Source organism: Engraulis encrasicolus, unplaced genomic scaffold (assembly GCF_034702125.1).
Source record: "Engraulis encrasicolus isolate BLACKSEA-1 unplaced genomic scaffold, IST_EnEncr_1.0 scaffold_136_np1212, whole genome shotgun sequence".
In the NCBI taxonomy this organism is placed as follows: Eukaryota; Metazoa; Chordata; class Actinopteri; order Clupeiformes; family Engraulidae; genus Engraulis; species Engraulis encrasicolus.
In genome coordinates, this window is record NW_026944867.1 from 1,488 (window position 1) to 123,873 (window position 122,386).

At 41.5% G+C, this 122,386-nt stretch overlaps 1 protein-coding gene and 1 long non-coding RNA gene across 2 annotated transcripts; both read right to left on the minus strand.

Moving 5' to 3' along the window:
- Positions 1-64,110: 64,110 nt before the first annotated feature.
- Positions 64,111-65,776, minus strand: LOC134442273 (uncharacterized). Its single transcript, XR_010033356.1, has 3 exons — positions 65,689-65,776; positions 65,143-65,190; positions 64,111-64,148 (listed from the first exon to the last, which is right to left on the minus strand). It is a non-coding gene; the product is annotated as an uncharacterized LOC134442273 (long non-coding RNA).
- Positions 65,777-66,234: 458 nt separating this feature from the next.
- On the minus strand, positions 66,235-120,267 carry LOC134442274 (cell surface A33 antigen-like). Its single transcript, XM_063192513.1, has 6 exons — positions 120,156-120,267; positions 119,197-119,258; positions 117,633-117,986; positions 67,049-67,402; positions 66,501-66,650; positions 66,235-66,260 (listed from the first exon to the last, which is right to left on the minus strand). Exons 1-6 carry the CDS (start codon positions 120,167-120,169, stop codon positions 66,235-66,237), a joined length of 960 nt encoding a protein of 319 aa, XP_063048583.1. The 5' UTR covers positions 120,170-120,267.
- Between the last annotated feature and the right edge of the window lie 2,119 nt (positions 120,268-122,386).

Consider the following 122,386-nt stretch of genomic DNA (forward strand, 5'->3'; position numbering starts at 1 on the left):
GGTCTTTCTTGGACCAGCTCTGTGGGCCAGAGTTTGGCCACCTATGGTGAAAAGTATTACTAAGTTCTAACCCACCACCACCGTAGTTTCCCAACAGTATGATACATATAATGTAATGTAATTTACATTGAATGATTCCTATTATTTTGAAGATGATCATAGATTTAAAAAGGCCTTGTATTCAGACAGAGAAGGTAATAGCAAACGGGAGATAAGCGGGATAACGGCCTTCGAGGTGACCTGTTTAATGTTTGGTGGATGAAGTTAATGTCTTGGCGGAGGCAACTCTGTCTCTGTGCTGCGCACATTGCCAGAGTTCTGGAACCTCCTCGTCTCCATTAATTTCACTAAACTGCTGGTCACCTCGTCGGCTGTTATCCCTTAAAGGGGGATGCCACTATTTTGGGACGTAATACACTTAAAATCGTTGGCTGGAGTTTAAATGGTGGTAAAATGTCTTATTTTTTAATGTTAAGCATCGTCTTCCTTTATGTCGCTAAGCTAGTGAAAGTCAATGGATCCGTGTAGCATGCTACAATGCTACACAGATCCATTGACTTTCACTAGCTTAGCGACATATTCCCTCTTTTAACTTGTCTTAAAGCAAGACAACGCTTAACATGAAAAATAAGACACTTTACCACCTTTATAAACCCCAGCCAACGATTTTAACTGTATTAAGCCCCAAAATAGTGGCATACCCCTTTAATCACACGAAGAAGGGTGTGACTATTCATCATTAAAATTTGACATCAATGATCATCTCAGAGTTTTCAGCCCATCTGTACTCGTGCTTGAGATTAAGGTCATTGTGTTTCCAGTACACCTCTCCCTCATTTTTCCCTGCATAATCTACATAGCAGTACAGCTCAGAGTAGGCATTCGAATCATCTATTTTGGATTTGACAAATGCTACACACTCTCTCACCTCAGCCCATGACATACCATACTCAGAAACAAGTTTAGCCTCTGCCTCCTTCTTCTCTGCAGCCTTCACTGTTATATCATAACCAATCTGAAAATGAGCAGAGTTCTCCTTTGTGATCCTGTATGTCCATTGGCTTTCCAAGACGTTCTTCTTGAACGTAACACGGCCACCACAACCCACCGCAGTGCTATTTCTCTTCTCCAGCAGGAGCATACTGGTTGTTTGGCCACTAGTTTTCCTGACTCCAGGTAAGGAATTCCGTGGTCCAGACTGGTGGGGTGATGAATGGTGATTGCAGCGTTGCCCATCCTACAAGAGGGAAGGATCACATCTACAGTTAAAGCTCATTGTCACGGGGGCGCGCGGTGGTGCAGCGTGCTAAGTCCTCCACATATGGGGAATATCAAAAAAGGTTATTGTCATAATGTTATCACTTTATAATGTTCCCACAAACTACCACATGAGGGCAAATCACTTCAAACATGTATTGGGCAGATGTGGTCGCTGCCCGGCGGGCCTATTCACTATCAGCTGAAAATACTCAACTACGTCATAACAACATTGCAGTACTGAGAGCAGTTAAGACACAGCCATTACAATTTTTGGTGACAGTAAGGTTGTAACATAGACTCTGTGCTAAAGGGTTGAGTCAAATTTTGAATCAAACCCAAGACAAATTGCTATTTTTTTCAAAAGCTGATCTTTTATGATTTGCAGAACATGTTCAGAATACCTAACATAGTAAAAGTCCTCAGAAATTATCCTGGTGTTCCCTGAGAGATTCAAAATGGTGTTCAAAATTGATATCTGCTAATAACTCCTGAGCAGTTGTAATGCTCACACTACCCTGGACTTGTCAGTGCCTGAGTTTTTTTTTTTCTTCTTCTTCAGCCGTTTCCGAGATCCTGGTCATTGTAATGGGGGCAGCTCTTTGTTTACATTTCAAAAAAACATTTTTATTTATTCCCAAAAACATCCAAAAGGTTATAAAACATCAGCAGACAACTAGCAAACAGCAGTACCTTTTGGGAAAATATTTGGAGTTGGCCTATGTTTCATTTTTTTAAAATGTAAACAAACGCTGCCCCATTAGAATTGCTCATATCTCGGAAAGGGCTGAGCCGAAAAATGTGGCATCACCAGGTACTGACAAGTCAGGGGTAGCGTGAGCAATACAACTGCATGTTGAAATTGACCAAACTGTCCCTTTAACACTCTATAATAGGTGCATGAACTGATTTCTCTTATGAAGCAGACACTTCCAAGAATGCTGCCATTTTGTGTGCAATACCTTTTACACATCCTGTGTGCTAATAATTGAGTATCAGCAAATTAAAAAAAAAAATGATGAAACATTTATGAAACAATTAAATGAAATCTTAGCAAGCTTATTTTTCTAGTGCCAAGTAAACAAATCACAGAATAACTAGTACTTTTGAACAAGAACGTAGAACTTAAACTATTAACACATTTGTCTGTAACTCAAACAGATGTGACATCTACTGATAGCTTTTTTTATTGACCAATATATCATACACGTAGGCCTAAATAATATACATGTATTTAGCGGCTATATGCATGTATATTTAGGCCTATATGATATATTTATTTTAAAAATATATATCACAATAGCTTAAACTGTATATCAAATTGACTTTTTTTCAAGAAAAAAAACTTTGAAGACAAAACCACAAACTCACTTGATCTCAGGTCTTCTCAGAATGTAAAGGCAGGTATGGCCACCTGTGTAATCTTGTCAAGAAAACAACACTTTTGTATTCAATTACCAATAAACAGACACCGACACTTAGGCCAAGGGGGGAAAAAGCAGAGTTCTTTTCAGAGTACAAGCGCTGTCTCCTGGCAAACCGATCTTAACTCTCTCTTAGTCCAGAAAAAAAAGAGTTTTTATTCCATGCTGACCGTTGCAAAACAAAACACTTCCTATTTTCCTCAAAGCATTTTCAGCATTGTTCAGTTCAGTCAGCATTCTTAAAGGTCTTCCTCCGAACTACTGCATTTTCTTCTGAAGTCATGAATTTCACAGAACTGCACAACAGACTTGTTTTTACTGATAATAACAATACATTATCTAACAAGAATATTGTTTCGCTTATTTTGTGTATCTTATTCAATTTGATTATTTACTTTGTTTTTGCTATACTTTACCTGCCAACCTGTTGTGGCCCTCGAGCATTCCCCTGGCCCCACTGTGAGCCTATCTAGCCCTAGCCTAGAAATCTAGATGCCCCTAGCGACCGCAAATTGAATTTGCTCCCGGGGGCAGTCTAGCGGACCCCGGTCGTTTTGCAAGGCTGAAAGTTATCCGATGACAGGGCCAATCAAATCGCGAGGGGGGCCGGGCTACCTAGTAAACAGGAAACTTTCAAAGAAGAAACATGGTGGTCGTCCGTGCTACGTACAGCACGAAAGTGTTTACCTAATTTAAAAAGCCTGGATGATAATAGAGTAGAGTAGTGTAATAAGGCCAAAAACCCAACGACGGAAATTCAAGGCCCTGGGACCGCTTCCGCTCTGGACTGTAGAAAAGATTTCATTTACCTATTATCCAATACCGCAATTATTAGAGTCCCAGCCGTAGGATCTCTCTAGTTCCTATGTAATTATGTATTTGTACTTAATTACTATAATACTGTTGAAATTGATTAGTCTACCAATCTCTGTTATGTCTGGGTTCAGCTAGTTAAGCAATTTATTACATCGGTACCTCCCAGCGCGCGACTATTGTTTATTTGGGGGTCCTAACTGCATGTAAGTCGTTAAGAGATGAGGCAGGGGTTTATGATGCCGAGAAGGTACCGTATCTGCCGAGAGAGGTGTCTCCACATCCCGCACCCGATCGACTGCCTCAGGTTAACAGGTTATGGGTACACGGCAAACGGAAGATAAAGTCACCCCGCACTTGTCTCGGTTCTCATAACATATCTCAACCTAGGTAAACACCATTGACGTCGGATCTTAGTCCAAAGTATGTGTGCCTCGCTCCATCCACAGCGAATAAACCTTACTGCCTACTTAACCAGATCAATAAACATATGAATAGACCAAACGGAATTCTTCCCCAGATTTGTATGAAAGTTTTATTATAAGACAAGATCTACTTTGTCAGCAATACGACTACGACAGAATACAATGTTGAAAGAAATCAATGCATACCTGAACAAGGAAGAATGGGCTACACAGACGAGATATCTGAGGAGGTCCTGAATACAGTTACCTCTCGTAATATGTTACTTCCATCTTAAATGCATATTTGTCACGTGGGACACCTTGGTCAGGTAACCAATGAGCTACGAATATTTCGTTGGGCAGGGTTATTGTAATTTCGAGGGGTCGGCCTTTGCCCGACTCCCCATTGAACCCCTATGATTCTAAATCTTTAATAATTTGCCTAAAGACCGTTTCAAAACCAAGACCTTGCCACCACTCGCATCACGACCATCAGATTGATACCAAACACATAATGGAATTCTCAATACATCATATTACGCGTTTAAACCACACATATTAATACATCTGGTCCGCGTCTCTCCTGGGCACGTGGTATTCCTGTGCACGCGCAACAACTGGATACCTGTCCTCCCCGGAGGGTCGAGTTTCTCATCCCGGAGGGGGCAAATTTGAACAGCTGCGCGTCTCCGAACAGAGGGCATTGCTGCTACGTCCTTGTGATTCAAACGCCAGATAGGCAAAGTTTGTCTTTGTAATTTAAAGATAGCAAAAACAGTAAATAAACACATGAATGGTAGAAAAGCAACGAAATGTGAGATTCCTCAGGAACCCGTAGGTAATGATTATGAGGATGAAGATGAGGATGACGATGATGTCAGTGGTCAGAGAACGGTCAAGACAGTGGGGGGGATTACAGTAGAGTAGAGTAGAGTAGAGTATCGTTTATTGATCCCAGGGGGAAATTAAGGTGTCAAGTAGCATACACACATAAATAAAGACATTGCCCACAAGACATAACACACATATTTACACATAAAATAATCATATATATATTGCTCACTGTTGCATACATTTGCCATTTGCCAAGGCATAGCCTAGAAATCTACATTTCTAATACATTTCGTGGCTGACATGGATTGATGTAAAAATACACCATGAACTTATCGGACACAAATAGATCACTACACATTACCCATTTGATCATTCAATGTTTTAAGCTAGCTCGGTATGCTAATTTGAGCATTTTACAGAACCAGATAGTCACACGCTATTATCAGACCACTGTAGGTGTAGAATGAAATTGCTGCCCCAATTTCTAATATGACACATGCCATTAAAAACGAGACATTTGGGAGCTTTGAAAGTCTTTGAGTAGCTTACTAAATCTACTTACGGATCCGGAAAAGGCAGGATAATAGGGTTTTTCACAGGATCCGGATCCGGCAGGATCTTAAACAGCGAATCCGGTATCCGGCAGTTACAGTACATGAAAATCAGGATCTGGTGCATCTCTGGTTTTTACGTAGCCTAGGCTTTTCAGTCAGTCTTTCACAACCCCAATCACTGCATGGAGTAACAGCCCTTTGGAAGCGGCCGTTGCAGGCAGTTTGTTAGTAAGTCAATGAGTCTAAAAAATTGTTTGAGCCAACGTAATAAAAAGTGCCCACGTGTGCGAGTAGGCTATGTGTTTAAACCCTTTCGTAGGATCCGGTATCCGGTTCCAGATCCGGCAGGATCTTAAGCAGTGGATCCGTTATCCGGCAGGATCCTAAAAATCAGGATCCGGTGCATCTCTACTAAATAGATGGGAATGACACCTAGTCTACCAAGCTAGTGGCTAGCTAATCTGTCGTCAATAACACAGAGCTAGGTATCCAACCTTGTATTATATGCCTGCCCCAAATTCTAATAAGATCCATGTCATTAAAAACGAGACATTTGGGAGCTTTGAAAGTCTTTAAGTCGCTTATTAAATAGATGGGAATGACACCTAGTCTACCGAGCTAGCGACTAGCCAACCTGTCGTCAATTACACAGAGCTAGGTATCCAGCCGTGTATTAGTTATGGGTATACAGCTAGCTAGCTAACACCGAACATGCCATGTTGACAACAATCATAAATATAACCATTTAACAAGCCCCAAATTGCTCAACATTTCGCTGGTTGATCAAGGAGGGCCATGTGGTTGAAAACGAGGCATTTTTGAACTGTGTAAGTGAAAACACGATTTATTAGGAAACTTGTTTGTGGCTGTGGTGATCACACGCATTCACTGCTACGACGGCTCGAAGTTGCCGCTTCACCTACAAAGGGGCGTGTCGCGTGTACGTTCTGAAAGACAGCTGTGACGTTACACAGAAGTGTGTGGGGATTGGTTGTTCCACCATCCTGTTGCGTGGCGTTGAGTGCCAAGGCATTTTGATAGACAACCGTTTATCCCGCCCACACTCTCTCCGAGCTCACCTAGACCCTTGTACAGCTTTTTGCTGTACGGGTCTGGCTCGCTAGGCTATCTTGCCCTGTATATGGCCCAAACCGCTGTTCAAGATGAGTTTTTTTTTTTTTTTTTTTACAAATGTATTTCTCCTTTACGTCACCAGGGAAGTAGCCTGATTATCATCAACTTTCAAATCTCTTTGAGACTGAGTCTGACCAAGAGCATAAAATTAAGGTTTCCCAAACGGCATGGTTAACCTGCCTCCCTGGGTTTGCTACTTGTTGACTGGTGTCCGACAAAATGGGTGGAGTTCCTGATTTTTCAGGAGATCAGAAACAATATTTGCATTACTCTTGGCCTGACTAGAGGCAACACAGAAGGTGTTGTGTCACTACGAGGGTGTGGCCAGGGAAGTAACATTGAGGCTGCTGCCCCTTTTCCAAGTGACTTGTTGCTGAGCTCAGTGGTTTCCAGAGTGGGGGCCAGGGAACCCTGGGGGCCCTCGAGGATGTGCTAGGGGGGCTGCGGCAGGTTGGCAGGAAGATATTTAGGAAGATATTTCAAATGTTACCTACTATCAATTAGACAAGGATTTTCGTTATCAATACTGATGCTTATTTCACTCTTAATAGGGCATAATATGAGCTTCGTTGAGGAGTTTTACGGGCGAGTCTCAGATGACGGAAGTAACGTCGGTGGAGCTTTGGCAGCAGAAAAGCTATTCGGCTTGTGTTGATAATAATAAACTCCTGGACTATTTACAAACTTCCAAATGCTTCGTTTTGTGAGTACAGACCATATTTGTACTACTGTAGAAGTTTGGTGTCATGACATGTGATTTTTGTGGGGTTTGCCCGGGATCCATGCGGTTGTGTCAAGCTATCCAGAATAAACATTGAATAACTCGGTAACTCTGCTGATGTAAGCCAAGGTAGAAAACACTTCGGGTGGACTGCTGGATGGATGTCACAGTTCAAATGGCATTAGGGTGAATCTACTCCGAACCATTGCTTTAAGATACTGCATTTCACTTTTAAGAGCTTGGTGATCTTAGGTCACTCAGATCCCCATCAACATCCAAATGACTCAAATGGTTGGCATTGTTTGTGCATCGTTGTGCAGGCAAAATTGACGTTTGTGCACAAAAGGCTTTTATATTTTTTATCTTAAATTTTTTTGGTAGTAGGTCACACAGCACCCAGTCAACATCCATATATTTTCAAGATATGGAGTGCCAACTTCACACAGACACCCATCTCTTAGTTACAGCATTTTTGTTGCTTACACAACTGCCTTCCAGTAGGCCTACATTCACACCAAGATATGCGCGTTCACTTAACGTCTCCAGGAGCATCTCGAGTCCGAAAGGTTCGTGGGCTGCCTTTCACACTGCACAGTCAACGTCCACGTTCTAGGCGCGGGCAGCAGCCATTAATTTTTGAATGGAGCCCGCACATTTAAGGCGGATGTCCGCGGAGGGAAAAAAAACTTGAGTTCTATTTTCAAGGAGCAACGCGCTTACACCACGCTGTGTGCTTGTGTGCAAGGCATGATCTGTTTACATGTATTCTAACCATTTCGGACTGATACCGGACACGTTCAGTGGTTGGTAAGTGGACGTCCGTGCTGTCGGTGTGTATGCACCGTTTCACAGTTACACAATTAGATTCTCACTCAGCAGTCTTAAGTTATCCACCTGTTCACAGGAAAAATATATATATTTTTTGATGGGTGTTGTTTTGTTATGGGACTAATACATTAGGCCTAGTGAGTATTGTCAGAACTGTGACGCTAGTTTTGCTCAACAGCGTCTTCTCATGGTCAGGTAGTGCCAAAGCCTGTGAGGAATTCAGCTACAGTGGTTTACTGAGAGTTTGGTAGCGATTTGTTGATGTTTTTTGTTGATGGGGTGCTGAGTGACCCACTTCCAAAAAAGTTAAAGTTAAATGTAAAAAAAAATGAAATGGAAAAAAAAAAGATTTGTGCACCAATGTTTATTTTGCCTGCACAAACGTAGCTACACAAGTGAAGCACAAATGATTCCAACCATTTTCAAGTCGGATGGTGAGGGGGTGCTGCGTGACTTAAAAAGTGTTTTGTTTTTATGTCGGAGCAACTCCACCTCTCCACCTCTCATCTCTCTCCCACTGGCTGAAGCAGCTGAAGGGAGCAGCCAATGGCTTTGGCTGAAACGGCAGGACACCTGCTGGGCATCAAATGGCAGCCAGGGATGACACAGAGGGGGGTACCCCAGGGACGCCTGGGGTTACCGTCGAGCCTACCGGAGGGGTCGTGGGCTTAAATCGACGAAACTCCGGTGAAGGAGGTGCCCACTTGATAACCCCTCTGTGTCATTCCTGATGGCATTCTTAGTACACGCTGGCACATAAAGGATAATTACAACTCGTCCTGTGTTTCTGCAAACTGAATATCTGGAAAACCAGTGACCGCTGAGAAAGATCAGCTGACAACAGAGGAAAGCCTTTGTGACAGCCTGGAGAGACAGCTGACAGGAGGGAACAGACCCCAAAGGGACAGTATTGGGCTAGCACCCCATGTCTGTAGCCTTCGCATGTTACCATGTCGAGGGCACCCGCCATTGCTACGTCAAGACAAATAGAGACAATACCCTCAGAGTCTGCGAGAGTGAGGGCGCAAGAAGACTCATCGGACGGAACTATGGTATCAGACCCTGGACCGGAAACGGCTATGAGACACAGCGCAGTACAAGAGAATATCATGCCACCCAAGACAGCTACGGCAGCAGCAACAGGTCACAAACTACAGAGATGCGTCTGTGGGTGGAGCAAAGTAACATCATACTTGGGATTGAGGATACACCAAGGAAAGAAAGGGTGTGCGAGAGAGGAACCACAGAGGCCCCGCATTGACTACTTTCTAAGAAATTGGTCAAGTCAGTCGGATGAAGCACAGCAACGGGACGCCAACCACAGTGTGCAGTGCATCAATACCTCTACGGCACAGAACGTTATGTCAAACACAGAGATTGCAGTGGTGAGTCCCATCCCATCCACTCAACCAGCTAGACCTCCAGTAGAGAGCAAAATGGCTGGGCGCAAACCTCAGGTGAAATGGCCTGGTGCGGCAGAAAGGAAGCTGTGGGAGGCTGTCAACACTGACCTGGCAAAGTCCCTTGAGCAGCTAAAAGGCACAGCTGAAAAGAAGCTGGAGAGTATGGGAAATCTGAATTACCAGTATGGAGTCGAACGGTTCCGGATTAAAGAACACAAGAGCAGAGACCAAGTCCCAGTGGTGGTTACATCGAGGAGACAGCAGGAGATAAAACGTCTGGTCCAGGAAAGGAGACAGCTCAAGAAGGTAAGGAGAAAGTCCACAGACGTAGAAAAGGAAGGCATCAACGCACTCCAAATGGACATCAAAATCCGACTAACATCTCTACGCAAAGCGAAGACCTTGAGGAAGCGCAGAAGGAAGAAAGAACGCACTAGAACAAGGTTCTACAAAGATCCTTATGCATTCCTGAAAGGCCTTTTCTCAAGTGAGAAAAGCGGATCCCTAAAAACAACTAAAAGAGACGTGGAGGACCACTTCAGGAGCATACACTCTGATCCAAAACGGCATGAACATCTCGCAATTCCTGCAGATATCCCACCAATCGCACCCCCAGAACATCAGTGCGACGTTGGCCCCCCGACTTGGAAAGAGGTGGAAAGGGTGGTCCACCGAGCAAGGACGGCGTCAGCCCCAGGACCAAATGGGATACCGTACAAGCTGTACAAAAACACACCTGATGTCCTAAGGTTTCTTTGGAAGTTGATGAGGACGATATGGCAGAAGAAGACCATTCCCAAAGTGTGGCGGAGGGCAGGAGGTGTCCTAATCCCGAAAGAGAAAGAGGCAGAAACCATCAGCCAGTTTCGACCAATCTCCCTACTTAACGTAGAAGGCAAGATGTTCTTTTCGGTGATGGCCCAGAGAATCTCTGCATACCTGCTTAACAACCAGTACATAGATACATCTGTACAGAAAGCAGGCATATCAGGCTTCCCTGGATGCTTGGAACACTCCATCATGATCTGGCACCAGATTCAGGCAGCAAAGGCAAGGAAAGATGATCTACACGTCGTCTTTCTTGACCTGGCCAACGCGTTTGGATCAGTACCACATGAGCTCCTTTGGACTGTCTTTGAATTCTTCAGCATCCCTGGACATATTACAGCCTTGGTGAAGTCCAATTTTCAAGACCTGCAGTTTTGTTTCACAACCACAGAGTTTACCACCACTTGGCAATGCCTGGAGGTTGGCATAATGGCAGGCTGCACAGTCTCTCCCTTGGCCTTCACGATGGCAATGGAGGTAATCATCCGAGCCTCCAAATGGGTTGACGGTGGACAAAGGCTCAACCCCTGTGCCCGGCTCCCTCCACTCAGGGCATACATGGACGACATCACAACGCTAACAACCACAGTACCATGTACCAGACGTCTGCTCAGGAAGCTACAGGAGAACATCAGTTGGGCCTGTATGAGGGTAAAACCATCAAAGTCTCGCAGCATTTCAATTGTCAAGGGAGTGCTGTCAGACCAGAAGTTCTTCATCGGGGAGGAACCAATTCCTACGGTTTCTGAGCAGCCAGTCAAGAGCCTTGGGAGGTGGTTTGATGTGAGCCTGAGGAATAAGGAGCAGGTAGCACAACTGCAGAGGGACATAAGCAATGGAGTACAAGCCATTGAGAACACAGAGCTTCCTGGGAAGCTGAAGATCTGGTGCCTACAGTTTGGCCTCCTGCCCCGGGTGCTGTGGCCTCTCACACTGTATGAGGTGCCTATCTCAACAGTTGAAAGGATGGAGAAGGGAATCTCCAACTACATAAAGAAGTGGTTGGGAGTCCCACGCTGCTTGACGTCCACCGCCCTCTATGGAGACTGCCTCCTCAGACTGCCACTCACCAGTCTCGTGGAGGAATTCAAGTGCACCAAGACAAGACTACAGGTAATGCTGACTGAGTCCAAAGACTTGATGGTGAGCAAGAACGCCCCAGTCATCACAGCAGGCCGCAAATGGAGACCAGCACGAGCGGTGGAGGAGGCTGTGTCAGCTCTCAAGCATGCAGACATCGTGGGACATGTCCAGCATGGAAGAGGAGGGCTGGGACTAACTGCTCATCGGCCAGCTTGGAGCAAAGCCTCAGCTTCTGAAAGGAGGAGGATGATCGTGGATGAGGTCAAAAACCAGGAGGAAGGCGTCAGGAGGGCCAAGATGGTGGCACTTGGTAAGCAGGGGAAGTGGACCAAGTGGGACAATGTGGAGGGAAGGAAAATGAACTGGAAAGATCTGTGGAGTATGGAGGCAAAGCGACTCAGCTTCATCATAAGAGCAACATATGATGTCCTCCCCACACCCATGAACCTCCAGCAGTGGAGAGGAGAAGATCCAGGCTGCACACTCTGCTCCAAGCCGGCATCCCTTAGGCATATTCTCACAGGGTGTAATGTGAGTCTTGCCCAGGGGCGCTATACCTGGCGTCACAACCAGGTTTTGAAAGAACTTGCTGCCACTTTGGAGAACAGGCGAACAACTGTCAATTCAGCAACACCTGCAAGGCTAAACATCCTGCCAGCAGTCACATTCGTGCGCGAGGGGGGGGGCAAAGACAAATCGCAGTGCACTGACATCAACAGAACATTGCTGGCTACACTCAGCCTCGGACTGGAAAATGCTGGCAGATATTGGTCAACGCCTTGTCTTTCCTCCTGAAATTGCTGGCACCACACTTAGACCCGATTTGGTACTTTGGTCACCATCTGCGAAGAGGGTCTTTATTATTGAGCTGACTGTGCCTTGGGAGGAGTCTGTAGAAGAGGCATATGAACGAAAACACCTACGGTATGCTGACCTTGCTGCAGAGGCACAGCAGCGTGGCTGGAGGACTGAAGTACGTCCTGTAGAAGTGGGATGCAGAGGCTTCCTGGCGTCATCTACCACCAGACTGCTCAAGGATGTGGGAGTAAGAGGCCAGAGCCTGCGCCATGCCATCAAGGCACTGGCTGAAGCAGCTGAAGGGAGCAGCCAATGGCTTTGGCTGAAACGGCAGGACACCTGCTGGGCATCAAATGGCAGCCAGGGATGACACAGAGGGGGGTACCCCAGGGACGCCTGGGGTTACCGTCGAGCCTACCGGAGGGGTCGTGGGCTTAAATCGACGAAACTCCGGTGAAGGAGGTGCCCACTTGATAACCCCTCTGTGTCATTCCTGATGGCATTCTTAGTACACGCTGGCACATAAAGGATAATTCCAACTCGTCCTGTGTTTCTTCAATCTCTCTCCTCTCATCTCTCTCCTCTCATCTCTCTCCTCTCATCTCTCCCTCTCATCTCCCTCTCTCCTCTCATCTCTCTCCTCATCTCCCTCCCTCCTCTCATCTCTCTCCCTCCTCCTCTCATCTCTCCTCTCCCCCTCCTCTCATCTCTTTCCCTCATCTCTCCTCTCTCTCTCCATCATCCTCTCATCTCTCTCCCTCCTCCTCTCATCTCTCTCTCATCCTCTCATCTCTCTCTCTCTGAACATTCCCTCCCCCTCTCAGAACTCCTCTATTCCATTTCACTAGTGGTCTACCATCCCTCTACACACAGAGGGGAATGATGGAGTGATCATCACTTCTCCTCCATTTCACTAGTGGTCTACCATCCCTCTACCCCTCCTCCCCTACTCCCTCCTCCACTCTACCATCCCTCTTTTCAGGTGGCACAGGAAGAGCACTGCCAGAGCTCTGCAAAAATATCTTTGAAGGCCACTGATGTGCATGTTCCTGCTCAAATGGTCAGATACAGACTTCATGAGGAGGGTATGAGGGCTTGGTGTCCACAAATTGGGCCTATATAGCCAGGCCGTGCAGTCCTAGTGACACAACAGCTTCAGCGTTGCTACCAGTCAGGTCAAGAGTCAAAGCAAGTACTTTCTGAGGTCCCGCAAATACAGGAACTCCTCCCACTTTGATGGGAAGCAAACAATCATTGGCAAACCAAGGGAGGCCATTTGGGAAATGTCGTTTGGGAAATGTTAATTGTTATGCTCTTGGTCAGACCAAGTCTCGAAGAGATTCGAAAGTCGATGATAATCAGGCTAGGGCCTATACTACTGTAGGGAGTGATTTGTGTTGTATACTAGAGAACATCAAGACAGGCACAGTCACCATTGGTGCACCGTGCTCGGGCACTCAACGCGCTTTACAGTGCATGTGTCACACACTGGTGCCAGATAGGCTACAGCCAAAATGTTGCATTGAGACTGTTATCTGGGGTCTGTTAACTACTACCATGTAATGCTAATTGAGAGGAAGTTTACGGATGACTAAGGCCAGGCTTTGGTATCTGCAGTCCACTATCACTACAGGTCTTCAACTCACAACATCACAACCTTCACCATGGGATGCAGGAACAAGTGCAGGGTTGCCAGATGTGACTGATTTCCAGCCCAAAGAAAATGCTGAAAAACCTCCTGAAGGCACTATTGTACATCACACACTATCTAAACTAAACTCTATTGATTTCTATGGCCATAAATAAACAGGAAAACCCAACCAATACCATTTGTTTACCTGCGGAGAGTCATCCAAAAACAGCCCTGGCAACACTGAACAAGTGTGCTAAAGGCTTACTTCAGGCAGGGCTGGCTGGACCAAAAAAAATCAAACCGGACATTTTTAGCCAAGACCAGTCCGCCAGGCATTGAGAGAGACAATAAAGCCCGTCACAGCACTTTTAGTTATCTAATATGAGTTACTTTAACCACAACAGCCTAAATTAATGTTTAAATCTGACTCGTCAGCAGCAGCGGCATGAGGTCAGCTGTAGCGGCATGAGGACTGATGGCATTACACAAAGGGGATGTCCAAACCAAAACCTCCCACAGTCCACCGGGCAGATGCCCTGTGTGCCCTGTGGCCAGTCTAGCCCAGACTTCAGGGTATCTGTATCAGGCTTCAGGAGGGAGGTTTTACTGACGAACAGCCAAACTCTGCTGGTTGGCATCTGTTACACTTAGATAAACACATTTAGCTTTAGATGGCGTCAAGCATGTGTGGTGGTAAACAAGTGAGTTTTACACAAAAAGTGCATCATCTGGCTAGTCAAGCATGGTTGTGGGACTGACATGGTTTGGCGATGTATGGATGCCGTCAACATTGGAAATCTGAATTACACCTAAAGAAGCATGCATGTCATTATGCACTGTGACTACAGAAGCAGATCATGATACTCTCCATAAGATTTCATTCAAAACTCACACCCATCTATTTTAGTCAGGTGCAGACTCAAAATGTACAATTTCAATGTACTGAAAGGTTGAAACACACACCGATGACCTCCCTTTTAATCCCTTTTCATTTCGAAATGAAAAAATGAATGTAGTTGCTGCCAAAGGTGGTTCTACAATGTATTAAGCAAAGGCTGTGAAGACTTTTGTAAAAAATTATTTATTTGTTTTTTATTTTTATACATTTTCAAAACTGTAAAGACAACTTGTTTTTCACATGGTCATAATGGAATAATTTGTGTAGGATTTTGACAACAGAGATTAATTTGTAACATTTGGAATAAGGCTGTAAGATAATAAAATGTGAAAAAAGTGAAGCGCTGTGAATACTTTCCGAATTGACTGTATAATCGTTTTCTGCCTACTGTCCCCACAGAGACACAGTTATAGCCATATTACACCCAGATCCCGGATAGGGCCTTCAAATGTACTTTTAGATGTTACATCTTTTTAATCTACTTGCTAAATTGAATCAGATATTAATAGGCATGTGCTTAGCCCACCATATTCAGCTTTTGCAGTTCTTCTATTCTGGCACATACAGTATTTAGTAAATCAAACGAAAGGCAGCATTATATGAATACATACACAAACAGTGCACATTTATTTGAAATATAATAACCATCCATTACAAAGTACAGTGTCTCACATTCACAGTCTGACACTTAGTCAGGGTTCACAACAGTTGATTGAAACAATTAGACCAGTTTATGTTTGAAGAACAAAAATTTGAACTGTGCAGTAATTAAAATTTACTCTTATCTTCTCCTTGGGTTTGTAAAAAAAGTCTAAACTATGAAAAACAAATACTTTCTTGACAAAGGGAAGGGAATGAGATGTAGTGACCGTCAAAAGGGTTGTGAGTGAACTCTTCACATGCAGAACTCAAAGAAATCTGGCTCTTCAATGTAGTGTTCAACTAAGCCTGGCTCTTCAATGTAGTGTCAATGTAGTGTTCAAATAAGCCTGGCTCTTCAATGTAGTGTTCAACTAAGCCTGGCTCTTCAATGTTCTCTGAAAAATTACCGAACCTTGCGGGGACCCGTGCTGAAAGTTATGGGGAGTAATTAACAAAATATACAGTATGTCTACAGTAAATGTAACGTATATGCCTCAGTCTATTTTCTTACAAAAATATCACGCTTTCAGTTTTACTCTCTTTTTGTACATATGCATGGGTCAGAATTTGCGTGGAGCTGTGCATATTATACTGCCAAGTCCACTTTAAATAAATACCAAAGCTTCCGGAGAACTTGACGTGCACACTCTTTTGTACGTACAGACCAGTTATAAATCCAGCCTCAGGAGAAAGGATTCCAATTCTCTAGCCAGTTCTGGAGTGAGAGGAAACCTGATTTTTCCCACTTCTGTGTTGGACAGTGTGTGTGAATCAGCTCTTTACTGACTGATGAGCAGACCATGGGTATCTGGATCCTCTGGACTCAAATGGCAACTCACACATGAAGGTCATTGGGACGGCTGTGAACTATGCAGTTGCTCCTGCAGGGGTAGAGGGTGCATCATCACTATATAAAGTATGGTGTGAAGTTCAGGGCTGGACTGGCCATCTGGCGTACGGGGCAAATCCCGGTGGGCCCTCGCCAGAAATAATAATAATAAAATATATATTTTCTTTTTTTTGTCTGCGACGGTAAAAAAAAGACACATCGGAGGCCATTGGATGCTTCTCTTGATGCACATTGTGCTAGTCCAATGAAATGCTTTGGTTCTCGAAGGCCCGCCCCTCCCTTCAGACCCTCTTTTGATAAAACTCATCTTCACCTCAAATGTAGTTGACTGGCTATGCTGTTAAAACTAGACGACAGAGAGGACGCAAAATGGAGAAAGAAAAGAGTGGCTATGACAAGCGCAAGAAAAAGAGAAAGCAGAAACTTAGAGGAAGCAACAAAATGTGCTAAAATCACTGACTTATTTAAAACTAACAGCATAGCCTAAGCTCGCGCTCATGTTTCGGCCCGGAGATGGGGAACCACTGCCAGACAGCTCGATCTCAGGTTGGGACAGACAGTGGGGCTGTGGCCGCGAGTGCACAGGTGCAGAATGAAGAGGAGGTGTAGGAGATGGTTCGAGCAGGGGAAGAAAAGAGGAGGAGGAGACGGTATATAAGACGTGACCCAGGGAGAAATTGAGGTTAGCTTTCACCCCCAACACACCCGATAGGCTAGCAGCCAATGCATAGCCAAATTACCCCATTACGTTTCCTATTGTCTGAGACCAAGTTGTCATCCTGACTTTATCAAATCAGTCACAAACATGTACCCATTTTGATACATTTCCATGCACTTCTCTTGTAATGTTGCGCCAGAACTCTTTCATTTGTCTTGAGCTGTTGTCGTGATGATGTGCTGTTTAAGTTGTGCTAGTGCCTTGTCCTCTCCAGAACTGCGAGTAGCTTACCAGCTGGCTACCAGATTATTAGGTAGCTACTTCGGCGTTTCCCCCATTTATTGCCTGACACTCCCTCCCCACTCGCTCAAATCAGTCAGAAATATGTACCCATTTGGTTTGTTTTCATAAACTTTTCTTGTATTGTTGCGCCAACATATAAGCTTGCATTTCTCTTGACGTGTCAACTGTCACAAGGACAAGTGCTGTCTTGTAATTCCGTGTTACGGCATCCCCCTTTCCCTTCCGTCTATCCAAATATTTCATGTTGTATTTTTTCACTCTACTGCTTGTGCAACAATGATGTTTTTTTTTAACGAAATTAGTTTTTGTAATATTTTGCTTCTGCAATGGCATGCCACGTCATTAATAAGACATCTGAATGAATAGTTGCGTCTTTACATGGTAGTCAGATGGATAAGTAAGACGCCGCCGCATGCTACTGTTTGGGAATCGCTGGCTACACAGCCGCTCACTTTATTACATTTATTGCTGTGAAACATGGTAGTGTGACTTTGTTTTGGCAATGTGTATGTTTGAAGCCTAAGCAATACGAAGTGGTCACTTGGTTTTGCTGTGGTGAAAAAATGGCAAGTGTCCGAAAACAATACCCCACTCTACTGTCAGTATAATGACAATCCTAGGTTCTCTCTTTTCTCAGTTTAGGCATATGCCTAGACTAGACAAAACAGTTTGGAAAGGGGGGCATGTTAACATGCCAATTAGCAAGCTGGCTTTTACTGACTGTATCTGTGGACTGGAGCAGTTTGGTGTGTGTGTGTGTGTGTGTGTGTGTGTGTGTGTGTGTGTGTGTGTGTGTGTGTGTGTGTGTGTGTGTGTGTGTGTGTGTGTGTGTGTGTGTGTGTGTGTGTGTGTGTGTGTGTGTGTGTGTGTGTGTGTATGTGTGTGTGTGTAAAATGGTATGAATACTTTTTTTGCTTTGAGAATTTGAGATTCACTGGCCAGGGCTTTTATTCAAGAGTAAAGTTAATTGTGCTCTTCTCTCTATCTCCTATCCCCAAACATACTCGGAACTTTAGAAGTAGGATGAAGGGAACATAAGGGGTTAACAGCAGCTTTTTCCAGTGGGCAAGAATAGGCTATCTTCTGTGTAACAATGACATGAACACTCTATCTATCTATCTATCTATCTATCTATCTATCTATCTATCTATCTATCTATCTATCTATCTATCTATCTATAAAATAATAATAATAATAATATAAAATATATATATATATATATATATATATATATATATATATATATTTTAATTATTATTATTATTTTTTTTATAGATAGATATATATATAAATATATATATATATATATATATATATATATATATATATATATATATATATATAAACACCGATGGGCCCTCAGGTGTCAAAAAGTGCCCGGGCCCTTTTCAGATCCCAGTCCAGCCCTGGTGAAGTTTGATGACTGGGTTTAGAAATAAATTAAAAGAAAATTATGATAAAATTAAAAATTATACTGTACAGTGCTTTTTCAGACACTCACAGACACACGATGACACAAAGCATAGCAGGAGATTAAGTTCACAAATCCCAGATATGTACTGTATAGCATTTCAGGATTTCGGGCCAGTCAGTGTACAATTTCAGTGAACAGTAAAAGTACATGCTGCAAATATTGCTACATAAATGGAAAATTGTATTTGTCCTCTTTTGTCTTGTCTTCACTTCTATTCAGCGTTAACACCATTACAGTATAGGGTCATTCCACGCCAAATCAACAGGACCCCGCGCACTTAGGTCTCAAGAAATTCTGAAAATATTACTGAGTGTACCCATGGTACTTTATTCTAATGTAAGATGTATACTCTCCATGTTACATCCAATTTCACTGGGGGAGGGGGGTGCCCATTTTGTTCACACTTCCGAAGGCCTAAACAGAGCACAGTCAAAAACACCAGTACAATTTGTATCATCTTTGAGGGAATGCTATGACAATGCAGGATCATCCAGACCAAAACTGACAGTTTTGCAACAAACTATTCCTATCTGTGTACCAGCATGCAAAATGTGAGCATCCTTCATGGCTTAGTTCTTGAACCATGGGTTTGTGAACTTTGACAAAAAAAGAACAAAATGGGCACCCCCCTCCCCCAGTAAAATTGGCTGTAACACGGAGAGTATACATCTTACATTCAAATAAATATAGTGTTTCTCTTAAGTACCATGGGTGCACTTAGTAATATTTTCAGAATTTTTTGAGACCTAAGTGCGCAGGCTCCTGTTGATTTGACGTGGAATGACCCTGTATTGGGCCAATCCTAACTGTTTTGAGGGATGTTGCACCTTTCAAAACTGTGGTAAAATATGAACTCAAGCAACTTATATGTTTTCAGCATATACATAGTAACTTTACCTTCATTGTCGTGGCTTCTTCAATGAAAGTCTCCAGGATGTCCTCTAGATCTGTTAAAGTGAGAAAAGTTGTTAAGGGCTTAAGTCACAACTCAGGGAAGAGCTGCTTCTTGTCAGAGAGAAGTGTTTAAATTTCTTTAAACTCCTCCACACATGACCTGGAGTCCACACTCCTTATTCAGGAACCATCTCATGAGGGTTTGTATAGGCTCCCCCTTTCAGATTTCACCATAGCATGATCTTAAGTCATGGATGATGTTACTATATTACAAAGCTGTAGTGGCAACCGTAGGTGTAATGCCCACTCTGGACTGTGTGGTGCGAGGGCGTTTACAGGCCTCTGATATATTACCCCATGTCACAGTGTCGGAGACATGAGACTCAATCAGTCATACAGGTTTACTCTTCATATTTGGGCACTAGATTCCGTTGCATGTACCTTTGCATCAAGACTCAATTGATAGACATTGACTGGTATATAGAAAGATGTGCCAAGATAGAGATACAGTATAGGTAGGTAGGTAGATAGGTAGCAGGCTTGTATGAAATTCCGAATGGAAAGAATTTCAATTCAAAGTAATGCCATAATACAAACACTAGGTGGTGCCATTACCTTGAATTTCTTTGAATTTAATCTACAACACCCATTGAAAGTATATACAACACCACCACCTAGTGTTCGTATTATGGCATTACTTTGAATTGACATTCTTCCCATTCGGAATTTCGTACAAGCCTGGTATGTAGGTAAGATTTATTTATAGAGCGCATCTCACACACAATGTGCTTCATACACAATATATACAGTATATGATATATGAAAGAATAAAACAATGTAACAACCTACATAAAACAACAGAGCAAATAAAACATACCACAATTTATTCTGTGAAGATTGAAACGAGTTTGCAATATCTTTTTTAAACCGTTACTGAAAATTAGCAGTTTATATAGGCCTACTATAAAAAAAATATATTTCCCTTTTCGATGATCATCAAGTTTCAGCAGTAAAACCTTTCCAAAGGTGCTACCTACAAATAATGATTATCATTCATGTTATTAAGAAAGTAATATTTATGCCTGTATATTTATGCTGTTATTTTCAGTGAATTAACATAGAAATATCAATTTACACGACTTTACCTTCTTTCATGATCTTGCTTTGTTCAGTAGCAATCTGGTCCCACAGTTCTCTTAGTTCACCTACAGGGATACATTTACAGTTGCTTTATTCACAGGGTGTCAGTACTGATTGTTATCTACCCAAGTCATCTTAACACATTGAATACCAGCTGTTTCAGCATTTAAGAAGGGACCAGTTGGTATATTGATATGAAATTGGTACAGGCATCTAGCTCCGTTTTTATGTTGTCCTTGGTTTATCCTGAGACACCTCCTCTGTCCTACTAATCCATGACAACTTAGTTATTTAGCTACCTGGTTATTGAATACCAGCTGTTTCAGCGTTTAAACGGGGACCAGTTGGTATATTGATATGAAATTGGTACAGGCATCTAGCTCTGTTTTTTTGTTGTCCTTGGTTTATCCTGAGACACCTCCTCTGTCCTACTAATCCATGACAACTTAATTCCTTTAGCTACCTAGTTTATAGAATATTCTCAGGAGTTCAACAATTCAATGGTGTCTAACTTTGCATGGTATTACCTTGAGGTAGAAACCCTGAAACATTAGTGTGTCACCATGTAAAGTAACATGGCTGCAAACTACAAACCTGTTGGCTAAGTATGCAGGAGATACATTGCCCCAATACTCTTCTCCAACTATATTGGCAAAAGCCTTTACTTTTACTCTTACACATCGCAAATGAGTAGTTTACATGTATCTTGTTCTTTAAATGTATCCTTTTATTAATGTAGAGAAAAACGTTACCCATTTTATCAGTCATCAGGCAAAGTCTTTTATCATCCAGTGCAATCCAAATTGCTGTTAATTAAATCGAAGGCAAAGGCACACAGTTAGGGGCCGTCTATCTTGCAGAAAAGAAAAACACACAGAAGAGTTCATTGCCTTTTTAACATCAAAAGCTTTCTGCCACTTGTGTAAAGCTATCAGCAGTATGTCATTGTTTTAAAACAGAACCATGCAACCATCTTAACACTTCAGCTGATGCTTAATAGGTAGGACAGGAAATCACATTCTCAAAATCTGTCTACAAAAATCTCAAACACTGCAAGATTACATTACAAACTGTGAGCATTTCAACGACTGTGGATTTTCATTGAGACACTATGGGGTGCTACTGCATATCCGTCTAAAAAATTGAACAAGAAACATTCAAAGGTTGCCTGATTAAGGCCAACTTCCAAAGCTCTGCAAGATTAGTGCTGTTTCACTAGGATGGGCGGGACCAGGCAAGTTCAAAGGTGCTTGGTACTCTTTTGAAATTGGTGATGGCAGACTTAATTAGCAAGTTATGTATTAAATTATTTGGTTGGAAAATTTAGATATTGTCTATTCCATATTATCATGTTAGTTCAAAGAGAGATTAAAAAGAATGAGAAATACATGTAGCGTGAACCCATATACAGTGGTGCTCATATGTTTACATATATAGTAGAAAATCCGGTGTGTGCAAAAGTGCAACCAGAATTCATACTTGGATCAAACGTGGGTCAAACTCTGACAATTATAGACAAAGGCTGCAAGACTAAAAATGTAAAGTAGTTCAAGATTAAACAAACTACTGTCCTCAAAACTATTACAGATTCTTTTTGAAAATGGAAATCCAGCCGCTGCTTTAAATAAAAGAATATTCCACACTTGGAGTAATAAAGCACATCAGAAATCCCCCTCGTAGTCATGTTCACGTCTTGTAAGTTGTGTAGTGGAAAGTGCGCACATCCAGCAGAAAAGCATCAGCAGGTGCCAAATCTAAAAGCTGTCACATGTAGGAGCGGGAAAGGATCTGCACACTGCTTGCAAAAGACTTAATTTATTTGGAGCATCGTTTCAATCATAGATCATAGATGCCTGAAGATCGAAACGTTGCTCCAAATAAATCAAGTCTTTTGCAAGCAATGTGCAGATCCTTTACCGCTCCTACATATCTTGTAAATTGTCACATAATGGCTGTGATATCTCTTCTTAACATACATTTATATTTTTTACTTACCGGCCAGTCTGTCTACATCTTTGTCTTTGTTTTGTTCAGCCTTCAATTGTAGATCTGTCGGAACAAAAACACTATTGTTGAGGCTGTACAAACAACATCTTTTAAACTCAATTGTTTTAGCGTCAAGCTCTTATCATCATGATGTTGGTCAATAAGGAAAATATTTAGTGAGTCAAGTTCCATGTTGTTCCACTGATAGTAGCAAACTGACAAGGGCCTGAGGCACCAAGGTAGTCCCATATAATGATGCTCCCACCACCATAGTTAATAGTGGAGAAGCGGTTTTGGTGCAGGTGTAGTTCTCCAATTTTCCTCTGTAGCGAAGGGGAGTAGAGTTGCTCAGCTGGGACTCAAACCCAGACCTTCTGGAGCAGTAAACGGGCTCTGACCGCTACACCAAAGAGCCAGGCTTGTTGCCATGACAGTCAGAACACACCCACAACCCCAGTGATGGTCACTCCATCACATAATCCAAACATGATATTGTTGGTTACCGTAAAGAATTCAACTTTGGTTTCACCTTTGGTCTACAGAGTATTTAGCAGCAATTCTGTGAAGCATGATGTTAGGAAGTTAGGTAGGGTCAGTGAGGACATAGACCAGCACAGTCCACTTTCATGTTCACAACACAAGGGGGAGACACTTAACCTCTAAGTCTAACCTATAAAAGGTTAGAGTTCATGGGGTCACAGCCAGGTGAGCGTTCCTGCTGGCAAGAAGCCTGGCTTTAGGCCGGCTCGCCAGGACGCCTACCAGATACATCAGACTAAGTATTGGGCATTGGATAAACTATACGGACCTTTGTTTGAGAGTTTGAGATATAATTCCTTGAAGAGAAGTTGGATTCGCGTGCTGAAGGAACAGTGGAGCCACTTGCTGGGGAATTTGTGACCAGTTCGACGGTGTGCTAAGGAGGTGGCTCGCACAGCTTGAGAACTACTTGGAACCTTTGGATTTTTTCACACTTTTGAGTGTGGTGGCAGGAGCAGCATTATTTGCAGCTACCTTGTGGCCTCAGGCCTTGTCGGTTTGCTATTATCAGTGGAACAAGGAACTCAGAAGTTTATTGAGATATTTTACAGAAACAAGGCCGACAGGCGGACAAAAGATGTGTCCCTCTATGCCAGTTCCAACCTTTTTTTCCCTCCAAAACGCCCCGCTGGCCTCCTCCTAACCTGTCAACGGCCATCCCCCACCCCCCCTCTGAGGATGTGCTTTTTGTTTATTGGTCATAGCCTATTGCCCATAGAAAGAAGATAATGTGGCAGGCAGCGGAATGACGAGACAAGGCTTTATATTTTGCAGTTAAGGCTATAATAAGGCCATCATGCTTGGATTTGGAAAAGAAGCATCTACTTTCAAATTTCACATAGATAATTCAAATTTCACATAGAAGTGGCTACATTAGGCCTACAAATTACCAGATATTAGTACTAGGTTATTTATCAACCTTTAGTAGGCTATCACGCCATTTCAGCATCATGTGCATGTGGGAAAGAAACTAAACATCGCCAAATAGCCTAATAAATAAATAAAACCGTTTGGGTGAATCATGTGCTTATGGGTTCACCCTTTGGATGAATTGTGCGCTTAATTTTCAATGCCAGCTTTTCACCGTCAAGGCACAAAGCAGTGAGCTTCAGTGGCAGAGTTTACCAAATTCACACGACTGCAAACCAATTACGAAGCAAAAGACGCGTTCTGTCCCGTGCTCTCTCTGAGCGCAAGGGAAAGCACCTGTGGGGTCCACGCGCCCGCCAGCAGAAAACGAATCTCCCTTGCAATATGTCCGAGAACATCAGTAACACAGCGTAGGCTATGTGAAATGCAAATGGCCCATCTGTCAACTTGTAGTTCGAGAACACTGACTACTCACTGAAACGTTGTGGCAGAATGTTTGCAAACTCACGTTTAGAGGAAGAGCTGTAGCGCTTCTGGTCGCCTGTCAACTTATTACGGTTCCATGTCGTGGAGCGTTATGCAATGCAAACGCCCCTCTATCCGAGCACAAACATCTGTGTGAAATACTGCCTGCCGACTTCTAAATCGTTCATTTCCATTCTGATGAACCAAAATGGCTGCACAACGCGACACTATCAGCCGAAGTGTAGGCCTATCACAAGACCGTGAACATTAAGTGACAGTCACAGTGGTGTTGGTGTGCTGTGGAGAAGGAACGAAGTTGCCTACCACTGTCCAAACGCAAAACAATGCCGAAAATTGAATGCCCCCCTCAGTTGTCTCACAATGCAATCAGCTTAGCCTTGCCGGTTTGGTTACATTTGATATATGTTTTGCCACGCATTCGCTCCAGGCCAAAATACCTCTCTGCCTCCGCCTTGTGGACACAGGAAGGAACAATTGAAGGAATGCGTTTCAGACAGCGTTTCAGACAAGGAATGCGTTTCAGACGGACGGACGGACGGACAGACCCTCTTATAGAGATGCTGGGACGCATCTAAAAACGTGAGGAAGTCTGTCACACAGTTGAAGCACACAAGAGTATGGGTCCTGAAATGTGACAACAACCCATACTTTAGAAACAAATCGACTTTGGAATGGCTTCATAAAAATGAAATACAAATTCTGGTATAGCCCAGTCAAAGCCCTGACAAAAACAATTGAGATGACATGGCATGAACTCAAGAAAGCTATTCACTCCAGACATCCCAGAAACCTTGCTGAAGTGGGGCAGTTTTGAAAAAAAAGAGGGAGACAAGATGCATCCAGATTGTTTCGTTAATCTGATCTGCAACTACAGGAAATGTCTGGTAAAGGTTTGCGACTAACTGAGGGTTAAAACCTATTGAATGCAAGGGTGTACTTACTTATGCCTTGCTGTCCTGTGAATGTTTACATCTTATGGCGAATAAAAATATGATGACTTGTAAATGTTTGGGTGGAATTAGTTAAAACATACTCTTATTCTTATTCCTTCTTGTGATTTTCGGGAAGATCAGACCATGTTTTATGACCAATTTTGACAGAAATGTAAGAAATTTCAAAGGGGTGTACAAGTTTTTTCCTATGACTGTATATATCCTCTTTATATGCAGATTTATCAACATTTTTTAAAACAGATTTACCTTTGTCAGTTATTGTTTTTTCCAGTTCCGCATGCCGTCCTGTCAATAAGATTAAGGGCAAAGACAAAACACAGTAAGTTGCATTCACTTGGAAGACATTTGGATGTGCACTGCATACTATGTGAGTGTCTAAATCACTTATTAAGATCTGAGTGCCTCTGGAATTATCATTTGCTATTCCCAGTTTCACACTGAGAGCATTCACAAAGTTACTGCTGGAAGACACTTTATGTACAATATCCTTCATGCTTAGCTATTGTATTCAATACAATTCAATACTATTGATAAGGTGTCTTATTTCTTAGACAGAAGGAAGGCTTGGTTGTTGCTTGTAGCTCACATTACCTGTTGCATCCTTAAGCTGGTATTCCAGATGCCTCAGTTTATCCTCCAAGGCTGTGAAGTAGAATGAATGGTTAAGATCAAATGTACATCAAACCTGAAACCAGCAGCACATGAAGACTATTGCTACAGGCCCAACAGGCCCTTCTTATGTAGAGTATGTGTGTGCATGTTGTATGCTATGTCAGCACTGTCCCTGTACTATTTATTCCATGTTGCATGTGTCGTGTCTGTAGCTCTCTAAATGGCAAAACCAGTTTACATACGGGTACCGATAAAGCAAACTGAACTGAATAGTTTTGAACTTTAGATTCTGAAATAAGTATGTATGCATAGTGCTATGCATAGTAATGTTCCACTGCCACATGTTTACGTCTCCTGAATGCAGATTTGTGAAAAACAGGATCATGACATGATTACAGGTTCTGAACGTAGAAATCAGGTTGTAATGCCATGGGGTTACATAATGGGGTTGCCATGTGGAAACATTGGTGACACTTAACTTGACGCTGGCATCATACGCACAACATAACGTGTCATAATATTGTCACAACAGTGTCATGACACAGTCATGAGTGAGTCATAAACATGTCCATGTCATAAATGTTTTATGGTCATGAAAAGCTGCCATGGTTATCGTTGTCATTACCATAACTGAATGTCACTTATTGGATAGAGTCATAACATATGTTTATTACAAGTCCATGACTGCGTTACGACGACACTGTTATGACACTGTCATGTTATACCTATAACGCCACACAGTAAAAAATATTCCCGTGATGTCACAGTAAACTACTGTGAAATGAATGCAATTAGTAGCCAGTAATTCCCTGTGGCCATCCTCACAGTTTACTGTGATCTTCTCACAGTAGTTTACTGTGGCCACACCACAGTAAGTTACTGTCACCCTACCCACACTACCATGATCCCGCCCCTCCATTCATCACCACAAAAGAGGTAGCTACCATGTTATTGTGGCACCTCCCATTCCCCACCATGACTGAGACAACTGTGGCATGGAACCAGTCCATCACACTGTTCTCTTGTATTGATAGACAAAAACTATCCATACTAATCAACTATCCATACTATCCAACATTCAAACTATCCATAACCACAGAGAATTTAAGTTCCTGCAGTATGTGCAATACTATTACCACTTAATAATTGCTATCTCATGGATGAGAGTACATTAACCAGTGTGCATAGAATACTCTAGTTGAGCATAATTAGACAATCCTGAAATTTCTTAATCAAGTAAGCAACACACCAAAAAGGGTACCTGCTACCACAATACTCACTACCAACTAAATAGCAAGCCAGCCAACAAACCAGTCCACCAGCCAACCAAAAGAGTCAGTTGTCAGCTAGCCAGCCAAAGAGCCGGCTAACCAACTAACACTCAGTTAGTCAGCCAACAAACAAGTCAGTTGTATGGCTAGCCAGCTAACAAACCAGCCATACAGTCAACCAAAAGAGTCAGTTAGCCAGCCAACCAGCTGGCCAACAAACAGTCAGTTGGTCGGTCAGTTAGCTCACTAACCAACAAGCCGGACAGAGAGCCAGCGAACCAGTCATTTAGGCAAGCAACTCAAGCATTGTGACAGTCTGAGTTTATATAGAGGTGAAAGTTAACCATGTGACCAGAGTAATCAGGCATGTGGCAGCTGCAGGATGTAATTCAATGAACTTGTAACAGTCATAATACTCAAGTGAGGGCAGGTACTAATTGACAGATTGATTGGGCACTACCATTGTTCCTGGTTGATGGTAGGCAATGTCAATCATGTCAAGCATTTGACTTTCAATTGTGCAATGGCACTTCACAAGATAGCCTATTTTTTTTTTACTAGGTGGCAATATTCTGATTTAAAATTGGATGCTGGAGTTTTGGCGTGCACATCCAAGACAAAGGCATTAGCAGGTGCCAACTTAAAAAAGTGTTTGTGTAGCACATTGGTTGCAACTTCATTTATTGGAAGCAGAACCAGCAACATTTCCAATCATAGACCTTCTTCTAATTAGGCCTGACAATAAGTAATTACACTCCATCATGGCCAGGAGCAACCTAAAGTGACATACAGATATGCAACATTGGTTACTGTCCCTAGGGTAATGCCGGGTTAGGAGGGATTAGATCCTGCAACTCTCTGATCTGAAGTCCACCTCCCTAACCATTAGGCCAAGGCAGCCACATAATGTACCCAATCATACACGAAGAAAACACCTGTTATAACCGCACAGTAGTTAACTGTGATATGACGAAAAGTCTCTCTGGATTTCACAGTAACAAATTATGGCAGAATGTCACAGTATGTTACTGTGAAATGAATGCAATTAGTAGCCAGTAACTCCCTGTGAGTTCACAGTAAGATATTGTTACACACTTGAAGTGGGCGAAAGTTCAATGGGAAGGCATGTCAGTTGGGTTGAAGGCTGACGCCTTTACAGTAGTTAACTGTGATATGACGAATTCACAGTATGTTACTGTGAAATGAATGCAATTAGTAGCCAGTAACTCCCTGTGAGTTCACAGTAAGATATTGTTACACACTTGAAGTGGGCGAAAGTTCAATGGGAAGGCATGTCAGTTGGGTTGAGGGCTGACGCCTTTACTCAAAGTGATATACAAATATACTATATATACTATACTATATAATAATGGTTTGCGTCCCTAGGGCAATGTAGGGTTTGGAGGGATTTGAACCTGCAACCCTCTGAACTTAAGTCCACCTCCCTAACCATTAGGCCAAGGCTGCCACATAGCACAACCTGGGCCTTCAGACAGTTCATCGACATTTAGTCATCAACTTCTTGTTTGCTACATGTCTTCCCATGCTTGGTCATCTTTTTTCTCACTTCCTCATGTCAATATGTGCAACCTGAGGGGGAGGGGCTTAGGACATACGTGCTTCAGATCGTGTCCCATCATGCAATGCACTTATGGAGAGCCATTTATCTAGAAGGAATATATTAAGTGTGCTTCAAAATATTACTCCTTGTTATATTCTGTGTTTATTGTAGGGGTTGTACTATTTAAAGTGGTACACAAGAAAAATGACCATATTCCCACCGTCATGAAGATGGTCATGTATATCTCCCAATATATATAAGCTCATTCTTCTATTACTTGACAGAGAGTGGGGATCTAGTAGTGAACTGATGATGGGTGTAGACATGTATACTACAAGACATTAAGAATGAAATAATTTGCTGAAAATGTCAATGAAAGTGAAAGCCCATTGGGAAACTCCAACTCCCATTGTCATTGTGACACAGCACTCCACAGCACACTGCACACAACAAAATTGCATTTATGCCTCACCCATGCAAGGGGGCAGCCCTCAGTGGCGCCCCATGGGGAGCAGTGCGGTGGGACGGTACCATGCTCAGGGTACCATGCTCAGGGTACCTCAGTCATGGAGGAGGATGGGGGAGAGCACTGGTTGATTACTCCCCCCACCAACCTGGCGGGTCGGGAGTCGAACCGGCAACCTCTGGGATGCAAGTCTGACGCCCTAACCGCTCACCCATGACTGCACATGAAAGGTGTGATTGTAATGAAGAGCCCAACCTGTCTTTGACTGAAGTTGTGCCCCAATGCACTAATAATTTAATAGATGCTCCGCCCACACAGTAGTTTACTGTGATGTTTCCTAGTTTATCACTTTGTCATGCTGGTTATCCTTGAAGAGCACAGTAAAATACTGTGATGTGCAAGTTAGGTGAGAAATGGCAAGTGATACAATGATTTCAGACTAATTTGCTGTGTGCCGTGTGACCATCACAGTAGCATAGTGTACCAGAACATCAGAGTAATTAACTGTGAGATTTCACAGTAAATTACTCTGAAATCCTTGTAAATTTTTACTGTGCAGCGTCAATTAAAGTGTTACCAAAACATTTTATGTGGACAACCTACATTTACAGTATTTTGTCTGCTTAACCATATGTACTCATGCTTATTAGAAATAATGGGTATATATTCAGAATAAATGGTTCCCTATACAGTAAAAGACCTGCAGTGGAAGGATTTGGAAAGACAATGAAACAAGAAGGAACCATTGGGCTCCTGTCCTGTCTCACCTGCGTTATGACACTATCATGACACTGTCATGTCATACCTATGACGCCAGTGTCAAGTAAAGTGTTACCGAAACTTCTTATGTGGACAACCTACATTCTATTTAACTTTGAAATGTTTACAAAATATAATGGTAATGTATTCAGAATAAACAGTAACCTTTACAGTACTAGATCTAAAGTACAAGAAGAAAATGAAACAAGAAGGAACAATTGGGCTGCTGTCTAAAAGCATAAAATACTGCTGTTTGTCCTACTTGTTTTTTCTTTCTTCTCCTTGTCCAGTTCCTGCTGCAAATCTGTCGATTTCAATTAAGAACAGCAATCAGAAACACATCAGACATTTAAATTTATTTTCAGTGAATGTGTATCAATGCATCATCTGTAAAAGGATGTCATGACACATCAAGCTGCTTTCAGGGGTACCAGACGGCTGATTTTATTTCCCAGACTGTTACCCCAAAAACGATGCTGGCCTATCCATCTGCTGCTCATTTCTCATTACACATTACACACTGTATGTGGTCTGGTACTCTGAGGAGAGGCTGCACAGGTTTCCAGCCAACAAAACCATTCAGTGAGTGGGGGGAAGGGGTTAACAATGACACAAAACATATGGGCCGGATACATGGGTAAAATCAAATCCAAATGTTCGATATATTCAAACAGAGTTCACTCCTCCTTCAAATTGTCTATAGATCTAAATCTTCACCCATCTGTTTGAACACTTGAATGGAAAATTACCTTTTCTGTCTTTTCGCAGTCTTGAACTGGTATCCTTTTCAACTTGCAGTTCTGTGGGGAAGAAGAAAATAAATGATTAGTGCTGCACAAATCCAATAGAACTCAGCATGATATGTCTTACTAGCAACACATGTAGTTGTAACAGCTATTCACAATGGAAAATTACCGGCTTTCTCCTTTGCAAGTGTGGCTTCACTTGTCTTGTCTGAAAGGCTTTTCTGTAGTCCTACAAACATCAGTCACACAGTGAACACAATACAATTGTGGTAAGCCAAGTCTCTCTAGTGGAATAAAAATATGGTAATGACTGGGATGTGTTTTGCCTGTTTTAGCCACATTATAAAGAATCAGTCACATACAAACATTAACACTGAAATGAGTTGACCTTGTTTGAGCTGTTGAACTACTAGTGTGTCTTGTGACTTACCTGCCACCTGGCTCTCCAGTGCTGCCAATGCAAAACCATTAATTAAAGCCTCGTCAGTACACACAAGGGAAGTATCAGAAGGAAAAGAATCTAGTCAAATTTCTTCCATACTTTTTCAACGTCAACAACGTTTTCAACGTCAGCAACAGATAACCCGGTCCAAACATGAGAGTAGGACTGAAGATGACTGTTTAATTGACAGATCACTGAATCTCTATAATAAATGGTTATTGTGTGAGGAAAGTTATAACCTCTTTGATAAACTGTGCATACTTATTACAGAGGAGGTTTACCTGTATTCTTTTGTTGCAGTGTTTGTATCTCACGTGCCTTACTATCCACATCCTCCTGCAGGGCTGGAAAATACAATAACAATGAATTAGTAATTCAGAATTACACATTAACACTTTACATGATAGTATACACATGATATTCTCATATGTCAAGGAATTACTGAGTAGGTTTACCTTGTTTGTCTTTTTGCAGTGTTTGTATCTCATGTGCCTTGCTGGAAAATACAATACCAATGAATTACATAATATGATAATGGCACATTACATGATACATATGAGATTCTATAATGATGAGGAATTGATTAAGCTTTTTATCACATGCAGAGAGAAGCTGTTTGAACTTCCAACCAGTTGTTCATAAGTTCACAAATGTTTTTAACTACAATGTTTGTGATTGTTGAGAATGTCTTCATGCCTAAAATGACACTGTGCAGGTTCAGGATGCAGGGAGGATCAACAACTACATACAGTAGTGTGTCTACTTTGGGGCATACATACGCCAGCAGGAAAAGAATGAGAATATGTGTATCCAAGTCTGTCCATGTTATCTACATGCAACCCAGGTCACCATGCACGGTGCAGACACTGGCTGGATCCCACAACCTCACAGTAACTAACTACGGTATGGTCTCAATTTTCACAGCTATGCAGACGATACCCAAATATACATCAGCATTAAGTCCTCTGTCCCACTCCCACCTTCACCACTCATCAACTGCCTGCGCAACGTTAAAACCTGGATGGCTGCAAACCTACTCAAAGTCAATAACGACAAAACAGAGATCATCGCAGTGTACCCCCCATCTCGGGCCAAGGAGGTTGCTGATCTGTCCCTGGATGTGGATGGCTATACCATCAGGCCATCCTCAGAGGTGCGAAACCTAGGTGTCGTCCTTGACCCTTCCCTCTCATTCCAGTCTCACATCAAAAACATCACCAAATCTGCCTTTTTCCATCTCAAGAACATCTCCAGACTCCGGCCCTCACTCTCCGACTCTGTGACCGAAACACTTATCCATGCTTTCATTACTTCCCGCCTGGACTACTGCAATGGGGTACTGTATGGCCTACCCAAGAAAGCCTTGGAACAACTACACGCACTGGTCTCCAAACAACGGCCCGGGCAGCAAACTTTTGGCTCGCCATGAGGTCCTTTAACCCTTGTGTTGTGTTCATAAGCTGCATACACCTGTGGTGTTCGGGTCATTTTTGACCCGTGATAACAAAACTCAGCTATAAAATACCTAAAAACACTAGTTATCATCAAATATTGTTTTTCATCTCATGGCTAACTTGGTATGTATTCATATCCATGGAAATATTACTTGATGTATTCATCTTCTTGACTTTAAAGATCTTTTATCTTACATTATGCAAATCGTTTTTGATGACCAAAACTATCAAAATCTGCATAAATTCACTATTAATACCTCCCAAATTGATACAATTAGTGATTATGTTGTCCATGTATTACAGCTGATATGAGAGTACAACAACCCCCAAATTTATTTTATTAGTTTTTCTCTAATATTAAAAAATATCATCAAGAGTGGCATTTGTGGTTTTCGGGTCCAAACCAACCCAAAGAGATTTATAGCAGGATAAAGACCAAATGTCAACTAAATTAGTTTTTCAGTGCATAAAATTAATGTTTAAATATGTCGACTTGGTGTTTTTCAATATTTATATGATTTTAGTGTGGTAAATATACAAAATAACAATTCTGTCACAGTCACAGCTATTCCGCCAATCTAATGCAAAGGTATTGGAAATGAACACCTTAATGAACATGAAAAAAGTCACACTATTCATCTGAATCCCCTATGCCATGAACATGGACCATTATGTCATTGCCACATCAACTTTATGGAAAGTATAAGACCAGTTCTACAGGTTTGGGTGCCATTATGAATTTTTGATACGTTTTTTGGAAAAAATGATGTGCAAAAATGTATTTTGCAAACAAATGTGCAAAAAATCTCATTATATAATGCAGAAATGGATTCCCTGACTATGAAAACATATGAGTAGACACCAGAAATACATCTGTACTCCTTTCACAACAGGAGATATGACATATTGTAGTGTATGGGACTGTCCGGCGGCCATATTGGATTTGTAATATCAAAAAGCTGGCTAATACGATTCTCCTCCCCTGCACTATTTTTGTGTATTTGTGATATCACCCTCTTTGCATTTTAGCTTGCTTACTGTAGTAGCCTATTCTAAATTTGGAGGATACTTTTCCCCCGTTTGGTAGGGGCGCGTTATGCGAGATCAGTTGAGCAGAGAATGCATGATACATCGGGAATGCGTTGGAGGAAAACTAATATGATTTTCGAAAACGACCGCAATAAAGGAATATATAGACGAGCATTCCTGGAAACTAACTATTTCATCTGCCTGGGTGCCACCTGTGGCATGGGCTTGCGTCTTTTCTGTTCAGGCAGAGGTGAGATGCAGCGCACGAGTTCAATGAGATTTAATCGTTATGGAAATGACTTTTGTTCCTCGACCGAATTGGGATTTTAGCGCACATATTGACCTATGTTTGTTTTAGGTCTTGTCATGTAGCCTAAATCTCCCTCTCTCTCCCTCCCTCCGTGGCTGAAGTGGCTTTGCTGGAGAGCACGTTCAGCAGTTGAACGTGCTCTCTCGCTCTCTCTCTCGTTAACTTGTCCACAGTTGGTCTTTATTCCTTCCAGGCACTATATTGCAACTGCTAATACTAATATTTTAATATTTCAACAGTGTTTCTATTATTTATTTTTATTTTTTATTATTTAAAAAAAATATATATTTTTTATTATCATTATTAATTATTTTTTTATTTTATTTTTTTTTGGGGGGGGGGGGGGTCTGGCCCGCGGCCTCGCTTGCTCTACATTATTTGGCCCTTGGGAAAAGTTAATTGGAGACCACTGGACTACAGTATGTTCAAAATTCAGCAGCCAGAATTATATCTCGCACGAAGCGGTGGCAACACATCACTCCCACACTCAGACAGCTTCACTGGCTCCCAGTGAAGTCCCGCATTCAGTACAAAATTCTCCTGTTGACATACAAATCACTTCACTCTCTTGCTCCTCAGTACCTCTCTGAACTCCTCCAACCCCACTCCCAGTCCAGGGGCCTCATTTATCAAGCGTTCTTAGGCACAGATCTGTGCGTAAAGCGTGCGTGCGATCATTCCTGAGCAAAGTGTGGGATTTATGAACATGCACTTGAACGTAGAAATGTGCCTAAATCTACGCACACCTCAGACCATGCGTGCGAGTGGAAGAAACACGAAATTGCAAATAATATTGACCGTGCAAGCTACAGTTTGCTTTGAATGACAATGTAGTATGACAGTGTGCTATTTTACAGTGTTTTCGTTCATGTGTCTCCTTCTTTTACTTATTTTGAAACACGGTCCTCCTCCTGTCGAGAGCACCTCCACTTCTGCCACAGAAATGGTTCTATCTCCGCACTTCCCGCCAGCGCTTCGACTGGCGCGTGTGTTCATGTGTGTCCGAACAGGGTGGCGCCTTCGAATTAACATGGCATTTGAATATATTTTAATACCATATATGGTTACTTGGAGGCGTTTTGGGATGCTAATTACCCCGAATGCGCGCGTGCACAGTGATTTGCAAGGTGTGGGATTTATCATGCAGAGGTGTGCGTAGGAGCAGCCAATGAGCGTTTGATAAATCCCGATTTTTCTATACTTGCGAACATTCTAAATTTCACTCCTATGACACAATTTAGAAGACATTCTACAAACTGATGATAAATGAGGCCCCTGGTCTCTGCGGTCTTCTGAAAAGGACAATCTCATCATCCCCCCGAGCCAGACTCCGTACTGTTGGTGACAGAGCTTTTTGTGTTGCTGCCCCCACGCTCTGGAACAGTCTACCTCCCAACATACGCCAGGCCCCCACACTGGCTACGTTCAAGAAGCACCTGAAATCACATCTATTCACAGAGGCATATGGACTTTAACTTCACTGGTCCTCCCCTGCCCCCCAAATGTAAAGCGACCTTGGGTTCCTTGAAAGGCGCTATATAAAACCAAGTTATTATTATTATTATTATTATTATTATTATTACGGTGTGGAAGGAAGGTAAACGACCAACTGAATGAAACTCTGCGCTGTTTGTCAATAGCTTGTTTTAGTTAAATAGGGCTTTTTTTTTAGCTTTTTTGGCAGTGTCCAGTCTCCACCTGATGCACACAAACACTGCTGCTGCATATTTATAATAGACGGTCACAGCAACCTGCTTCATAATTTACACGTCTCAATGCTTCATCTGTCTTGTCTTTAAGTTGTGTGTCCAGATATAACTAAATGTACTCTAACAAGGCAGACAGGCGGACAACAGATGCGTCCCTCTATGCCAGTTCCAACTATGCCATTTTTTCCCCAAACGCCCTCCTGGCCTCCTCCTAACCTGTCAATGCCCCCCTGAGGATGTACTTTTTGTTTATTGGTCGTATTGCCCATGGAAACTCCAAATAATATGGCAGGCAGCAAAATGGCGAGACAAGGCTTTATTTTTTGCAGTTTAGGCTATAATAAGCCTATCATGCTTGGATTTGGAAAAGATTTCAAATTTCACATAGATCAAGTAGGCTACATTACAAATTACCAGACATTTATCAGTGTCACGCCATTTCAGCATCATGTGCATGTGGAAAGAATCTAAACAGACAAATAATAAATACATAACAGTTTGGGTGAATCATGTGCTTATGGGTTCACCCTTTAGGTAAATTATGCGCTTATTTTTCAATACCAGCTTCACCGTCAAGGCACAAAGCAGTGAGCTTCGGTGCCAGAGTTTACCAAATTCACACAACTGCAAAGCAATTACGAATCAAAAGACGCGTTCTCTCCCTTGCTCTCTCTGAGCACAACGGAAGGCACCTGTGGGGTAGGCCTACAAGCCTGCCAGCAGAAAACGAATGAACCTCCCTTGCAATATGTCCGATAACATCAGTAGCCTAACACACCGTATGTAAAATGGCCCAGCTGTCTGCTTATAGTTAGAGCACCATGTTTCAGTACGCAGCGCACACCGACTACTCACTAAAACGTAGTGGCAGAATGTTTGCAAACTCGCTGCTAATATTAAAAGGGAGGCTCGTACACAGGAAAGCAGAGGAAAATGTGAATGTTATGAAAGGAAAAAACAGGTCCACGTTTAGACGAAGAGCTGCGCTGCGGGTTGAGCTGTCAACTAATTGCAGTTTCATGTCATGGAGCGTTATGCAATGCAAGCGCACCTCTATCCGAGCACAAAGGAAAATGTGAATGTTATGAAAGGGAAAAAAGCTAACCAAATGTTTCAGGTGCACGTTTAGAGGAAGAGCTGTATGCGCTGCGGGTCGCCTGTCAACTATTTACGGTTCCTTGTCGTGGAGCGTTATGCAATGCAAACGCCCCTCTATCCGAGCACAAACATCTGTGTCAAAAACTGCCTGCCGACTTCTAATCCTTCATTTCCGCGAGTTTCTGACGAACCAAAATAAAATTGTCTCCCACTGTCCAAATGCAAAACAATGCCGAAAATTGAATGCCCCCCTCAGTTGTCTTGCAATGCAATCAGCCGGTTTGGTAACATATCATATACGTTTTTGGCTTGCACACATTCGCTCCGGTTCAAAATACCAACTCTGCCGCCTTGTGGACACAGGAAGGAACAATTGAAAGAATGCGTTTCGGACGGACGGACGGACGGACAGGCAGACAGACAGACCAACCTTCTTATAGAGATACTGGGACGCATCTAAAAACATGACTTGACAACAAAACTCGAGTCATGATACAGTAAACACAATGAAAGCAACTGTGGAGCACCATGTCTGGTGGCTCTGCAAGCAGCTGCTGTTACCAGCTTTCTCCTTTACAAGTTTTGTGACTTCCTCTGTTTTTTGTTGAAGTATTGTCTCCAGACCTACCACCATGAACACATTAACACAAGTCACAATGCAGTAAACACAATTCAATTCAATTTTCTCTGCATATTAGAATATACTGTATCTACAAATACAATTTTAGTGCATATAAACTTAAGTCATCAGGGAACACAATGACAACGCAAACTGACTGCAAACGCCCTGGTCTCTAACTGATTCACAGAAAGACAACATAGTTGCAGTTACCTGTATTCTGTGTAGCAAGTGCTGCTGCTTCACTTGTCTTGTCTGCAAGATTTTTCTTTAGTTCTATCAACAAGAACACATTAACATCAATCAATGTTTTTATCTACTTCCTTCTGGCAGAAGATTCAGAGTGCTTTTACAAAAATTAATTCATCCCCATAGCTACTACACACTCAGAACACTCATTCCTCAAAGAACTCGAACAAATAGCACACACAAATAGCACACACACACACAGACACACACACACACACACACACACACACACACACACACACACACACACACACACACACACACACACACACACACACACACACACACACACACACACACACACACACGCCTTCAGCGAAAGACAATTTTCTAATATGGAAACATATCAGACAATAAAGCTTTTTGAATCTTTGAATCATTTATATCTCACTTTTGTCTCACAGGCACTCTGCTGCAACATATTCACAATGGATGTTCCCAGCTACCAGCTTCATCTTTTGCATCTTAAAGCCTTGATGCCAGTAGACTATTACCGCAACTGTTACAAATGATGATTACGTCAGCAGTGCCAGTTATCATATACAGGTGAGTAATGATGAGGTCACCTTCATTGGCTTTTTTAAGTCTTGTCACTTCATCTGTAGCTTTGGTCAGCTTTCTCTTCAGTTCTGCCAACATAGACACATAAGAACAATGGTCATTACTAAGCCCATAGTTAATCTTAGTTTCAGTGTCCCTAAGGTGTTACTCCAGATCTACCAACATAAAAAAATAAGTAAAGAAATAAAAAATAAAGTAATAATAATAATAATAATAATAAAGAAGTGAGGAGAAACAAACACAATTACTGTTAATAATCAAGATTAGTAACAATGACAGAATTTCATTAGCAGGCAGGCAACAATGGTGAGCTTTGCCAGTTTACATAAACCTGTAACAACATGATCTCCTTTTTAATTAATAAGTTGTTTGTGTTGTTCAAGTGCTTTTTTACTATGCACCTTACCTTCCACCTTGGTCTCCAGTGCTGTGTTTAGGTGGCATCAGTTACCACTTACTGAGATTTAATTAATTTCCTTTTTCAACAGGCTGAGCATGAGGCTGAGGAGGAGAAGCCAGCAAGCACTAACTCCACTAACCACTAACTCACAACAGACTGAAATAATGAATTATTATTACTAATACCACTTAAACTTCTACATAAACTCCATTGTCCAGTGCCTTGTCCCTAAGGAGTTCTCCAGGTCTACCGCAATACAGCTGTGAGCACAATGGAAGTGAGTGTATGCAGTTATAAACACCACTCACCATCTATCCGTTTTTCTGCTGCTTGCTGCGCCTTTTGTCTAAGTTGAGGTCCCAGACCTACCAACATTGACACATAAACAGTCATAATGCAGGAAATACAGAAGTACTACACCATGATCACCAGTGTTGTAGGTCAAATAGTGGTCATCAAAATAGCTAACAAAAAGTTACAATTAGCTGCATGAATATCTGTCATCATGGATATGAACACTTAATCAAAGATGAAATGCACTTGATTATTTCAGCAATGCCAATTATCAGACACATATGAGTAATGATGAGGGCACCTTTATTGGCTTCTTGAAGTCTTTTATCCTCATCTTCTGTAGCTTTGGTCAGCTTTGTGTTCAGATCTGCCAACATGAACACATAAGAATAAGGGTCACCACAGATTGTATAAGTCCAGATACGCCACTTGTTGGTTTCACGGTGTATTTCCAGTTTCCGAAATGAGGCAGGTTTAGAGCTCTAGTTGCAGTTCCACCCTTATCCACGTAGCAGCCCGGAGACCGGAATGGAGCCCTATGAAGCAAAACCCCTCATTGTGCCTTTATCTCAATATATGTTTTCTCTTGTAATTCGAATGTTACTTTCGAAAGAGTATATATAGAAAATACCCACGGCTCAGTTACGCATATGCTTAAAAAGTGATTTCAAGTGTCTATGACGTCACATCCTTAGCAAAATGCTAGCGAGTAGTGAGCAACAAAAAATCCACCTGTAAAAATTCAAATGGACATATGTGCTTTTTTATTTAACTTTTGATGTAAAACCCTTATTGAAGTCTCCAGAATGAGATTCAAATCTGAACCCTGTTGAAGAGACATGGGTGAAAATTAAGATTCTTAGCATCTAGCTCCATTGGGTCCCATTCATTCTGGTCTCTGCTGCGCGCCTGGTGGAGAACTCATTGGAACTTCAACCAAAAAGCCGGTACAATGGGGCTTAAAGGGCCGTACACACACGTCGCTGCTAGTTACTCGCTCAGCGAATGAACTCAATAGAATGTCAATGTGTTCCAGCGAGACTAGCAGGCGAGTAGGTGAGTACTGTACAAGCGATGCGATGTGGGCGGATCCCGAGTTGAAAATATTTTATCTTCGAGCGAGGCGAGTAACCAATTGGAAGGCAGAGTTCGGTACTTCTCGCCTGTTCATTGGCAGTTAAAGCCGTGGGAACTTTCAGCGAACGTTCCATGAAAGAGAAGCGAGTAAGCGAGAAGCTAGTAAATAGCAGCGATGTGTGTGTACGACCCTTAATAGCAAGTGGCAAGGCTGTTCTATAAGGGCTGTGGGGTAACTACCGAGCTCATAGTTAATCCGCCTTCAGAGTGAAACAGCTGATATTAAATCTTAATTTTCCAAAGTGCTTGCTGCATGACTACTTGCAATGAGCTGCATGACTGTTCGTCACCACAGTTATGAACACTAAAGATGAAATGCACTTTGCTTTGAAATTAAATACCATTGGTTATTTCAGCAATGCCAGTTAAAGGTGAGTAATGATGAGGGCACCTTTATTGGCTTCTCCAAGTCTCTCCACTTCATCTCTAGCTGTGGTCAGCTTGCTGTTCAATTCTGCCAACATAAACACATAACAAGGGTCACTACTAAACCCATAGCTAACCATGGCTTCAAAGGGTTAATTACCTGATGTTCAATCTGTATTTACCACAATGTCATCTCCATACTCCATTTGAATCCTACCATGTGACCACACATTCTATGCGTTTACATGAGACACTTAAGTCCGATTTAACTCACTTTAAATCTGATTAAAACTTAATTCCGCTCTAAAAATATCATGTAAACACTTACCGAACAGGATTTAAGTTTATTCAGATTTAAGGTCGATTAAAGTGGGTGGTTTATTCCTCTTTTAAATCCGATTAAACACGTTCCTCTGTCACGTAACCTTTTATTCAGAATTACAATAAGTCCGGTCATTCCACACATGCTCGTTGGCCACACGATGGCGCCAAGAGCCCGTGCTCTTTGCTAGTGAGAAAAAAAATGGCGGCACTTCCTGTTGATTTTCACATGAAAGTTTTGCTTAATTTAAAGTCCCTAAGCGACTATAAATGTTGTGGCTTCCATATATTGATGTAAAAGTGCCCCACGAAGTAATGAAGCACAACAAAGTTACTCCACATCACCCTTTGACCACTCGTTTTTCTAAGCTAGGTGGGTAAGCTAAAGAACCAGGCCATAGGGGATGTCCCTAGCTTTCAGTGTCCTACTGAAGGCATTCATTTTCGGGCAGAAGGTTAGCACCTGTCCTGGTAGTCATGAAGGGTTAGCGACCACACCCCCATGCCTTATTTGGCTCGCTCAGCACGTGCGTCCTCAGTCCAATCGCAATGCTTTCTGTTGCCCAGATGCTTAATCAGATTTAAGTCAAAGTGCCATGTATACACATCGCAAAATAGCTCTTAATCCGATCTACTTAAATCCGATCTATTAAATCTGATTCCAAAACATTATGAAAACGTAGCGATTGGCTACGTGTACATGATGTTTTTAGGTCCGATTTAATAAATGCGATTTAAATAGATCGGATTAAGAGTTATTTTGTGATGTGTATACATGGCACTTTCACTTAAATGCGATTAAACGTCTGGGGAAAATAAAGCATTGCGATTGGACTGAGGACGCACGTGCTGAGCGAGCCAAATAAGGCACGGGGGCGTGGTTCAATGCCACCGAGATGCAGGTCATCTTCCCCACGAAAATGGTTGCCTCAGGCGGACTGAAATCACAACATTTCCCCCTTTCTCCCTGGATCATTTACAATGCTACATTAGCTACCCTGTTAGCATAGAAAAACGAGTGGTCAAATGGTAATGTGGAGTAACTTTGTTGTGCTTCATTACTTCGTGGGGCACTTTAACATCAATATATGGAAGCCACAACATTTATAGTCGCTTAGGGACTTTAAATTAAGCAAAACTTTCATGTGAAAATCAACAGGAAGTGCCGCCATGTTTTTCTCACTGGCAAAGAGCACAGTCTCTTGGCGCCATCATGTGGTCAACGAGCATGCGTGGAACGACTGGATTTATTGTAATTCTGAATAAAAGGTTACATGACAGAGGAACGTGTTTAATCGGATTTAAAAGAGGAATAAACCACCCACTTTAATCGGACTTAAGTTTAAATCGGAATAAACTTAAATCCTGTTCGGTAAGTGTTTACATGATATTTTTAGAATGGAATTAAGTTTTAATCAGATTTAAAGTGAGTTAAATCGGACTTAAGTGTCTCATGTAAACGCATAGATTATTCACAGTATCTCTCGTAGTTTTGATGAGCCTGTTCCACAGTGATCAACGTTGCTTTTTAATTACCCTAAATAAGGTTTGGTGACTGCAAATACGGAAAGCCAAGAATTCTATAAACTTGAGTCATGATACAATAAACACAATGAAAGCCACTTTATCATTTATCATTGCTTTATCATTACCTCCACCAAGGACGCTATGTTTCTTTACTTATGTTATCGTAATGCTTAATGCATCTGTCTTATCTGTAAGTTGTTTCCAAAACCAAAACGTGACATACCCAAATGAACATTGACTCTAATTTAAACATACAGTAGCTCATAATGCCGTTTAGACTATGAAAGTAACTGTGGATTACCACTTCTAGTGGCTCTGCAAACAGCCTCAACTTAATTCACAAGAAAACTGCAGAAGCATGTTTACAATGGGTGGCCACACTTACCCGTTTTCTCCTCCTCTGCTTCCTGTGTCTTGTTCTGCAGTTGGCTCTCCAGATCTACCAACATGAAAACAAGATTCTATGCAGGGCTTGTACCATTATAATTTCCTATATCATAAATGTCTTCTGTGTCTCAACACATACACCCGACCAACAAACATCCTGGCTCACAAGAAGACTACAGCACTACCACACTTACCCGTCTTCTCCTTTACATGTCTTGCTGCCTCCTGTGTCTTCTTCTGCAGTTCTGTCTCCAGATCTACCAACATGAACAGAAACGCAATAGTCTCTGCATGTCTTCAACCATTACACTTTCCTATACCATAAATGTCTTCTATGTCTCAGTAGATACACCCGTCAGTGATGCGCAGGCTGACCCGAAATTAGCGGGCGCTTGCAGTTAACCGCGGTCGACCGCAGGCCCGTGTTATGAAATATTAATTTTAATGAAATTCGGGTCGGATGCAGTCGGTCAGGACTTTTGAAAGGATGTCGAATTTTACAGTAGGCTGTAGCCAATAGGCTATAGTTTACTTTAGCAGACAGAGACATTTTTTGCGAAATAGATTAAAGTTTATTTGGCTGAATAACTACGATGGTGCCAATGAGGCGAATCCTCTGCGCGCAACTGGTGCAGGTGCAGCAGGTGCAACCATTGATTGCATTTTGAAGAACACAGAGGGTGCTCTCTAAACACTGCAATGATGGATATAGCCTATACATATTTAATACAATTGTAATGGTTTCGCACTCCTGTGTTGCTTACAGAGTTTGTTTTCATTCCCTGTGTCCTACCACGGCTACGAGGCAATCCATGTGACGACTGGCTCCGTCTGCTCCCCAACTCAGAGCCATACAGAGGGGAGAGTTACGCGATTGGAGGACCAGGAATTAAATGGCAGCTCCGCCTTTCAGCGAGATAAGGTTGTTCCTAAAGCGGCTGTCTTTCCATAGACTCAACATAGAACCACCACATTAACAGCCAAAAATAAGGAATAACGAACTATACTGCGGGGTAATCACCACAAATATATAAACCACCAACTGTCTCGGTGGTGATAATCACAACAGTTTTACCATCTGTGATGTTTATCTGAAGTTATTACTACGAACAGCAAGTCTTGTCATATTCCCTGCATTGCATTGCATTGCATTTGCTGTGTGCTACGCCCACTACTAGGAACTAACATTCGCAACGCTGAGCAGTACTGAGAAGCTAAAACAGCTAATTTTGCTAATGAGGAAGTCGGCCTTAGCACACAGCGGAGATTGCCCGACTCTCCCCTCTGTATGGCTCTGCCTAACTCTACAGACTAATTTCCTCCAGAGCTAGGGATTCGTGCGGCTATGCCTACATTGTCGAAATATAATAGGCTAATAGCCTATACAATGTCCAAATGAGCCTATTCCCTTTGAATGCAGTGCTCATTTGAGTAATTTAGCCTACAGTGGAAGAACAATGCCCTCGCCACTTAGGCCTAAAATAAATAAATAGACTAATAAATAGCCTAAATAATAAAATAGCATTGTATGAAGATCAAACTTGGTAGTCTGGGTAACAGACAAACATATTAGGCTACGATCGAAGTGTTCATATTATAAAAGAATAATTTGTGAGAAAATCAACTCAACATAGGCTACTTTTTGTTGGACAGGGCATGTCGCGTTATAGCATCGTGAGTGCAACTGTTAATCAGTTGAGAAGGGCTCTGCAGCCTACGTGATCATGTATGGATCCTCACATTGCAGTCATCTAAGATTACGAGAGGTCACGCTTTGTGTGGGCTAAATGATAATTTGCGTTAAGGGCAGATTATAGTTCAGCAACGGCGCCTGTTGGTTACGGTCGCTAACCACTGTTGATGTTATAGATCTGCGCACGAGGTCTCATGTCGTTAGCCACATTTGGCTACATAGCTACAAGGCTACAGTACAGTAGTCAGACTGCAGGCATAGTGCCGTGAGTGCTAAACTGATGTATTGTTTGTTTGCTACGCACTAATTCAGTCATTGTAGTTTCATTTATTTACACACACTAGAAAGAAAGCGTTCGTATTCCACAGAATATTGACAGTTTGGCTCTCGTAATCTACCGGAGAGCTGTGCCGCCACGAGAACAAGGAAGTAGCGAGACGACCAATCACAGCGCCTTTTCTCTGCGACCTTCGCAACCGTCTGTCGCGTAGTCAGGATTTTTTTGAGGCGCGCGACGACGGTTGCAGAGCCTCTGCGCGGGGGGCGTGATCGCGCACAGACGGTTGCACAGGCTCTGCAACCGTCAGCGCCAATAAGTATAAATTGGCCTTTAGAGAGACAAGCGTTGCCTATAGTGGCAACAGCAGCGCAGGTTGCGTTTGTGGTTTGTGTGACGCGATGATCTTTCCCAAACTGCCAAATTAACCGCTTGGCAGTTTGGTGAAGGAGGGGGTGGCCTTGGCACCCTCCCTGTCCCTCAACTTCGGGATAGGAAAAAGCGAAACCAATTTCAGTTCAGGGAAAGGACAGAGCAGAGGAGTAGCCTACCAAACCAAACGAAGATAAAGTGTTGTAGGCTACATTGCCACAATGGGTGTTTTCATAGCCTACCTGGTCCCTATCAACCATTTAAGCGAACTTAGACCTGCAGCTCAGCATTTTCTGTGATGTGAAGTGTACCCCTCAGAAGTGAACCGTGCTGAGACGTGATTGTGCGTTGCCAATGATGCTAGGGTGTTCGTAAGACGCACGGCTACTATTTTCAAAGGCGGGTCGGGAAATGGACCGGGTCAATATTTTTTCATAAATATTTCTTGCGGACAGGGCAAGCGGTCGGACTAGGAAAAAAAGCGGTTGGGTGTATCTTGTTTTTTCGTCGGCCCGCGCATCACTGACACCCGTCACACATCAGTGTTAACAGTGTTAACATGAGCGATTAATCTTAAATAAATTATTTGCCCTTGTTTGTGCTGTTGAAGTGATTGTATACTGGGTCATGTGTCTTACCTTTCACCTGGCTCTCCAGTGCTGCCAAAACAAACAAAAATAACATGATTGTCAAGAAATTCTCTGCATTCATAAATGTATTATTGAAAATATAAAATGTGATAAAAATGTAACGTAGTTAGGACATTGCTTTTTGTGTTTCTAGTTAGACTCTGTTTGGTTAATCCCTGTGTGAACTCTTTCTATGTGTGAGCTCTGACATCTATGTTGTCACTTGCTGTGAGTTCTGTTATCTGTGTTGTCACAGATAAGTTACTACCTGGCTTGTATGTTTATTTTTCATTAGCTGAACTATGTCCTTGTTTGGTTAAACTAACAATTCTGTTAGTGATTACTTGTTAGCTGACAATAAAGGCAGGGCCAAAACCGTTAGCGGGCTGTGGGATTGTCTCAGTGCTTTAAGATCTATGCGCTGGGCAAGACCTCCATTCTGCTGCAGTTTTTAAATGCTATCTCTGTCTCGTGTGGGTTTTCTTTCAGGTCAATTTGATAAGGTGATACAGTGAATTTATTCACATGTTTTGGTCCTTCGATAGCCGAACTTCAAAAATTGTCCTCCCTGATATATGAAGACGTAACGACGCACTGGACTCCAAGTTTTCACCCGGGACCCTGAAATAGGTGACTTTGCCTCACTACGCCTTCATATTCAGCGACGACTGACTGAGTAAAAGAACCAACTGGGACCCACGGGATAGAGGTAGTATGGATTTGGATTTTTTTATTTCTAAATTTTTGCCAGGATAGCTCGTTCCTGGGGTGACAGGTCATTGTTGATGCTGAAGAGTGTGCGCACCACGTGAGAGCCGTGGATCTTGGATGTTTGAGCTCTGATCTTTCCCCCAGGACCGGGGCTGGACGGCAATCCGCAGACGTGCGTGAGTGGTTTAGAACCACTGAAGTCCTAGCTAGAGGCATGAGATAAGACCTGGTTAGGCATCGAGACCTACAGTGCCTTCAAAAAGTCTACTCACCCCTCCTTAAATGTCAGGTTTTTGTGATGTAAAAAAAAATGACAGAAAGACAAATAAATTCACAGCTTTTCCACCTTCAATCTAAACTATTAACCTGTACAATGCAATTGAGAAACAACCATAAAGCTTCAATTAACATGGTTGCATAAATATACACACCCTTAAATTAATACTTAGTTGCAGCACCTTTGGCTTGTCTGGGCCATTCCAAAACCTCAATATTATTCTGGTGAAGCCATTCTTTTGTAGATTAAGGCGTGTGCTTAGAGAAATTGTCGTTTTGAAAGATTAGTTCCTCTGCATATTCACCTTTCTACCAGGGGGGCCGAAGATTTTGTGCCACTACCACGGCCCCTGTGGAAATGTTCATAATTCCCTCCTCCCTGATGAAGGCCCCAGTTACAGCTAAAGAAAAACAGCACAAAAGAACAATGCTGCCACCACCATACTTTACGTTAGGTATGGTGTTATTGCGGTGATGTTTTGTGCCAAAAAGACCTTTTGGAATTATGTCCAAAATGTTCAACCTCGGTTTCATCTGACCATAACACATCTTTCCGCATGCATTTGGGAGATTACAAAAGTATTTGTTTTGCAAAATTTACCTCACCAAGATTGAACTTTTTGGTCATAATTCAAAAGGGTATGTTTGGCGCAAAACATCACAGCAATAACACCACCTAACATGAAGTATGGTGGTGGCAGCATTGTTCTTTTGTGCTATTTTTCTTCAGCTGTAACTGGGGCCCTCATTAGGGAGGAGGGAATTATGAACATTTCCACAGGGGCCGTGGTGGTGGCGGCACAGAACCTCCGGCCCCCTGCTAGAAAGGTGAAGATGCAGAGGAACTAATCTTTCAGAACAACAATTTCTACAAGCACACACCTAAGTCTACAAAAGCATGGCTTCACTAGAATAAGATTGAGGTTTTGGAATAGTCCAGAGAAGCCCAAAGGTGCTGCAACTAAGTATTAATTTAAGGGTGTGTATATTTATGCAACCATGTTAATTGAAGTTTTTTATTTTCTATTGTTTCCCTTTAAAGCTTTATGCTTGTTTCTCAATTGCATTGTACAGGTTAATAGTTTAGATTGAAGGTGGAAAAAGCTGTGAATTTATTTGTCTTTCTGTCATTTTTTACATCACAAAAACCTGACATTTGAGGAGGGGTGTGTAGACTTTTTGAAGGCACTGTAGGCTTGAAGCTGTGAGTCCTGGACTATAGGCAGTAATAGAAGTCCTGGTCAGGCAAGCATACCGGTATATAGAGTTTAGAACTCCGGGCATTTTTCGATGTAGCATTGTAAATGGCCTGTATTTGGTACTTGGGTTTGGAACCTGGGTAGCCTGTCTGTGGTACTTGGGTTTGGAACCTGGGTAGCCTGTCTGTATTCTGTCCTTGTTTTGTTGCAAGACAATGGGTTCTCATCATACGTAAGGTTTAATTTATTGCATATCAGAGGATGAGCAGTACTTCCCCGCAGTTGGCTGTTAGCTAAATGTGTAATGTAATAGTTGGATACTGAACAAATTCTGTTTATGGCAATTTTAGACTTCTGCAATTTGGCTTTATATTTTCTAAATTTTGTCATAACTGAGACGGAGGATGCTTCCCCGAAATGCAGGGCTATTTTACTTCTCAGTGTTTAATTTAGAACTGCAGGTCGTACAGTAATAGTTGGACATCTTTCTGTTTTGTTTTGTCAAAATTGATGAAAGTTTTTTCCTACTTTCCAATCTGTTAAAGCTGTATGCTCACAGATTGGAGAGGGGGGGAATGGTTGGTCAGTAACTTTCAATAGAAGATGACCATGAAAAAGAAACAGTAATAAATAATAAATGATAATAATAATGATAATAATAATAATAATAATAATAGTAACATGAAAAATGAATTAGGAAAAAAAATATATATGACAAACCCAGCATGTGGGATTTTAGGGCCTAAAAGACTAGTCAAGGCCAGACAAGTTGAAATAGGCCTCGGACCAATCAGATCAGTCCGTATAGAGTCAAAGACTCACTGTCGTGGTTGGGACTATTTATTCTGACCAGGAAGTCCATCTTATTTCTGAGTGAATGTGTGTAAATGGGAAACCAACTCTTCTTAAGAGCTTAATTTACCTTAACTCACAACACTATAGTCTTTGCAAGTGGCAAAGTTATTTTTTTGTTTTGTTTTTCTCTTGGCTCTGAATTATTTTAGCCACTTGTGTTGCCTAAATCTGTGACACATGGTGACACTTGAACCTTGGCAAGACGCTGAGGAACTTTTTTTTTTGATAGGCTATTTTGTTTTGTGTCTCCACCACGTTAGTTATATCTCTTGAAGCAAGCTCATTTAGTATCATGAGTAACACAAATCCTGAGCCTGATAATGGTGGAGATATTGAATTTATGGAAAAAAGGCATTCTGGCTCCTCAGCTTATGTGAGGCGATGGAATGTAAAATATGGTTTTGATGGAAGCCTTACAATTGACAATTGTGAGGCCTTATTAGAAATTGTGCTTCTTCACCACAAAGGAAAAATGAATGAGTATGAAGAAGAAGCCAGAGTGTGTAAATTATGGCTTGCTGAAGCGAAAGTTAGGAATATGCAAATTAAGCAAAAGCAAGCTGACAAAGTACATGACAATGAGGCTGTTGCGTATGTGTACAATAACCATGGGGTGACTGTCACAAGGTGTGGGGAAGGAGGTCAATATCAGGACCCTCCATCTCCACTCACACCACCCTGTACTCTGGTTGATCCCCCTACTCTCCCTGATGCTCCTGCCGTAGCGCGAGTTGAACGGCAGCCTGTCCCATTTAGTCTCTACTCACAAAATGTGTTAAAGGGGGTGATAACCCTCGAGGTCAATTCGGCCACCCCTACGACGAGTAGAACAAATACTCGCTCCCAATTCTCAGTAGTGGACAATTATTCCCGGACTGCAGATCTAGACTTATTGGATGATTTTCGAGCACTCTCTTTCCCAAAGACTGAGAATCCAGTTCGTGGCGGCGGTGCACAGAGGAGGGGGAGGGGTAAAGGACGCTTAGGGTGTATGGGTGAGAGACGTAAATATAATTTGTGCTTTGCATGTGGCATGACAGGTCATTGGGCTCGACATTGTTCCCTAGATAAGAAGAACACGAGTGGGGATGACAAATATACCTAGAAGAACTGATTTGTCCAATATCTAGTGTGCACCCAACTTGCTCTTGATGGAGTAGAAGTAGCCATGGCAATAACAATATCAGTCGCAGGGATGCGTTATTTGCAAAATATCCCTTCTACTTCGTCAATGAGCAGTGAGTGTGACATAACGTAACACTTTTTGTGATTGATTGTCTACCTGTCTGTATGTCTGTGTTTGTCTCAATGGGCCCATGTTAATGTTTGAGTGCCGGCTGTGTGAATGCTGTGTGTGTGTGTGTCACTCCCCGGTTGTTTGAGTTTCTGTTTGTCTATGTGAGTGGTTTGCTTCACTAAGTGCACGAGAGAGAATGAGTGATTGTGCTGTCTAGTGAAGGATGGTCTGGTCCGTGTGGGTGTGATCTTCCAGAATGTCCAAGAGACATTTGACTTTCCTGAGTATAAACAGCAAAACATGGAATGTGTTTTTATTTACTGCAATGTTATTTTTTTTGGGGGGACCGTTTTTGTTTTGTCACATATGGTAGGCTGTGTCGACATGGAGGTTTGTTGTCTTGTTCTTTTCATTTTATTTTTACACATTTTGTTTCCACAATGTATTTGTTTTTGTTTGTGAAATTGCATTGTGAACCTGCATGCTCAGGCTTTATATAGCCAAGACCATTTGAGTAATTTGAGTAGTCTTTGCAACTTTCACATGTTTCATAAGCCCTAATGGATCTGTGTTTTGGAATGATTTCGTACTGGTTTTCAAAGTAGGCCTAAGCTTTTCTGAGGAATGGGTCGGTTTTCTTTCCCCTTTTCTTTTAATCCGTTCAGAGACATAGTGTTATGAATGTCCTGTTACCTGAATGGCACTACTGAACTTGTGATGCATTGTTCGCAACACTGTGTTATGTCATTGTCCTGCAGTACTGTGGTACTTAACTTTTCAATGACTATTACTGGATGTCGCTGGAGGTCCGGTGTGCATGAAGGCGCTTCCTCACACTGGGGTTGAGTACATCTGAGTAGCGACTGTGCTGTGAGTTGGGTTTACCTAACTGGACTCACTAGTCTGGTCATTAAAGCAGTTGGTTTGTTTTACTATCTCCCAACTGTGATTTATTTCTTTATTTTATTTGTCAGTTTTGTTTGTTTTTATTTTCTCCCCTCTGTCTGGATTTTATTTTGCTTTAAGTATGGTTTATGGTTGATTGGGTCAAAATGTACAAGTTGGGTGAGATTTAACCTTGCATTTTATATAAGCCTACTTGTTTCAAAATATTATGAGAAGCAGTTATGACTTAATTTTATTGCTTTCAAAAGTGGTTATGTGCCACAGTTTCATGTGAGGACTAATCTCATCCTATCTTATTTGTGACGATGTTGACAGCAAGGTGGTTTGTGTTGCCAGTTTTATGAATTGTGTGTAGTGTTTTGATGGCATGTGTTCCCATACTTTGTTTTCCTCTCCATATTTTAAGTGTGCTGTCCTTACTGACAGGAGTTGGGATAGGGCCCTACATCTACCATGACCTCATGAACGACGGACAGTGAGACCTGCATACCTTCTGTTTTGATGTGATTAGTGCAGGCCTAACTACTGTGACACCAACTATGTCTGTGAGTGTAGTAATTTTATACTGCATGCTTCTTGTTTTCTCTGTACCAATTCTGTCCATCTGTGCAAGGTGTATTTTCAAGGCTGCATTGGATAGTAAAGTTGTTAACAACTATGTGGTTAGCACCACATTTTCTCTGTCTGCTTTACCGCCTATTCAGTAATGGACTATATTTTAAATGTGTGCCACATTAGTCTGCTACTGACCGGAGTCGGTCTCATGCTATGCTTTTGGGATTACATCATTTTCTTTTTCATAATTTTGCTGTACTCTTGATAAATGTTGTTCCCCCGTAATAGTGTTGTCTATTTTATTTCAAGTATAGGTTATGAAACAATGATTGGGTTGTTTTGGGTTTTGTTTTGTCACCACTGGTGACATGGGTTTTATTTTACTACTCTCTACTCTGTTCCAGCTGCACACCTCTCCTTGCTACTGTCTGTGTGTGGATGAGTTTACTACTGAGAGTTTCTTTCTTTGAGGCAATTTGTTGACTGTGTCGTAATCTATGCCTTGGCCAATGTTTGATGAAGCCTGCCTTGGTATGCACCTCTGTGATGGAGGGTGCAGGGTGTTTGGAAGTGTTTAAGTTGACTCTTTTATTTTTATTTGGTTTTCTTTTTCAGTTTGATGTGGACTGTTGTTTTTGGGTTAACAATTAACCTCCTCATTTACTGTGCTCAAAGTCTGGTTTAGAATTACTTCAGTGTTATTGAGTCATGTGGTTGACACATGCCTTGAACAGGAGAGATATATTTCAGGATATTTACAGATGTTTTATGAATAGGGTCAGTTTGGGACATCACCTAAGATGTCTGATTTTATTTTTGAGTCACTGCTATTGATAGCTGTAATAATTCTCTTAACATTACTCAGTGGAGTCTTTTTAGCATCTGTAATAACACATGTTATAACCAGGGATGTGTGTGTGTCTCTCTCCCTCTCAGTAGCTAAAGAAGGAATTTTACGACCTGTCGTAAAAGGACACTGCATGCAGGGGTGCATGGTGACAGAGTGGGGCACCATGCAGACTGTGAGTAACGCTAAATTTGAGACTGTAGGAGTTTAAGGTAATGCTTTAGAGCAGTGATTCATTCTCATTCTCATTTTTAGTTTCATTTCATTTTGCATTCTTATTTTAGTTTGTTTATTCATTTTGGGGGTTTTGAGTTATTTAGCCCACAAAGGCAATTGGTTTATTTGATCACTTAGAACTGATGACATGAAGTTTGATACGCTTGCACGCAAGGATACTTAAGTCATAGTTAGATATAAACACTGAAGTTAGTTGACATGTAGTCATATCTGACATTGATGATCACATACAAGTACACTTTTTGGGATTTACTTTATTTTGGGGAACTTATTTTATTTTGGTTAATGTTAACTTTGGAGACTTGGAGTTTTAATACTGTAAGCGTGCGAAGCATTCGTGAGATTGCAGTAGGCACAAAGTACCTCTCAGATATGAGAAGTTGACCTGTTCCACAGAAAATAATTCTATTCTCTGTGGAAGGGGGGTAGAGTGTAGAGTTTTAATTATTTTAGGTCATGAACAAGTTCACTAGAATGCACCATACATGCATACAACATCATAAAGGATTAGGAGAAGTGTATACTGATTGTTGAAAGTGGTGAAATAATTTAGGTGTGTTCTAACATTTATTTGTAGTTACAGGTGGAAATTGAGGAGTGGTCGAAGAGGAGAAAAATCATCATGGAAGGTTGCCAGTGGATGATCTCTCTGCCTCTCTGGGAATCTCTCTCAAGGACTGAGTTGTCTCTCAAGTGAGGGAAAAGTTCAACATGGACAGTTGGACTGATGTCATCAAAAGGGTTGTCTCTGTTGAGATGATCTGTTGCTGTTTCCGGAGGATCAACAATGTCGTTTCGAAAGTTTTGTGGATTAATTAATGGACGGTGTTTCTTTCTGATTGAAAGTGGACTGAGTTGTTTCAAGTGACAAAGGGGCGTCAGGAGACGTTCCAGGAGTTTCGATGGACAGAGTTCAAGGAGCTGAGGTCAGTTGGACCTGATGGCAGGTGTGGGCACGAATGCCAGGACTGAATCCTGCCAGCTAGTGAAAGGCTGGAGGAGTGCAAAAGAGTCGCTGAGGGTTTGCCACAGTGCCATGCAGGCAAGGAGCTGATGCCAGCATCCACGGACTGGTGCCAAAGAAATGTACCAGAGATCGTCGAAAGATTGCTGAAAGACTGAGTTGAACGGTACTGGATTTGTAGGGGGTGTCTCGTGATACCTTCTCCTCAAGGGGCTCGGCCGAGTGTTTCCAAGGCTCGGACAGTCCTCATCTGGAGGGGTGCTATGGACACATGCAAAGACTGGATCTGACGGAGCAACGACAGCTGCCCATAAGGGTAGCAACAAGGACTGAGTTTCACTGGAGAGAGACACAGAGCGATGGGCAGGAGAGAGAGAGAGAGAGAGACTGGTCTGGCAACAACAACAACAACAAGACATTATGGACATTAGTTAGTGACCACTTCTGCAAGTAAGACAGGTTAGGGGTATACTGCACACCTAATTGTTTCACTGAGTTAATCTTTTCCATTATTTTATTGTTTCTGGATTTTAATTTGCTGATTATTTTATTATTTTCAGAAAGTGTCTGATTTCAGGTTTTGAAGTTTATTGCATACAGTTGCATTCCACATTTAGTGAGGTACATACTGATGCTGATTTTACAGGGGTAAATTCATTAAAGGCTGTCAGGCCACATACAAAAGTTTGAATAACATATTCACATAGGTTTGCAAACAGTGGGTGATTCATTAAAGGGGCCATTCATCATTTCTTTGGGGAAAAAGTTTGGGTAAACGAGAGTGTCAACTTTGAAGGAAGTTTCATATTTTATTGACTGACTGTTGTACATTTTAGTGCTCAATCTTTGCCACAACAAGGTTGGGGAGGTATTTGTGCTTTTGTCTGAATGAAAAAAAAAAAAAAAAACCTGCTGATTTTGAGAAAGTCGTTTCCTGGACAAGCATGGGTACAGCCTTGTTAAAGAATTGAGACAATTTGGAACTGTTTATAAATTCAAGCCTAACTAATATGGAGCAGACTAACGCACTGTAATGGTTTTAAATAGCTCTGACCTTAACATTTGAGTATTTTCATTCTACACACCATGTGTAAAAGCCACGGTGATTGTTAAGTGATAATGGTTATATTTTCAAGAGGAGGGAATATGTCAAGAAATTCTCTGCATTCATAAATGTATTATTGAAAATATAAAATGTGATAAAAATGTAACGTAGTTAGGACATTGCTTTTTGTGTTTCTAGTTAGACTCTGTTTGGTTAAACCCTGTGTGAACTCTTTCTATGTGTGAGCTCTGACATCTGTGTTGTCACTTGCTGTGAGTTCTGTTATCTGTGTTGTCACAGATAAGTTACTACCTGGCTTGTATGTTTATTTTTCATTAGCTGAACTATGTCCTTGTTTGGTTAAACTAACAATTCTGTTAGTGATTACTTGTTAGCTGACAATAAAGGCAGGGCCAAAACCGTTAGCGGGCTGTGGGATTGTCTCAGTGCTTTAAGATCTATGCGCTGGGCAAGACTTCCATTCTGCTGCAGTTTTTAAATGCTATCTCTGTCTCGTGTGGGTTTTCTTTCAGGTCAATTTGATAAGGTGATACAGTGAATTTATTCACAATGATACACCCGTCCAAACACCAGTGTTAACATTATAAACTTCATTATGAAGGAAATTGTTCTTAACGTTTCGGTGAGAATGGCAGTAAATATCAAATGAATATGAAGCCAAATGAAATGCAGTGTCCCTAAGGTGTTACTCGAGTACCAACATGAACAAATTAATTGGCACTTAATTAACTGATCTCTAGAATTAAATATCTATACAGCGGGGAGTAGTAACTATTACTTTATCAACTATTATATGCCATGATCAGTGCCACTGATCAGTGTATATACGCTCTTAAGGAGATGGTGGAGAGGTACCGATCACAGAATTCCTCCATTTTAATTTGTTTCATAGATGCGTCCAAGGCATTCGATAGAATTAATCATTTTAAATTGTTTCTAAAACTCAGACAGAGGGGTGTCCCCTGCACCATAATTAGGATTCTGTCATACTGGTATGCCAACCAGACCATGCAGGTCAAATGGGGTGAGGTGCTCTCTACACCATTTGGGGTGGGAAATGGGGTTCGGCAGGGTGGTTTACTCTCTCCCGCTCTCTTCAATATTTATATGAATGACCTGTCTGAGCAACTAAGGGCCTGTAGGACAGGATGCATCGTTGGGAATGCACTGCTAAACCATCTCATGTATGCTGATGATTTAGCCATCTTCTCTCCCAGCAGTACTGGTCTTCAAGAAATGCTACATGTATGTTCAAATTATGGTTTGACTTATGATGTTAAATACAACTGCAAGAAAAGTGTGGTGCTCTTATGTAAAAGCAAGGGGGACAAGGACCTCACTTTTCCTTCTTTTTATTTGGCGGGGCAGGTTTTACCTGTAAGTGACAAAACAAAATATTTGGGACATATAATTACTGACCAAATGAGTGATGACGATGACATCTACAGGCAGCGCCGCATGTTATATGCACAAGCTAACATGCTGGTAAGGAAGCTTCACTGGTGCACTGATAGTGTGAAAATTAGCCTGTTCAAGGCATACTGCACCCCTCTGTATACTGCCCCCTTGTGGACTAAGTATAAAAAGGGTAGCTTACAGAAACTCCAGGTTGCATATAATGATGGTCTGCGCATACTGCTTAAGAAGCCCAGGTGGAGCAGTGCTAGTGAATTGTTTTGTGGTCTAGGGGTCAACACATTTCATGCATTGTTGAGGAACTTGATGTATACATTTATTTGTAGACTGGATGGCTCATGTAATCAAATTATTATGCTGCTGTCAAATCCGGCGCTTAGTGCAGTGCGATACCAGTCATACATGTGGAAACACTGGTAAAAGTGTCTTTTATAAGTTTGTTTTGTATGTTTTTTTAATGTTCTGTATTGTGTTGTTTTTGTTGATAATGGACCTTGAGTCTGGAATAAAGCTGCTGCTGATGATGATGATGATGATGATGATATATACAGTGCCCTCCATAATTATTGGCACCCCTGGTTGAGATGTGTTTTTTAGCTTCCAATTATTTTATTTTTTTTCTAAATAATATGGGACCTTAATGGAAAAAAAGAGAAATATCCAACCTTCAATACAAGTGCATTTATTCAGTGGGGAAAAATCCCACATAAAGAAATAATTATTTGACATCAAATAATGTGTGTCACAATTATTAGCACCCCTGGTGTTAATATTTTGTACAACCCCCTTTTGCCAACAAAACAGCACCTAATCTTCTCCTATAATGTTTCACAAGATGGGAAAAGACAGAAAGAGGGATCTTCAGCCATTCCTCTTTGCAGAATCTCTCTAAATCATCCAGAGACCTGGGTCCTCTCCTCTGTACTCTCCTCTTCAGCTCACCCCACAGGTTCTCAATGGGGTTGAGGTCAGGGGACTGAGATGGCCATGGTAGGAGCTTGATTTTGTGTCTGGTGAACCATTTCTGTGTAGATTTGGCCATATGTTTAGGGTCATTGTCTTGCTGAAAGACCCAGTGACGACCCATCTTCAGCTTTCGGGCAGAGGGCAACAGATTTTGATTTAAAATGTCCTGGTATTTCAAAGCATTCATGATGCCATGCACCCTAACAAGGTTCCCAGGGCCTTTGGAAGCGAAACAGCCCTACAGCATCACTGACCCACCCCCATACTTCACAGTGGGTATGAGGTGCTTTTCAGCATGCGCATCTTTCGTGGCACGCCAGACCCACTTAGAGTGTTTGTTGCCAAAAAGCTCAATCTTGGTCTCATCTGACCAAAGCACACGGTCCCAGTTGAGGCCCCAATACCGCTTGGCGAACTCCAGACATTTGCGTTTATGATTGTGAGTGAGGAAAGGTTTTCTCCGTGCATGCCTTCCAAACAGCTTGTTGGTGTGTAGACAGCGCCTGATGGTTGATTTGGAGACTTTGTGACCCCAGGATGCTACCATTTGTTGTAATTCTGTAACAGTGAGCTTTGGAGATCTTTTGATTTCTCTTACCATCCTCCTCACTGTGCGTGGTGGCAAAAGAAACTTGGGTCCTCGTCTAGGCTTGTTTACCACTGTTCCAGTGTTTTGAACTTCTTAATTATTCATCTCACAGTGGATATGGGCAGCTGCAGTTGAGTGGCAATCTTCTTGTAGCCTCTGCCTGACCTGTGAAGGTCGACGCACATCTGCCTCACTTGTATGCTGTGTTCCTTTGTCTTTCCCATGTTTAAGAGTGGATAAGAGAAATGTCCTCGGTGTCACGTCATATTTATACCCCAGGGAAACAGGAAGTGATGAATTACTAATTAAATGTTCCTACATACTCTGGTAAACTTTGTAAACTACTGTAGAAATGACAGAAATGCTTCAATTATATTTATTTCCTGGGAATTGTTAAGGGTGCCAATAATTGTGGAACAGGTGATTTAATGAAAAATAATTATTTTTCAGTCAGGGATTTTTTTATTTTCTTGCAATTCATTTGAGTTGAAGGCTACATTTTCCTACAATTTTCAGTGTGACAGTATTCTTCTGCAATAAACACTGAATTTATTTTAAGGCTTTTAACACATCTCAACCAGGGGTGCCAATAATTATGGAGGGCACTGTATATATATATATATATATATATATATACATATTACAATTATGGCAGTATGAACCATATAATGAATACGAAAACCAACTCAATGCCTTGCATTACTCCAGATCTACCTATATTTTTTTCCCCTTTCTTTCTTTCTTTTTTGTTTTTTTCTTTCTTTTGTCTTGTGGACAAGCGCTGTCCACTTTGTGTGTGATGTTTGTGTGATATGTGTAAAAGTATAAAGAAAGAAAGAAAGAAAGAAAGAAAAAAAGAAAGAAAGAAAGAAAGAAAGAAAGAAAGAAAGAAAGAAATAGCTAAGAGAATGTTACAATGAGCGGCATGCATGTTTGACATCATGGATATACTGTAATACTAAATCAACGATGAAGTGCATTTAATTATTATTCATAAATGACCTTCCTCAAATCTGCTCAGACTGTAATATTCATTTATATGCTGATGACACTGTGATATACACATCTAATGTGTTGGTTTCTAAGATCCAGTCCTCATTACAGTCTAACTTTGTTGCCATGCAACACTGGTTCCAGTCCAACCACCTACTACTGAATACAAAAAAATCATATTGTATGTTGTTTCCTACCAGATCAGCATCACGTACCCAAGGCTCTTCTGTTTCTCTTAAATTTCTTGATGGTTCAATACTGGCCCAAGTCGAAGAATTGAAATATTTAGGACTATGGCTTGATTCACAACTCTCATACAGGCATCACATTATCACTGTTGTTAAAAAGATTAATAACTGTCTACGTTTATTGTATCGATCAATAAACTGCTTCTCTCAACCAACACGGTTGAGAATCGTTAAATCACTAATATTCCCATTGTTAGATTATGCTGATGTTGTTTATCAAAACACCTCTGACTCAAATCTGAAACCTTTAACTGTAGCCTATAATAACTTGTGTAGATTTGTACTTAGATGTCCGTTTAGGACCCATCACTGTGTACTGTATGACTCCCTGAACGTACTATCACCAAAAGCCAGAAGACCATTTCACTGGTATCAGTTTATCTTTAAATGTGTGTACCTTGACTTTCCCCAATATCTTAAAGGCTATCTAATCTCACATAGACCTGGCCATAGATTACGGCTCACTGAACACCCCACGTTCACGGTGCCAAACATCACAAAGGAGATTGGTAGACGGGCGTTTAAATTTAGAGCGCCCTACGACTGGAATAGTCTGCCGGGGCATATCAGATCCATAGCCTCCTTTCACTCATTCAAATTCTCCATCTTTACCTACTTACAGGAGAACTCTACATGTCAATGTTTTTGAATAATTATTATGATCAGGTGTCTGATTATGTCTAATGCTGATGTGCTGAGTACTACTGTACTGTATGCTACATACCGAATATTCACTTTGTAAATGTGTAGGCTTAATACTGCCATGTTTTGACCAACTGTTATTCTTTCTAGGGTGACGACGTTGGGGGGGGAGTGGGGGAGACTTTGTGTGAAAGTACTGTATGTGTGAAAGTGTTGTCCTGATCAGTGTTGTGTTTTTGTTTCTGTATTTTGTTTTAGCATCTGTTCTTGTTTCTGTACTGTATTGTCTGTCCTGGGGACCCCCTCGAAAACGAGATATTCTATCTCAAGGGGCTTTCCCCCTAAACAAATAAATTGAAATTGAAAAAAAAAATATTTCAGCAATGTCAGTTACAGTTATCATACAGGTGAGTTATGATGAGGGCACCTTTATTGGCTTTTAGAAGTTTTTCCACTTCTTCTCCATCTTTGATCTGCTGCTTGTTCGGGTCTGTTAACATAAACAAATAAGAGCATGAGCCATTACTAAGCCAATAGTTAATCTGTCCTCAGAGTGAACCATCTGATGTTACATTTTTCAAAATGCATAACTGCTTGCCATGAGCAGCATGACTGTTCGTCACCATGAATATGGACACTCAAGATGAAATGCACTTTGCAATGAAATGAGTAATGCTGAGGGCACCTTTATTGTCTCCTTCAAGTCTTTTCCCTTTATCTGTAGCTGTGGTCAGTTTGCTCATCAGTTCTGCCAACATAGACACATAAGAACAATGGTCATTACTAAGCCCATAGCATAACCCATCATCTCTAAACTCCATGTGAATCCTACCACGTGACAGCACATTATTCACAATAACTCTCATAGTTGTCATGGATCACTTTCATTTAAATTCTGGCTCACAGGTACATGTCTACATTACATTCACAAATAGATATCATGCGCAGGAAAACTACAGTACCATATTTACAATGGACAGCCACACTTACCCATTTTCTCCTGTTCATGTCCTGCTGCCTCCTGTGTCTTGTGCTGAAGTTGTGTCTCCAGGTCTACCAACATGAACACAAACACAAGATTATATGCATGTCTTCAATGCATGTTTTATACTTTCCTAGATTGTAAATGTCTTCTATTTTTTATATTAAAGGGGCTCTAAGCAGTAACGTGCGCTGGGATTTATGGCTGGTGAGGCAACTTTTTCAATATCAGATTTTCAAATAAATAATTGCCAAATAGGCCTACCGACAAGTTCCATATGTCATAGCAGCTTTCTTAACATAAGGTAGGCCTACATATTTTGACATAAGCTTACTGCATTTCCGCAGAGAAAATGCTATTAGATCTCTCTCTCACACACACACACACACACACACACACACACACACACACACACACACACACACACACACACACACACACACACACACACACACACACACACACACACACACACAGGATTCAAACAGTGGTCTCACATATACCACACAGCACCAATCTGGACAGCAGAGCAGAGGAGAGGAGAGTAGTGGAGAGGAGAGGAGAGAAGAGGAGAGGAGAGAAGGGGAGGGGAGAGGAGAGGAGGAGAGAAGAGGAGAGAGGAGATGAGAGAGGAGGAGAGGGGAGGAGAAGAGAGAGGAGAAGAGATGAGAGGAGAAAGGAGGAGGAGTGGAGAGGAGGAGGAGAGGAGCTCAAGGAGAGGAGAGGAGAGGGAGAGGAGAAGAGAGAAGAGGAGAGGAGATGGGAAAAGAGAGGAGAGGGGGAGAGGAAAGGAGAGGAGAGGAAAGGAGAGGAGAGGAGAGGAGAGGAGAGGAGAGGAGAGGAGAAAAGGAGGGGAGAAGAGGAGGGTAGGTGAGGGGAGAGTAGTGGAGAGTGTAAGCTCCTTCACAGCCCACTGCTCTCACACACACACACACACACACAGGATTCAAACAGTGATCTCACATAAACCACACAGCAGCAGCAATGTAGACTGAGCATCACGGCGGATGCTCAAGACACACAGGATTCAAAACATGGTGTCATATAGACCACTGAGCACCACGGCGAACAAACCGGTGTGATAGCTTTCGTGATACGAACTGGATTCTCGTGCAAATGTAGGCCTACATCTACTTGTTCGAGGCTACAGCAAGCGATGTGGGACAAAGGTGTGGCAGGAAGCGAATGTCAACGTAAACAGATATTACACACGCTTCGATATGGTCACCAAATATTTTGGGACTGTCATTTCTGTTATGCCTACACCTTGGAATTAAATCAGAGTCTAGTAGTTACACGGGTATATTTGATTTACCTCAACGGTACCCTGTACTCAAAACAGTTTACAAAAAGTTACCGGGCACATGAGAATCCGGTGCCCATCACAAAAGCTAGAACTACCACACTGGACAAGAATCACGGCGGATTCTCTCCCTCCCCACGGGTCTCACAAACACAGGCTTCACACACATAGGAAATTGGTCCTACCTGAACTCGTGCATCAGGTCCATGCGCCGCTCTTTTCCTTCTACTTTGGCGTTGTGCATGCTAACGTTACTTTAGCCGGTGCTGTTCATCCAAAGCCCCAAACGTCGCCCCAAACGTCCAAAGCAATTTGGCATTGAATATGAGTAGCCGCGAGGATTTGTGTTTCGTGAGGCTCCTTAGTCCTTAGTAAATTGTTAAGTCGTAAAATCCCATGCGAATGGTCTTCCACACATTCTCGCCGGTTGCAAACAAGACACAGGGGAAACAATATTTTCTGCAGTGTTGTACCACTCACTTTGAAATGATCGGGTAGTTATTCTGACCGGTCACCTGAGTAGAAAACCCTTCAGCTCTGTCGGTCCTCCATTCTTTATCACATATTTTCCCCTTGGAAATCCAACTTTGAGAATGCTCTTAGTTTCGTTATGAAATCCACTTGTAGCAGTCAACGTGAACAAGCTAGCCAACAACACCGACTGACTGTATTGTGAACTTCAGATTCGCTATGACGTAACTGTCCAGCAAGACTCAACACCAGAAGGAGTCTGCGGCCAGGCTACTGCTCGCCTCACCATTGTATATTTCAGTGGGCGTTATGCCAAAGCGTCCAGAGTAAAGAAATGATAATCACACGTAGAAAATATTTAAAAAATATCAGGAAATGAGGGCACACCATACATACTTCTATTAAGTGTATAAAAACGTTTAATACAATATTACCAGGTTGCATTCACAGAACGAGCAACAATGCGCATGCGCGCAACTTTGTTAACGAGGGATTGCGCAATCCTGGGTGAGGCCAGTTCAGNGTTGCCCCAAATTCAGCGTATTCGGAGCAATTTGACATGAATATATGAAATATTACGATTTTGGCCACGGAAATGATTGAAAATGAGTGAAACTGTTTAAATACTGCTCAAATGGTAGTTATGGTGCAGATGCTCGAAAACAATAGCTGTTATTGTTACTATTATTCACATTAACTGCATCTCATCATTATCTGGAGCTGGTGAGGCCGTGCCTCCCCTGCCGTATTGGAGTGCACGTGCCTGGGCTCTAGGTAGGATTAAACTCACTGTCCCGAGTCAGCCAATGCTTATTTGAGTCAACAGTAAGTGAAAGATGTCTCTCGCGACCACTTTCACGGTCCGCTGTCAGAGAACCCCAAATGCAACTTTTGACAGAGCAACCCGGTACAAGTGTCGTGTGAAACACTTCTCGTATGAAAAACTTGCTTTACATTCCATATTCAGATTTGTATCAACTGCTGTGATGAATAAAAAATTCTGACAGCGAGCTTATTTAAACAGCATTTTTTCGTGACTCTGTAGATTTTGAGACAGGCATGCCACGGGGATCGCGCAAATGATGTCATCCTACATTGTGCCCCTTTACTAAAAGATACACCTGTCCAAACATCAGTATTCACATTATTAACTTGACTTCACATTTCCTCCATATATTTGTACTCAACATTGATACATTACAACTTCTGTATTGTTAAGAATTGTATAAACATTATTATGAAAATCTAACTGTACAGGCAAGTGACAGTATATATAATCTATAAATCTGTTTACTGTCAATGGTACAGGCATAGGCCTATACCTTGTGACCAAATTAGCCTTTTGCAAAACCCCTCCCACAAACGGCCGCCAACCAATCCGAGCTCAGCAACGGTAACTAAGGAGTGTAGAACTTGTCGGAGGTCCGTCAAAAATCTGCGAGTTTAGGGAGACGTAAAACGTGTGCCTATGGCACCGTCACGGTCCGACACCATCTGAAGATGGATTAGGACCTCCTTTTTTTCACTTTCCCGAAGCAAAAACCTCAAGCAGACCGATAACAGGCATGGATTAAGCCATGTGGAGGCTATTAGCTCCAGGTGATCATATTTAAAAGTATATTTTTAGCAGGCTACACACCAAACTCCCCCTTTAGGATGTTGGTGCATCTCTGAAGTAGTCAATACAATGTAGAAAATAGATTGCACTCAGCTACTTTTATTTTATTTTATTTTATACTTTTATTCATTCATTGCAGCCGAAGCATCTGTCTAACTGGTTACCTTCTATTTGCTTGAGCAGGTCTTCATTTATATTCTTGTGATCATTCAGCAGTCCTGTTATATATGACAAACATGTGTAAAATACAAACACAAACACAACAACAATAACAGTAACAACAATAACAACAACATGACTTAACCGTCTGTTTCTGAAGGGCCTTTTCCCTTATCATCAGAGGTTGTGGTTGTGTGCATTGCAGTTATCCCTTAAAAGAGACAGATACACTCATGTGAATATATTGTTGCTACAGTTGCAAAGAATTATAAAGACAGCAAACTTATATTTTCATTTAGAAAGGGGGACAGTTTCCCTTCAAAGGATGAAGAATACAGAGTTACAGATGACTATTTACTAAATTCAGATTACTATTTTACAATGAGGTCCCTCAACAGTAGTCTGTGCAATGATGAGGGGGATTGAACATATCAATAAGGTCTCACAACTTGACACAGCACACACTGCACACACACACAAAAAAAAAATCCATCTTGCAATAGACAGAAGGAGAGCTCGCACACAGCACTCAGGTCAAGTAAAAGTGAAAGAAAGTAATGGGAAAGTTGATAAGCACAAAGTAAACATTATATTATCCACATTCCATGAGTACTGTGCTTTATCCCGCATGGACTTAGGTGCTGTTTCCATGTAGCAGGATATTTTTTTAGCAGGGTATTTTTTTGTCCAGTTGAGGTGTAAACGCAACATGTGGATAAAAATAAATCCTCCATTGTAACAAATGCGTTTCAGCCCCCTAAACAGGATATTTTAAATATCTGCTACATGGAAACGGAAGGCCAAAACTAATGCAAAACAAATGCAACGAGGAAAAAAAAAATCCACATATAAAAATATCCAGCTACGTGGAAACAGCACCTTAAACTGTCTCTTTTGAGAATATTAAGCAATGCAAAAGGGAGAAGAAAGCAGGTGACCAAGCACAGCCTTGGAATGTTGTATCCCTTTCAAGTGTCACTATGCAACATTGACCCATTGAGGCCTTGTCTTGTCCACAGTCGAACCAGTGCCAGGTGTTATTAGTAGTGGCACTTAAATCCAGGCCCAGAACACAGAGCCTCAAGCCAAAAGCTGCATTGCATCACAATCAATCACATATTGATTAGATATTTAGCAATAACCCAAGGCCTTTGGCAACCCAATGAGCTCTATTGTCAGATGTTGGGAAGTGTGCAATAAATTACCTTTTCCCGATTGTCCTTGATCTTCCTTCTTCCTGTTTTTAAGGAGTCCTATAGGAGGCAGTTTAATATATTTATTTCTATTAATAACAGAATTACAGCATCTCATTTGCATAGAAAACACTTGTTGCATATTAATCATCACAGCACAAAGGCATGCTAGCAAGATGGAGAGATGTAATCAACGCGCTTCTGTTGATAAGCTGCAGTGTTGGGAAATGTCTTTGACTTCTCACTGCATACAAATCTTTTTCATAATATACTACAAATACTACAACTAATGCTGATTAAATGCTGGTTAAAAAACTACTCCTTCTAATTAATATCTATGAAAGTATATCATGTATAATATACACGTACTGTATCAGTGCTGCTTTAGGGAGTATGTTTACAATCTAACTATAACTACTGAATGAACCCTGTACACAGTGCAAAATATCAAGCTATCAACTTAAGAGTCCCCACCGTTTCAATGTGATTTCAACTGTTAAGATGTAATAGATGGAACTGCACTTGTGATATGGTGGCTGCCATGAAATCCACTCCTACCTTTTTTGTAAAGAAGAAGAGCAACAATGATGAAAAGCAGAATGAAGGCTACCAGGGCACAGATGACAGCACCAACCACAGCACCTGTTAACACATCACATGGGTCAACTTGTATTGATCGTAAATTGTGGGGTTTTTTTTTGTTTTTGTTTCGGTGGTTCAATTCTCTTGAAGCAAAATGAAGCTTATGTTGCACCTAGTAACTATAATCGTAAATAAATGCCAGATACATTTACTGTATATACATATCTTTAAATATTTCCATTCCAACTTTTCAGGTGCATTATGTATAGCGGCCATATGCCTTGTCTCATGTGTGTATTTGTAATGGCTTTTAATTTGTCGATCACCGCGCGGTGTCACGTGAGTGCAGGATAGTAATTAGTGTAGTATTTAGGCCCTTGTGCACCTGCTCACTATGAGGGAGAGGGGTAGGCATGGGAGAGCACAATTTTTGTTGACCGCATTCTCGATAGACACATTTGCTCTTTGGCACTATAACTCGCACCAGTAGCACACTGCATGGTGGCGGTTTTAGTATGCGTTTTAACTTTTGTACTGGATAACTTGAACTGGAAGACAATAAAGGACAATGAACGAAGACAAGTGTTTGCACGTCAGCATTTGAACTCCCAACCCAACCTCTCGGCGGCACAATTGGCTTGTAGCAGCCACATTATGAAAGTAATCACAAGTTGAAAAGGGGGTGCAACTGTCAGGTAGTGGATATGGATATTACCGTACATTAATTAAAATGTCTGTCCGTAAAGATTCACTGTTGAGTTAAAAAGGTAATCTCCTGTTTCTCTTACCTGTCCTTTCTTGGTGTGATATGCAGATGTATGGCACGATCCTTCCCACTCTTCTCTCCTGATCAGATAGACCCACCGAGCAGGAGAGTGACTCTGACTCAGATGGAGAATGCAGCAGCCAGGAACTCACTTGTACCAAACCCTGCTCATCTGAAGCACAGAGAAACATGTGGACATTAAGGGGCTACAGACATAGCCACAATGAACAGAGGAGGAATACACCGCTGATTACCTGTAGAGTAGACAGTGTTTTCACCATTGATCTTCTGCCCTCCCCCACCTGTCCAGGTAACTGTTGGCTGTGGAGACCATCCATCTGACACACAGCTAACGTTTACCTGTCCTCCATCTCCTTTCGTTACTGAGATTACTGAAAGAGTCCCTGCAACTGTTCACAAATAAAATGGATCCATATTTAAGGAGGAATTCTGCCAATTTCAATATGCTGTTGTGACGCTCACGCGATCCATATTAATCTGTGAACACGTACGTAACACGTACACTTGTGATGGGTTTGTGATAATATTACGAACAACATAACAATTTACCTTCAACATCTACAGACACTCTGGCCTCTTCGTATCCCCCTTCATTCCCCACGTAGCACACATACACCCCTCTGTCTGCCAAAGTGAGCTTCTCCAGCCTCATGGACACGTCCCCCTGGTCCAGCGGGCCTACCAGAGACACTCTACCCCTGTACTGGGCATCAGCTGGGTCCTGTTGCATCTGTTTGTTTTGATAAGTCAGCAGCGGTTTGTCTGGTTGATTCAGCCGATACCAACGCACTGCAAATGGCACCACGCTGAATAGTGGAGAGACTGAACAGGGCAGAGTGATGAAGGATCCCAATGGAGCGGAGATCGGACCCTCAGGAACAGTCAGGGAAAATGTTTGTGGCACTGAAAAAATACAAAGAGGGAAACAATGACCACCTACATGTATTTCATAGTTACAGAACTGTAGATAAACTCTGTTAATCAGTCATTCATGACCATCTGACAACCTCGTTCAAGGCTATCTACTGTATATAAAGCTAGGCTAAAACTACATGACTATCGACCCGATTCTCGGCTTATGACAATCGGTGGAACGTTACCCCCAGGACCATCAGAAGCGATTGTCAGGCAATATTTCCTCGCTGTTTGCGATGTTCTAAGATAGAATTTTGGCAGCTCAAAGAGTCGCCGATCACAAATCTTAGAAATCAAACACTGTTTGATATTTGCGACTGGAAATAGAACGTCGATCAGGGATAAGATTGACAGTTGCGATTCTCTTTATGTGTGCGCTGCAACCCGACATCAAAATCGTACACAAAATTGTGAGTCGTGTAGTTTGAGTCAGGCTTTAGTCACATCCTTCTACTTTCGGACATTGGGGCCTTAACTTGCAAAAAAATCGAATGGAAGTGAATGGGGCAGGTAAAGCTAAATCCTGATTCCATTTCACACATGCTAAGGATTTCACATATGGTATAAAATACTATAAAATAAAAACGTTCAATAAATAAAAGTTCAATTCAATGGGAAGGTTGTTTTCATTATAAATAATAAATAAAATATAGCATATCAAATCTGGATATGATATACCGTACCTCCTACCACATCTAGAGACAGTGAGGCTTCCTCAAACCACCTAGTGCTATGGACATAGCATGCATACTCTCCTCTGTCTGCCAGGGTGAGATTATCCAGCCTCATGGACACGTTCCCCTGGTCCAGCCGGCCTACCAGAGACACTCTACCCCTGTACTGGGCATCAGATGGATCCTTTTGGATGGCTCCTTCTTTATAGAACAAGACTGGTGTGTCAAACGTAGTGGGTCGGTACCAGCGTATCATATGTGGTACCACATTGAATGATGGGGAAACTGAACAGGGCAGTATGATGGAGGATCCTACTGGAGCGGAAATCGGACGATCAGGGACAATCACTGAATACTCTTCAGGATCTGCATAAGGAAAAACATGGAACTGAAAATTAAATTGCATCACATTTGGCAGGCGCTTTTATACAAAGCAACTTACTACCAGTACGTTATTACCAAATTGCTTCTTGTATGTCGTGTTATATCCCTTAACCCACGAAACTTATGACATGAGGCTCATGCTTTTATTTCACAATGGCATGATTATAAATTACGCCATCACATACCATTAACTGCTTAACGTGATATGCAAGTCAAATGCTGATATCTACATTTAACATTTAACATAAGCATGTTATGTACAGTATGTATCCAGACCTGTGTTAGTGTCCCCCATGGCAATACATCCAATGAAGAAGAAGGCGGCCCAGGTCACCAGCATACTGCACCTTCAGGAAACACATACTGCTGTTAGCTTGTAGTGTACTGTGTCAAGGGAATTATGTGTTTAATATGCAGATACTAAACAGTGTTTCTTGTATAAACATATCCACACGGTTCCTTTTTTTGTTTTCAATAAATCATTCTCTCTCTCTGTCTCTCTGTCTCTCTTTCCAACGTAATCACAGCGTGAAGATAGTAGAACTTTCCTTCCAACAGCAGTAGCCCTTTACGATGACTACTCTTTTAGTAGGGAGAGAGCAATTCTGTAAATATAATCATGTGTCTTTTGTACATACGCAAGTCACTTGTGTAGGCTTGCTTGAAGATTTTAAGGACTGCTTGGCTGGGTTTTGTATTTGTGATCGTCTGTCCATTGTCTCCAGTCCTGCAGGTGGAGCTGTGGGCTGCCATGAAGAGGAACCATCTGTGGGCTAATGGGTTGTAAAGGGGCATTTCCGGTTTGCTCCCCTTCTGTGCATTCCAATATGCAACCTTACGTCCTCCACTTGTGCTCGTGGCCTCACATATTGCTGATGCCCCACGTCCGTGGAGAAAACAATTCAGTTTCCCCGCTGTCAGTCTAGCCACAACAATTTTTGGGGGACTATTCTTCATACACCATCCGGTTTGCATATGAGAAAATGACATTACAATTGAGCTTTTGTGAGATATTGAAATACCGTATAATGCTAATGTCAGTGATGTCATCACAACGTATTACTTCCTGGTATGAGGCCACAAGCACAAGTGGATGAGGCAAGGACGCACCCCTTATCTTATCTTCTCTGACAGTGTAGTGCCTCTCATTGCACATTGGCAGTGACAGAGATGTGGCAATTGGCCTCCATCTGGGAGTATGCATCTCATTTAGACAGGCAGACAGGGTTTTTGGTGAACCAAGTGCTTCAAGTCATTTATTTGCAATGACCAAATTTGGTGCAGACATCTGAACCACCAAAAGGTGAAACAGTTCTAGCTTGTTCAGGAGACTCTCAAAGTTCACCTGGTCAAAGTGTTGTATTGACCTCAGTCAACTCTACTCTATATGAGAGGTCTGGGGGCTGGTGTTACCAGTACAGCATCTTACCTTCCTATGCGGATATTTCTCAAGGTCCACCTCATTTTACCCCAAAATCTGAAACGATACTTCCATCCACTACTGCACCCAAAAAACACAGGGCCCCAGCACCATCCATTGTCTGTGCTCTGGAGTACAGTAGTATCAGTGATGATGACCTTGTTGAAAGCACAGTCTGATATCAAGTGGGTCCCTACCCACATAGTAATGGTAGTTTTGAAAATAAGCAGATAAGGGGACCCGTGGACAATCTCTCTATTCCAGTTCTAACAACTAAGCGGGGTCTCATGACGACACGTATACATTCCCCCAAGAGGGAGAACTTGGAAAATCTCAGATTTGTTTAAAAAAAAAAACTCAGAATGCCACAGTGGAAATGCCTCCAATGCTCAATATCAAGTTAGCTTTGCAGAATGCTAGATCTCTCAGGGACAAGCCTTTTGTTATTGATGAATTTATCTGTACCCACAACCTTTAACTGAAACATGGCTATTTTTGTGCAAAGAAGCTTTACTTGACTTGCAAGCTTTCGGTCCTTAGACCTTCATCAGGCAGAGTCTGAATAAACAGGGAGGGGGATAGCAATTATTTTCAAGGCACTGTTTCAATATCAAAAGACATCACTAGGTGACTTTTCATCTTTTGAATACTTAGCTGCAGTTCTAAAATTCTGACATACTGCTATTGACTATTTACAGACCTCCAAGACTTTCTGCACCACTCTTCTTTGAGGAGTTTGGTGAACTGTTGTCGAATGTTTGTGTGGACTATGAAAGATTTCAATTTCCACTTGGACGACTTAGAGAATGCCTATGCTAAGGAATTTTTAAGTCTTATTGACATTTTTAGCCTTACACAGCATGTAACAGGACCTACACACAGCCAAGGCCACACTCTAGACTGAATTATCACAAAAGGTTTAAAAGCTTGTGCTAGTGTGAAAGTGACTATGGCTTTTCTGACCATTGCTGCATTTTTTCTGATGTTTCTATGTACCCTCATGTTCAAAGGGAATCTGTTACAGTCAAAAAACGTATAATCAACTGTGAGACAGCCTCACTCTTTCAGCAAGCACTCTCAGAGATCCAAAGTCAAACTTCAGAGAGTGCAGATGATCTCATGGTCAATTTTAATTCAAGGATGACCCATATTATGGATGTTATGGACCCATAACAGTGAGGCATCAAAAAGCACCTTGGAGAATGAATCCCACAGTTAAATTGCTAAAGCAAGAATGCAGGAGGGCTGAAAGACAGTGGCGTGAATCCAAACTTGAAGTACACTACCAAATCTATAAACACACACTCTCGAAATACAACCAAGAAATTTCTAAAGCTAGACAATCTTTTTTCTCTGACATAATTAACAAAAATATTAATAATGCACGTGTCCTGTTTGCCACTGTGGAAAAGCTAGCAAGGCCATCAAATCAAATGCCCTCTGAGTTCCTCTCAGTCAGCAAATGCAATGAGTTTGCATCTTTTTTCAAAGGAAAGATTGAAAAAATACGTACAAACATACTCACACAGGTTGCTACGGTGAAGTTAAATCTTAACCTCATGAGAAATTTTCATTTAGTTGATGTGGACATTCTTAATGGAACGGTACAAAGTCTTAGCTCCTCTACATCTGACTTAGATATTCTACCAACAGCCTTCTTCAAATCCATCTTACATCTAATATCACCAGATGTACTTCAGATCATCAACACCTCACTACAAACAGGCATATTCCCAGGCTGTCTGAAAGAAGCAGTTGTGAAACCCTTACTGAAAAAGAACAACCTGGATGCACTGGTACTAAACAACTATAGGCCCATATCCAATTTACCATTCATGGGTAAGATAATAGAGAAATTGGTTTTTAACCAATTAACTGCCTTTCTAACGTCTAATAGCTACCTTGACAAGTTTCAATCAGGCTTCCGTGCCTACCACAGCACTGAAACAGCTCTTATTAAAGTTATGAATGACATAAGATTGAATTCTGATGCTGGCAAATCATCCGTCTTGGTGCTACTCGACTTAAGTGCCGCTTTCGATACAGTTGATCATGCCATACTACTACATAGACTGGAACACTGGGTTGGCTTTACAGGCATAGTGATCAACTGGTTAAAATCGTACTTACAACAAAGAAGTTTTTTGTCGCCATTGGAAGACATACCTCATCACCGATGTCTCTGAACTGTGGGGTCCCCCAGGGCTCCATTCTGGGACCACTACTGTTCAATCTTTAATATGCTGCCACTGGGACACATTATCGAGAATAACTCCATAAATTACCATAGCTATGCGGATGATACCCAACTCTACTTATCTATGTCCCCCAATGACTACACCCCCCTTGAATCACTCTATCATTGCATGGACCAAATTAACAAATGGATGTCTCACAATTTCCTCCAGCTGAACACAGATAAAACTGAAGTAATTATATTTGGGAAAAGAGAGGAGAGACAAAAGATTGCTACTATCCTTGAAAAAATGGGACTGAAAGCAAGGGATACAGTTAAAAATCTTGGGGCCCTCATTGACAGTGACCTAAACTTCGACAGTCACATGAAAGCTATAAGTCTGCATTTTATCACATTAAAAAAACGTCTCTAAATTTAGGGGCCGTGTGTCTACACATCATCTGGAGAAGCTAATACATGCCTTCATTTCTAGTAAGGTTGATTACTGTAACAGTCTTTTTACAGGCCTCCCCAAAAAGACGATCAAACAGCTTCAACTTCTACAAAATGTGGCAGCAAGGGTTCTTACAAAAACCAGGAAGTTTCCCAAAAAATGAGTCCGGGTGGCGTGGCCTAAGCTCGGGGGACTCGGCCCTGCCAATCAGAATTCAATTAGGGCTGGGGACTTTGTTTCCGTAAATAGAGTTTGGGCCCAAGTCAGAAATTTTGTGGTGGGCCCCCGGTGGGCCCCAAGTAGAACGATTTTTAAAAAACTCTTAGAAGAAGCTGACAGCTATCGCCCATCCCCCACTCAATAACCCTAATGCCAGATCTAGAGTCTGGACTGCATTTTTGGAAAACCCTAATAAGTCCCTAACCCTAACCCTAATGCCAGATCTAGAGTCTGGACTGCATTTTTGGAAAACCCTAGATATTCCAAAAATACAGTCTGAATTCCAAATTCTAAGTCCCAAGTTCTAACTGTAACCCTAATGCCAGGTGTAGAGTCTGGACAGCAGTTTTGGAAACCCTAATAATCCCTAAACGTAAGCCTAATTCCAGATGTTAAATCTGGACAGCAGTTTTGGAAACCCTAATTCCAGAAATGAAGTCCGAATGCCAAACCCTAAGTCTCAATTCCAGAAATGAAGTCCGAATGCCAAACCCTAAGTCTCAATTCCAGAAATGAAGTCCGAATGCCAAACCCTAAGTCTCAATTCCAGAAATGAAGTCCGAATGCCAAACCCTAAGTCTCAATTCCAGAAATGAAGTCCGAATGCCAAATTCTTGGTCCCAAGTTCATGCCAGATACAAAGTCTGAATACCGAATTCTAAGTCCCAAGGACATGCCAAATATGAAGTCTGGACTGCCAAATTTTAAGTCCCAAGGTCATGCCAGATATTAGGTCTGGACTGCCAAACACTAAGTCCAGACTACAAATAGGGACTTGGGGACAGGACCAGAATCCATGGACAGCGTCGCCACCTTGTGGAAGAAGCCTATATCTAGGAAAAATAAGCATTATGTGTTTTTTTGGCGTATAAAATCATAGCAAGGTGATATATTTTTTTAATCGTTTCAAAAAATACGTAATAAACCTCTGCACAATCTCAAATTGCGACCTAGTACCTATGTCCTATATTTTAGAAAATATTGGCCATAATACATTGTGAATTCCAAAACTTTTGTCCAAATACCAAAATTTAAGTCCGCAACGCTCCCATACTCTAATTAGGGTCAGGGCACAAATTTACAACTCAGAAACTGAAATTGCATTACTGACAGGTTAGGTTTAGGGATGGTTTTGGGAAGGGCAAAATTTGAAAACTCGGAAACATACAATGCGGGGAACATAGAACCCTGTTTTAGAAAAATGTTCCCAGGTCCCATACAAAGACAGGGGAATATAGGACCTGGGGAACATATGACCTGGGGAATATAGGAACGCTTCCGCAAATTTCATCACTCCATTCCACTTGACTTATCTAAAGCCGGGCATACACTGTGCGATATTTTCACTCGTGGGTCTTAAGCTTCTGCTCACACTGCACGATGGAATTTCACTGTTTAAAAGTTCATAACTGACGACTCACGTCCTCACACTACACGAGCCGACAGTCGGATGCGAGCGAAATGCTTCCACTGTACGACGCGACATGCATGTTTCCCTGGTCTGCAGAGGAGGGAACATGCGCACCTGAGGTGGAGATGAGGTCGCGCTCAACAGCTAATCGCACGGCCCTATTAATTTGTGCATGTGACGTGTCAAATCGGGTCATAGCACTGCTTTAACTGTGCGATTGACCTGCGATTGAGCAAGAAATCGGCCCGACTCTCTAAAAGTCGCGCGAGTGCCAAATCGGTGCAAAATCGGGGCAAAAGTCGCACAGTGTAAGCCCAGCTTAAGGACAACTAAGTTGACTGTTCTGAGGAGGTGGTAGGTTCAGAAATAAAGGTACAGAACTTGTCGTTGTGGCAGTACCTTCAAGAGGAGTACCATTGTGTCGCTTGATTGGTACCCCAAAAAAGAGATCTGTTCAGTTTCTTGCAATGTCGACCAATGTCCATCTTTCACCTCTTTATTGAGGTACCACCCAAGCGACGCAATGGTACTCCCCTTGCGGGTACTGGCACAGCGACGAGTTCTGTACCTTTATTTCTGAGAGTGTGGTAGGGAGGTGGAAGAATATTGCTGAAGAACGTTAAGTCTTCTGGGCAACCGGACCTCCCATTGCAAAGAGTTGGCAATGGCTCAGGCTGGTGGGAATGCTACAGGCTTGGTCTTATACATGTATGTCCTGCCTTGTGCCTTTGCATATGTTAAGTTATGCTGTGTATGCTTATGTTAAGGAAGCTGGACAACCTGGGAGGGAATCTCAAACACTAAACATCAGTTGGTCAGACATATGGAAGATCCCACAGGCAAGACTCAGCTTCCTTATCCGCTCAACGTATGACACGCTTCCCTGTCCTCGGAACCTCAGCCAGTGGTTCGGAAAGGAGGAATGTTGTGCACTCTGCAGTGCTCCCAGCGCAAGCCTCCAGCACATCCTGTCAGGCTGCAAAATCGCGCTCTCTCAGGGCCGCTACAGATGGCGCCATGACCAGGTCCTGAGAAAGCTAGCCGAGGTGCTGGAGGAGTGCAGACAGGGTAGCAGAATACCATCGCCTGCAGAGGACTCTACCATCTTTATTGCGGAAGGAGGAATTGGAAGCATCAGGCAAAAAGAAACAACAAGGCCCTTCACTCCCGGCCAGGAGTGGAGCATGAAGGTTGACTTGGATAGAAAGCTTCACTTTCCCACAGAGATCACCACCACATCTCTCCGGCCAGACATAGTGGCTTGGTCTGCAAAGGCAAGAGCGGTAGCTCTCATTGAGCTCACTGTACCATCGGAGGAAGGGATTGAGGCAGCCTTTGAACGGAAAAAGGCCAAGTACACCGAACTGGTTGCGGAGTGCCGGGAGGCGGGCTGGAAGACTTCCATATATCCAGTTGAAGTTGGATGCCGAGGCTTTATGGGGCTGTCGACCATACGCCTTCTGAAGGATGTGGGAGTCACTGGAGGAAGGCTAAAGAAGGCAACAAAGGAGCTGGCAGAGGAGGCAGAAAAAGGTAGCTTTTGGCTCTGGCTGCGGAGGAAGGACAGGAGCTGGGGGAATAACAACTAACCCCCAGAAAACAGCCGCAGGGATAACATCTATCAGCTGCAGGGGATGACAGGGAGACGTCCCTGTCACTGCCCCGCCACCGTAGACGTCTCGGGATTAAAGGGGCGAAACGTTGATGAAACGGTGGTTCCCGACTGATGACCCTGCAGCTGACCCATGGGCACCGGAGGAGGTGCGACAGGCAGCAATGCCCAGCAGGATGTAACACCTTCCTGTACAAATCCAGTCTTTGACCTTTTATATATTTCCTTTCTATCATGGTTGGTTTCGTCATAAAAACAGTCCACTATTATGCCCTCATAGTCTTGACAGGGTCAGTGGACTGGCAGGACCGGTTGGTCAAGGTCAACAGCAGCCTTGCTCCAGTACCACACTTGCACTACAACACTCACCTACTGATACATTCATTGGTTAAGTCACATTACTGAGTGATGTTATACTAATAAATAAAACCCTATTTAGTTAAAATACACAAATTGGCATGGTCTCCCTTTATGTTACTACCACTCACGAGCTAGTGATCGTGACAACTTGCCGTGCAACTTGTAAACTTCGACTCCCGACCTGCCAGGTTGGTGGGGGGAGTAATTAACCAGTGCTCTGCCCCATCCTCCTCCATGACTGAGGTACCCTGAGCATGCTACCGTCCCGCCGCACTGCTCCCTTGGGGCACAATTGGAGGCTGCCCCCTTGCACGGGTGAGGCATAAAATGCAATGTCGTTGTGTGCAGTGTGCAGTGTGGAGTGCTGTGTCACAATGACAATGGGAGTTGGAGTTTCCCAGGTGGGCGTATAGCAATGGAACATCTCCATATATTGAAGGCTGAAATAATGTGTACATAAGGTCTAGTATGTCTGTTGTCTTCCCTCCCTTCTTAAAAGTGTTGAGGACTGAGAAGTCACCGTATTGCACCTACAGTATACATGTTGTGAGTTCACTGATGTGAGTGCACTATATATTGAAGTAAGCGAAAAAATAATTCTGAACCAGCCACATCCCTGGTTAAGTAGTCTAAGATAGCACATCAATATAAAGTCTGTAGCCAAAGACTGCTTGAAATGAATGCTTCTTCAGTAACAGCACAAGTTTGCGTCACAAGCAACACAAAGTTGATAATGAATGTATGAATCGGCTACAGTGTAGGCCTATCACAGACAAGGGACATAGTACAAACTGTGCACTGGCGACTATCTGTCGTGTCAAGGTTACATTTCTTTGGTGGTGTCCTATGAAAAGGTATAGGGGCCTACTTATTTCTGCAGAATTGTGAGGGGTGTACTCACTGTGATAGCCTACACTGTAAAACACAAATCACTGCACCCTTTGCGTGGACTATAGGCTGCAGTATATGGGTATGGGTGTAACATACCTTTTTGACACCCCAAAGATTAAAGTGGAGGGGCAAAAAAACTCCAACAATTATGAAAATGTTGATTGTTGTCTTCTATTTTCCTATTCACACAGTTCAGTCGTTACAACAATCTACAATTTTGACCTCCCCAATGTTTAGATGAAGTTGGTACCTTTGTAATTAGGTTAGCCATAACATATAATGGGATTTAATTAACTTACCTGGATATGGTCCAACGGTTAGACTGTAACAAAACAAGGATCCAATCAAAGCGATGAATATTTTCTTCCTCAGATGAAAACCTATGTGCCCGACGAATGCTCTGCTAAGTCATGTGTTCTCTTTCACTTTCCCTTACTGAGAGCCAGGGACGGATTATGCTTCCATTGGGCCCTGGGCCAAACATCAAGAAAGGGCCCCCACCCCCCTTCAAAAAAGATTCCGGGTTTTAGGCCAGGTGTTTTAGACTCTATGTTGTTGGGGGTGCAGAGAACATTTGAAAATACAGTTGTTAAAAGTTCAATATTTAATGAGAAAGGAATGTAGTCTTGGCCTTCAGGGCCCCCTTGTCCCTTGGGCCCCTGGGTCTGGGCCCGGTAGGCTCATGCAGTAACCTGTCCCTGGTGAGATCAATACAAATGTGAATCCAGGTCAATCATATACTTCTCTGAAACCAACCTGTCCAGTCAGGAAGCAACAGGGAGTCTATTTTGCCTAATGCTGTGCAAATTTAACAAGCGACATAATAACGAAACAAGTCCCCACAAAAAGAGATATTCTTGCAGGTGGGGGCCACAGCCTGTATCTTTTTTTCATCCTTTTGTCACTGTCCTACCCCTGAAGTTTAAAAAATTAAAAAAAAGTGCATCAACCAGGATCTTTCTGCTCTCACTGTTTTTGTTTTTATGTAACATTTCAGACAAGAGTGTGAATTAAGGAAATTTAGGGGTTTTAGGCCTCACTTGGCTCTTGGGCCCCTGGGCCCCTGGGTCTGGGCCCGGTAGGCTGATGTAGAAATCTGTCCCTGGTGAAAGCAATACAAATGTGAAAGAACGCCCTACAGTACAATAAATGTCAAATCATCAACCAGGTCAATCGTACTTCATAACAGCCTGTCCAGTCAGGAATCAACAGCTAATCCATTTTGCCTAATGCTGTGTAAATTTAACAAGCAATGAAATTAAACATAATAACCAAACAAGCCCCTCAAATATAGAGATATTCTTGCAGGTGGGAGCTACAGCCCATTTATCTTTTCACCCATTTTGGTTGATTTTCTTGGTCACATGCATGTTGTCACTGCCACACCCCCTGGAGGTCAAAAAAGGGGGGGGGTCTGCATCAACCAGGATCTTTCTGCTCTCACTGTTTTAGTTTTTGTAACAGACAAGAGTGAACAAGGGGTGTCAACCAAAATGTTGCTCCTCCCAGGTCAGACGTTTTGGATGGGCTTCGTTCCATTCTTAAAGGTACCATGAGGAAGTGTCACCCACTGAATTGGTTTAGGTAGTGCCAAGATGGTACAGTGGCAAGACTTGCTATTATTTATTTCTTCATCACTTTACTGACTTTGTCACTAGTACTACCACTGTTACGGGTCCTGCGCGCTGTGTGCTTGTGTGCAAGGCATGATCTGTTTACATGTATTCTAACCATTTCGGACTGATACCGGACACGTTCAGTGGTTGGTAAGTGGACGTCCGTGCTGTCGGTGTGTATGCACCGTTTCACAGTTAGCCTACACAATTAGATTGTCACTCAGCAGTCTTAAGTTATCCACCTGTTCACAGGAAAAATATATACTTTCTATTTTTTTTGATGGGTGTTGTTTTGTTAACTAACACATTAGACCTAGTGAGTATTTTCAGAACTGTGACGCTAGTGTTGCTCAACAGCGTCCTCTCATGGTCAGGTAGTGCCAAAGCCTGTGAGGAATTCAGCTACAGTGGTTTACTGAGAGTTTGGTAGCGATTTGTTGATGTTTTTTGTTGATGGGGTGCTGAGTGACCCACTTCCAAAAAAGTTAAAGTTAAATGTAAAAAAAAATGAAATGAAAAAAAAGAGATTTGTGCACCAATGTTTATTTTGCCTGCACAAACGTAGCTACACAAGCGAAGCACAAATGATTCCAACCATTTTCAAGTCGGATGTTGACGGGGTTCTGCGTGACCTACTTAAAAAGTGTAAAAGTTAAATTATTAAAAAAGCAGCCCATTAGGATGCAACAGTTACGGTAATCCATTTTGCCTACTGCTTGTGCAAATTTAACAAGCAATAAAATCAAAGTTCATAACAAAATCGAGCCCCAAATATAGATAATCTGCAGGTGGGGAACATAGCCCATTTCTCTTTTTTTCATCCTTTTTGGTTCATTTTCTTGCTCATGTGCTTACTGTCCCACCCCCTGAAGTAAAAAAAAATGAAAATGTCTGTATCAACCAGGATCATTCTGCTCTCACTGTTTTGTTTTTATGTAGGAGCAGAATTTTTTTCCATTTTTATCTTGTCATTTGGTTGTCCTCAGTGCTTAATTTGAGCCGGATCATGCCGGAACAGGATCCCCCACCTCGTAATTTTGACCCCCCTGTGTTCCGGGACTTATTATGGCTGATCCGGAACCTCTCGTGAATGAATAAAAAAAAAAATATATAGAAAAGGTAACAAGGATAAACCAAAGGCAGTCTTATTGCTGCCTGACGCCCAACTCATAACCTTTAAAATTTAAAAATAGCCTACAGTCGGCTGCACCGTTACAATATGGTAGAGCTGAAGGCAACGCGCACCGACTGAAAAAAAAACTATCGACATATTTTATCGTCGCGACGCACGGGCATGTATGTTAATCATAATTCGACATATTGGATTTCCAATGGAAAACAAAGCCATCTCACAAAACTAGTGTATGAGAGTGTGTTTGTTTGAGTGAAAGGGAGAGGATTCTGAAGTGCTTTTGGGGACTTGTCTGCAAGCATGGAGGAGGCCAAGTTAAAATTTAGCAACATTCAAGACGAAAGTCGCGACCTCCCCACTTTATTGCAGTAGGAGAAGTCCAGCGTTTGCGTGGCTATTTTGGTGGGGGAAGCACAATTGGTAGCCTACTGCTTGTCCCATACATTTAAGAATCATAACTATAGATTTACTAGGCTACATTTCCATCCCTACTATCTGACTAAATGTAGGCTACGTGAAGTTGCCCCTCTCTCGTTGTTTGTTCATATGCGCGGATGAGATGGAAAGCCTGGCTGTGCCAAACATTGTTTAAAAGTTTTCATCAAAATTTTGTCGGCACAAGATTTTGGACATACTAATTTCTAGTGGCACCTGGGCTGCGTTTGGTGCATTGATCAGTCATGTAGCCTAGCGAAAAAGACAGCCTGGTGAGAGGATGAGATCTTCCTCGGCTGGCGAGCGCTCAGCACGTGTGTGCGCGCGTTTCATTCTCTCCCAAGACCCGGCAGTTGCTTACAAGTCAATTTGAGCACGAAAACAGCAAAGACAAGGTGATATTTCATTCTACACGCTCCAAATAATACATTGGTCGGAGGGATTTTCAACCGGACCGCAGCGCGAGCAGATAGTCAGTGTGAAAAGCCAAGTCTACCAGGAAAGTCGTCGCTCGCTTAGAACTACCATCAGTGCGCGAGCCCTGAAAATCGCCGCTCGCTTAACATCAGTACGCGAGCCCTTGAAAGTGAAGTGGCATATCGCAACAGCACATGCGGATTAGCCAAATCATGCAACAAAATCGCCAACAAAGCGTGGATTTAACGTTTAATATGCCTATGCCAACGTTGTGTGAATACGGGAAAAGGATAACAATTGGACAGCCATGCACTGTCCTTTCAATAGGTAGGATAGTAGAAGACCGCTTCGGTTTCGTTTCACCTCATGGGGAAAGCATAATTTCCATGCACTGCATGGAACTGCATTTGACTACTAAGCATAAAGTTAGCGACCAAACTAAAAATATTGGTTGTTGTCATTAGGCTACATCATTTGGCTGTTGTTTAAAATAGCCATTGGATTGCCCTTGTATTAAGGAACAAAAGTATGGATATGAGCTGACATGGGACTCAATGTCGTTAAAATGCAGGGAATTGCATCAAAAAAAAATCCCGTTTTTATTCGTTTGCGTAATAATAGTTTTTCTGTGCATCCCGGGACCTCTGTCCAACTCATCATCGTTGTGATGTCATAGGCCTATGAGTTTTGCGTTCCGGTACCTTGTGATTTACAAATTAAGCACTGGTTGTCCTGCTCCCATGTCAATGTTTTGGATGTGCAGGCTTAAACCTCTTTTCAGGTGGCACAGGAAGAGCACTGCCAGAGCTCTGCAAAAATATCTTTGAAGGCCACTGATGTGCATGTTCCTGCTCAAATGGTCAGACACAGACTTCACGAGGAGGGTATGAGGGCTTGGTGTCCACAAGTTGGGACTATATGGCCAGGCCGTGCAGTCCTAGTGACACAACAGCTTCAGCGTTGCCACCAGTTAGGTCAAGAGTCAATGCAAGTACTAAGCCCATACGACTTTGATGTTGTCGACCAACGTTGACGGAAGCACGTGAGCGAGAACTTGTTGTCACGATGTGGGTGTTATTAAATACAGCGCATTTGCAGTCGGCCACAAATATGAACGAGACGATGAGCTCGTACCGGTTTGCTCTACTAACACACCACGTGTGAGGAGTGGGGGGGCAGGCAGTGAGGAGGAGCTGAAGTGGGGACCTGCGCAAACTTGTGTAGAGGTACAGTTGTGCTCATATGTTTACATACCCCAGCAGAATAAACGCTTTCTTCGCGATTTCTCACAAAATATGAAGGATTACACAAAACCTTTTTTTTCACTCATTGCTAGTGACTAGCTTAAGATATTTATTAGCAATATTCTGTGTTTACTCTTTCAAAAGCATGATCACAACCCAAACTACCCAAATGACCCTGTTCAAAAGTTTACATACCCTAGTTTCTAATGCTGAATATGGCCCTGTTTAACATCAGGGACCGCTCTAAATTGTTTGTGGTAGTTGTGGATAAGGCTCTTAATGTTCTCAGATGACAGAACAGCACATTCTTCCTGGCAGAATGGTTGTTTCCTATAATATTTTTGGGTGTCTTGCTGGAACCTCACATTTGAGGTTTCCCCTGAATGGCTCAATGATTTTGAGATCAGGAGAGTGAGACGGTCGCTCAAAAACTTCATTTTATTCTTTCTGAAGGTAGTGACGGTTTGATTTGGCTTTCTGTGTTGAGCGGTCCCTGATGTGAAACAGGGCCATATTCAGCATCAGAAACTAGGGTATGTAAACTTTTGAACAGGGTCATTTGGGTAGTTTGGGTTGTGATCATGCTTTTGAAAGAGTAAACACAGAATATTGCTAATAAATATCTTAAGCTAGTCACTAGCAATGAGTGAAAAAAAAGGTTTTGTGTAATCCTTCATATTTTGTGAGAAATCGTGAAGAAAGCGTTTATTCTGCTGGGGTATGTAAACATATGAGCACAACTGTATGAGACTAGACCCATATACACACGTGAGTGACTTGTTGACCAACCAGTTCATGGGCGCGTGACCTCGGAGGCAGTCCGCCGACGAGCATTGAAGGGGATAAGCAACTGCAGAGGTTGCAAGATCTGACTGCAGCCGCATGCATCCCGCGATAGTTTGACACCATGTGACATGTCACCTCGTCAACGCAACATCGACGAAATTTCGAAGTTTGACAGGAAATCTAACCGTCATGCAGCATTTTCCATCCAGGGTGCATTGCTGTCTAAATGCGCATGCATGCGTTGACACATGTCGATCGCACCTACTTTCTGAGGTCCCGCAAATACAGGAACTCCTCCCACTTTGATGGGAAGCAAACAATCATTAGCAAACCAAGGGAGGCCATTTGGGAAATGTCGTTTGGGAAATGTTAATTGTTATTGTCAGATTCTGGGGTCTGTTACAGTAACTACTATTTTCATACCATGCTAATTGAGAGGAAGTTTACGGATGACTAAGGCCAGGCTTTGGTATCTGGACCAAAAAAATCAAACCGGACATTTTCAGCCAAGACCGGTCCGCCAGGCATTAAAGGGACACTGTGCAGGAAATGGTCAAAAAAGGTACTGCAACTATGCTGCTTATTGAAATTGGGCTGCCTATTGCCAAATTTGATCTTTACATGAAAGTTTACAAAGTATTAAACAAATATTTTCTGGTATGGTCCAAGTACAGTCATTTTTGCAGCTAAAAATGGCTATTTTTGGAAATTCAAAATGGCGGACCATAGAGAAGATTCCCCTTTTCATGTATGAAAAGTGCTATTTTTCCAGTCTGCTGGTGGTAAGTATTCATGAAAAAGATAGCATTAGTGAATGGGCAGCATGAATTCTGGAAATAAACAACTAAAAATCTCACACAGTGTCCCTTTAAGAGAGACAATAAAAACCACTACAGGTCTTCAACTCACAACATCACAACCTTCACCATGGGATGCAGGAACAAGTGCAGGGTTGCCAGATGTGACTGATTTCCAGCCCAAAGAAAATGCTGAAAAACCTCCTGAAGGCACTATTGTACATCACACACTATCTAAACTAAACTCTATTGATTTCTATGGCCATAAATCAACAGGAAAACCCAACCAATACCATTTGTTTGGGCAGATGCCCTGTGTGCCCTGTGGCCAGTCTAGCCCAGACTTCAGGGTATCTGTATCAGGCTTCAGGAGGGAGGTTTTACTGACGAACAGCCAAACTCTGCTGGTTGGCATCTGTTACACTTGCATTTCTTCACATATAATCCTTTTCTGCCTACTGTCCCCACAGAGACACAGTTATAGCCATATTACACCCACATCGGGCCTTGAAATGTACTTTTAGATGTTACATCTATTTAATCTACTTGCTAAAAATGGATCAGATATTAATAGGCCTGTGCTTAGCCCACCATATTCAGCTTTTGCAGTTGTTCTATTCTGGCACATACAGTATCAGACGAAAGACAGCATTATATGAATACATACACAAACAGTGAACATTTATTTGAAATATAATAACCATCCATTACAAAGTACAGTGTCCCACATTCACAGTCTGACACTTAATCAGGGTTCACAACAGTTGATTGAAACAATTAGACCAGTTTATGTTTGAAGAACAAAAATTTGAACTGTGCAGTAATTAAAATTTACTCTTATCTTCTCCTTGGGTTTGTAAAAAAAGTCTAAACTATGAAAAACAAATACTTTCTTGACAAAGGGAGAGAAGTGAGATGTAGTGACCGCCACAAGGGTTGTGAGTGAATTCTTCAAATGTAGTGCTCAAAGAAATCTGGCTCTTCAATATAGTTTTCAAATAAGACTGACTCTTCCATGTAGTGTCAATGTAGTGTTCAAATAAGCCTGGCTCTTCAATGTAGTGTCAATGTAGTGTTCAAATAAGCCTGGCTCTTCAATGTAGTGTCTATGTAGTGTTCAACTAAGCCTGGCTCTTCAATGTAGTGTCAATGTAGTGTTCAAATAAGCCTGGCTCTTCAATGTAGTGTCAATGTAGTGTTCAACTAAGCCTGGCTCTTCAATGTAGTGTCAATGTAGTGTTCAAATAAGCCTGGCTCTTCAATATAGTGTCTATGTAGTGTTCAACTAAGCCTGGCTCTTCAATGTAGTGTTCAACTAAGCCTGGGTCTTCAATGTTCTCTGAAAAATTACCGAACCTTGCGGGGACCCGTGCTGAAAGTTATGGGGAGTAATTAACAAAATATACAGTATGTCTACAGTAAATGTAACGTATATGCCTCAGTCTATTTTCTTACAAAAATATCACGCTTTCAGTTTTACTCTCTTTTTGTACATATGCATGGGTCAGAATTTGCGTGGAGCTGTGCATATTATACTGCCAAGTCCACTTTAAATAAATACCAAAGCTTCCGGAGAACTTGACGTGCACACTCTTTTGTACGTACAGACCAGTTATAAATCCAGCCTCAGGAGAAATTCTCTAGCCAGTTCTGCACTTCTGTGCTGTTGATGGTGTGTGTGAATCAGCTCTTTAACATGACTGATGGGCAGACCATGGGCATCGGGATCCTCTGGACTGGGATGGCAACTCACATGTGGACCCTCTGGACTGGAATGGCAACCAGAGGTGGAAGAAGTACTGAAGTTGTGTACTTAAGTAAAAGTAGAAGTACCCTGCGAAAAAATTACTCAAGTGAAAGTAAAAGTTGTTTACCAAAAACGTACTTAAGTAAAAGTCCTAAGTACTAACTTTTAAATGTACTTTTCAGTACAAAAGTACAAGTAGGCCTACACGCGCACTGGCTGTCTTTCTCCATGTCTACCTACTTGATACAATAGGAAAAATTGTCTGCAACGGTTTTCGGTTCCATTTGAACATGACTATGGAGTCCTGTTAATGTTTTTAAAAGTATATTTTCTATCTGGGTGTCAATTTGGAAGAGGGGCTTGGTCCCACCTCCCTGCCCGCAGCTGAGGCTACTGAAATATCCACGAAACACAACAGGAAAACCTAGGATAAATGTAACTAGTAACAAAGTCTTCTCCTAGAAATGTAAGGAGTAGAAAGTACAAGTAATTGTCAAAAAATGTACTTGAGTAAAAGTAAAAGTCTGCATTTTTATTTTTACTCAAGTAAGTACAAATTCCAGAAAAAACTACTTAAGTACAGTAACGAAGTAAAAATACTTAGTTACGTTCCACCTCTGATGGCAACTCACATCTGGACCCTCTGGACTGGGATGGCAACTCATACATGAAGGTCATTGGGACGGCTGTGAACTATGCAGTTGCTCCTGCAGGGGTAGAGGGTGCATCATCACTATATAAAGTACAGTTTGAAGTTTGATGACTGGGGCTAAAAATAATTTTTGATTTTTTTAAAAACTTTCATACAGTGCTTTTTCAGACACTCACAGACACGCAATGACACAAAGCATAGCAGGAACATTAAGTTCACAAATCCCAGATATGTACTGTATAGCATTTCAGGATTTCAGGCCAGTGAGTGTACTATTTCAGTGAACGGTAAAAGTACATGCTGCAAATATTGTCACATAAATGGCAAATTGCATTTGTCCCCCTTTGTCTTGTCTTTACTTCTATTCAGCTTTCACACCATTACAGTATATTGGGCCAATCCTCTTCCAAACTATGGTAAATTGTGCATAAAAACAAGATATCAAGTCTACCAACTGCTATGTTCTCAGTATATAGCTTTACCTTCATTGTTGTGGCTTCTGAAATTACAGTCTCCAGTCTGTCCTCTAGATCTGTCAAAGTGAAAAACTTGTTTAGGGCTAACGTTTACAACTGAGAGCAGAGCGGCTCCTTGTCACAAAGTAGTGATTCTATCTATTTAAACTCCTCCACACATGACCTGGAGTCCACACTCTTTATTTAAGGAACATCTCATGAGTGCCACGTCAACAGCTTATGTCACGGATGACATGTTATATTTTTGAGCTGTGAAGGCAACCGAAGGTGTAATGCCCACATTGGACTGATGGTATAAAGGCATTAACAGTACAGGCCTCTGATATATTACCCCATGTCACAGTGAGTGTCCGAAAACATGACACACTAAATCACACTAAATACAGGTTTGCTCATCACATATGGGCAATAATTTCCCTTGCATCAATACTCAATTAATCAATATTGACTGTTACCTGCATAGAGAGATGTACCAAGATAAATACAGTATATGCACAATTTATTCTGATTAAAACCAGTTGATTATATACTATTAAAATTGTGACAAATTGGAGGTCATAATATAAAGAACAAATAAATACTTTTTTGATCATCTTTGATGGTCTTCTCCAGGAGAATCTTTCCAGATGGTGTAGCTACAAATTAAGAATGAATATACAGTTAATCATTAATTTAATTCAGAAAGTTATGATGTATGCCTGCAATCCATAGTGTTATGCAGTAGGCCTATGTGTATGATGTTATTTACAGTTTATTAACTAATTGGTTACCCATAAATATCAATTAATCAAGTTCTTGTACCTTCTTTCACAAACTTGCTTTGTTTATCAGCAAACTGTTCCCGCAGTTTTCTCAATTCACCTATAGGGATACATTTACAGTTGCTTTATTCACAGGGTGTCTGTGAAGATTGCCTTTTACTCTGGTCATCTTAATCAGAAGAGTTGTTTATGTAAGCTACTGGACAAAAAGAATTCCATGACAACTTAAATCTTTCAGCAACCTAGTAGCTTACAAAATATTCTTTAGAAGTTCAACGATTCAACAGTGTGTAACTTTACATGGCATTGCCTTAAAATATTCATCCATGTGTCATCATAAAAAGTAACATGGCTGCAAACTACAACCCTGGGGTGCATTTCTCAAAAGAGAAGTTGTTAGCCTGTTAGCAACTTTGGTAGTTGCCAATGAGAAGATGCATTGAAAACAGCAATGTACCTAATGTAGTAAGCAACTTTGGTTTTGAAAAATGCACCCCTGCTGGTTAAGTATTCAAGAGGACATAATATAAAGACATACATTTCCCAAATATTCTTCTCTAACTACCATATTGGCAAAATACCTCACTTAAAGGGGTATGCCACTATTTTGGGGCTTAATACAGTTAAAATCGTTGGCTGGGGTTTATAAAGGTGGTAAAGTGTCTTATTTTTCATGTAAGCAATGCTACACGGATCCATTGACTTTCACTAGCTTAGCGACATATTCCCTCTTTTAACTTGTCTTAAAGCAAGACAACGCTTAGCATGAAAAATAAGACACTTTACCACTTTTATAAACCTCAGCCAACGATTTTAACTGTATTAAGCCCCAAAATAGTGGCATACCCCTTTAAATCACACATTACAAAGGGCAAGTTATGAGATGAATGACCCCTAATTCTTTCTTATTGGTGAATTACTTGCAGTCTTCCTCCTCTACTGTTCTTTATACCGGTATGTATCTTAGTTCTTTACATAGAGAAAAACTTTACCCATTTCAGCAGTCAGACTGCCATGTAGTTTATCATCCACTGCCCTCCCCATATCTGTCAATGAAATCACAGTTATACAGTCACAGTCATCTTTCATACACAACAGTAAAACACACAGGAACTCATTGCCTTTCTGTCCTGTCCTGTCATAAGTGTAGAACTATCAGCAGCAGATTAAAATGCAACTTGGGAAAAAAAGAATCACCTAAACAATTCAGCCAACAAATAGCCTAATGTAATGTAATGTTTGTTCGATGTTATTCTATGCATGTCAACCACTGTAGATTTTTGGTAAGACTCTAGAGCAGACGTGGGCAAACTCAGGCCCGGGGGCCACATGCGGCCCCCTGAGCCATTTCATGTGGCCCCCAAAGCCTTTCCCAGAAATACAACTTTTAAATCCAAATTCTGAAGGTTACTAAACATTTTTAAAATGCTAACAAAAACAAGACTCTTGCGAATTTAAGATGAACCAAAGACAGACTTTTTCTAAATACATTTAATTACAATGTGCAGATACATCATTGCTGTCAAGTTATTTCAGCGTACACTATGTATATCACTGACACAAGTTGTCTGTGTCAAATTGTCTGGCATCCGGCCCTTCGGTCAATATTGTAAACCCAATGCGGCCCCCAGGCAAAAATAATTGCCCACCCCTGCTCTAGAGGGCGCTACTGTAACATCTTAATATACGCCTCTGATCTGTCTCAGAGCCGTATACTCTGATCTGTCTAAAATGGTAAAGAAATATTCAAAGATGCATGCTGCTCTGTTAATTTAGTTGGTTGGCCGTCAAAGCAAAAAGGCAGTAACTATACAGAGCAACAAACAGTGCAGTGTAAGTACATTTGGGTCGGTTATTGACATGTGACAGTTTTGTTACTTTTTTTTTTTTTGCATCAATCATTTTATTTCACTTGAAGTTTTTTTTAGATTTCTGTCATTGAAATCATAGTAACTCATTTAAAAAAATGCAGCTACTGCTTTTTGCTTGTAGGGCAGTATTGATCTGCAAGTTATTAATTTATTTAAAATGTATGATTTGCTGATAAAATATAGATAGCGTCCATTGCAAATTAAAAAAGAAAAAGAAAAAGAAAAAGAAAAGGCGTGAACCCATATATTGCATTATATCTGTATAATACTGATAATATTTGTGTGTGCAAAAGAGCTATCAGCATTCATACTGTGGGGTCATTCCACGCCAAATCTCCGAATCATCCCGCACGACCATCTCAGATTTGGCAGAAAAAAATCAAGGAGGTTCACAAACGTCCCAATAGGAAAAGTGCAAAATTAAAGCTATCAACTCCTCATAGTTTTGTCATTAAAAATGTTTTTGTCAGGTACCCCCCTGACTCGTTTGGAACAGACTTGTCAGAGAGCCCACTTTCAGAGTGTTGTATCTAAAAAACTACTGTAAGTAGGTCCTTGTGAATTTCAAGGGGTAACATTTGGAACATGTACTTGTGAAATGTGGATTTTCACACATCCTCTTGTCATTTACCACCGTTTTCTGGGGGCTTAAAGTTGCTTGAAAAATTCTCACCTTTGAATTTGTGGGCATCTTTGAAGGACTGTGGTAAGTGCAGTTTTAAAGACAGAAGTTTGATATGGACAATGTATGTTCCCAACCATTCTGTGCATGTTGTGTTGGAAGACTGATCTTCTGCGATTAACAGTTTAGAAGATATGAAGTCTTTAAACTGGAAAAACTGAAACTTGGTGCCATCTTTGCCACGTTATTAAAAAAAAATGTCACGACTCACCACCATATTATCAACAGTTTTGGAAAGATTAGATGTCTGTTCTTAACATATCCAAAAACTGGGATGGTATTCCGCCTCATTTGGTCACAATGATTTTTTAAAAACCCACTGTTGTGTGACTTCCACTGCTCCTATGAAAACCTGATATTGGGGGGCAACTTTGCCATGCTATACCAAAACAATGACAGCAATCACCACAATGAACTGAACAGTTTTGGAAAGATAGGATGTCTGTTTGTAACATATCCAAAAACTGGGATGGTGTTCTGCATCAATGTCTTGTAATGACTCTTGAAAAACCCCTTTGCTGTTACATCAGCAGCTCCTGTGAAAATGCCTAAGTCACATGAATTACCAGGGGCGGAGCTATAGGGGGACAAGCAGGGCATTTGTCCAGGGCCCTCCTGAATTTGTGGTAGGGGCCATAATCATGACCTTTGCAGACTTTTGGGTGCCAATCTATTTGGGCTGACACTGTGAATGACAGGCAGTTTGACTTGGACATTTTTGATACAAGAAATGTGACTTGAGTATTTTGAAGCACACAATAAGAAACAGTTGAGTGATTTATATACCATTATTATTTTTCTTTTTCTTTTAGCTTTTAGGTAACTACATTTTTGGTAACTAAATGTTCGTGAATTAAAGGTTATGGCCATGTGTTTAAACCTCAACACTGTAGGAATTAACATTTTGCTATTGCACCGTAAAGTAAGTCTTGAATTGCAGTAGTGATAAATTAATTGAATCATTCTGATTTGTAAAGTAGCATTGTTAACACACAGTCTTGATACAGGATGTTTGCCAAACTTTATTATAGCATATGATTTCTTAAACAAATTTCTTTTAGCTGCAAAGATATTTAGATAATTTGCTTCGATACATTTCAGATTTCCCATCACTTCTGCAACTTTGCTGTGTTAGTAGAAGTGCACATTACTTGATCCAACATATAGACCTTTGCCATGAAGCAATACAATGCGCTAGGTTCCTCGGTCATGGTTAGGACTGGGGCGGGGCCAAGTTCTATGAAGAGGTCACCTTTGTCATGGTTTTTTTTGGGGGGTGGGACACTTTTATTATGGAGAAGAGAAAAAAAACAGTGATGATACAAAAGGAGGAGACTGTTCGTAAGGAGGTAACCTGACTAAACAGCTGTCCTGCCCCTCCAATCACCATGACTGAGCTACCCTGAGCATGGTGCTAGACCACTGCAATACTGACTGAATGTTCGTTAAGGGTAAATTCTGCCCCAGAGTTGAGCAGGTTATGTATTAATGTTTAAAGTTCTACATTAACCCTGATGCAATTGCATAAACAGACATACATGTATACATGGAGTGAAACACAAATCAAATGTAGGAAGATAAAAAGTTATACACAGTTGTGCTCATATGTTTACATACCCCAGCAGAATAAACGCTTTCTCTGCGATTTCTCACAAAATATGAAGGATTACACAAAACCTTTTTTTTCACTCATGGCTAGTGACTGGCTTAAGATATTTATTAGCAATATTCTGTGTTTACTCTTTCAAAAGCATGATCACAACCCAAACTACCCAAATTACCCTGTTCAAAAGTTAACATACCCCAGTTTCTGATGCTGAATATGGCCCTGTTTAACATCAGGGACCGCTCTAAATTGTTTGTGGTAGTTGTGGATAAGGCTCTTAATGTTCTCAGATGACAAAACAGCACATTCTTCCTGGCAGAATGGTTGTTTCCTATACTATCTTTGGGTGTCTTGCTGGAACCTCACATTTGAGGTTTCCCCTGAGTGGCTCAATGATGTTGAGATCAGGAGAGTGAGATGGTCGCTCAAAAATCTTCATTTTATTCTTTCTGAAGCTAATGACGGGTTGATTTGGCTTTCTGTGTCGAAATATTGTCATGTTGGCACCGTTGGAATTTCAATTCAGAAATGCAATATGAGGAGTTTGGTTGGAATCAAGCCAATGGGCAAGGGAATCATTGCATTGCAATTATCATGGCAAGGGAAATTGTTTAGGAAGCACAGGACAACCAAAAAATAACTTCAGGTGAAATATAGGACAACATGAAAAAATGTTGGCACTTGAGGAAAGATGGGCTGTTGGGGGTTGCCAGGAGAAAGCCATTACCACAAAAATGCAAACATGTTATTTTGCATATGATACACCAAATAGCACAGTGAGAAGCATCAAAATGCCTGTGACAAAGTCATTTGGAAAAATGAGATCAATATGGAACTTTTTTAGGCCACTATTAACAGTACCATTTGGAGAACAGTCAATGGAGCCTATGATGAAAGTTACACCATACCCTTCTGTGAAACATGGTCATGGACCACTGATTTCATGGGGACATTTGAGTTACAAATGCATTATACTTTTGATCCATACTCGCAGAATGATGAATACATTGCCCTGTGAAAAATACTGGAGGAAACTTGGCACACATCAGCCTTGAAACTGCACATGGTCCATTGTTTGGACATGCCAACATGACAATATTTCAACACAGAAAGCCAAATCAACCCGTCACTAGCTTCAGAAAGAATAAAATGAAGTTTTTGAGCGACCATATCACTCTCCTGATCTCAACATCATTGAGCCATTCAGGGGAAACCTCAAATGTGAGGTTCCAGCAAGACACCCAAAAATATTATAGGAAACAACCATTCTGCCAGGAAGAATGTGTTGTTCTGTCATCTGAGAACATTAAGAGCCTTATCCACAACTACCACAAACAATTTAGAGCGGTCCCTGATGTTAAACAGGGCCATATTCAGCATTAGCAACTAGGGTATGTAAACTTTTGAACAGGGTCATTTGGGTAGTTTGGGTTGTGATCATGCTTTTGAAAGAGTAAACACAGAATATTGCTAATAAATATCTTAAGCTAGTCACTAGCAATGAGTGAAAAAAAAGGTTTTGTGTAATCCTTCATATTTTGTGAGAAATCGTGAAGAAAGCGTTTATTCTGCTGGGGTATGTAAACATATGAGCACAACTGTATACAAACGATCCAAAATAGTCCGCTGCAGGCCTCAGAACTGCATTAAAGTTGGTAAACAAGTTATTAAAGATTGTTATGAATTATAATAAAAAGCATTGAAATGTGGTGATAGTCAGGATGTACTTGTTTCAAGATCTACGGGGATGTTTCAGTGATTCAACATTTCATCACTTTATTCCGGTATTTGGTTTTCAGTGCCTAAAGATGAAGTTTACACACGTCTATAACCTTTGATTTACTGAAATGTAGTTACAGAAAAAAACCTCTGTCAACAGCCACTTTTACTTTTTTGACGTATTATATTGAGTGTGTCGAAAATGTTCAAGTCAAATATCTTGTATCAAAAATGTCTGACTCAAATTGCTCAAGTCATTCACAGTGGCGGAACAATTGCACATAGGGCCTCATGGCAAATACTGGTAGATAGGGCCCCCATGTAGCCTGCAAAGATCAGAGCAGGGGCCCCACCTCAATAGAGCAGCAAGCTGCAGATGTCAAACAGCCGTTTTTACAAGTCCATTCTTAAAAAATGAGACAGAGCACCAGCCCAGTTTTTGGATATGTTAAAAACAGACATTGAGTCTTTCTAAAACTGTAAATGTCATAGTGGTGAGTTCTGTCATTTCTTTTGTATAACATGGCGAAGATGCCACTATTATACATTTTTCATAGGAGCTGTGGAAGTCACACAACAGTGGGTTTTTGAAAAATCATTGTGACCAAATGATGCAGAATACCATCACAGTTTTTGGATATGTTAAGAACAGATATCTAATCTTTCCAAAACTGTTGATAATATGGTGGTGAGTCGTGACATTTTTTTTAATAACATGGCAAAGATGGCACCAAGTTTCAGTTTTTCCATTTTAAAGACTTCATATCTTCTAAACTGTTCATCGCAGAAGATCAGTCTTTCAACAAGTGTTGCCAATTTAGCGACTTTGTCGCTAGATTTAGCGACTTTTTGCCACCTCTGGCGACAAAAAAAATCATCTAGCGACTTAGCGACTTTTCAGGCTCAATCTGGCCGAATCTAGCGACTATTTCGCTTGTCTTGTGAGAGGCAAATCAGTGTCCCTCCCCACGACACCAGATGCATTTCCAGAGGCGGCGGGTAGAGACAGACGTGACACATGACGCACCACGGTGTGGCAGCGTTTGTGATACTCGCAGGAATTCTCATGCGCGTACATCTGCTTGTATGAGACTACGGCAAGCGATATGGGACAAAGATATGGCAGGAACCGAATGTCAACATAAACCGAGATTACACAATCTTCGATATGGTCACCAAATGTTTTGGGACTGTCATTTATGTTATGCCTACACTTTGGAATTAGATCAGAGTCTTGTGGTTACACAGGTTTATTTAACTTTACTCGGTCTACCCTACAAGCATATGACAAATTTAAATGAGCACTAGCAGGCTGGCCGCACCGACCGCAGTGAATCTCGGGCACATTGCGACAAAAAACTCATCTAGCGCCTTTAGCGACTTTTTGGTGCATGTGGCGACTTTTTAAAACGTGCATTTTCAGTGACATGAATTGTTTTTCCACATAATTCTGACTCTGCGCCGCCGTCAGAAGCGTTTCCCACGGTTAAGCGGGGCTGCAGATAAGCTCTGATCTCCAAAAAGTAGCTAGCACCGCCCATTTGTACTGTGGACGAAGGCATGTGGGCACGTTTTCTGTAGATCAGCGCGCCGTGCGTGACATTGTGACGTCATACGTAACGTCATGACGTCATCTAGCGACTTCTAGCGACTTTTCAGCAAGCCCATAGCGACTTGGGCTGATTTTCTTTTGGCAACACTGCTTTCAACACAACATGCACAGAATGGTTGGGAACATACATTGTCCATATCAAACTTCTGTCTTTAAAACTGCACTTACCACAGTCCTTCAAAGATGCCCACAAATTCAAAGGTGATACTTTTTCAAGCAACTTTAAGCCCCCAGAAAACGGTGGTAAATGACAAGAGGATGTGTGAAAATCCACATTTCACAAGTACATGTTCCAAATGTTACCCCTTGAAATTTGTACGGACCTACTTATAGCAGTTTTTTAGATACGGCAATCTGAAAGTGGGCTCTCTGACAAGTCTGTTCCAAACGAGTCAGGGGGGTACCTGACAAAAACATTTTTAATGACAAAACTATGAGGAGTTGAGAGCTATAATTTTGCACTTTTCCTATTGGGACGTTTGTGAACCTCCTTGATTTTTTTCTGCCAAATCTGAGATGGTCGTGCGGGATGATTCGGAGATTTGGCGTGGAATGACCCCTTGATTAGGTCAAACTCTGACGATGAACAAAGGATGCNAAACTAAAAATACAAAGTAATTCATTGCTACTGATCCCAAAACTATTGCTGATTCTTTTTGAGAATGGAAATCTTCTACTGCAGTAAATAAAACTAAAACGGTAATAAAGCACCTAGGAAATGACTGTTTTCCCTCCTGGTAGTGTTTACTATTTTCCATTTCCATAATGGCTATGATGTCTCTTCTTAACACTGGATTTCTACTGTTGACTTACCATCCAGTCTGTCTTGTATAGCCTCCTCTTTGACTTTAGCCTGTAATTGTAGTTCTGTCGGAACAAAAACACTATTGTTGAGGCTGTACAAACAACATCTTTTAAACTCAATTGTTTTAGCGTCAAGCTCTTATCGTGATTGTGATGCCGGTCAATATGGAAAAATATGCAGTGCTCCAAGTTGAAAATTGATGCAATTCACTTTGTCACAGGTTTGAAAATAAAAAAGGAGGATGCAAAGAACACTGGGAAACACAATGGGAAAAGAGATCAGGTCTGTACTTAAAGATATACACCCTCTTTTATGCATGTTTATCCACATTATTTAAAACCATTTACCTTTTTCAGCTAATGTTTCTTCCAGTTTCTTCTCCCGTCCTGTCAATGAGAGTAAGGGCAAAGACACAGTAAGTTGTACTAACCTGGAAGAAATTGGGATGTGCATACTATGGAGTATTTAACCACTTGCAAAGATCCGGGTGTTCATGGAATTATTTGCTATACCCAGAGTTTCACACTGATAGGGCTTTCAGGCCGACCAGAATGGAGCTGGTGCCGGTGCCTGCACCAGTTACGTTCCACACTAAAGTGCTTATCTGTGAACTGGCTGCGTTTTTACTGGGCTCTGAACTTTTTCAGCGTGTGACTGTGTTACCCGGATGAACCTGCTGACGGCCACGCTGTCGTCACGGTTCGCAGAGAAAAACCTAGTATTTTGCGGTTTGCATTGCAAACCAACTTTGGTTCTCGAACGCTAAAATATGTGCCGTGAACACGATGGCCGGTTCGCAATTAGGTGCGGGAACCGGCACCGGCACAGTTCTCAATCTGCCTGAATGCGCTATGAGAGCATTCACAAAGTTACTGTTACAGTAAGTCACATGATGTATCTATCATGTTTAGCTATTATATTGATCAGTTTTTTAATATATTCCAGACAGAAGCAAGGTTTGGTTGTTGCTTGTAGCTCACATTACCTTTTTCGTCCTCTAGCTGACTTTCCAAACTCCTCAGTTTATCCACCAAGGCTGTGAAGTAGAATTAATGGTTAATATCAAATGTACAACAAACCTGAAACCAGCAGCACATGAAGACTACAGCTACAGGTTTGAAATGTAGCTTCTGAAATGATTGTGCATGCGTAGCGCTGTGCATAGCAATGTTCCACTGCCGCCTGTTTATGTCTCCTGAATGCCAATTTGTGAAAAACAGGATCATGACATGATTAGCGGTCCTGAACGTAGAAATCAGGGATGCATTTGGAAAGCATAGTTGTTAGCAGTTAGCAATTTCGGTGGTTACCAATGGGAAATTGCATTGCAACCATCAAAGTAGCTAACATAGTTAGCAACTACGCTTTCCAGAAATGCACCCCAGGTTGTAATGCCATGGGGTTACATAATGGGGTTGCCATGTGGAAACAAAGTTAGTTTACTTGATACCAGTGTCATACACATGGCATGACAGTGTCATAATATTGTCAAAACACTGTCATGATACTGTCATGGACAAGACGTAAACATTGTGCCAATGTCATAAATGGTTTATGGTCATGTAAAGTTGACATTGTCATTACCATAACTGAATGTCACTTATTGGATAGAGTCATAACATATTCATGACATTGACATAATGTTTATGACACGTGCATGACTGCGTTAGGATACTGCTATGACACGGTCATGCCATGTCGCCGATGTCAAGTAAGTGTTATAGAAACATCTTATGAGGACAACCTACATTCATTTAGTCTGTTTAACCCCAAACATGTACCCATGCTTCTTAGAAATAATGGTAATGTATTCAGAATAAACAGTTCATTCACATTAACAGACCTAAAGTGGAAGGAGTCAGAAAGATAATGAAGCATAAATGAACCATTGGGCTGCTGACTTAAAACATGAAATACTGTGGCTATGTCCTACTTGTTTTTTCTTTCTTCTCCTTGTCCAGTTCCTGCTGCAAATCTGTCGATTTCAATTAAGAACAGCAATAAGAATCATTCAATCATACATTTAAGCTTATTTTCAGAAAATGTACCAATGCATCATCTGTAAAAGGATGTCATGACACATCAAGCTGCTTTCAGGGGTACCAGACAGTTGCCTGGTCGCACATATCCTAGTGACTTTACATGTCTGTAAGGGTATTGTATAGGTACTCTAGGTGTAATTGTCTATGTCCACACCTAATTTCTATGTCTATGTTGGCATGGGAAAGTAAGAAACGTAGGCCCAATTTAAATTCTTTGTATGACCAGTGCATGTAAAGAAATTGACAATAAAACCGACCTAACTTGACTCAAGTGGAAGTCAATAGCAATTAGGCTAATCAGACAGCTGATTTTATTTCCCAGACTGTTACCCCAAAACTACCCTGCCTGGCCTGGCATTCTTCTGCTTACTTCTCATTCTCTATGGGGTTACCTATGGGGCCTGGTATTCTGAGTAGAGCCGATGGGCAGTGACCTGGCCACCACTGCTGACCCACCAAAAACACGTGTCAAAATATGCCAATAGGACCATCATTAAATATGCAGAGGACTCTGTCATTGTAAACTTGCTACAGAAGAACAAAAGAGGTCATGGACCATTAATAGAAGATTTTGTCCAGTGGTGTGAGGAATCTTATCCAAAGGATAAGCACAATCCTAAAAACAAAGGATAGGCACATTGATTTTCCAATGTTTGAGGCCACTACTACAGTATGAAAGGTCAAACAGTGGAACAAATGACATCCTATAAATACTTAGCTAGCAGTTAACATTGAGTCCTATGAGACCAGTTAGCCGCCAACTGGACTCAATGTTAACTGAGAAGCCGGGGAACTTCCTCTGAACAGAGCCATACCGCCAAACATAAAGTGTCTGCATTCTGAAATAAAGCTTCTGAAATATATCTCTGTGTCTCGTCTCATTTTTGACAAGAGTAGTNGTGACAGAACTNTAATGCATTACTTTATAGTGTAACGTAGTAATGTAAGGCATTACAGGGAAGAAAATCTATAGTATTTACTTAGTTGCAATGCTAGTATCTTAAGTTAAAATGCATTGTACTGTAACCTGGATTTTAAAGGTGTGGTGGGTCAGAAAGAAGCTATTCCTGAACCTGGTAGTTTTTAGTCTGCATGCTGCCAAAACACCTCCTGGACGGGAGGTGAAAAAGTCATGACTCATGAGCTTGATTTACACTGTAAATCTTAGGCCAACAGTTATTTTGGCAAAAGTGACTGAAGTAATACAAAAGTAGAGTAATGCCTTACATTTTGAATTTTGTCATAATGTCATGTAATGGATCATTTTGAAAAGACACTAATATGTAATCAGTAATTTAACAGTTTTTTAGTAACTTGCCTTACACTGATTATAACTAAATAAAACGTTTTCTAGGTCAACAGCAGACAACCCTATCCAGACATGAGAGTATGACTGAAGATGATGTTAAATTGACTGATCTCCGGAACTGAATTTCTACAATAAATAGTTATTGTGTGAGCAGAGCTATAACTACTGTGATAAACTGTTCATATTTATTGCTGAGTGGGTTTACCTTGTTTGTCCTGTTGTAGTGTTTGTATTACACTTGCCTTACTATTCACATCCTTCTCCAGTGCTGGAAAACACAATACCAATGAATTACACATGATAATGGCACATTATGGCATTTGCAAAGAAGCATTTTAATTAACAGACTACATGCTGTACACAGAGTATATCACTGAATGACTTTTAACTGGTTAAACCTTGCACATACCAAGAGTATGGTATAGGTCAAATGAAATCTAACTGCCCTGCAAAATGTCCAGTATACTCTAAGGCAAGAGTCCTATAGTATTAATGTTTATTGAAGGGACTAACACTGTCTGATGCACTTGATTATTTCAGTAATGCCAGTTATCATATACAGGTGAGTAATGATGAGGGCAGGGCACCTTTATTGGCTTCTTCAAGTGTCTTCACTTTATCTGTAGCTCTGGTCAGCTGCAAGTTCAGGTCTGCCAAAAAACACATAAAAACAGGGGTCATTACTAAGACCATAATTAATCTTCAGTGTCTTGTCCCTAAGGTGGTTCTCTAGGTCTACCCAACGAAGATCATTCCAAACGAAGACTCTAGACGTGTCTAAGTTAGACAACCGTGTTGCAACGCAGTTGCCATGGTTCCTACAACATAACAGACAGTAAAAGATTTTTTAAAAGTACCCTACCCTAACGGCAGATGAGCGGGATAACAACCTTCGAGGTCGACAGGTTACACAAAGTTAATGATTTGGCGGAGGCAACTCCGTCTCCGTGCTGCGCATGTCGCCAGAGTTCGCAGCCGCCGCCTCGCCATTAACTTTTTGGAACCGGTCACCTCGTAGGCCATTATACCTTACTTAAAAGGAACAAAGAAGTGAAGAGAATCAAACACAGTGACAGTATATAATCAAGAGTATTAACAATGTTAACGATGTTAAGAATTTCATTAGCAGGCAGGCAACAATGGTGAGCTTTGCCAGTTTACATAAACCTGTAACAACATCATAATTTCTTTGTTGTTTGTGTTGAGTGCTTTTTTACCATGCGCCTTACCTTCCACCTCAGTCTCCAGTGCTGCCAAAACAAAAACATTCATTAAAGCCACGTCAGTAAGTCCTAAAGTGCAAATGTGTGTTGAGGTCAGTGAGCCAGCCCAACTGTATCTACTACAGAGGATCTATCACCAACATCTACAGAGGTGAGGTGCTGTGTTTAGATGATATCAGGTACTACTTATTGAGTTTTAATGTCATGTCATTTTCCAACAGGCTGAGCCACCTGAGGAGAAGCCATCAAGCTTCAACCACTTAGTCACAGCAGATTGAAATAATTACTAATAGCCCTAAAATTCAGTTCTACAGGTCTACCGTAACAATGGAAGTGAGTGTATGCAGTTATAAACACCACTCACCATCTATCTGTTTTTCTGCTGCTGCTTGCTGTGCCTTTTGTCTACGTTGATTCCCCAGACCTACCAACATTGACACACGAACACAAGTCATAATGCACAATGAAAGTACTGTAGCTGTGGAGCACCATCTGTGGAGACTCTAGGCTAGAGGTTCCCAACCTATGGGCCGGGGCCCACTGGTGGGCCCTGAAGGTATTCCAAGAGGGCCTTGAAATCATTTTCCAAATTTGGTGTGTGTTGCTGTTGATTTATTTGAGTTTTATTCTTAATTGGGTCAGACGTGGGCCCCGAACATTTTTGACAGTTTCGAGTGGGCCCCAAGTGGAAAAAGGCTGGGAACCCCTGCTCTACGCAAAAAGTCTCAACCAAGGATTCATATACTGCAGAAATCATAATGCAGTAAACCCATGAAAGGAACTGTGGAGCACCACGTCGGGTGGCTCTGTAACCAGTCTCTACCAAGAATTCTAGAGTAGATTGTCGTCCAGAAAATACAGTGTGTTGGTGATGGGGTAATACTGGAGTACTACACCATGATTGCCAGTGTGATCAGGTTGTCAAATAGTGGTCATCAAAACAGCTAACAGAAAGTTGCATGAATATCTGTCATCATGGTTATGGATACTAAATCAAAGATGAAATGCACTTGATTATTTCAGCAATGACAGTTATCACCTTTATTGGCTTTTTCAGGTCTTTTAACCTCATCATCTTTTGCTTTGGTCAGCTTTGTGTTCAGTTCTGCCAACATAAACAGAGAAGAACAAGGGTCATTACTAAGGCCATAGTTCATCTATTTTCAACGTGAAACATTTGATGTTAAATATATATTTTCCAAAGTGCTTGCTGCATGACTACTTGCAATGAGCTGCATGACTGTTCGTCACCACAGTTATGAACACTAAAGATGAAATGCACTTTGCAATCAAATGAAATGAATTGCAGCAATGCTTTTAATTGACTGATCTCTGGAATTTAATATCTATACTTAATGGTTATTGTGTGATGGAAGTGCTTGTATACTATAATGAGTCTTACCTTTCACATGGCTTTCCAGTGCTGCCAAAACAATAATATTCATGAAAGCCTTGTCAGTACACACAAGGCTAATGGAATTTTTAGAAGACAATTCCTCCTTAATACATTTTCAATCATACATTACAAATGTCTTCTGCGTAACAGATGAGCTAGTTCCATGGTGATCGAAACATTACTTGTTTTAATTAAATACATTTTGGGGACTGCACATAGGCCTACTCAAAGCCAAGGATTCTATAAACAAGAGTAATAACACAATAAACACACTGGCCCTCATTTATCAAACTTGCGTAGAAACCACAGGTAGCAAGCACAGTCGGCCCGATCTTGGCTGAATGTCGCCACTGTCGGCTGAGTGTCGGCTCGGCTGGAACACTGGTTACCGTGACTCAGCCAACACTTCAGTCAACACTCGGCCGACACTGAAAATAACTGTCAGTCTCATGCAGTAACTGAGCCGACACTGTCGGCATACGGTAATAGGGCCATTATTGGGCCGCGGACAAAGCCAGAATTGGGCCGACTATCAGCACTCGCGAAAAAAGGATCGGGCCAACAATGGGCCAGATAAACTTTGCCGCAGAAATGAGCGCAGATCTCGTCGTACGACGAAGCTCACGTGAGATTTACTAAACATGTGTAGGCCTACCTCTCCAATCCCATCGTAACAGCGAGCGGCTGTTGATAAATCCAGCGTCTGAAAACCATCGTAATTAGAATAATCACACCTTCTCTACAACGGCGGGAAGGAGACCACACCCCTGAGTTTGCGACATGGAGAGACGCAAACTGGCTAAAACATCTACGTTTGTGGTTGATTGACAGCTTGAAATTAGGCTTTACACGAGGTAGACAACAAAATAACACGTGTAAATAGGCCTAATCAACAGCAGTAGTCAACATGTTTCGGTTCTCAATATGGAAGGGGTAGGCCAAGAGATTGATTTCCAAATAATTACAATGAAATGTTTGATTGACTACAGTAAACATAATGAAGATATTTTTTTTATATTATTATATTATATTTTTATATTACCTTTTTGTAAACGAGGTCAAGAAAAGGCTACGTGAAACTGGCCAACAAACAGTGCCCAAACCATTTGTTGGGGAGGGAGAGCATTACTTGTCCAGTGCGCTGTCCCTCTCGCGCTCATGTGCGCCCTGCTTCTCTCTTGTGATCCAGTTCGTTGGGGGGGGATATCCCTTTTCCTACCTACATGAACGACTATAACGTGTTATCGGACACACACGTGTCAGGTGTGTGTGTATTCCGATAGTCGTGCGAAAAGGCGAAACTCTACCTGGAGATTATTACTGTAGGTATTGATTGAGGTGCGCCTGAACTCCCAGCTGTTAAAAAGAACGTCGTCCCCCATTGATCCCACGACTGAAGGCACATTCCAATATGCGGCTGTATATTGCACAATTATTCACACATCACGTCAAATCACAAATTAGATTTCTCTTGCAGTTCTTCTCGACCTATGCCAAATTAACGCAGCGCTCCCAGGAAGGGTGCACCAATCCAAACAGGTAGAAGTTGGCTTAACCAAAATATACAATGTAAAAACATTTTGTAATTACGTAGGCCACATATTTATGATAATGAGTTGTTGCGCTACAACTGCTGCTCAAGTTGGTGATCATAGTCATCTCAAGTCCAACTTGAAAGCGGCTACGCATAACTCTCGTCGTACGCTGCTTTGATAAATGAGGGCCAATGAGAGCGCAACTGTGGGGCACCACTTCTGGTGGCTCTGCAAGCAGCTGCTGTTACCTGCTTTCTCCTCTCTCAGTTTTGTTGCTTTATCTGTCTTTTGTCTCAGCGTTGCATCCGGACCTACCATGAACACATAAACACAAGTCATAATGCAGTAAACACACTTGAAGGTATCACGGTTATGAACACTAAAACTACCCACATACTCTACAGTCAGGCCAATGATAATATGCAACCATGTTTTTGGACTAGCTAGAAAAATATTGGTGTTGTTGTTTCTTTATGGTGAAATCCAAGCATGAACGTACAATTGCTTTTTTAAGAGCTATGATGAATATTACCAATATTAAGTGGAAAATGTAAAAGATATTAATGAGGTTTACTGTTTTGGGAGTTTTTCCATATTTATCAATATATCTAGAGGTGATCATTAGCCTGACTGTATGTGATCGGCTCTGCAGCCAGCCTCAACTGTACAGGAACTCTGCAACAACACATTCACAATGGATGGTCACAGCAACCTGCTTTATCATTACCTCCACCAAGGAGCTTATGTTTCTTTACTTACCGGTATTTTATCTCAATGCTTAATGGCATCTGTCTTATCTGTAAGATGTTTCCAAAACCAAAATGTGACATACCCAAATGAACATTACTCTAAATTAAACATACAGTAGCTCATAATGCCCTTTAGACTATGAATGTAACTGTGGATTACCACTTCTAGTGGCTCTGCAAACAGTCTCAACCTGGCTCACAGAGAAGCTGCAGAAGCACACGGTACTTACAATGGATGGTTACACTTACCCGTTTTCTCCTGTTCATGTCTTGCTGCTTCTTGTGTCTTGTACTGAGGTTGGTTCTCCAGATCTACCAACAACACAAACACAACATTCTATGCATGTCTTCCACCGTTATACTTTCCTACACTCTAAGAAAATTTCCCTGCAAAATAACGGCAGTTACTGGCAATTATATTTACCTGTAATTCTACTGTTATTTCACACCAAAAATCAAATACAGCTCATTGCTGTTTAATGTATCACAGTATATAACATTTTTTCAGCAGCAATTGAACTGTTAAATAACAGTACTCTACAGAAGGTTCACAGTATTAGTATTGTTAAAAAGTTGAATTGTACTGTGCGATGACAGGCAAATACTGGGTCATAGTTGTATTCATGAATATGGCCATGGCAACTTCCCACCCCACCCATCATTCTCCATAACTGTGGTACCCTGGCCATGTTACCACCCCACCCTCCCATCGTTCACCATGACTGGAGTGCCTTGAGCATGATACTATGGCGCTATGCTGTATTGAGAAAATGGTTTGCGGTGGTCCTTTGAAAGTGTGAGCATGAATAAAATTTCAGAGTGCGCAGTGCTATGTTACAATGATAGTGTGCAAGGTGGGCTTTTTACTGTATCTCTTGATGAGCCAATGATGAATATAGCATTGGTCAGTCTTTAAAAAATTATTTTGCACCAAGTAGCGCAGCAAACAAGCAGCACTACAAGCTAGCTCTCAAAGCAATGCCTAATTTGCAGCAGGCACATTATATGCAACAATGCCACAAATGATGCCACATACAGCAAGCTTTCACAAAGAGGAAAGTATGCAAGCATGTAAGCAAGCTTGTAGGCAAGCTTGTAGGCAAACAAGTGCTATGCTGTGCCATGCAGGCCAGCCAGCAGGCAGGCAAGCAACTGAAGTGTTGATAGTCCAGATTTATATACAGGTGCAAGAGTACCATGTGACCAGAGTCATCAGGCCCTTGGCAGGTGACGCCCGTAATTGAATAATGGTATAACAGCCCTACTCAGGTGAGGCCAGGCACTGATTAGCAGATTGGTAGATGGGGCTGCTTGTTGCAAGAGTGTTACAAGTTCTTAAAATGTTTCAGCCATTCACACTTTCATCACTATCAAAATGCATGTGCTACTCACACTTTGCTGCATCAAGCACTTTTTAAGTATTGTAGTTTCCTTAGAAATTGTTTCATCATGCTTGATAGTATCAGATAATCTTTAATCTTTAACCAGTCAGAATGACTTATGTTCTTCAGGTGGTATTGAAGTTTGATGGTGATCACGGACAAGTGGAGGATGAATGGGTTTCAATGGTGCTGCCTAAAATAACTTGGCTGAGTCTGAAATGGCACACTTGTGCACTTCGGGCACTATGTTTCAGTGCGTAACTAATATGGCATGCACACTGAAACATGAACACTAAAGTGCACAAGTGCACCATTTGAGATTCAGCCCTTGTTATTTTCTAGAGATGCACCGGATCCGGTTCCGGTTCCGGATCCGTCAGGATAATAGAGTTTTTCACAGGATCCGGGTCCGGCAGGATCTTAAGCAGTAGATCCGGTATCCGGCATGTTACCTAAAAATCAGGGTCTGGTGCATGTCTAGCCTAGGCTTTTCAGTCTTTCACAACCCCAATCACTGCATGGAGTGAAATCCCTTTGGAAGCGGCTATTGCAGGCAGTGTGGCAATAAGCCAATGAGTCTAAAAAATAGTTTGCGCCAACGTAATAAAAAGGGCCCACGTGTGCGAGTAGACTATATGTTTCAACCCTTTTGTAGGATCCGGTATCCGGTTCTGGATCCGGCAGGATCTTAAGCAGTGGATCTGGTATCCGGCAGGATCCTAAAAATCAGGATCCGGTGCATCTCTAGTTTTTTTCCACAACGGCGAATACTGCTATTGTGCAGTACTTACTGTTTATGCTCAATATGTGACTCAAAGTAATATTTTCACAGTAGTTGTCTGTTTTTTCGAAAAACAGTAGAATGCTGTTGCAGAATTGCCGTAAATAAACAGCTATTTGTTACAGTGTACATTATAAATGTCTTCTTTTTTTCATCTTAATAAAAGACACCCGTCCAAACATCAGTATTCACATTATAAACTTGGCTTCACATTTCCACCATATTTTTGTACTCTTCAGAACATTGATACATTACAACCTCTGCATGTTAGCTAAATGTACACAGCCGTAGCCTCTTACTGCAGATGGGGTCGCCGGCCGGCCTATTCACTATTTGCTGAAAATACTCAACGACATCATAACAACATGACTATGACAGTACCGAGAGCTTTAAGTAAAAGATTAAGACATGACCATAACTATTTTGATGACAATAAGGTTATAACATAGGTTCTGCGCTAAGGGGTTAAATGGACTTGTTGAATCTCAGCTGCTTTCTGGGTCTTTCTCTCTTTTTGTAGCTCGAGTGCAAGAGCTGTTAAATAAACATTCGATCCATTTATAACTAAGGTATATTTCCACTAGTGTAAACCTTATTAAATGTACGGACAGTTTTAAATGGATTTTCCACCTAAATCTCATCTAAATCTCATCTGTTCTCTGGGTCTCCTAAATTTCATCTAATAGCGTTTTCAAACCTGGTCACTTTCAGCCGCCTAAGCGAACTCGGAGCAGTGACTCAGCATTTTTGCGTACCCAGACCCCTTGGAAGCGAACCGCACTGAGACCTTGGTTGACGTGGTCTCAGTTCGGTTCGCTTATGAGTTCTGACAAGTTACACTTGTGACAAGGTGTAATCACTTAGGGGTCTTACACACCAGGGCGGTAAAGCGTCGCGGAACGGCCGCTGACGCCCGACTACCGCCTGTTGGTGTGTAAGGACAGATATGTTTCAATGTACTTTCACCGACATCTGTGAAAAACGCAGCCGTTCCTCGACGCTTTACCGCTCAGGTGTTTCAGACCCCTTATGAAAGGCTCTAGAGGACCGGGTGTGATAAAAAATAAGAGTGACACACCATAAAAGCCTACCAGGACCAGAAAGATCAGCCATTTCTTTTTCTAATACACTCACAATATGAACAAAAACAGAAGCGAGTCCTTTTGCTGTCGGTTCACTTTTTGGTCCACTTAAATAGGACTGAGTTTGGTTCACTTGAATGGGACCAGGTGTGAAAACACTATAAATCTCACCTGTTCTCTGGGTCTCCTAATTCTCATCTAATTCTCACATGTCTCCTGATCATCTTGATGGCGTTCAGGTTCTTTTGAAACAAACATTTGATCCATTTGTAGTACAAGCGGATTCCAAAAAAGTTGGGACACTTTGTATTTTGTGAATAAAATCAAAATGCTGGCATTTTCAAAACATCAAATATGTTAATAAGGGAGAGCATTATGTACAGACAACATATCAGTTGTTAAAGTCGAGCAGAATTATTGTTTTGAGGTTATTATGTGATCATTTAAAATTGGACCCATGCAACAAATCTCAAAAAAGTTGGGACAGGGCCAAAACATGTTGTAATAGTTGGATAATTCTGAAAATAACACAAGGAAGAATATTTTAAAAGGAACTATATTGACTGCCAACATTAATGCACAACTAAAATACCATCACAGAAAGGCTGTGGCACTCAGCAGCGAAGATTTTGAGGGACTAATTACTTATCTATTACACAGAAAGATTGAATTATCAAAATTGCAGGCATATAAGGCCTATTTCCGTAATATAGAGTTCTGTGTAATCATTGCATGAGTTATGAGATCATGACATACTTGTGGTCAATAAGCAAACTATGACACTCCAACAATGACAGCTCTCGAAAAAATGACCATAAACACAACACTTGATTAATGCACATGATGCAGACATTAAACAGTGTTGCATGCGGAAAAGCTCATTCTATGGACCTAGGAGACATGTGAAACTGTCCTCTGATTACAGGATGGAAAATATTTAATCCTTTTTGAAAATTATGGAGTCATGCACCCTCCAGGTTATATAGAAAATGAATACTTCAGCTTGATTTAGTGGTCAGTCTGAAAGACAGCAAATATGATGGTAAGGGGATGCAGAGGTGACTTGGTTAGGGTCTTCTTACTCATGTAGAGCATTAAAATGAGTGTTGGATGATACATACAGACTTTAAACAGCAAACATAGCAACCAAGGCATTATATTTTGGAGCACCGCCTTTAGATATTGTCCCCTAATGGTGGCAAATTTAAATCTCTACTATGTTCCAACCGTGTGGTTCCATCATAGGAGTAAACAGGTCACAAAATTGTTTTCTTGCAGTCAGGATATGCCCATATTAAGCATAACAAAAAGGTAAACAAGTTGAAGAACACACCTATCAGTTGAGCTGCTGAAATCATGTCTCGCACATCAAAATATCTAATTTTTGAATAAAATTATGCCATCAGTCAAAGTATTTAACTGTTCAGTCTCATCCCTTGTGTTGTGTTTAGTCTTATCTAATATAAAATGCATTTTATTGGCCCTGTCCCAACTTTTTTGGGATATGTTGCAAGGGTGAAATTTTAAATGATCACATAATTACATCAAAACAATAATTCTGCTTGACTTTAACAACTGATTTGTTGTCTGTACATAATGTTCTACCTTGTTAACATATTGAATGTTTTGAAAATGACAGCGTTTTGATTTTATTCACAAAATACAAAGTGTCCCAACTTTTTTGGAATCCGCTTTGTATATTATATACAGTATATATACAAATATTCAGTCCATTTGTGAAGTATGCATTACAGTAAATGCTTACTGTTACACTTTCACTATTGGAAATTTCTGTAACCCAGGTCAACCTGCTCAGTGTAGATCCAGTCTGTATTCTACTCTCAGAGTAAAATCCACTATGGAAGGAAGACATGCTACTACTGTACAAAGCTGGGTTACCAACAAACAGCCTCAACCTGGCTCACAAGAACTCTGCAGCAGCATCTTAACCGCTTCACTTACCCGTTTTCTCCTTTTCATATCTTGCTGCTTCCTGTGTCTTGTTCTGAAGTTGGTTCTCCAGATCTACCAACATGAAGACAAACATAAGATTCTATGCATTTCTTCTACCATTCTATGTCTCAACACATACACCCGCCCAACAGTGTTGACATCCAAGGATTCTAGAGCTTTTCGAGCCAGATATACGCCTTTTATTGTCTAGAAAATACAGTATGTTGGTAATGGAAATACAGAAGTCCTTTGATTGCCAGTGCTGTAGGCTGAGGTGGTGGCAAAAACGTGGTCATCAAAACAGCGAACAGAGAGTTACAATGAGCTGCATGCAATATTTGTCACCATGGGTATTCGGGTTGTAACGAGAAATCGCGATACACAGAGCCATGAACCTGTATCGCCCTTATAAGTCGGATTTGTAACACGCCCTTTCAAAGTTTTGTTACAATACAGTCCAAAACACAACCACGATATATGAGGTGACGGTCCTTCTAAACTTCATCATCATCATTATTTTTAAACTTGTTTTCATTTTAGTGGCCTTGTGTAACCTCTTTTACCCATATTCTTTCATAGTTTTTTATAATTTAATCTCATAGTGTTGGTAAGTTTGAAATAAGCAAACTATTAATTAGATGTACTATATGTTTTAAAAATTCATGAGCCAAANACTCGTGATACAAATTGAATCGTCAGAATGGTGTATCGTTACTGCCCTAATGGATATGAACAGCAAATCAAAGATGAATTGCACTTTATTATTTCAGCAATGCCAGTTATCATATACAGTACAGGTAAGTAATGATGAGGGCACCTTTATTGGCTTCTTCAAGTCTCTTCACTGCATCTCTAGCTGTGGTCAGCTGCTTGGTCAGTTGTTGTGTTGCTGTGTGCTGTGCCATGTCTTCATCTACCAACATTGACACATAAACAGTCATAATGCAGGAAATAACGCATATATACAGTAAGCACATAAAGTAGCTGTAGAGCACCACTTCCGGTGAACATGCACCAGTCTCAACCAAGGAATCCAGATACAATGTTGACTATTATACATCATGATTACCATTGTAGTACACTCTAAGAAAATTTCCCTGCAAAATAACGGCAGTTACTGGCAATTATATTTACCTGTAATTCTACTGTTATTTCACACCAAAAATCAAATACAGCTCATTGCTGTTTAATGTATCACAGTATATAACATTTTTTCAGCAGCAATTGAACTGTTAAATAACAGTACTCTACAGAAAAATAACAGTACATTTCAGTTAAAAAGTTGAATTGTACTGTGTGATGACAGGCAAATACTGGGTCATAGTTGTATTCATGAATATGGCCATGGCAACTTCCCACCCCACCCATCATTCTCCATAACTGTGATATCCTGGCCATGTTACCACCCCACCCTCCCATCGTTCACCATGACTGGAGTGCCTTGAGCATGATACTATGGCGCAATGCTGTATTGAGAAAATGGTTTGCGGTGGTCCTTTGAAAGTGTGGGCATGAATAAAATTTCAGAGTACGCAGTGCTATGTTACAATGATAGTGTGCAAGGTGAGCTTTTTACTGTATCTCTTGATGAGCCAATGATGAATATAGCATTGGTCAGTCTTTAAAAAAATATTTTGCACCAAGTAGCACAGCAAACAAGCAGCACTACAAGCTAGCTCTCAAAGCAATGCCTAATTTGCAGCAGGCACATTATATGCAACAATGGCACAAATGATGCCACATACAGCAAGCTTTCACAAAGAGGAAAGTGTGCAAGCATGTAAGCAAGCTTGTAGGCAAGCAAGTGCTATGCTGTGCCATGTAGGCCAGCCAGCAGGCAGGCAAGCAACTGAAGTGTTGATAGTCCAGATTTATATACAGGTGCAAGAGTACCATGTGACCAGAGTCATCAGGCCCTTGGCAGGTGACGCCCGTAATTGAATAATGGCATAACAGCCCTACTCAGGTGAGGCCAGGCACTGATTAGCAGATTGGTTTAGATGGGGCTGCTTGTTGCAAGAGTGTTACAAGTTCTTAAAATGTTTCAGCCATTCACACTTTCATCACTATCAAAATGCATGTGCTACTCACACTTTGCTGCATCAAGCACTTTTTAAGTATTGTAGTTTCCTTAGAAATTGTTTCATCATGCTTGATAGTATCAGATAATCTTTAACCAGTCAGAATGACTTCAGTTCTTCAGGTGGTATTGAAGTTTGATGGTGATCACGGACAAGTGGAGGATGAATGGGTTTCAATGGTGCTGCCTAAAATAACTTGTTATTTTCTAGAGATGCACCGGATCCGGTTCCGGTTCCGGATCTGGATCCGTCAGGATAATAGAGTTTTTCACAGGGTCCGGGTCCGGCAGGATCTTAAGCAGTGGATCCGGTATCCGGCATGTTACCTAAAAATCAGGGTCTGGTGCATGTCTAGCCTAGCCTAACCCCAATCACTGCATGGAGTTAAATCCCTTTGGAAGCGGCTATTGCAGGCAGTGTGGCAATAAGCCAATGAGTCTAAAAAATAGTTTGCGCCAACGTAATAAAAAGGGCCCACGTGTGCGAGTAGACTATATGTTTCAACCCTTTTGTAGGATCCGGTATCCGGTTCCGGATCCGGCAGGATCTTATTCAGTGGATCTGGTATCCGGCAGGATCCTAAAAATCAGGATCCGGTGCATCTCTAGTTTTTTCCACAACGGCGAATACTGCTATTGTGCAGTACTTACTGTTTATGCTCAATATGTGACTCAAAGTAATATTTTCACAGTAGTTGTCTGTTTTTTCGAAAAACAGTAGAATGCTGTTGCAGAATTGCCGTAAATAAACAGCTATTTGTTACAGTGTAGGCCCAGGTTGTGGCCATTGCCATATACAGTAGTGGTCATCAAAATAGCTAACAAAAAGTTACAATTAGCTGCATGAATATCTGTCATCATGGATATGAACACTAAATCAAAGATGAAATGCACTTGATTATTTCAGCAATGCCAGTCATCATAAACAGCCGAGCAATGATGAGGTCACCTTTATTGGCTTCTCCAAGTCTTTTCACTTCTTCTCTAGCTGTGGTCAGCTGCTTTTTCAGTCCTGCCAACATAAACACATAAGAGCAAGGGTCACTACCAGGCTCATAGTCTGTCTTCAGAGTGAAACATTTGATGTGAAATATGTATTTTCCAATATACATGCTTCAGGACTGTTCCTCACCACAGTTATGAACACTAAAGATGAAATGCACTTTGCTAGTAAATTAAATGCACTTGGTTATATCAGCAATGTCAGTTATCATATACAGGGGAGTAATGATGAGGGCAGGGCACCTTTATTGGCTTCTTCAACTCTTTCCACTTCTCCACCTTTGGTCAGCTGCATGTTCAGTTCTGCCAACATAAATAATTAAGAACAATGGTCATTACCCATTGTTAATCTTAGCTTCAAAGGGTAAAGTGTATGATGTTAAATCTAATCCCACATCATCTCTATACTCCATTTGAATATAACCATGTGACAGCACATTATTCACAGTATCTCTCGTAGTTTTGATGAGCCTGTTCCACAGTGATCAACGTTGCTTTTTAATTACCCTAAATAAAGTTTGGTGACTGCAACTGAAAGCCAAGGATTCTATAAACACAATGCAGTCATGACTCAGTTAACACAATGAAAGCAACTGTTGAGCACCATGTGTGAAGGCTCTGCAAGCAGCTGCTGTCACCTGCTTTCTCCCCTCTTAGTTGTGTTGCTTCATCTGTCTTAAGTTGAAGTTTTGTCCCCAGATCTACCACCATGTACACATTAACACAAGTCATCATGACGTAACACAATTCAAGTAGGCCTAATCATGGTTATGAACACTGAACTACCTACATACTCTACAGCAGGGATGTCAAATTAGGCCCGGGGGCCAAATTTGGCCCACAGAGCCATTTTATTTGGCCCCCGAGATCATTTCAAATGTGTGTTACAGTTGGCCCACATAGGCTACACCATTAATGTATAGCATAACATGACTTGAATATGAAATTTGTTGTGTCACAGCATGTGCAGACACATTTTAACTAACAAATATGATGGGATGGGAAAGAGTGTATGTGAAATTTAAACATGAGTATGAAGTGCATGCATGCACTATTTTAGTCCATTTAAAAATAATAATTGTTGAGTTCGGCTCGTGACTTCGTTCCAGATGTTGATTTTGGCCCACGGCCAATTTGAGTTTGACACCCCTGCTCTACAGTATGCTCTTAATGCTTAATGCATCTGTCTTGTTTATACATTTCCAAAATCAAAACGTGACATACCCAAATGCACATTTACTCTAAAACAGTTCATTATGCAGTTAAGACTATAAAAGTAACCTTGGAGCACCACTTCTACTGGCTCTGCAAACAGCCTCAACCTGGCTCACAGAGAAGCTGCAGAAGCACACGGTACTTACAATGGATGGCCACACTTACCCGTTTTCTCCTTTTCATATCTTGCTGCTTCCTGTGTCTTGTTCTGCAGTTGGCTCTCCAGATCTACCAACATGAAGACAAACACACGATTCTATGCACATGTTCTAGCATTATACTTTCCTACACTATAAATGTCTTCTATGTCTCACCAGATACACCCGTCCAACATCAGTGTGAACAGTATTAACAGTAAATAAATTATTTGCCCTTGTTTGTGCTGTTGAAGTGATTGTATACCATGTGTCTTACCTTTCACCTGGCTCTACCGTCCTGCCAAAACAAACAAACAAAGAACATGATACACCAGTCCAAACATCAGTAGTAACATTATAAACATAAGGGATCAATCACATTATGAAGGCAACTGAACTTCTTATATGGCTGTGGGAATATCAGTAAAAAAAATATAAATGAATATGAAGCCCAAATACCATGAACACATTAATTGGCACAATCTATAATATGTCAATCTACTGTATAATCAATAATGAATGGTTATTGTTTGAGGGGAGTAATAACTATTATTTGGCTAATAATAACAGTAATTTTCCCTACACCACGCTCCCCCCTTAGGATGTTGGTACATCTCTGAAGTCGTCAATACAATGTAGAAAATAGATCATACTCAGTTACTTTTATTTAGGCCTATTTTCTCTTTGTATTTATTCATCCATTGCAGTCGAAGCGTCTGTCTAACTGGCTACCTTCTATCTTCTTGTGCAGGTCTTCATTTATATTCTTGTGATCATTCAGCAGTCCTGTTATATATGAGAAAAATACGTAAGATACAAGAACAAAAACAAAAACAAAAACAACAACAAACAACAACAACAACAACAACAACAAGACTTAACCTTCTGTTTCAGAAGTGCCTTTTTCGGGATCATCAGAGGTTGTAGTTGTGTGCATTGCAGTTATCCCTAATCCTAAAAGAGACAGATACACTCATGTGAATATATTGTTGCTACAGTTAGCCGGAAGAACAGATATGCCAAGAATTGTAAAGACGGCAAACTTGTCAATATTTAACATTTTTTAGAAAGTAGGACAGTTTCCTTCAAAGGATGAAGAATATAGCATGCTGAATAAAAAGGCTACTCTGTGCAACATTGTCAAGGTCACCCTCATGACCTTTTCAGCCAGGCCTTGTATTGTCCACAGACAGACTCATCTCACTTTTATGATTGGCAGTGGACACATAAGGGCCGTACACACACGTCGCTGCTAGTTACTCGCTCAGCGGATGAAGTCAATAGAATGTCTACGTGTTCCAGCGAGTCTCGCTGGCGAGTAGGCGAGGAGAGTACAAGCGATGCGATGTGGGCGGGTTCCGAGATAAACTTATTTTATCTTCGAGCGACGCGAGTTAAGCGAGTAACCAATTGGAATGCAGAATACAGATTATTGACAGGTGACGTTGCCCCTGTGGTGTTCTGACCACCCAACTTCTGCACGCCATCACACTTTGGTTAAGAGTGTTGAGGAAAATACATGCAGTGTACACCATCAAAGGCTCATATGCATGGTTGTGCACAGCACACGATCAACGTTAAACAGCGTAGCCCTACATTTTGTTTCGTACGGACGTTATTGGCGCGGACAGCGGGAACCATGACAACCAGTAAACAAAATCACCCAGAGCGAGTGGCAAGTAGGCGAGTGAGCAAGTAGCGAGTAAATAGCAGCGACGTGTGTGTACGGCCCTTTAATCCTGGCCCAAACCCAGAGTCTCAAGCCAAAAGCAGCATAGTATCATTATACATTACAGATTAGATATTTAGCAATAACCCAAGGCCTTTGGCAACCCAATGAGCTCTATTGTCAGGTGTGCAATACATCACCTTTTTCCAGTTGTTCTTGATATTCCTTCTTCCTGCTGTTAAGGAGTCCTATAGGAGGCAGTTTAATATATTATATCTATTAATAAGATTAGTATTACAGCATCTCATTTACACAAAAAAACACTTGTTGCATATTAATCAGCACAGCACAAAGGCATACTAGCAAGATGGAGAGATGTAATCCACAAGCTTCTGTTGATAAGGTGCAGTGTTGGAAAATGTCTAAAGACTTCTCCTCCTTAAGAATTCACTGCATACAAATCTTCTTTCATAATATACTACAAATACTACATATAATGCTGATGCTGGTTAAAAAAGCTACTCCTTCTAATTAATATATATGAAAGTATACAGTGTATAATATACACATACTGTATTAGTGCTGATATAAGGGGTATGTTTACAATCTAACTATAACTACTGAATGAACCCTGTGCAAAATATCAAGCTATCAACTTAAGAGTCCCCGCTGTTTCAATGTGATTTAAACTGTTCAGATGTAATAGATGGAACTGCATATGTGATATGGTGGCTGCCATGAAATCCACACCTACCTTTCTTGTAAAGAACAACAATGATGAGAAGCAGCATGAAGGCTACCAGGGCACAGATGACAGCACCAACTACAGCACCTGTTAATACATCACATGGGTCAACTTGTACCAATCGTAAAATGTGTTTGTTTGTTTTTGTTTGTTTGGGTGGTTCAATGCTCTTGAAGCAAAATGAAGCTGATGTTGCACCTAGTAACTATAATCGTAAATAAATGCCAGATACATTTATATACATATCTTCTAAATTTCCATTTCAATTCCTCCATGTGCATCATGAATGAAATCACAAAGTTGTAAAGTTGAGTAGGGGGTGTAACTGTCAGGTAGTAAAAGGATATTACATTAGTTAAAATATACTGTATGCCTGTACTAAAGATCCAATGATGTGTTAAAGAGGTGCAATCTCCTCTTATAAGGAGATTACTCTTACCTGTGTTGCCTTGATATGATGTGTTGACAAATGGCACCACCCTGCCCTCTCTCCTCTCCTCTTCAGACAGACCCACAGAGCAGGAGAGTGACTCTGACTCAAATGGAGTATGCAGCAGCCAAGAAGTCACTCGCACCAAACCCTGATCATCTGAAGAAGACACGTGTGGACATTAAAGGGCTACAGACCTCTGGTCACAATGAACAGAGGAGGAATATACAGGAATACAGGAAAATTGTCACAATGAACAGAGGAGGTACACATACATTATGTACGTCATTACCTGCAGAGTAGACAGTGTTTCCGCCATTGATCTTCTCCCCTCCTTCACCTGTCCAGGTAACTGTAGGCTGCGGAGACCATCCATCTGATACACAGGTAACGTTCACCTGTTCTCCATCTCCTTTCGTTACTGAGATGAATGAAAGAGTCCCTGCAACTGTTCACCAATAAAATGGATTCATATTAATCTGTGAACCCATAATTGGTCGCTTGTGATGCGTTATGGTGAAGAAAGTATAATATATTCTGGATTTACCTTCAACATCTACAGACACACTGGCCTTTTCATATCCCTCTTCATATCCCTCTTCATTCCCCACGTAGCACACATACTCTCCTCTGTCTGCCAGTGTGAGTTTATCCAGCCTCATGGACACACTCCCCTGGTCCAGCTGGCCTACCAGAGACACTCTACCCCTGTACAGGGCATCCGATGGATCCTTTTGGACGGTCCCTTCTTTGTAGAACAAGACTGGGGTGTCAAACTTAGTGGGTCGGTACCAGCGTATTATATGTGATGCCACACTGAATTGTGGGGAAACTGAACAGGGAAGTGTGATGGAGGATCCCAATGGAGCGGAGATTGGACCCTTGGGGACGGCCAGCGAGAACACTGAAAAAATACAAAGAGAAGGAAGCAATGACCACCTACTTCATAGTTACAGTACTGTAGATTAATTCATGACCATCTGACAACCTCTGTAATACATTATGAGAGTTATTGAAATATAATGCACACATTGGGAAAAGCTGCTCCAGAGTCCATACCTCTGTGGACCAAAATTGTGCCCTCTCTCCTCTCGTGATCAGACAGACCGACAGAACAGGTGAGTGACTCTGACTCAGATGGAGAACGCAGCAGCCAGGAAGTCACTCGCACCAAACCCTGATCATCTGAAGCACAGAGAAACATGTGGACATTAAGGGGCTACAGACATAGCCACAATGAACAGAGGAGGAATACACCGCTGATTACCTGTAGAGTAGACAGTGTTTTCACCATTGATCTTCTGCCCTCCCCCACCTGTCCAGGTAACTGTTGGCTGTGGAGACCATCCATCTGACACACAGCTAACGTTTACCTGTTTCCCATCTGCCTTGGATGATGACAGTTTTGGAATAGATCCCACAGCTGAGGCAACACAGAGAAATACAGATATAAACCAATGATAACAAATGTAATAAAAAATGAATAGTGAAAATTATATCAAAACGACTGTATGTTCTCCTCAAATTACCTTCTACAACTAAAGACATGGTAGCCTCTTCATACCACACGTTACTCTGGACGTAGCACACATACTCTCCTCTGTCTGCCAGTGTGAGATTATCCAGCCTCATGGACACGCTGCCCTGGTTCAGCTGGCCTACCAGAGACACTCTACCCCTGTACTGGGCATCCGATGGATCCGTTTGGACTTTTTGGTTCTCATATTGCAGGATGGGGGTGTTTAGCTTAGTGGGTCGGTACCAAGTTGTCTTCAGTGACACCACACTGAATTGTGGGTCAACCGAACAGGGAAGGGTGATGGAGGATCCCAATAGAGCAGAGATCGGACCCTCAGAGACAATCAGGGAAAACGTCTCTGGTTCTGGAGACAGATGGAGAAAAGGCAAAATAATACAAGAAGTTTTATTGGCTGGCAGTAGGGATTCCACCTCTGTCTGAGAAAAAACCTGGACATTACATTACAATACATTACATTGCACTTAGCTGATGCTTTCATTTATATTCAAAGCGACTTACAGTTATTATTTTTCCAGGGTTTTGGTTACAGGCCCTGGAGGATGTGGGGTTAGGTGCCTTGCTCAAGGACACTTCAGCCATGGCTGGAGATTTAGGGAGAGGTCAGGGGGGATTCGAACCTGCAACCCCTAGATTAAAAGACCAACTCTCTGAACACTAGGCCACGGCTGCCACATTTAATTAACTCAATCGACCTTTTTGTTTGTATGCAATGGCATGCTTCATTTAGTGTCAAGGAAGCTATATATTTTTTCCGGGACAGACTATTAATAACCAGGACACCCAGGAAAAACCTGGAGAGGTGGCAACGTGACAAGTGACAGCCACACCAAGCATATATATAGAATCAGGATAGCAAGTAGTGGCCACACCGAGCATATACTGTATATATAGAATAAGGATAGCAAGCTGCGGCTACACCGAGCATAGACGCATGATCAGTATTGGTGGCTAAACCAAGAATAGATTTTAGAGTGAGGAGCACACTTAAAATCCTTCTTTCTCTGTTATTTTATTCCATAGCAGGCTAGGATGACGTTTCGGCTCAATAGTGGAAACATCATCCTCTCCTGCCATGGAATAAAACATAAAGAAAAAAGGACTTCAAGTGTGCTGACACATCACTCTTAGGGTACCTCAGTCATGGAGGAGGATGGGAGAGAGCACTGGTTAATTACTCCCCCACCAACCTGGCGGGTCGGGAGTCGAACAGGCAACCTTTGGGCTACAAGTCTTGTTGACGCCCTAACCGCTTACCCATGACTGTGTCCATTAGGCCTATGTCCTCGATTGTAAGTCACTTCGGATAAAAGCCAAATATAATGTAATGTAATGTAATGTAGTGTAATGTAATGTAATGTAGAGAAAGTAGATGTCCGCACACTGCAACTCCTACTGAAGATTTGTGGTTGAAACGTTGTTTGTCTTAAATAAACCTTCAGTCAGAAGAATTGCAGGGGGCTGGCTTCTACTCTCTCTCTCTTGTTAAGGTTATCCGAGACATCTGTGTGCAAGAAATCCATATCTAAATCAACCAGTAGGCTATGTAAACATACCTGTGTTAGGGTCCGCCTCCGCCATGGCAACCACTCCCATCAGCAATGCCCATGAGGCCAGCCTACTATTCAAAGAGAAGACTTCAATTAGATCATAATCAGTAACAGTATGCAAGAGGGAAATATGTAAATAGATCCTGATTTTTTTCATATGCCTCCCAGAAAGTCAGACTTTGACATAGCTGTTCATCCTCACTGTTCTATCCATCTTCATCCATGGAGCAAGGCATCCAACCCCACATTTCTCCAGGAAGTATTTTATTCAATAAAGGCGTCATGTACAGCTGTAGTGGAATAATCTAATTTGTTTGAAAGCATGTGGAATTACATAGCCTATTACGCATCTGACCATAATAATGACACAGGCATTACTAAATAATGATAGGCTACCATGTGTCCCACAACTGAAACCACGGTATCAGAAAAACAAGATGAAACTAATTCAAAAACTTGGACAATACTCCCATGTTTATTGGTGCTAGTAATAATTAACCCACGATACCTCCTTGACAGTGTGGATAGCCTTTTCCAGTCAAATGTACAATACGCCAATAGAAAGGCCTAACTTTAACACATCCAATTATTTTCTCAAGGCACATAAAACTTTTCAAACATAGAATTAATGCGCAATTCCATTCGATAGACTAAAAAAGAATGTATTCTGGTGCGCGAGACGTATTTACGCTATCGCTTCAGGAACACAACCGTTTTATTTGCGCCGCAATGTCTGTGCAGGAGACGGTGTTGCGCTAGTGTCTGCAGTGCTTTTGTGTCCCTTAACCTTATTCGTGCGATTTACCCAAAGTGTCCAGTAAATCGAGGCCTACACACCGCAGATATGTTTGTGCATGCCTAATCTGTGCCATTCCTTGGCCACAAAGAATCGTGGACATCTAACTCTGGAATCTGTGTAGCCCTACTTACGTCCACCGCCTACAGAAGAGAGTCGTGTTACTTACCCTTTGAAAGGCATTGTAACAACCAAAGTCGAAAAATGAAGTTGTCCTGATGGTATGGTATATCGTATTTGTCGTTCCAAAGTGAAGTATGTGTGGCCAGAATAACTGGCGTCCACTCCGTTCACTTTCGGTTTCGCCGGTGACGTCGTGGGCTGATCACCGGTGACAGCTGCCTATGAACGCAAAGTAGACCCTACCCTATTGGACTTTTTTTTTAAATCCCTGCTGATTTTTGCTTTTTACTGTTAGGCCTACGGTTATTTTCTAATGTTTTCCCAAATGGACAAAAGCCATCATAAATGTTATAGATATGGTGCATGCACAATCCAGGATATAGCCTACAACTGAACCAGAACACTTAACATCCCCCTTCAGAACGCTTTTGGATCACCACCTGGACCCGGTCACTATAGGCTTCATGAGGCCTTATCAGAACCCCTCTACATACTTTTAAAACTATAGGCCTATAGAATTTTGCAATAATGTCAATTTTCCAAAATGGTCTAACATTGACTTACATCACTGGATTCTACTATCACATAGTGCTAGCACAGTAGTAGTTCTTAACTGGAATAGTCTTGGGACTCACAATTTTCCAAGGTCAGTGTGTTGTGTGACTCTTTTTTTGCCGCACCTAAAACTGGGTTGCTTTTAGAAGTGTTAGCATGTGATGTACTGTAGGTATATTGACTACATGTGTATATATATAAACTGTAATTATAAAATAGTAATTGTGAAAATAGCGACCATCCATTTCATAACATACAGATTTGAAGCTGACATACTGTACAATATGTCTATTGAATACTAGAGAGGAGCAGCCTAATTTAAGATGGCCCCTGTAATAAATTAGCTGTTACCAGAATGGTAATTATATAGTATTACATATTGCAGTGACTTCTGTCTGCAGACACCACTTTGATTTTGCTGTCAATTTGTTTGTTATGTAGATACAGTCCCAGGAGAAAGTTTGTACACCCTTTGAAATTTCTTACATTTCTGTCAAAATTGGTCATAAAACATGGTCTGATCTTCCCGGAAATCACAAGAAGGAACAACCAGAGTCTGCTTTAACTAATTCAACCCAAACATTTACAAGTTTTCATATTTTCATTGGCCATAAGGTGTAAACATCACAGGACAGCAAGGCATAAGTAAGTACACCCTTGCATTTAATAGGTTTTAACCATAAGTTAGTCGCAATAACCTCAACCAGATGTTTCCTGTAGTTGCAGATCAGATTGACAAAACAATCTGGATATATCTTGTCTCCCTCTTCTTTAGAAAACTGCCCTTCTTCAGCAAGGTTTCTGGGATATCTGGAGTGAATAGCTTTCTTGACTTCATACCATATCATCTCAAATGTTTTTTTTTTGTCAGAGCTTTGACTGGGCTATTCCAGAATGTGTATTTCATTGTTATGAAGCAATTCAAAAGTCAATTGCCTCTAAAATATAGGTTGTTGTCCCATTTCAGCACCCATCCTCTTGTGTGCCTCAACTGTGTGACAGACTACCTCACATTTTTTTCTGTAAAATATCTCAATAAACTTCTGAGTTCATTGTTCCACTGATAATAGCAAACTGACAAGGGCCTGAGGCACCAAGGTAGCCGCATATAATGATGCTCCCGCCACCATACTCAAAAGTGGAGATGATGTTTTGGAGAAGGTGTGGATCTCCAGTTCTCCTCCAAACATGATACTATGTGTTCCCCTGAAAATTTAAACTTTGGTTTCAACGTTGGTCTACAGAATATTTAGCAGTAATTTAATGAAGCATATAAATGCTTTTTCGCAAACCTCAAAGGTGCAGCAATATTTTTTTGGACAGAAACCCCATTCATTTTAGATTGGCAGAATGAACCCCATTTTTAGCTATTCTTGGTTACATCTCCACTTCTGAGTATGGTGGCGGGAGCATCATTATATGCGGCTACCTTGCTGCCTCAGGCCCTTGAAAGTTTGCTATTATCAGTGAAGCAATGAGCTCAAGTTTATTGTGATATTTTACAGAACAAAACGTGAGGAAGTCTGTCACACAGTTGAAGCACACAAGAGGATGGGTGCTGAAATGTAACAACAACTCATACTTTGGAAGCAAATCGACATTAGAATGGCTTCATAACAATGAAATACACATTCTGGAATAGCCCAGTCAAAGCCCTGACTAAAAACAATTGAGATTATATGGCATGAAGTCAATAAAGCTATGCACTCCAGACATTCCAGA

Coding starts and splice junctions, on each gene's coding strand:
- LOC134442274 (XM_063192513.1), bottom strand. Junction 67,403..117,632: donor CATGTCTTTAGTTGTAGAAG/GTAATTTGAGGA, acceptor GTATTTTTTCAG/TGCCACAAACATTTTCCCTG. Junction 66,261..66,500: donor ATCACACCAAGAAAGGACAG/GTAAGAGAAACA, acceptor ATTGTCTTCCAG/TTCAAGTTATCCAGTACAAA.